The sequence below is a fragment of the Canis lupus genome, chromosome 4 (genome assembly GCF_003254725.2).
Source record: "Canis lupus dingo isolate Sandy chromosome 4, ASM325472v2, whole genome shotgun sequence".
Classification (NCBI taxonomy): Eukaryota; Metazoa; Chordata; class Mammalia; order Carnivora; family Canidae; genus Canis; species Canis lupus.
This window is the reverse complement of record NC_064246.1, coordinates 63,068,591-63,212,769: the sequence shown is the minus strand read 5'-3', so window position 1 is coordinate 63,212,769 and position 144,179 is coordinate 63,068,591. Positions and strand designations below refer to the sequence as shown.

Sequence of the window (144,179 nt, the reverse complement as noted above, 5' to 3'; positions counted from 1 at the left end):
GATAAAACATAAGATCCAAAGTTTCTCAGTTTCTGCTGTGTGGTAAGAAAAATAAAACTGGTTGAAGTCAATGAGTTTATTTTTTTTCTTTCAAACCTTAGCATGAGTCAATAGGTTCTGGTAGCACATGAGGCAACAGAGCCCTTGAGTTTAGGGCTGTGCTTTTAGATAGGTGTTGCCTCTAATACCTAAACTCGGCAGTGTCTTTAGGCTACGGTGGCTGTGGCAGATTTCCAGTTGTGACTAATCTTTACTTGCTGGAACCTTAAACAGTTACAAATGTGCCATATGTGTATATTTTAATTATGGTAATCACTGTGCCCTGACATTCACTCAAAGAAGGCATTCTATATTCACAGGCAGCACTCGACATGTCAGAACAGCATGCCCTTACTTGGCTACTTCCTTAATAGCACATTTGCTTCTGTCACAGACTCGGTGTCCTGTGCCCATGTGGTCTCACTAATATTACTGGTCCTGTAATTATTTTGTCACTGTGATGGTTGAAGTGTGATCTATGAAAGGCAGTGTTTTTGTTTTGGGGGTTGTTTTTTTTTTTCCTTTTTCATATTGATGGTTCTGTCTGGCAGAATCTAAATACCAATGGCAGATATTCTAATTTTTATGTATATTGTGCCAAATTTCAAGAGGAAAATTGCAGACGAAGCACAAGGGGAATAGAACTCGCTATAGGGAACATTGTGGATAGCAGCTACACACTTTTTTGTTATACCTACTTGCCTAAAAAAGGCGGGGGGGGGGGGAGAAAGAAAGAGAGGTAATTAGTAAATATTTTAAATGTGGTATCTAAGTAAATTAGCAACAATGCTAATAATCATCAACTGTATCCAGAAGATACCATTTGTACAAAAATATTGACTAGTCACATTAAAATGATGCAAAAAGGAATCCTTCCCCTTTTAACTTTTCCGAAAGCTACCAAGTTGGTTTGTTATACCTAAAATACATACAATTTTCCATGTCTTTAGAATAAAATCATTCATCCATGGAGTAACTTCAGAAGTAATTTTTTTTCAATACAAGAAATCAACCATCAAGGTACATAATAAAATGAATCTGGAAATATGTTAATCCCCTACTTATTCAACTGTACTAGAGATTTAATATTGATATTGCGGGGAGCTGAACAAGAGCCAAACTAATTCCACAAAAGTGCTCTATCTGCATATTAACTACTAAAAATGCACAGAGATACAATCCTATTTATGCTACTCTGCAGCATGTGATGTGATTTAGTTTTGCAATCTATTCAGCTTTTTAAAAGTGTTGCTATGCCCCCTCCCACTTACCTGAAGACAAATGCTCCATTCAGTCAAATTTTAGGACATCCTACATTATACATTCTGCAAATGTAAATATTTATAGACTTGAGAATTCATTTTATTTCACTGGCTTCTGCATTTCTTTTATTCCAATGTTTAATATGGTATGCACTCAATTAAGAATTTTCTTGAAAAAACAACTTGCCTCCTTTATCCAGCCAAGTATGGCTAGACCATCTTTATGACATAGAGACTCAGCAGTAGTCTTCTTGAGAATAAAAATACAAATTTGATATTAGAGTTTTAATTAAGGCTTCCATGAAATTAAATTTCAATCAGTAGAAAATAAAAGATAAACCATTTTTCTATTTACATAACTTCAGAGTTTCGTTATAATGTTCTATAGGAGGTAACTGATTTTTTGTAATTTCCAGAAATGACCTTAAAAATCCCAACTTCTCTTGGAAAATATTAAAACCATTTATTTTGTAAATTAAATAGCAAGTTTTTAATTTTAAAAAATGCCTTCACATAAAGATCCATAAGAAGATTAATTCAGTGATTTCAATTGAGGTTTTAGAGAAAACACGAAGGAATATACCCAGAATGTCAAATAATATACTCCATAAGAAGGAGGTCATGCTAGGGTATACCTAGCATTATGAAGTAGTAAATATAAAGAGCTATCTAGCTAGAGAGCTAGTTGCTAGATATACATAGGAGAGAGAGAGAGAGAGAGAGAGAGAGAGACAAAGATAGAGATAGTTTCCATAATACCAACTACATAAAGAAAAGTTTGGATCAGGGGATGCCATGTAAAACTTTTAGGGGACACAGCCTAAAGATACATGGTCAAAAAACTTTAAAATGGGAAAATTCATGTGATTCATACATATTGAAAAGAGGGATCCATTTTAAAAAATGTTGAAACTTTGTCTTCAATCATACATTCTACCTGTGTCTATAAAAAAATAAGTTGTTTTACGAAAATTACCTATGCATACTTTAAGTATTGCTCTTAGTTATTCACTAAATAAAGTCAACAATGTGCTGGAATCTCCTGGAATTAGGAAGTAAAAAGAAAAAAAAGACAACCCATCCATCTGGCTCCTTTATTTCCATTTTCTCAGGTTCCGGAAATTTGTTACAATCGCCCTTAGCCAAAGCTTTGCTCCTTAAAATTTTCTGTTGTTGTTGTTTTTTTTCCTTTCCCCAAAGAATAACTAAGGAAAGGAACTGCTACTAGAAACAAGGAAAAGACTAAGCAATCCCCTATTGTTATGCTTTTTTAATCAATACATTCTTGACTAGCCTCCTTCATACGTCAGGGAAAGTGCCAATCAGCACTTTCCTTTTCATCCAAGAAAGTACTGCAAACAAGAAGTTGCATCCTCAACACACATAACTCTAATTTGTGCTTCTATTTGTACATTTATACTATCACTCCTTGACAAGGGGGCTAAAAACTGACTTAGTAGTACTGAGTCTAAATTTGAGACAAATGGGAGGAAACTTATGGAAATCTGAGTGTTTCTCTCCTTCCAAATTTCTCAAAGACACTGCAGCACAAGAAATGTTGACATACACTTTGATTTGGTGTTTCTTCACGATATAGCAATGGATGTTTAGATTTTCTTCACTATTATACTCAGAAAGCGCTTCAGTTTTGAAATAATGCTCATTTCTAATATCAGGTAAAATAATAGGACTATGTTTTAAATGCAAATAATAATAATAAAGAGTGAACACAAGCAGCATTATAGTAAATCAAGACAACCTGAACATCATTGAATAATGGGTATCTGGAAACTAATCTTTAAGGTAGCTATGCAGTACTTAGAACCTCCTTATAATAAAGAATATAAGCAATTTCCTTTGTATATTGTCCTTTTTTCTCTTTTTATTTATTCATCATACAATGCATATGTATCAATGTGACTAGGTTACAGCTCTTCCAGGATGGTACATCAGTTTGCTATAATTACATTGTAATATAAATGGCTGAAAGACTTTGCATGAGTCAATCAGTGACCTTGATTTATTTTTCCAGGTCATGAAGATCCATCTTTGAACCTCATCAAAAATTCCAACTTAATAGCAGGTGTCAGCATTTAATATTCCTCTGGTTGTCACAATCAGATCTGTCAGAAAATAATCCTACAAATAATAAAGTAAATTGGGTAAAATTTTTACTTTTGCATCTTTAAAATATTTTACAACTATAAAAAAAGAAAATGAAGCTTATGTAACACAAGATAAAAAAGAAAGAGAAAATATTTAATACAACTTTATACTCTCTACATTCATTTGGAAGCAGCAGACTGAGAGAGAGAGAGATCTTTTGTGGATTTGGAAGAGAGTAAGCAAAGCCTACATATTCCTGGTTACCTTTGTGAGACTGGCATAACACTTAAAATTGCATCTGTTCAAGAATACTACAACCCCTCTTAGTTTTAGAGCAAGCCTTTCAAATGTTGTTACATTAAAAGCTGGATAGTACATTCAAGTACTGTTACATTAGAGAAATACTAGCCCGCTGGCCACCCTTTTGGTAAAAGCATGTGATCAAATTTGAGCCCAGGTTGGTAGTGTCAACATTCCATGTCAAAGCAAATTTGGACCTGATGAAAACAAGCCTAGGCTTGCTTATCAATCTGAGATAAATAAATGTTCCAGCTGGGCACACACGTTTTAAATAAGAATTTGATAGAGACCCCACTTTCCAGAACAAATTCACCCAAGCATTTTTAACTTGTAGTTATCTGGGGCAGCTCTCTGTGATGGGCTGCAGTGAGACAAAGACATGGTGTGGGGGCTGTGAGGTTGAGGGGAAGAGGAATCAGTGAACCTAAAATGGCAGCTACATCCATTGAAGCTGGGTAATTGTATTTGCCCATTCAGAAGGGACCTCCTCAGCTCCAGGCACACACCCCTCTGAGACCCCAAAGAGCCAAGCTCATAGGATTGGAATGACCTCTTTTTACCAGATGACTGTAGGGTTATGATGCCTCTTTTACATGTTTGAGAGGGATAACCAATGGGGGCATTTACTCTCAGCTACTGTTTATCTCCTATTCATTGTGTCCTCCTGCTTCTTTGGACTCTGTTCTAAGGCAGGAGACCAGTGTGTGACATTAAGCATTTCAAGGAAAGCTACACCAACTTCTCAAGATGCTTAGCCAGAGGAGGAAAGTAATAGCAAATTTGAGATTGGAAATAGCTAGTAGTGTGCTAGTAAAATGTTTAACAACAATCTCTTCAGTTGTGGGGGGGTGGGGTGAGGGAAGGGAGAAGAATGAAAATTTTCATGGTATGGCTAATTTCAAGCTACTAACATGATGATGTTTTGGGGAACTGGGAAGAAATGGAAGCAATCTGCTCTCTCAAGCCAGCTGCAACACATCATGACTACCATGACTATAGCTCCTGCAGTTCAGGAAACCATTCATTCCATTCCAGAGTTCTTTATCTTTGAAAATCAAAATCTTTTTGACTTAATTTTTTTGTATGAGAAGAATAAAAAAATTGTATGGAATATCATCAATAGAACATGCACACACACAAAAAAAACACAGCTTTATGAGAGCCCATTGGCCAGATGTAAGACCACTTTCTAATTTTAAAAAATGTTGGCATGAGTTATAAACCATTTAATAAAACAAAAAAATCCATGATTCTATATTAAAGTGAATAAATAAATGAGGAAGAAGGAAAATATTCTCCTTGTAGTAGAATGCCAACTAGTGAGTGCAAAAAGCACGATGGAATTAGAAACCCACCATACAATAACCATGGTAATTGATTTAGGCAGGGATAAAAAATTTATAGGAGAAAAGAAATATTTATATATTGTCACATATAACATATTAATTACCCACTTCTTTAGAGTGAACAGATACACCTTAAAGGAATGATCAAAACTTAACATCATCATTAATGTAGATTAAAACAAAAGAAACAAAAAAAAAACAACTACAAAAAAACCCTAGCTGTGCCTTCAGATGCAAGGCCCTGTGAAGGATACAATATGACTTCTGTGAAATTCTTGACAAAAATGCATAAATTGAATCAAATCGTGAGGAAAAATCAGACAAAACATCAGACTAAGCCATCAGTTATTCTACAATATAACTGGCATGTACTCTAAAGTATGTCAAAGTAATAGAAGTCAGAGAAAAAAAGAGTAAAGAACTATTTCAGATTAAATGAGTCTAAAAGAGAGATGACAACTAAATACAATGAGTGATCTTGCACTGAAAACAATGAGCTAAAAGGACATTATTAGAACTAGTAGCATTTGAAAATTGTGAATTGGGTAATAATACCATTATTTTTGTATTATTGTTAAATTTCTTTATTTTGATAATTGAATGTACTTACATAAGAGAATATCCTTGTTCTCAAATAATATTCTCTGAGTGTTTAAGAATAAAAGGATATGAGGAGCACCTGGGTAGCACAGTCTGTTAAGTATCTAACTCTTGCTTTCCACTTAGGTCATTTTCTCAGGTCCGGGGTCCATGTCAGGCTCTGTGCTCAGTGAGAAGTCTGCCTGAGACTGTCTCTCCCTCCCCCTCTGTCCCTCATAGCCCCCATCCCCACTCTCTCACTCTCTCTTTCTAAAATAAATAAATATTTTTAAAAAATTTTTAAAAAGGATATGACATCTGCAACTTGCCCTCTCATGATACACACACACACACACACACACATATATATACATATGTATATTCACATATCTTCACATATGGATGGATCTAGATATCATTCTGTTATATGTGTATGAGAGATATATGGAAAAATATATTTGAGAAAGAGAGAAGTAATGTAAATATATTGAATAATTTATGAATTTGAGTGGAGTAAACTTGAATTTTTGGCCTATTTTTGCACCTTTTCTGTTAGTTTGAAATTAAAGTAAAAGAAAATAACTTCTTTAAAAAATCAGTTATTGGGGGGTGTCTGGGGGTGCAGACAGTTGGGCATCTAACTCTTGGTTTTGGCTCCAGGCTGATCAAAAGGTTGTGAGATCCAGAACTGTATCAGGCTTCCCGCTCAGTGCTTGGGTTTCTCTCTCCATCTCCCTCTGTCTTTCCCCCTCCACCCATCAAATAAATAAATAAATACATAAATACATAAATACATAAATACATAAATACATAAAATAAACAAAAACAAATAAATATTTTTTAAAAATCAGTAATTAACTTCATTTATTTTTTCATTTAGTCTTTCTTATATGGTCCCAGCAAGCCCATCACTTTGCTAGACATTGGTAGTATAAGGGCACACCTTCACAATACACTATAGGAAAACTAAATATGATTTTATAAATAAAATAATGGATTGTTGCTAAATAAAAAGGCAATAAGAGTCAGTTGACTCAGTACAAGGGATGGTGAAAGTGTGGTTAGGAAGGTCTTCCAGATCTGGTGATGCCTGGGATGATTTTTGAAGAATGAGCAGAAGGAAGCCAAGTGGATGAGAGGGAAGGCAATCTGGATAGAGGGAGCACCATGGGCAGAGACATGAATGTGTGGAACACTTGGCAAAACAGTGAGAAGGTAGAGTGGTGGTTAATATCATGAGCTTTTAAATCAGATACAATTTTATTTGAGTACTATTTTTTGCATTTATTAGTTACACGGTAATGATAGTTTACCTTGATCTCTTTAGGCCTCAAGTTGTGCATGCATTTGTGAAGTGGAAATAGTATTAAGTTGCGATTGACAAAGTTGTTTTCAGGATGAAATCAAACAACATATGTAGAGTACATGATGCAAAGTAAACTTGCAGAACATTTTAGCTACTGCTATTACTGTTTTTGGATTTCAGGTAGTTAGAAATGACCAGAGACAGGGATGCATGGTGGAGAGTTCAGAAATATAGTCCTGCCTCAGTTATACAGAGCACTTCAGATTATTACAAAGAAAGCTAATCAGCACTCATAAAAAATTACCAACAGTAGCATGTGAGTCAAGTTGCACTTTTGTGATACACAATGCTAAATATTTTTAATTAACTATCATATTGTTTTTCCTATATCACCTAGTGAACTATGATGGTTATGTGGAATTGGAGTTTTTGTTTCATATGTTTTGTTCTGTTTGCCTTGAACAGGTTGATGTATTACTGGCAGAGTAATGCATTCTCTTCCTGGCTTTCACAGTGCAAACGAGAATCACTGTGACTTTGCCTTGACCAGAGATTGAACAGAGATGCAGTCATGCAGAAAAAAAGGAGAAAAGGACACAAAATCTAGGGTTGTGTGAGCAGTGATGGGAAGCAACAAATGTCTCTATAGCTCCTCTTTTTGTGAATAATTTGGTGACCCTGACTCTAAAGCAGCCCAACAAATCTTTACTCCAGACTTCAGTGCAACTATAATAAATGTTGGAGGGAGTATATCTTTGTGGTTAAGACCTATGGGCTCCAAAGTCAGACTAGATTTAGTCTCTGGCTCTGCAGCTTACCAACATATTGACCTTGGCTCATTTATTTTACTCTCTACCCACATTTCTCATTTAAAACAAAGGGAGACAGATATAAGCAACTATTCTCATTCCTGTGAAAAAATAGGAAAAAATGTGGAAGCAAAGCTCTTATGCACAGTGGTCTTAACAATGATGATGATGGTGTTAGTGATGGTGGTGAGATAAGCAATGTTGGCCATTGTTTTTAGGTCACTAATTTACTCATTACAGAAATATGCACATTTTTTTCAGTCAATGTGTTGGACACTAGTAATAGAGAATTTTTGCCTCATGAAGGTAAAATTGAATGGGAAAAAGCAAAGAAATAAACCAACCTCTCCAGTTTAACATAGAAAATATGTATAACTTTGTTCAAGATATGACAGAAACATACAAGAGAATTGTATAAGTAAGACTGAGCATTTAGAGAAATCTGGCTGGGAAAGGTTAAGGTGTATACAATTTTTCTAGACTCAAAAACTAAAAAGTTAACATTTTGAAGAGGAGAAGGGAACTGTAGACAGTGCAAAGATACAAACACAAAAAACAGTAAAATAAAAACAGTATTACAAAACCAGGACTCAAGAATTAATGGTTGAAAAGGAATTAATGGTTGAATGACTGATCCATGTTAGATGCAAGCCTTAACATGTAGGAAAACAGAAACCTTTCATATTAGTCTCTGAGGAAAAGATAATGGCAGATGTGTTAATCTATCCCAAGCAAAGTCTGGTTTTACTCAACATAGCAATTCCAGATTGCATTTCAAGCAGAGCAGCCCATAAAAAAAAAAAAGAAAGAAAAGAAAAAAAAGGTCACTCTTAGAATATTAGTCTGCTAGGTTGTCAGAGCTAAAAGAATGGCTAGGTCAGTTTTCTAAATGGCAGTAACTATCATAACTTCATTAAATTCACCAGGGGGCTTTTTAGAAATACACATTTCTGGGTACTACTCTCAGATATTTTGAGAATGTTGGTCTAGGACAAGGCCTCTGCTTTGAAGCACCACCCTCAATCACCCCTGCCATCATGTTGTTATGATGCATAGTAGGTTTGCAATCGTGTCCACAGTCACCTCTTTGTCTGTAAGCCCAAAGAAAAGAAACTTACCTTAAAAATCTTAAAATCCGTAAGCAACAAAATTAGAACTAGAACTCAAGTCTTCCCTGCACAGAATTTCTCCTGCTGGACTTCAGAAATAGTATAAGGTAGTACCACCTTTTCCACTGGCTTTTTCATGATACCAATCAGAGCAATTGATTCAAGAATCATCTTCTTGAATCATAGCAGAGCCTCAGATCAGGAATCACAAAATAGCAGACTGTGAGCTGTTTCTGCCCAGAAAGCTGTTTCATTTTTCCTACACATAATTTTTTTAAAAGATTTATTTATTTATTAATGAGACAGAGAGAGAAAGAGGCAGAGACACAGGCAGAGGGAGAAACAGGTTCCATGCAGAGAGCCTGATGTGGGACTCGATCCCGGGTCTCCAGGATCACACCCTGGGCTGAAGGCAGTGCTTTTAAACCGCTGAACCACCTGGGCTGCCCCCTATACATAATTTTTTAAATGGTTTGTAATGCCTTTATTCTGGACATACCCTCTCCAATTGGCCAAAAGTTCTTCCACAAACCCCCAGATGTTTTCATTTATATAATTTTCAGTCTAACCCCTTTAGAAGCATTTGAGCTCATGATCTAGGCAATAAGAGCAATTAAAAGGCAAAAAACTTACAGAGAGCAACTTACTAGCACCTTTTGAGTATATTAATAGATTATTTAATTAATTTATCTAACAATTATTAATTTAAAAAAGACAACAAAGCTACAAAGAAAAATAACGTCTCAAGTGCCTTTCGTAGCCAAGCCATCTTTCTTCACTCTCTACTCTTCAGCATTGTGTGTACCAGATAACTCTTTCTTTAGATAGAGCTAATTAACAGATGGACACGTAATCCAGGGGCTGTGTTAGGTCCATCAGATTCTGTCTCTGAGAAAATTACAACGGGTACACTTATACATTGGGTCAATCAAATTCAAATACCAGACTTGGAAAGTGAGTAGCTTCAAATATAGAGGCTACTTCTGGGGACGTCACGATGAAGCCTCCTCTGCAAATAAGCAGGTATACTCCCTGAACTTAAAGAAAAGATGCATGGATTGGAGAGATGCATACACATGCAACCCCAGAGAAAAACATATGGAGAGGGTAATTGCTTTTAAGACCTCCTAGGTCCTCTTTTCAGTTCCACATAAGTCATAGTTACAACTTCTGATCTTGACATTGGACAGATAGTCATTCTTATTTCCTCAGATTAGTTGAGGTAGGTTTCCACTTTTTAAAACCAAACACACAAAAAAATAAAATAAAATAAAAAATAAATAAAACCAAACAATCCCTGGCGAAGACAGCCGCCTGGGGATATACTTCAATCTTAGAGTAAGGATATGCAGAACAAGAGTTGACTTGGTAGGGTAGCCCAGAGAATGCATATTCACAGATAGCACTCACTCCCCTGAAAAGAAAATTTGAGGAGAAAGGGTACAGGTTAGGAAAGTGAAACCAATGACAAATTTTATCTACTTCATAATTTTAACAGATGGCTGGCCCTAAGATTATAAAATACCTTTTTTAAAAAATTCAAAAATATTGTATCATTCATTTCTGCTAAAAGAATGAAATATTTTTTCAAAGCCATCAAAAGATGCAAGACTGTTTGGGGTATTTCTACCCACTAAAGTAATCAGGAAGCACTCTAACTGAATTAGATCATTCCAAAGATCATTGTAGATATTAACTTATTTGGTTACATGTTGCTATTGCAAAAAATATAGTTGTATTTTTGATATTTTAGCTATAATGAACTTTGAAGTATAATCTGGCCTACAAACAAGCTTATTTGGAAACAGTGAAGTTCTATGTGTAATTCTGAACCATTCTGCAACCATTTTAGAACCTACACAGCAATCACTAAGTATGGTAAGATCAGACTATGTTCTTTATGATGCTTTCTAGCCAAACATTCCCTAATTGTAAATTCGTAAGCTGTGGTGTAAACTCTTACAGTAATAATGTGAAACCTGTAGCTCTGAGTCTAAGAAAATATCCAGTAATTCACGCTCTTACTACAGATCTCCCACTCTTTGCTCATATAATGATAAAGGTCCTAGTTCTTCTGAATCTTTCAAGTGCAGTACCCTTTCTTAAATGCAAATTGAGGGAACAAAGAAGAAATAAGATTCCTTCAAGCTCATGCTTGCTTTCCTTACCCCCACTACATGAAAACACTTTCTCTATCTGATTCTTATAGTGAAGAATGAAGAATCACCCCACGATCTGCTACTTGAACTATTATTTGGTTATGACCAAATAATAAAATGATCAGTAATATTAACAATCATAGATTAGGAAATATGAATTCTAGCCACAGAAAGTTCACTCATCTGTCTATTATTCTTTTAGTATTAAATTTTGCTATGATTATATCTACAAAATCATTTTTTGATGTGAAACCATAAGTTATTTTGTTGTAGAATGCAAGAAGATGGATGTAGTTCTCACAGTTTTAAAGACCTTTGAAAAACTGAACATAAAATTCAGAGGAACTCAATGTTGCCATTATAATGCTTCCTGAAAAATGAATGTTTAAATATTGTTTCCTTTTATTGAAGGTATATTTTAGTGACATAGAAGTGAAGGCAAGCTCATGTTAGTTTTTATAAACAATAGTGAATTTTATTATTTGATGGTATAATTTAAAAATAGCAAAATATCTGCCTTACTTTTGTGACAATGAATGCATCCAGTTGTATGTTGATTTTAATCTAGTGAAGTAAAAATGCTGTATAGTATTTGCACACACAAAAATTGCCATCTGAAAATATTTGTGAAAACCTATTTTAATGCCTGAATATCTAAGCTGAATGCATAATTCAGTACTTATTTTCAGAACAAATAGCCTGGAAAAATTTCATGCACAATTGATGATAATTTGAGTGTGCAATCCATGGCTTGAGCTCATTAACATATTCATTCTGTCTAAGCTCTGTGTGCAAATTTAAATTGTAGTTTTCAAAAAATCGCTCATAACAACTCTAAAACATTAAAACCAGTTGTTCTTAACACCAATGGCTGAGTCTGAAGATTTCCCCATGATAAGAGATCTTTTGGAAGATAACTCCCCACTCTGGAAAAAAGATTATAACAATACCATATATAATTTGCATCTGGAGTTTAATTAAAAAGTTTAAAAAGTGCAATATATAAACAGAAATTTCATGTGGGAGTAACAAGGGAAAAAATGTCTGTGTCTGTGTGGAAGGGTAAAATTCCTAGTGAAAATACCAAAATATGTGTTTCCGGTTTTGTTTTCTCTTTCAGGTAGTGATTTTTTTAAATTTCAAAATGGATTTTTTAAAGTTGGTTTATATATCATCATAGTGAGAAAAACATTTTAAAATAAGGGATATTAAAAAAAATAAAAATAAATAAAATAAGGGATATTTAAGGTTATTTTTCTAAGAAAAATCTCATGTATGTCTGTATTAACTAAAAATCTCAGAACCTCTTTTTTAAATTTTATTTTAATCAGCTTAAGTGTAAATGCTGTTTTTGGGAAAGCAAAAGAGCCTTAGCTCTGATTTATACACATATTTTGCATGCTATATTTCATATATTATTAATTATTTCAAGTTGATCATGTTTCAAGTTGATCGTGCGTTAGAATCCTTCATTTGTCTTAATTGGGTTGCAGTTTTATAAATTACTATTAAAAAAGGAAAAGATATTACTAGAAAGAAGTAAAATATTTTAAATAAACATGCTTTTGAAAATTTAATCAATATCTAAAGCACTGATTTACTATATATTGTACTATATAATACAATATTCTAAACTAGTCATATTTTTCATAGAAATTCTAGACATCTTCTTCATGAAAATACATAACACCACGCATTTTTCATTTCAGTATTCTCGATAATTCAAAAAAGATTCATAATTATGTTATGTTAAACATAAAAGTCAACAAATCTTAATGAATCTCCATAAACAAATAACTGATGAATCAATGGAACCTCTAGAGGAAAACACTGTCTAAAAACCAGGGTTATATATTTAATAGTATAGTTTTGCAAGACTATGCCTTTAGTGCTGATGCATTACATAAGAGAAATTGACAAGGTTACAATTTGTGTTGCTAATGGAAATTATTTTTTCAAAAATTAACCTTTAGGCTATAAAGAATGACAGATATTCAAATATTCTCAAATGAGTATTTAAATCGAAAATTTCTATTCATTCCTGCCCCCCAATAGAACTTCCATTCTGGATTCCTGCGTGTCATACACACAATTGAATTCTTAACAGCTGCCATTCAAAAGAACTGCAGAGGACCATTTGAAAGTAATATTTTGCTCTGTGTGACATCTAATTTTTTTCCCCTCAGAAATCATAATTTTTTTACACACCTCATAGTCTTCCTAACAGGAAACCAGCTCTGCCTGTCATTTTGATTGGGGAGGAACCTTGTTTTCCAGGTCACTGGCTTGAATCCTGGAGACAAGATATTCATGAGGGACCTGGATGGGGAATTTACATCTCCGTGCAGAGTTTTCCTCTCCATTTGCCAGCATGCCAGGTCAGTGAGCTGCTCTGTCAGAGGGAAGATAATGGCTGCTGTAGTGCCCCCCGCTTATTACACACTCAGTGCTTCTGACCTTCTTGGGAAACCTCCTAAAGCATTCTGATTTGAGGCATCCTCCTATTCTTTAAGACCCTCTTACATTCATAGCCTCCTGTCTAAAACATTATTCATGACTTTGGACTTTGGATGAGGCTACTCCCAAACACCAGACTTCAAACTTTTTCTCTCCACTGAAAACTTACTGAATGTGCAGAGAAAAAAAATAAAATTGTTATACAGTTTTTAAATTTAAATTTTATAAACACCCAAAACTAATGCATCCAATTCAGCCAAAATAAAATAAAATAAAATAAAATCATCAGTACAGTTGAAAAAAAAAAGCTCATAGTTTGTCAACCTTTATTTATCACTTGAGCTAGTCATCCTTAAAACAAATAAATACCCTATATTTTAGATGCCAAAATAACAAAATTTTATTTTTGAAGAAATTAAATTAAATTAAATATATTTTTAGTAGATTGTAATGCTGTTTTTGAGTCTGGTAAAATTAGAAGTAACTCCTCTTCCCATGCTCATAATGTCTTAATATTACTCTTTTCATCTTTTCATTGCAATATAATGGATCTTTGGGACACTGAGAGACAGACACTAAGCATAGGCTTAACTGTGCCTTCATTTCCTATCCCAGACATTCAAATATTATCTTAAATAATTCCTCTCTCTACCTGATTAAAAAAAGAATTGAATAATCAAGCACTCTAGCATTACTCCGTTAATTTAGATGAGGAATCAGTTAAGAGGAATTTATGGGCAAATGACACCAATGTTTCAATAATGGAGAAGAGGAACACTTCCTTTCGATCAGAGAGGAGGACCCACAGGTAGTTTCTTATCACAACTTTCTCACCTCATTTTAGTTACTCTCAATGGTGACAACAATATACAAGCACAGTCTAGTCAAGAGGAGCTCTCACAAGAATTTTTCAAACATTCCATATTCCCTCTCCTTATTTCAGTAAATAGCATCTCTGTTAGTAAAAGGAGGACACGCATTCCAATACAACTTTTAAAAACTTATAGACTATTTTTGTTCTACAAAAGGGAAAAAAAAAATCTACTGATGCTAGAGAAGCTCCTATAATATTTTCCCTAATTAGTGTCTTTTGTAGATTTTTGAATTTTAAAATTTTAAAACTGAACTTTCATGATGTACTAGAAACATGCACTATACAACACATGTACTACTATATAGGATAACAGCCAAAAGGACAGTCATTAGATTATATGAATTTGCATTTTGTTAAATGTGAAGGGGTATTAATATTAAGGACTGATGTGATGGATGTAGAGATTAAAAAGAATATATTTACTTTTTTATAAATAGAAAGTTCTGAAAGTCCAGTTATATGCCAGTTGTCTTGGGACATTTTCCATTCACATCTGGCATATGCTGTCATGCAGTGAATAACAAAACACAGCAGAACAAAGGTGTTCCTACCAATATCCAACATCCACCTCACAGAGCCAGCTGCTGGGATAAATTCAGATTTTATCAAAGGTTTACCAACATTTTGGTCTCAGTATCTCTCATTCTTAAAATTCTCTTTCTCTCATTCTTAAAAAATCCTAAAGCACTTTTGTTTATGTGGATTATACTTATTGACATTTAACTCACTGGAAATTAGAAGAAAACATTTTAATGCTTATTGATTTATTAATTTTTAAGTAACAGTAATAAACCTATTAGATGTTAATATAAATACTACTTATGAAAATAACTATATTTTCCCAAACAAAATAGTGAGAAAAATGGCATGTTCACACTTTTTGAAAATCATTTTAATGTCTGTATTAATAGAAGATAGCGAGATTCTCTTACCTGCTTTAGCATTTAACTTGATTCAACATGTTGGCTTCATTGAACTATATGAAGGAAATCTGCCTTCACACAGATATACAGTTGGAAAAGCTAGGCATATTTTAATAGACTTTTCAGATAATTGTGCATACTATTCACTGATACAGTACCAAAACTCAACCTGGTGGTAATTTCTTAATGATTATTTTCTTTTTTTTTTTTTTCTTAATGATTATTTTCAATGTGGTCTTTAAACCTATACAAACTTTTTGCACCACTTACATTAAAGTGATTAGTCTACTTTTCACTTTTTTTTTTTTTTAAGATGTTATTTATTTGACAAAGAGAGAAAGAGAGCCAGAGAGCACAATTGGGCAGAGGGTGGAGGGTTAGGGAGAAACAGACTCCCCAATGAGCCGGGAGCTTGATGAGGAGCTTGATCCCACCCTAAAATCATGACCTGGTCTGAAGGCAGATGCTTAACCGACTGAGCCACCTAAGGTGCCCCTAGTTTTCAGTATGAATGAATCTTTTACTCATGCATGATTCTGTAGCATCATGAATTAGTTTCTGGAAAATTTGGGCCACTGAGTTATGCAGTTGTTCCAAATATTGACACATTTACCTATATAATGTGTAAATACAGATAGATCAATTGATCACTATAGATCACATTAGAAAAGACTTTAAGTGTTGGGTAGGTGTCAGATTCAAGATGGGGATGCAAGTTTCAAATTCTAATTTTTGTTTGAAACCTCAAAGGTTATCATTGCCACCAAAGGCTGTCAGTTGTTTTCCTTGAAGTGACAGGCTCACATTGTTCACTTTTGAGAAAATATATTACAAATACCTACGTCTGTGGGGCACCTCTCACCTTAAAAACACCCTAAATCTGAATAACCATAGTTTTATTATTATTTTTAAGATTTTATTTATTTGAGAGAGGGAGAGCAGGAACAGGAGGAGGAGCAGAGGGAGTGGAAGAAGCAGACTCCGGCTGAATGGGGAGCCAGTCGTGGGGCTTATCAGGACCCTGAGACATGACCTGAGCCTAAGGCAGACGCTTAACCTACTGAACCACACAGGCATTTAATTAATTTTAATTCTCATTGTCCAAAGAACTAAGCATTGTTTACACCCAGAATACTGACAAACTTTTTCATGCTTTTAAAAGTATCTCTGCTTTTTAAAGAAACATATTATGATAGTTAGATTAGACATATCTAATTAGAAATATGTTTGGGTAGCTCAGAAAAGTATGCATACTTTAGTAGATGATCTTATTTTTATTAAAAGTGATCTACCACCAATTGTTTGAAAGCTAACAATAGGAACTAACATTTATTGAACCAGATACTATTCTTAGCACTTAACAGATATCATCTCATTGACTTTCTTGCTACAACCCACAGATAGGCATTTTCATTATCCTTACTTTACAGATGAAAAAATGTAAACACAAAACTGTTAAGTTGATTTTCCAAAGTCACATAGCTAATAAGTGGTGAAACCAGGTTTTGACCTTGATGTTAATGTCTATATGCCATGTTCTCAATTACCACAGTGCACTGCCACTAAAGAAATTGCTGTTTTGAAATTTGAATTCATCTATATGAAGAATTTCAACTATATTTCAAATACTAAGACATTAGAGCATTGTTAAATATGAGTCAAGTTACACGCATTTTTTTAAAAGATTTTATTTGAGAGAGAGAGATAAAGAGAGAAAGCACAGGCAGGGGTAGGGGCAAAGGGAGAGTGAGAAGCAGGCTCACCGCTGAGCAGGGATCCCAGGGTCCTGGGATCATGACCTGAGCTTGAGCCTAATACAGACGCTTAACCAACTGAGCCACCCAGGCACCTCACCTCGATTTATATGCTTTCTTTTAATTTGTGAAATGTATTCATGGCATTCCAATGTCAAAGCACTTACAAGTAGAAATTTTAGCCTTATGATCAGAAAAATCATAGTGACCACTGAGTCACCCAGATGTTCCATTCTCAGAAGTTTTAAAATGTAGTTTGTTTATGCCATTAAACCCTGCCCAAGTTTATCTTGTTACATATCATTGGTGAAGTACTAGAACTGTGTTTGAATCTCAGGAACTATTTCAAATTATTTCCACTTTTATGTATTAAAATCCACTTAGACTTCTCAAGCATCAGACATAAATTTCTATATAGATAAAAATATATGTGCACATACATACACACATCAAAATTAGCATTCTTTCATCATCTTGCAGACTTTTGAGAGTACACAACTGTTATGGACTGAATTGTGACCCACCAAAACTCATATGTTAAAGCTCTAACCTCCATTATGACTATCTGGAGATAGGACTTTAAGAAGGCAATGATGGTGAAATGAAGGTATAAGGCAAATCCAATAGCATAGCACTAGTATTCTTATTAGAAGACCAAGAGACACCAGTGCTTCCTCCTTCTCTGCACACACACAGAAAGGAAAGGCCATGTGAGGACTTACTGAAAAGGTGGCCATCTGTAAACCAGGAAGAGAAACTTCATCAGAAATCAATCCTGATGACACCCTAGTCTTGGGCTTCCAACCTCCAGAACTGTGAAAAAAATAAATTTCTGTTAAACTACCTAGTCTGGGGACCCCTGAGTGGCGCAGCGGTTTGGCGCCTGCCTTTGGCCCAGGGCGTGATCCTGGAGACCCGGGATCGAATCCCACGTCGGGCTCCCGGTGCATGGAGCCTGCTTCTCCCTCTGCCTGTGTCTCTGCCTCTCTCTCTCTCTCTCTCTGTGTGACTATCATAAATAAATAAAAATTTATAAAAAAAAAAAAAACTACCTAGTCTGTGATATTTTCTTATGGCAGCCTCACCTAACACAACACATAACAGACATTTTAAATGACATATATTAATTTTTAGATTGAATCAGTGCTAATATTATTTTAATATATGATGAAAAATATTTTTTTATTTTTATTTTTTTTTTTTGAAAAATATTTTTTTAAAAGCTATTTCTCTAATCATCAGGGAAATGTAAATCAAAATCACAATAAGGGGAGCTTGGGTAGCTTAGCCGGTTAGGCATCTGCTCAAGTCATGATACCTGGGTTCTGGGATCGAACGCCATATGGGGCTCTCTGCCTAGTGGGGAACCTGTTTCTCCCTCTCCATCTCCCTCTGCCTGCCATTCTGCTGCTTGTATTCTCTCTCTCTGTGTCAAATAAATAAAATTTTTAAAAGATTTTATTTATTTATTCATGAGAGACACTGAGAGAGAGAGAGGCAGAGACACAGGCAGAGAGAGAAGCAGGCTCCATGCAGGGAGCCCAACGTGGGACTTGATCCCGGGGCTCCAGGATCAGGCCCTGGGCTGAAGGCGGCACTAAACCGCTGAGCCACCCAGGCTGCCCTAAATAAATAAGATTTTTAAAAAGAATTAAATATTAAAAAAAAACACACAATAAGATATCACCTCACACCTGTCGGAATGGAAATAAAAAACACAAAACAAAGAAAAACAAGTGTTGAGGAAGATGTGGAGAAAAAGGAATCCTCATGCACTGTTGGTAGGAATGCAAACTGGTACAGCCACTTTGGAAAACAGTATGGAGGTTCCTCAAAAAATTAAAAATAGAATTACCATAGATCCAGTAGTTCCACTACTGGGTATTTACCCAAAGAACACAAAACAGTAATTCAGAAAGATATATTCACTCCTATGTTTATTGCAACAGCATTATTTACAATAGGCAAATTATGGAAGAAGCCCAAGTATCCATCAACAGATGAATGGATAAAGAATATGCGGCATATATGCATACAATGGTATATTATTCATCCATAAAAAGAATGAAATCTTATCATTTGCAACAACATGAATGGATCTAGAGGGTATAATGCTAAGTGAAGTAAGTCAGTCAGAGAAAGACAAATACCATATGATTTAACTTATATATGAAATTTAAGAAACAAATGAATAAAAAAAGAGGCAAACAAACAAAAAAAAACAGATTATTAAAAATATAAAACAAACTGGTGGTTACCAGAGGGGAGATGACTGGGGAGTGGGTGAAATAAGTGATGGAGATTAAGAGCACGTTTACCATGATAACCACTGAGTAATGAATAGAATTGTTCAATCACTATATTATACATTTGAAACTAATACAATACTATATATTATTATACTGAAATCAAAATTTTAAAATTTAAAAAGCTAATTCTATCTCTCTCAAACACATATAAATACACACACGCATGCATGCACACACATGTATACACATTCACTCATGCTATGGCACCTCACTTAAAAATAGGTCTTGGTCATTCAGAGTCAAGTTTTATGTTAAGCATAATTTTTTGAAAAAGTGTGGCCCAAATTTTCTGATCTATAAAGAGTTCAATTCAAGAGCAATTTAAGTGAAATGAATAGAGAATTTTTAGTTGAGGATCGTATATGGATTCAAATCTCAGACCTTGAGCAAGCACACAACTTTTTCACCCTGGGGTTTCAATATATTCAAAGGTAAGAATAATGCCTTATTCACTGAGGTATTGTGATAATTAAATGAGAAAAAGAAATATGAAAGCATACCTAGCTCTTTTGACAATCCAGAAAAGCTGTTTGAGGAAAAATTTGAAATCTAGAATGATCTCCAATGCTCCCTTTCAGCACATTCCTACTCTCCTTGGTGTCACTGAGCTGAGGTGTTCTGGTGCTCTAGGTTGTTGCTCTAAATTCTTGAGTCTAGTCACCGTAAAGTTCCTAGCATTTTATTTGCATTTAATAGATAACTGCTTTGTTACCTAATTATCCCCTCAAGCTTACATCTGGCTTTCTCTGACTTCTAAGGGGTAGAAAAACTGATCTGGTAAACACCAAAAGATGAGAAATTTTCATACTGAACCCAAACAGTTTTGATTGGGAGACATACACATGCACACATATGTGCACACATGCACATACACACACACATGCACACACACACATAGGCACATACAGTCAACTATTCTTTGTTATCTCTTACTCTTAAAAAGTAAATTCCTCTGCGTTTTCTAATTAAAGTGTTTTCTACTTTATTTTAATTTGGAATTAGCTAATTGAATACAGTAACATAGATCTGTTCTTTTTTTTAATTTCAGTACTTCAGTTTTTTACTATTAAATATCTGCATATTTTATTTCTGTAGATAAACCTATATGATTAATAATATTAAAGGTTGAGGGATCCCAAAACTATTTGCACATATTTCACAAGAGTTTCATGAGTCATAATGCTTAGTAAAAACCATGGTACTACTTCAAAAATCTCCTGGAAAGCTCCTGTCATCTATTCAAAGTCCCTAAACCTTTATGTTAAAACTGCAGGATGGCTATTCTAACAACCTTTTTCCTAGTCCCCTAAGTGAAGTCTGAATAGAAATCCTAGTGAGTTCTTCTGTACTCTCCATCATTGGATCTTTTGAGCATAAAGAGTTATTTCTTCAGTAGGTTTTCTATTAAGAAAGGAGATTATATCTTTGAGCCTCTTCAAAGTAAAATCCCCATGAGTTCAACCAAGTTTTCAACATGCTGCTGTACAAATGTGTTTCTGACCCTGACTAGAGGAGCATTCTTTGTTCCTGTGTATAATTTAGTTTCCACTTCCACTGTTCTTCTGAGGAAAGGATACCACAAAATGGTGGAAAGACAACTAGACTAGAAGTAAGAAGACAAGATCTAGGACTCTGATTAGTTCTGTGGACTTGGACAGAGAGGCCACTTAACACTCTGCTTTCTTCCTCATCCCACAGGTCAAAATAAATGCCTGCCCTGACTATCTCCCAGGTTGTGAGGTTCTAATACTCTGAACACAAGTAACGAATTCTGTGCAATATAATTTTTTTTAAAAGTCAATTACATAAATTCTGACTAATTTAAAACATATTTATGAATCAGGAACCAATATGAACTCTAATTTTAAAGGATCAAAGGACACCTGGGTGGCTCAGTGGTTAAGTGTCTGCCTTCGGCTCAGGGTGTGATCCCGGGGTCCTGGGATGGAGTCCCACATTGGGCTCTTTGGGTGGAGCCTGCTTCCCCCTCTGCCTGTGTCTCTGCCTCTCTCTCGCTCTCTGTCTGTCATGAATAAATAAATAAAATCTTTAAAAAAATAAATAAAAGATCATATACCACCCTGATGATAGCTAAAACCCTAATAGTTAAAAAAAATCAATAAAGCTACCTCTCTCTCCTGTTATGAAATAAAATGATGGGAATGAGATAAAATTGATGAAAAGAATACTTGATTTTTTATATCATATAGATGTCTCTCAAAATTTGATGTCAGCTACTAAATAAAACATATTTTTTTAATTTGAATTTACTTATGTCTTTCTAAAGTGACATCACTGACTAGGAAGAAAATCTTAAGAAATAACTGAATAAAAAAAAGCATACTTTTATTTCTTAACATTTGAAATTTACTGTCTACTTTTTTTTAATTTTTTTATTTATTTAGGATAGTCACAGAGAGAGAGAGAGAGAGAGAGAGAGAGAGAGGCAGAGACACAGGCAGAAGGAGAAGCAGGCTCCATGCACCGGGAGCCCGACATGGGATTCGATCCTGGGTCTCCAGGATCGCGCCCTGGGCCAAAGGCAGGCGCTAAACTGCTGTGCCACCCAGGGATCCCTACTGTCTACTTTTTCATAAAATTTGGACCTTTCTGAAAATTATATTGATTCTTTCATAATGATAGTATCATAACTGTTGGGAGACAATCTCTCTGGGTTTTCCTTGTTGATGCATGTCTTGGAAGTAAAGACATTAACTCCCTTTGCTCTGAACAATCTTCCAAGAATGTTAAAAATAAAGATAGTTCTTCTTTTTGGGGAAAAAGCAGATTTCTTTCAGCCTAGCATAATAAATATAATATTACCCTCTGGGGCAAGTGTCAGTTGAGCTCACTGTCCATTATAAAAGAGCTGGGTTCTCTAAGCTCAGAATTCCTCCCCTACAGAATAGTATACTGAATGTGCAGATGTTGCTTCTCCATATTATCTCATGGCAACCAAGGCTCAGAAAGCCAGTGCAAAAGCTGACATTCAGGCTACCACTATTGTTGCTGAGCAGTAAGTTCTCTGACCCGGGAGTCTTATGACTTCTACCACCATGTATGAAACTGTGGCAGACTAATATATTAGTGTTCAAGTGAAGTAGAATTTTAGATTTTTCACAATTCTTAACAATAAAAATATCTGATGAAAAGATAATATAAATTATCTTTCTTACTACTTTCTATCATTGAATACCACTGGTGAGTTTCAGAAAAAACTTACTATATCTTGAAACATCCCCATACTCAGTGAAGGTAATGCCACAGTAAACTTTCACTAGAATCTATTTACTAAAGCCTGGAATAATTTGATTTGCAACTAAAATTGCCCAAATTGAAATCAAGGGCTCATTTAGGCCAGAGAAACACCTGGTTCCTTCTTCTTTCTCACATTATAGTAAAAGAGCTGTTAATCATATTATTTCTGCCCACACTTCTTTTTAGTAAAACATGTTCACAACATCCCAGAAGGAGCAGATACGTAGCAAAAGACTCTGACCTCTAAGCCACCACCATTTAGTCTGAGGATAAACAACTAAAACATGCTCAGGCAATCCTATCCTAGTCTTGTGCCACAGAATTTGGAATAATTACACGAGAAGAGAGATTTTTATTGTGATGAGGTTGTGCTGAAAGGTCATGTTGACCAAGAGAGTGAGAATAGTATTTGAAGGTTGCCATGGTGAGATGTACACATATAAAATAGCAAGATGTCAATCTTCAAACAGAAAAAATGAAGGAAACACATAGAGTAGTGACAAGAGTTGTATAGGACCCAAAAGAGAGAGATAGACACAGAGAGATAAATGCTTGCTCTCATTCCATCTCTCATGGACACTGATTCTGCTTCCTGCACTGAAGCTCACAAGATCTTTAAGTATGCTAACAAGAAATTTTCTTTATTCAAGGAAGAAAAGAGCTCCTGATTCAGTAATGTGTGTGAATTAATTATTAATTATTTTTATATTACTTTTACTTTGGCATAAATAAATATTTTACTTAGTGATTTTCTTATAATTTAAATAAAGTGAGTCCAATTCTGAGAATCATCCAGAGCATGTCATTATATAATGGAATAGTATATAAGCTGATAGATAGAATTAATATAACTGCTTACATAATAATTCTTGTAACATAATCTAATACCAAATATAACAAACATAGTTCACAATGATGAGGAAAAGCAAAGGCAAAAGTTAGACTTGACTTAGAAAAATATTAGTTATGTTTGCTTGGATAATAATAAAAATTTTCTAAGCCAGTTTTTTCACCTATAAAATAGAATATTAATGCCTATCTTGTAGACATCAATTTCTGTAATAAGGACTAAAACCTATTGACATGGCAATAGTATCACAACTCCTGAGTCATCTCCACTTCTCCCCATCCCTACAAACTTCTCTCCTAGGCTAGACTAGTACTGAGGTTAATAGCCTGGTCATTCCTACATGTATGTGCCCTACCCTTGTGATCTAACAGTGAATCTGAATTTGTTGGACCAGATACTAAACTTGGATGATGAACACTTAGAGAATGGATAGAAATGGGCAAAATCCAGGAAGTAGACGATAGGAAAATCATGCAAAAATCAGTCATGACAGTACATGTAAGGTTGGGAGAGAAAAGAAGAGGAAGGAAAGAAAGTCAAAGCATTAAATTCTTGGGGAATTGACTTCTGGAGGTTGTGGAAGAGGTAGAAAAAATTAGAGGGGAGAATTGAAAGTGGGAAAGTATTGCTAGAAGATACCAAGTGGATCTTCCACGTGTGTCAGGAAATTGCTTTTTAAATTTGGAGAAAGTGGCAAGAGGAGGTGGCTGTTGAAATGTAGTTCTTTAAATGAAATATTACCTTAAATTTAAATCATATCGATCCATGGCATCAGTATTTATATGTAAAGTGTACAAAAACTATTATATCAAGCTCTCAGTAAAGAGAGTCATCTTTATTTTTCATGGTATTCCAAATTCAGTATGAATAAAAGGAATAGAAAATATAAAAGACTTAGATTCCACTGTCAAAGGCAATGAAAATATTTGTATTTGGTTTACACCCTGTAAGAGTGATGGGGCAGGGACACTTAGGTGGCTCAGCGGTTGAGAGTCTGCCTTTGGCTTGGGGCATGATCCCGGAGTTCCGGGATCAGTCCCACATCAGGCTTCCTGCATGGAGCCTGCTTCTCCCTCTGCCTATGTCTCTGCCTCTCTCTGTGTTTCTCATGAATAATAAATAAATTAAATCTTAAAAAAAAAAAAGAATGATGGGGCAACACCACTGAAAACTTCTGTTATCAGACTGAAATAATTCCACTGCTTTTGTATAATGCAGACCTCATATCTAGCCAACAGTTCCTTACTTTGAGTGTTGCGATGACAAAGCTGCATTAAGGCCTCACTGAGAATCATATCTGGTCATTATAGATAGAGAATAATTGTCATTATTCATTAAACAACTGCTATATGGCATGCACTACATTGTGAAAATTACATATTATCCCATCTGTTTCGCACCACACATGAGGTAGGAAGTATTCAGAGTATGATCATCTCCACTTAAGATAAAGGGGCTGAAACAATGAAGTTAAATAATATACTATATTAGACTAATATATTAGTATTACAGACTAATATACTACATTAGTATTATAGACTAAAATACTATATTAATATTATGGACTAATATATTAGTATAATTATAATTAGTATATATTATATAATTAGTATGTTAGTTGTATATAATTTGTAATTACTATAGTAATCACTATACTATATTAGTATAATAGAGGCTACTTACATATTGGGATTCAGAATAAAACTCAAAGTCATAGCAAAGACCTCTAGAATGAACAAATACCTAGGTTAGAAGCTTAAAACATCTTCAAATAGCTTGAATCCAATAGAAGTGGAGGATGAGATGGTGAGCAGGAGGTAGACTGAAGAAGCTCTGAAGTCTCCCAGGCTTACCAGATCTAATTACTCCAAATGCCTACTTGCTAGTATAAATGTGGATCCCAAGATTTGTCTAGGTCACCTCAGTTTAGTCAAGAACTAGGTTGGGATGAATCTGAAGCTTCGCAGTATCAGTAGCTTGTTAGGTACTAAACAAGCAGAGATGGGCACTAAAACTTTACTTTTCTCTGAGTGACATGTCTTTTTAAGATGTTTTAATAACAGAGTTTCTCTCTCATGACTAAACATTTTAAATATTTATATCATTATCCTTATCATTTAGGTTCTTAATTTTTTTTTTATCTCCCAAGCATTTTTGAAGATTGTATTCTTCATTCTTAGGATGAAAAAATTAAGACTAAGTACATTGTTTCAGTGTGGTTTTGTGTTTCCTGTCTTCCTGTCATAAATAAACTTGCATTGCCTGGCAGCAATGTCAGTGTCATCTCACAGACAAGCATTAAACATAGGGAAGGGACAGGACACCTGCGTGGCTCAGCAGTTAAGTGTCTAAACTTTGGCTCAGGGTATGATCCTGGAGTCTCGGAATCGAGTCCCGCATTGGGTTCCCTGCATGGAACCTGCTTCTCTCTCTGCCTATGTCTCTGCCTCTCTCTCTCTCTCTCTCTCTCTCTCTCTCTGGGTGTGTGTGTGTGTGTCTGTGTGTGTGTGTGTGTCTCATGAGTAAAATAAATAAAGTCTTTTAAAAAAATTTAAAAAAACATAGAGAAGATCATGAGCCATCATTTAGATTTAATTCCAGAGGCTTTTTCCCCCATTATAAATCTAAGCTATCTGACCTTTACAGCAGGTGCATACTACTTCAAGAGATATAAGATTTGGTGAATGGGGATCCCTGGGTGGCGCAGCGGTTTAGCGCCTGCCTTTGGCCCAGGGCGCGATCCTGGAGACCCGGGATCGAGTCCCACGTCAGGCTCCCGGTGCATGGAGCCTGCTTCTCCCTCTGCCTATGTCTCTGCCTCTCTCTCTCTCTCTCTCTCTCTGTGACTATTATAAATAAATAAAAAAAAAATTAAAAAAAAAAAAAGATTTGGTGAATGGACTTGCCCTGCATGATATGCACCATCTCTGTTTTATGACATCCCTTTATATAATAAGAGCTGACTACAAATTACTTGGTATGGCCAAAAGTAGGAGAAAACTCTCATCAAGCAGAAAGGAAAGTTTACTTGTATAAATTAAGCGACCCTTGAATAAATAAGCAGTAATTGCTATAGTAACTTCTCAAATCACAGAAACAATAGGACTACATTTTTTTAATATTTGAGAATGTCAGTTCATTACTTCCTGTTTACTTGCAATTATTTGAAAATAACCTGGATAACTTTATAATCAAGGTATTTCCTCTTGGCTCCCTGGTATACATCAGACTGCCTGAGGAGACGATTGACATCCTAAGGTGTCCAAAGCATAATCAGTCTTAAGAGCTGCTAATGTTAAAATCCTGACTAATGTTAATCAAAAATTTAAAAAAATCTTAGCTTGTTAAACACACACATTCACACACCAACACACACACACACGCACACACACAGATCACATTAGTTTTTAAAACACGGTAAATAGTGCTGCCTAATTTTTAAATTATTTTGGCCCATGTCCACTTTGCAAAACTACATTTGTGTGTATGTGTGCCTGTATCTTTGCGTATGTGTTTGTTATACCTAGTAGTCACTACAGGTTGTTTGAAATTTTGCAAGAAATGTCCAGTTTCTATAGTGTATAGACAGTAAAATTCAAAATATTAGAGGAACATGGATACCCTTAAGGTAAAGATATTTTAATTAATGAAAAAAATTTTCTAAGCTTTTATTATGTCAGCATTGATTGGGCTGATTTATTTCATGACTGCAATCTCAGAAAATATATATAGCTCTTATATTAGTTATAGAATATACTTTATGTATCTAGAATATACTTTATGTATTAGATATTAGTATGTTTAAGCACATATTCAGTTACTACAGAGATATTAAACTGGATCAAAGTAGACAGAGCTAACTTACCTAAATGATACCAGGAATTGACTGAACCCGTGTCCTGTTACTATGATCCTTTTGTTTGCTGCACACACATTCCGCTTCTGCTCTCCTCTGGCACAACCACCCTGGGTATCCTAGCTCTCCATCAATAACTATACACTTTTCCTAGGATTTTTATCTAGCCCCATGATGCAAACATTTGTATATATACCAGTGATTCCTAAATGTATTTTTCTAGGCTAGCCCTCTCACTAAATGCCTATCTAAAATATTCAGTGGCCTACTAGTATATTCAATTGACATAATGATATCTAATTGATATATTCCAATGTTTGAAATGGAGCTTTTATTTTTTATTGGTAAGAGCAGAAATTTTCATGCATTACTTTCCATCAGGGGATAAACTTCCACTGTTAACTTGGTTTTACTCCTGTGGTGGATCACAATGCTATGCTCCTTCATTGCCTCCATGGCCTCAGATATACTATCCCTTATTCTAGGACTGCCTTCCAGCTAATATAAGATTTCCTCCAGGCCAGCATACCATGGGAAAATCCCATCATATGAAGAACTTTAAGACAAAAAACAAAAAACAAAAAAACAAAAAAAACAATGCAGAGTCTGCTTTCTGATTATTCATTTTGTTGTCCCTAGTTCTCTAACCATTCTTGACTTGAAAACCAAGAAAACATGAATATGTTATAGTGAATATGGAACTAGACAAAATTAATCTGTGTATCAAAAGGCAAATGAAATAGCATACCTGAGCATTATTTACTTGTCTCTGAAGTGGAGATGATTATACAACCATGAGGCTGCTGAAGAATTAAATTAGATGAAAAATGACAGGGCTTTGCACATATTGGTTTCCTTCTTTCCCTTATCAATCCTGAGAAATTATTTTGTAAATATATCATTTGGAGAACTCTTTGGCATACCAAATTATTATTAACATAACTACTAACATAGCTTCTCACTTTTATAAAGATTCAAAGGTTTGCCAATTGTACCTTCTTCTTAAATACAGGAATATTAGAGTGGATGGAAGGAAAGCCAATTTCAAATGTTCTCTAAAGAACTAAACTTATGCTGTGAAATAACATAAAGTAAACCACTGTCTGGATTAAATAGGGAAACTAACAAAATATTATTTGAAACTCTAGATGTCTATGAATTACAACAACAAATCAACAAACAAAAGTTGTCACTGACTAAAGGATGATGTGGCTTGGTTTTATTATCAGCTTCATTATTTTCTTTCTAAGTCACTTGTATAGTACTTAAGGATGCAGCTGAAACCTGAAGCAGTAGGTTTGTTTAGTTCATAAAACTCTTTTATGCGTGTTTGGTAGAGGTCTAGAAAATAATGGCCTTGCAGCATCATCCCTAAGAGGTACCAGAAGAAGAGACAAATGTATTTATAGGCCTTAACCAGTCAGTGATCTGTGCCATAGTTTTCTGACTTGGGAATGGCTATTTGTTATTAATGTAATCCTGCTTGCCTAACTCTTAGTCTAGGGCTGTTTATCTAAAACCTCTCAGTTCAAAAGCTCTAATTGATTCAAGGTTCTGGGACTTTAAACTATACTGATCTCCAACACCATCCGTACCTTGCAAGAGCTTAAAATTTGTACAATCCTCCAACAACTTCCAATTGTCCTTATCTCCAAATGACAAAGATGATTTAATCTAGGGCATCTAGAGGAATTAGAGAAGGGACTTCCCTCCCTAGTTCTTCCTGCCACTTTAAGAAGATGAAGCCCTATTCTTATGTTGTTGGAGATATTCACACACATTTCTGCTCTTCTGCTCCATTTTCTACTGCTCTATTGGGGCAGATGCTCTAAGATCACTATCCTTCCAGTTTTTCTCCTCCAGGGCAATTGTTCAGCTTCAGATATTCATCCATTTATCCCAAAAGACCAAGGTAATCTCCAAAAACACTAACATTCAAAGATTCCCTTTGTGGTCTTTTCTTAAGCAAATTTTCTTATCTTGACCTCTGAAGAATTCAGTGTCACTCCTTTGGTATTAATGCCAGGAGACAGCTCTTGGCACAATATCTGCTGATCCCTTCACCTAGCTGCCATAGTGCTTCCCAGAAATCTCAGAATAAGTTTTGTGGTACAATTTATTCTAATATTACACCAAAATACAACTCTGATCAAGCTACTTTCTTCTGAGAGATGGATTCTGCAGTTCAGACACTCATTTATATATTCATATTCACTCATCCATTCAAACAAATATTTATTCAGTTCCTACAATTGTATACAGCATAGTATGCAGTATGCAAGGAAGAAAATGGAGTGCAGGTGTGGTTTCTTCTCCATGAAACTTATGTTCTAGCATTCCGTTTGGATAGGCGGACCTGAATCAGATAGTTGCACAACTGAATGAATAATAATGACATACTCAGATATATATTTTGAAGAACTAGAGCACTTAATGAAAGATGTTAGGTAAGATATGCCAGAGGAAGTAGTTTGAGCTAAAAGATGAATGATTAGAAGACGTTAACTAGACAAAGAATAGAAGAAAAAGTGTTCCAGGAAAAGAGTATGGAAGTACCAATTCCCCAAAGAAGAACTAAAAGAAGCCCAATGAGACTGGAACACAGACATAGGCAGAGGAAGTGTGTGTGTGTGATATACTCAGGACTGAATACCAGAGCCAGATCAGGTATCAGGCTATGTATGACTTGTAAGGTTTTGATTTTTCATCTCAAGAGCAAGAAAAAGTCATTGAAGGACTTTAGTCAGGGGGTGGAAAGATGCAGGAAAGAAAGACAGTACTATTTGAATTCCATGAGCCCCCTCTGGCACATGCTAGAGAATGGATAGAATGGAGTAGGAGTAGGTATGGGAAGTCCAGTTAGATGAAACATTGGTAAATCAGACTGAAGTAGAGGAAACAATACATGAAAAAAATAAGAGGTAAAATTAACAAAATGAGTATACTGAGCTCAAAGGTGTTATATATTTCATGAGTTTCCTTCCATTTCAAAATCAGCCAGGAAACTTAGAAATTTCTCTGGTACCACATAGATCAAGAATGATACTATATAAGTAATTTGAGTCCACAAGAAGCCACAATTATTCCCTAGAGAGAGAGTCAAAGTAGCCGCTAATAGCGTCCCCAGATTACACCTATAATTTTCACTACAGAAAAGAACAGCATCTTCCTCATAATTAACAGTCACAGTTTGATCATCTAGCATTGAACTAAAAATATAATTGATTTTTTTCCCAGTAGAATATATACCTGAACTTACTACTACAGTACTAGGAATGTGAGAGCACTTGTAAACTGTATTTCATTGTTATTTATGTCACTTTACCTCAAAGCATTAAAGTTTGTGAAAAAACATTCAAGGATTGCTGGTTAGAAACTAGAGAATTGTGTTTCATTGTGTGACCTGGGAACTACAGCTTTCACTCCTCTTTGAAATGGAACAACCCATCCATTCGAAGAGCACATAAAAAGTGCATGATGCCTCTTGCAACATGCCAGTGACTAATATTTTCCCCTCATTTCTTTGTCACAGCAAGAAAACAAGAACAACCTCTTTATACCATTCTCAAGTGGTTTTAAAAGCTCTTTAAACTACTCAGCATATTAATGATTTGCTATTTATAAATTACACCCATTGAAAGGCCAAAATGACAAATAAATAGAACATTGAAACTTGTCTCTGTCAAAAACTTGCCTCTCCCACATCCAAAAAGAACAAAGGCAAGCCACTCTCCAGTTGACATTAGTGTTGTCAGAAGCAAAGCTATGAGACCTCTAAGACCCCGAGTGATGAGCTGGCTTTTTTCAATAGAAAATCTTCTCAGAGTTCATAAGTCAAGGAAGAACTTAATTAAAGTGTAACTCTTCTAAAAAAGAATAAAAATGAGAGGGGAATGTCTTGCTTCTTTTATGCCCTTTTCTTTTATTTTAATTACCGAACATTTCAATGTATTAAGATTCAATTCACTTATCAATGTTATAAAACCACATAACCCACCTTTAAAAAAAAAGAGCAGACTGTTTCAGTTTATTTTGCCAGAAACTTAGAGAAACTAATAAAATAAAATGCACATTTATAGCACATTACTTACCCATATTTATAAATCTTCACATCATGTTAATTTGTATTTCTAAATAGCTTTAGCAAGTATATGAAATAGCTGACAGTTTTTGTTTGGCTGTTTTCCCATTAGAATATAATCACTTAAAGAATGGTCCTGCATACTGCTGTCACAGAAATGGCAGCAGAGGGGAACAAGTGGTATTTGCACAAATGAGTACATACACATCTATTTATCTTAAAAGGCAGAATAAAAGCGCATATTCTGAAGAACTCGTTGTTGACTGTTTTTTTAAATAATCTGTAAATATAGATTATGACAAGTAGGATAAATTATAAAACTCACAATTGAAAAGGTATCATTTACTACTTAAATAATAAGTACTATGGTTGACTGAAAACACTTCTACTGATAGTTGGAAAATGCCAGAGATATGGAATTAGTCATTGGCATGCTAAAGAGCAGAAATATCTACCCAGCAGCTCTCATCAGCTAGGATTTATCATGCTGATATGACTGCTGGAAAAGGGGATTGTAGATAGAGGGTGTGCCTCCCCAACAATTCTGGCCTCCAAGTAATCTCTCTTCTCTGACATTCTCTCTACAGAATATATAAACTACAATACAGTCCAAAAGTTAATAAGATTATGTATTACTATTTGACTGTTCTTTAATTCATTTACATTAACAAAACACAGGCATTTGTTAACATTTTAGCATCTATGGCTATTAGCTGTTGGGTGTTGCATAGTTTCATCGCTGCAAGGGCCTCTAAGAAACCAGGTTTGGTCACTTGCTGCTGACAAAATCCAAAGGTAGAGAGATGAGTGGTGTTCAAACAAGAAAGAAATTTATCTCAGTGAGGCCAACATGCGGAAGACTTCAGACTAAAATCTCTAAGACTGTCTCCGAAGTGCCAAAAATACTTTTAGGTTTATAAAAGGAAAACGTAGGGCAAGGGTGAGTGCATACTGTGTGATGGCAGTGAAGGCCAAATGGCTCACTTTCTTGGAGTCAGTCACCTGTGGGTGGGGTCTTGCTTGTTCAAAGCATCCTTATTGCTTGAAGGGGTAATTTCAGTTCTCATCAGGGTATGCTTTGCCCTCAGGGTCTTCCTCCTGAGCCAAGAGACAACCTGGAATGAAGACCCCCATAGAAAATTTGAGGTCAAAATGGAGGCAGCTGAAGTTCTCTTTCAATGGGACAGAGCTAGAAGAGTACAAGAGAAATCAATGATCCCAAGCAATACTAGCATGCTGAGTAGAAAGCTGTGTGAGTTGGGAATAGAAATAAATGTCAGCTATGTAAAAGGAGATTTCAAAATAGAACAAGTAAACCTCGCTAAGAAAATTTCTTTTAAAAATAAGGTTAGGTCGGGAGGCCATAAAGGAGAAAGAATTTATGCACATCATCATGGGGGAAATCATGAACATCTTTTAAAAAAAATTTTTTTCACCAGCTGCAAACCTTAAGCCTGGACTTAACTTCCCTCACCATGAAACCTGAAACATCTGTATTCTTCACTTCAAAAAGAGCCAATTCAATTTAACAGGTTTCAATCTCTCATTTGCATATTAACCCAACCAATTCCAGTTAATCCAGTTTTTTTTTTCATTTTTTTTTGTTGTTGTTCTTACTGTTGTTTGTTTGTTTAAAGATTTTATTTATTTATCCATGAAAGACAGAGAGAGGGGCAGAGACACAGGCAGAGGGCGAATCAGGCTCCACGCAGAAAGCTCGATGTGGGACTCCATCCCGGGACCAGGATCCTGCCCTGAGCCCAAGGCAGATGCTCAACCACTGAGCCACCCAGGTGCCCCCACATAGTTTCAATTTCTGTTTTGCATAGAGGACTCAAATGAGAACTACAATGGTTGCCTTTGCCATATAATTCTGACTCCTCTTTGCCTTCCTCAGAATACACTTCCTGAATCTGTGTCTCCCAAATTGCAATTCTAATTGCCTAAATGGTCTGTTTGCTTAAATGTTCAGTAAATTCTTTCTTGGTCTACAGGTTACATATTTTCCAACAACACAGGCAGGGAATCAAAGAAAAGCATTCATTTCTTAAATGTCAGTTCTCAATTGTATGTTCCAGCAGGTGTTAGAGGGATCTCTGGGTGACAGCCAAGTCCTTCCTGTCCATTGAGGTATGGAGAATTTGACAAAAAACTGATGTGCCTTCAGCCATATCAGGCAGGCTTAAGGAGTGGCCTATTAATGTCATTCCTTCCTCTGTTAAATGCTAAAAAAGAACTCAAACCTTCAAAGATCTCAGTTGCTCAAAAAACTAAAAGAGAAAACCAGTTAACTTTAAAGCTGGTGAAAAAAGAATGTTCTCATGATCATGGAAGAAGGATCACCACAGGAGGAGGAGGAAGTCCAATGCGGGCCTGTGGTGTGAGTCCAGACTGCAAAAATGACACTCTCCAGAGTTTGCAATTGGTATTAGATACTGCTTCTAGTTTATTCTCTCAGTAGCATATCCATGAAGACGGCTGTGTGGAAAACATAGACAATGAGGGAAGGTAAGAATACTCCATGTAGGAAGGCCCTATTCTACTTTACTTCTCCTTCCCCCCACCGACCCACACACACACACACCAGTACTATGACAGAAGTTAATTATTTCTGTATTTCTATTCCATTATTCCAATAGGGGTCCACTTTTCTCTGATGCTTCCATATACTTTTAGCTGTCTTATGGTTTGTCTGCCATGGTGGCAGCTCTAGGCCAAATGCTTTAAAACCTTACTAGTGTTCTCCTTGGTAAAATGAGGATGGCAACTGCACCCATCTTAGAGATTCTAGTAAGCATTCAAAGGTATCAGATAAACACTCAGTACCTGCTATGTATTGTTATGCCAACTCTTGCTATGCCTTTTACTCTTCCTTGTGAATTTAAAGTAGTCACTTAAGGATTTAGAAGCCTCATTTCAGGTCATCTAAACTCACATTTCCCTCTGTCTTTTACATATATTTAATAAAAACATATTTAACTTAAATATTTTATAGGCTTCTTACTCTAAATAAATGCAAGCAATATTATAACAATGAAAAAAAAGTTCATTATTATTTACTTCACATTAATCCAGGCCCATAATTATAATAATCAATGTGACAAAAGAAGAATATCTGTTTATTTAGTGTTTAATAACTCTACCTAAATACTTAATTTGACTAATCTGAAAAATAATTAAATAATGCTTAGATTTTTCACTAAAATTTATTTTTGTCTATATTAAAGTTTTGTATTGCATTAGCTATAATAGAGTTCCACTATGTTTTATTGCAATCTTTTTTTTTTTGCAATCTTATGTACACTTTAGACTTATGCTGTTTAACACAGTAGCCTCTGACAACTATTAATCTGTTCTTTGTGTCTATGAGCTTGGTTTTTGTTTTTGTTATTGTTTTTAGATTCTACATATAAGTGAGATCATACTTATATGTATCATACTTATACTTTCTCTATAACTTATTTCACTTAGCATAATATCCTCAAGGTCCATCTATGTTGTCACAAATGACCAGATTTCATTATTTTTTATGGCTGAATAATATTCCTAAATTTAAATGGGGAAGGGGAAAATCTATAGATTGAAAATAGTATGAACATGTTTATCAAAGGTTTTTTTTTGTTTGTTTGTTTGTTTTTACCTTACTTTGCATTTTAACTTACATTCTTTACTTATATTCTCACCACTTTCAGAACTTCTGGTAGATAGAACTAAGAAAATTGCATTTTTAGGAGGTAACATATAATATGTATACTATATATGTTATTATATATTTTAACTATACATATATATAGTTTCTTGTTTCTAAATAAATGAAACCATTTGATAAGAATTAGAAGTTTAGGGCACCTGGGTGGCTCAGCTGGGTGGCTCAAGAGCATTGTACTCTTGATTTGGCCTAGGTCATTATCTCAGGGTTGTGAGATTGAGTCCTGGGTTGGGCTCTGCACTGGGAATGGAGCCTGCTTAAGATTCTCTCTCTCCTCCTCTCTGCCTCTCTATGCCTCACCTCTCTCTCCCTCTTTAAAAAAAAGAAAAAGTAAAAAAGAATTAGTTATTAGTTATTTCAATACTAATTCAAAAAGACTAATAAATAATGAATAATCTATTATGACAGAGATAAAAGAGAATGTAATTCTTTATAGTGCCTGCAGCACATGAAAAATATTGGTTTCTAATTACATTAACAGAATCTATATTGACTTTATCCTACATTTTATCTACAATAGTTTTAAATCAACATACTAACAATAAGACTAGCTAACTGGAGTTTTAGAGAGGGTTGTTTTTGTTGTTGTCTTTGGTTTTATTGGTCCTATATCTTACTAAAGTGTGAAATTAAAAAGCTGAGTATTTAAAATAGTTTGAAGTAATTTTACCATGTGGTTCTGACAACTTGATATACAATCAGACTCACTTGCTTCCAATGGATTCCAAAGACTGTTTTTAATTTTTGTCTTTAATTATATAAAATAAAAAAACACACATATCCCTAAAAAATCCAAAGTAAAAGAAAAAAAAAAACATAATAAAGTGCATACACAAAAGTCTTCATTTTATTCTGTGTCCTCTATCCTGGATTCTTCTTTCCCTCCTGAAAAAAAAAAAAAAACTATTATTACAATTTAATTTATTCTTTCATTGTTTTATTTCAAAAAATTATCAAATACATATGTATATTAACATGCTTCCCCTTCCTTACTCATATATTTTAAACTCTGTCTTTACTTTTACTTTTTCATCTAAAGTTCATCCTCAAGATCATCTCATATCAGTATGTGGGGATATTCCTTGGTCCTCTTATAGTTGTACATATTTTTGCTGTAGATTTCAGGTGTTCAACCAGTGCCCTCCCTATGGGTATTGGATGTTTTCAGTCTTTTGCCATAAGATCACAAGATATAGTCTTAAGTATATTCTTCTGAACCTATGCATCTATAACACAAAGAGAATCATTTCATATTGCATATCTTTAAGCTCAAATAAGTATGCAGCTGGTTTAATAAAGTGCTATTGCTTCTTGCTCATAGTTTATAATTGAAAATAAACTCATCTGGAAGAATACTTTTTAGCCATCCATGAACCTAGACACTAAAGAGAAACACAAAAGACACTGGGATCAAATAAAATCAAATTAAGGAAAATTTTCAAATGGAGATTAAACAAGTCCATACTGTATGACTTTTCAATAAAGAATGGTCAACCACAAAGAGTAATATGGCATTTCTGTTGTTTGTTTGCTTTGCTTTTTCATTTGAAGGAAATAGGAAAGAATTTGAAAAGAGTTCTTTGGAAAATTTGAGGGGGAAGAATCAAATGTAATTTCCATCTTTAATAGGGAACCTAGATGAAACCAAACTATAAACTTATGCTTCAATAAGTCATTCTAATTTCCCCATGTTGTCAGCATTCTGAAGCACCGTAAAGTAGATGAGGTGGTCTATCTAGGGCTGTGCTGTAGAACACAAATGTGATGTACTGACAAAGATACCAGGGAATCATGGGGGTTTGAAACAGATGATTGAGGAGTTGACTGTGGAACAAAATGAGTAGGGAAGAATTGAACGATAAAAGGACCAGCGGGTAACACAAATCAGGAGATAAGTACCTCATGGAAAGAAAGGAGCAAAATAATAGTTCATGATTAAATAGAAGTTTGAAATTAAGAGGATATTTTTCTCATCAAATTAAAACCACTGTAAATGATTGATTTTACTTCTAAAGAAAGTAGTGAAAGGCCGTCCAGATTGGAAGGTGCACAGCTATAAACAGAGTCAATCAGTGTACAATATAATATTATACTTCCAATTGACCCATACAGAACACTCCTCAGTTTACAAGTCATACTTGGAAGCAGGCCCACTTCATTTCTCTATATTTAGTATTTAATAAGCATCATGACACATTTTCTTATTTTCCCTTTTCCAGCCACCACAAGAGTCTTTGGTTTTTTTGTTTTTTTTTTTTAAATTTTTTTATGGAGTTCAATTTGCCAACATATAGCATAACACCCAGTGCTCATCCCACCAAGTGCCCCCCTCAGTGCCCATCACCCAGTCACCCCAACCCCCCACCCACCTCCCCTTCCACTACCCCTTGTTCATTTCCCAGAGTTAGGTGTCTCTCATGTTTTGTCACCCTCACTGATATTTTCACTCATTTTCTCTCCTTTCCCTTTATTCCCTTTCACTAATTTTTATATTCCCCAAATGAATGAGACCATATAATGTTTGTCTTTTTCCAATTGACTTATTTCACTCAGCATAATATCCTCCAGTTCTATCCACGTCGAAGCAAATGGTGGGTATTTGTCATTTCTAATGGCTGAGTAATATTCCATTGTATACATAGACCACATCTTCTTTATCCATTCATCTTTTGATGGACATCAAGGCTCCTTCCATAGTTTGGCTATTGTGGACATTGCTGCTATAAACATCGGGGTGCAGATGTCTTGGCGTTTCACTGCATCTGTATCTTTGGGGTAAATCCCCAGCAGTACAATTGCTGGGTCATAGAGCAGATCTATTTTTAACTCTTTGAGGAACCTCCACACAGTTTTCCAGAGGAGTCTTTGATTATAATACTTCTTTTGACTAGTCAAAGCATCACATTATTACATATCACAAGGATTCAAACTATTATTATTATTTCTTAAATTATTTTTTACTATTATTTTTTAATTCATGAGAGACACAGAGAAAGAGGCAGAGACACAGGCAGACGGAGAAGCAGGCTCCTCACAGGAAGTCTGATGTGGGATTCGATCCCAGGTCTCCAGGATCACGCCCTGGGCTGAAGGGGGCGCGCTAAACTGCTGAGCCACCTGGGCTGCCCTCAAACTATTATTTTAATTAAAAATTCATAAGACAAACAAAAAGGTACATTCTTGTTTTTCCATAGATTATCTATCTTTTCCTGCTTGTCAAAATGTAAGAATTTTTGCAGTAATATTAACTCCATAAAGACAGAAATTTTCTTATTACATACTTCCTAAATTTCTATTCTAACTTGAGGCCTTAATCCAGAGCCAGATCCCTATATGTATGAATTATGTACTAATGCACATGGAAAGAATGAAATAATACACAATATACCTTACAACAAGCAGACTTTATGCATAGATTTTATTTATTTCTTCTACTATCATTTAATACTTGACAAAATTTCTGGTACTTTGCTTTATTTGGTTGCAAGTAGAAAGGATACTTTATATAACAGATTGTGGTAAAACCTTCCATGTTCCTAAATTATAATCCACAAGAAATGTAAATGTATTTAACGAAACCTGGGTGGCTCAGTTGGTTGAACCTCTGACTCTTGATTTTGGCTCAGGTCGTGATCTCAGGGTAGTAAGACCAAGCCCACTCACCCCACCCCACCCACCTCCACCGTGTCAGGCTCCATGGAGACTCCTTAAGATTCTCTCTCTCTCTCTGCCCCTCTCACCCACACTCTGGAGCACATGATGGGCTTTCTCTCTTAAAAAAAAAAAAGTGCTATTTTATGCTAGAAGGCAATTTGATAAATACTGATCTTTTAAATCAAGGTTTCAAAGCAACCAAACCTTTGAAAGACAAAAATATCCTTTAGCTATTTTATTATCAATGACAATTGCTCATGTTAAATTTAGATGTTAAATATGCAGAACAGAAGAGACATTAGGCAGGTCTTCATAATTTAACTCATCATTTTTTTTCAAGTATGATTCAGCTGTCTATTCTTGAAACAATCTTAATTGAAATATGTATTTACATTTAGAAAATTACTCATTCAGAATATTTCAACCTCAAATAGAAAGAGCTGCCACATTCAACACATATATGTTGGAAATGTGATTATCTTAAAAAGCAAGTATTTTAAACTTACTTGAAGAGCATGAAGCAATAGATTGAGTTCAACAAGAGAAAATCATATGATTTTTGTTTTTGATAAGATAGAAGCTTATCCTCTAACTGTCCAGAAGTTACCAGTCCAGAATTAGTAAGACAATTCCACAAAAATCAGGGACCCAGACTTCTTTTATATTGTTCTGCTATCTTAAATTTATAGCTTAAATCTCAAGCTCTATGATGCCTGCTTGAGGGACGCCTGGGTGGCTCAGCGGTTTAGAGCCTTGCCTTCTGCCAGGGTGTGATCCTGGAGTCCCGGGATGGAGTCCCACATTGGGCTCCTTGCATGGGGTCTGCTTTTCCCTCTGCCTATGTCTCTGCCTCTCTGCTTCTGTGTCTCTCATGAATTAAAAAAAAAAAAAAAAATCTTAAAAAAAAAAAAAAAGAAAAAAGATGGCTGCTTGAGATCCAAGTAGCATGTCCACATTTTAGCCAATGGGAAAGAAAAAAAGAAGAAAGAAGGACATGTCCTCCTTTTAAAGGTCATGTACTTTAAATCCCATTGGCCAAAATGTAGCTACACCTAACAGTAAAGAAAGTTTGAAAACAAGTCTTTTTTCCAGCTGACTATGTACCTTATCTAAAATGAAGCTTTATGGCCAATAAAACAGGGGACAATAAATACCAGGGAACAAAAGACCATTTTTGCCACCACTCTTTTGTAGAGACTCAGACAATTACCAGAGAATCCAGACTGTAAACCTTTTCTTTCAGTTCATGGATCAAGATGATTACCAGGAAGAATATAGCTTTGAAAATGAAAAATAGCTGGGTTCAAATCCACCCTTTACCCATTGAGGGAATTTACCAACTACTAATGGACTATTAGGTGATGAACATAACATGGTAAGAATTAAAATGTAAACATTATAAATAATTCCCTGAATATTTACATAGTAGCTAGTGCAGGTAACACATTTCTGACTTTTTTTTTCCTCAGAGGACCCAGAATTTAATCTTTTATCTTTAAACACCAATGAATAAACTTTTCTAAAAATTTTGGCCAGTAGACTACCTTCAGAATTTATTTTTTCAGTTGATCAGAGTCTGTATTTGTTATGACTGATTCAGACATTGATATATTAATAATTGCAATTCCTTATAGGAGAGTTTTGAACCTCTAAGCTTCTCGATTATATGTCATGCCACTAAATACCCAATTCAAAAAAAAAATGACAAGATATTCAAACACTAACCCTATTTTTTTTTTTTTTAAAGTAAGAAGTTAGAGCTGGGAGAGGTTTGCTAATTTTCTCAAATTCACACAATTTGAAATCATAGTTCAATACTTTTTAAACCACACTGAATCCAAATGTTTGGAATACTGCTTATGTAAAACCTAGTGCAAAATTAATGTAAAGAATGCATGAGTCTGTTTACTGATATTTTTCAAATGTCATGGTAATTTAAAGATTTGTCAATTCTAGAAAAATGTACATAAAATTGGGAAAAAGATACCATGTTTTGCTACTTATAATGTATATTCTATGTGATTAAAAATAAGTGTAGTTAAAAACTGCATTATGTAAGTAGAAGGGAAAATGTAAAAGTGATGAGAAATAAACTTATTGAGAAACAAGAAAAAATAACTCCGCAGATGACTAATAGTTAATGCAGCCTTTTGTTATGGATAATTAGTTCAGTATAGGAATTAAAAATGTTTGAGTCAATAATTAGTTGCATGTAGATAAGCAACCACAAAAATGTTTAGCAAATGAAACCTCCCTTAAACAGTTTTTCATTTCTCATTACATAAGATCCATATGCAAAAAGATACAAAGTCATAAACAGAATGATCATCCCATTAGCCCAAAGGTTTAAAAAACAAAAGGTTATGAGACCAAGAATAAAGAGAGCAAATAAAGAAATGCAGTATCTGTCCAGATCTTAGGGTTTCTTTCCATTACTTTCAGGCCCATTGCTCAAGTAGCTGTTTTTAAGGACATCTAGATTTCATCTATGTAATAGGCAATATTTATAATCCTAAAGTAGTTTGGTTACCAAACTGTCCTCCACTTCATTCCCCCACACAATTACCAAAAAGATCTTTCTAAAAGGAAACTGGAATAATGCGCTTTCAGATTTTAATATTCAATATGAATTCATAATTTTCATAATGAAATGCAAACATGTTGCCATTGTGTTTATTACCACTTGTGATCTGGTCCTTGCTTAGGAGTCTAGACTTACCTCTTACTCTCTCTTTCTCCTACTCCATACCCCAGTTATATTTATTTTTTAAGTGTTCGAGATTATAAGGAAACACAGATACTTGGCCTCTTGGAGCTTATATTCTCTTCTCTAACCCTGATTAAGTCACTGAAAGGTTCAGATAATTGCAAATAAGGATAATAATGGCAGTTGCCTCATCTGTGTACCACCTTATTTGCCAAGTGCTCGCTCATACACTATACATTTGATCATCACTTGAACCCTCTGCTATAGCCATACCTTTCATACTTTGGACCTTTGAATGTGCTATTTCCTATGTCTGAAATGGATTTACCTTCCCCACTTCTTACCCCACTAACTCTTCTGGCCCTTTATGACTCAGATAATCATAACCTAACTTAGTAAGGACTGCTTCACTGATTCCAACACCTGTCTTCAAGATTGGCTTGGGTATTTCTCTCCCAGGTGCTACTATGACATAAATCAAATGCTACACATTTAATAAGACCAGTTTATATATTGAGTTTATATTTTATTTGAAGAGATTAGTATGATTTGGTTTTGGTGACCTGAAAACATAATTGTTCAATGCTGTAAAAATACTCAGTAAATATAAATCTTTTCCTGCTTTTCAGATTCAAGAACACAGTTTTTCAAGAAAAGACAACTCCTTTCAATCTGAGCCAAACAAAAAGACAGGCTCTTTTGTTAATGTGCTTGTGTGTTGTTATGAAAATTGTGAAAAGATGTTTTAATTGTTTAAAATTCTTCAAAGGTACATCGGAAGTTATGTACTGTTTGACTAATGACTCAAATAATATTTAAAGGTAGGGAAGGTATATATGGATATGTTTTAAGTATAAGTATGGGCAGTGATTCTTTTGAATAACAAATTCATATGTGAACTAAATGATCATCAGACCTGATTTTATAATGGAAAATAGGAGTTTCATATATGTTTGGCACATGTAGATAAAGAGCATATTTACTAAATAATGAATCATAATCTGAGACATGGAATGAATGAGTCACCACAGCTTTTGAGGGGAAATCTCAGAGAGTTTAAGCATGACTAAATGAATTTAAATCTCAAAAGTTAACACCATTAACTGATATAAAGTAAAAATCACTCAATGGTGGGGACATTCAAAACAGAAGCAGATTTCTTATAAACTCTAGAGTAATTGTGCTATATTGATGCTATCTGCTATCTACTGAAGGTTTGTGTCCCCCAGAATTCAAATGTTGAAATCTTATCAACAATATGATCGTATTTGAAGTTGGGACCTTTGGGGAGTGATTAAATCATATGGGTGGAGTTCTCACAAATGGAATTAGTGCCTTCATAAAAGAGGCATCCAGAGAGCTCCTCCATCCCCTCCTGCCATGTTGAGGACATAGCAAAAATATGGCAGCTTATGAACAGGTTCTCTCCAGAGAGCAATCTGCCTGTTCCTTGACCTTAGACTTTCCAGCCCCCAGAACTGTGAGAAATAAATTTCACTTGTTTATAAGACCCTGGTCTATGGTATTTTGTTACAGAAGCCCAAACTCAGATAATTGACAATGAGAAAAATAAAGAATGTGGTCCCTGTGATGTTAAAATTGACAAAAGTAATTTACAAATTTAAATATTATGGTATGTTAAATGGAATTTAAATAAAAACTTGAAGAAAAAAACGTGTAGAAGCATAAAAAATGAAATATTATGGGATTATTTAATGTAATTGTATATTCATTAATGTTCCCTATTCTTGACTCCCTTTAATAGAGTTTTGAAACAGGGACACATCATAGTCTTTCAAAGAAGGTGGCTCCTCCTTCCCTTCTCCCCTATCTGTTGACTTGCTTACTTCATTGTAAGTAAGATTCCAAAAAAGAACAGGTTTAATCAGAAGATGATCTCAAATGTGAGTGACAACTGTTAGTCAAATACTAGAAATTTCTTCATGCAAGTCAAGACCATCTTTGAAAAATAAAGCTGCATGAACAATATCAACATAAGGAGCAAAATTCTTTCAGGAGGAAATTTCAAGCTTCTATTTCATGATTTGCTTTTATGGGTTTAAGAGCAAGCTTGACATTATGTGAATGCAGTTTGCTGTGTTTAATTACTATCATTATTATTATTATAGATACAGTAGTAATTATCTCTTCCTACTGTCTCATTATGTTTTGATCAATTCACATAATAAAAGTTTACTGTAAATATAAGGTTAGGTAACATTGAAGAAAACATATAATTATGGAATATATAATCATATACAATCTAAACAGTTGAACATTTCCCAACATTTCCAACAATTAAATGTTTAGAAAGTAAAGAATTAGCTGCTTTTAATAACATAGGTGCAATTCTAGAGGCAATGGCTATAGAAGGCTTTATTTGTTGACCTAAAATTACTTTACTTCTGTTATATTAATAACATCTAGGTTTCTCAAAAACCTGCTGGCAAAAAAAAAAAAATCTTTCCAGCTTTATTAATGATTCATATGGCAGTTTCTGAAGAGACAAGTCCCACAGAGAAGGAGCACTTGATTAATGACCTGGAAACACTTTTCCTTTTCAGCTGATTAAATAAAATTGACTGGATTTTTACATTTTTATAATAAAATGACCCGCAGGGCTGAGATGACACAGTGAAAGCAGCATGTTCACTCTTCAGCAGATTTTTATTTTGTCACTTGTAAAAATGAAAGGGCTAACCACCCAAGCAGAAAAATGCACTTTATCATTGTCCATGGCTGCCTTGCTGACAAACGCCGCATACAAATATAAAAACATGAAGGAAAATAGATAGTGTTTATATTCAGCATGATTTTGTCTAATGATGACTAAAGTCTTATTATTCCTGGGCCTAGAAACTGTTTTATTAAATTACTATTTAAAAATGAAAAACTTAGAATTAAAAAATTTAAAAAAAAGAATTCCAACCTGTACCTGCACTCTTTAGAGATATTCATTGTGACCATAATTAAGGTTATTGGATGTCATTACTGTAATCTTTCTTGCTTCTGGGACAAGGGGATTCTCTTTGGAGACTAAAGTTCTCCTTACTTTCACACTAATGGGCTCACAGACAGCCCCAGGTAAAACTGTGAAGTAGTTTTTCTTGCATTTCCTGTAGCCCCATCTTTCTCTCTCTGGATCCTTTCCAGAGCATTCTTCAGCCAGGATCTAACTTCCCTAACTTAATATTCCTTTGTTGTTTCTTTGCTCCCTAAATTCTTGCTTAGTTGCCTATACTTGTCTGCTCTCTGAAAGTGGTAGCTTTGTTATTTCCCACTTTCCTTCTCCAGACTATGGCTACTATATCTGTATTTCTGTATTTATTTTTTAAAGTGTACTAGTTTCAAGTCCATTGCCTCAGGGGATCTCAAAATGAACCACTCTCTAGCTGTTAGCAGGATAAAGGGAAAGGCCAAAGGAAACCATTCAGGGGTAATTATCTTTTATACCAGAAGTTATTAAATGATAGCCCTATATTTAGCCAAAGATGTGTGCTGTTTGGCCTAACATTAAATTCAAGATATTTTAACCAAAACCCATAAATTGTGGGTACTTTTGAAAACTCCAAAATTTTTCAGCACCAGATTATCTTTCTCAAATGGCAATAGTCATCTGAAGATAACTGAGATAGGATGTCTACGATGAGATGCAAGCTTACTACATCTTCTCTTTTCTCTAGTGCTACTAACACTGAGGCTGAGTGCCATTCACTTGATCTCATTATGCCCATCTACCCTTCTCATTGATATTACCTGCTTGATCTCTGTAGGCCTTTGGTTTGAGGACCCCATGATCTAGGAGTTCTTCTTAATCTCCAAAATGAAATTTTGCAATTTTATCTTCTCTCCTTCTAGGGAGAAAAAATGGATTGTTCTTGCCATTTAAAACAATGGAACAATGGTAATGGGGTAATTTCTAGTAAAAGGAGTATACAGGCTGTACCAATGAAAGTTAATGTGATGGTGGATATTTAGGGACAGAAATCAGTTTTCTGTGTGCATTGTAATACTCTGACCTGTTAGTTAGCCTGATAATCCTGAAATTCAAATCAGTCAAGAAAGTAAGTGGGTCATTTGAATTTGAAAGTTATCAAACTCAGAGAAGAATAACATTAGATAATATATTTGATTTCATATTGTATTTATTTTGTGAAGTTTCAGGATAGTAGTACAGGTGTTGGTGTATTTTCAGAAGACAGGAAAAAAATCACTGAAAGAATCAACTACCTGTTAACCTTGAGTTAGGCAAGTACTAATCAATTAGAGCCACCGCACTGTGGTACTATATCACTCTTACTATCTCTTTTGAATATTCTAATCTATGTCTTCAGTGAACACATAAGAAGCTTTGAGGTTACAATACTGGAGTTATGTGGGAAGGGTTATATTCTTATTCTTTCATCTTTATTATATAAAATGATACAGAAATAATGTGGGAAGTTTTATGTTATAAAACTTACAGTATCACTAATTCAGTACTTGTAACAATATAGTTTTATGTGGTATGCCTCTAGTACTTACTACTTTCAGGGCATGATTAATGCATGGCATTAATTCCCTAGATCAGCACTAAGAAAAAAACGCTTGATGGCAGGGATTTTGTTTTTCTTTGTAACCTCTGTATAACTAGCTCTAGAACCATACTGGCAAAATATGTCACTAATCAATGTTTGTTATTTAGCGAAGATTGTGGCTGAATTTAAGTCAAATTCTCAGACTTCCCAATCATGAAGCACTTACATATAGTTACTAGTAAATTTTAAGCAACCTGATTATTTTCTCCCTTCTGATTTGGTTTGACTCAGCCAAAATCTTAGTTACATTTGGAAGGATAACTCATTATTCTGTGTCTAGATGAGTGTTCAAGATTATGTACAATTCAAGAAATCCATTAAAATCATTGCATGAGGAACTCCCGTAAGTACTACAGGAGTACAAAGAGGTACATTAATGTGTTCATGAGTTTACCATCTCATCATATTGGTAGACTTCTTTTACTTAGAACACCACTTAAAAATTACTAAGCTCCAATACAGAAAGCAATTTATGTAATTATTCTTCATGCTATACTCTTGCTTCTCTACAATACTTTCTCTGTTTAGTCACTAATATATATGTAACTCATTTCATATTTATTAAATATATGTACACAAACACACTACAAACATATAGGTGCATGTGTGTGCACATCTGTGTGTGTGTTTGTGTGTTTGTGTAGTCTTCAAGTAAGGTTGTTGCTAAATATTCCCAGGGTAGTAGAAGACTGTTTCAATTCTATTCATTGCAATATCAGTTTGGCTGTTTTGAGTTACATAATAATTTTAGCTTTGAAGTTTAAGGTCAATCTCAGGGCAAGGAGCACTTTACTGTGAAGCTGGAAACATAAAGAAGTGTGAATAAAACTGTTCATGACCCTCTGAGTCTCTATGAGCTGGGACTTAAGCAAGAATTTGAAGGATGTCAAATGCACACTCACTTCAACAGGCCATTATAAATGCCATACAACTTTCCATAGCTTGCAATAAGGCTGGTGACACTGGACACATGGTGGGGTGCCTGTAGCAAACCATGAAATAATTGCATTTACATGGAGATCTCTGAGCAGTGCAAAGCCCTTTATGGATTTCATTCCGAATCGATTTGTACAATTACCAAATGTGTTCTGCCAAATTAGGAAGGGTAGATTATATCACAGCTTTTATAGATAGAGAAATGAGGCGAAAGAAAAGGTAGGTATCTTGCTGAAATCCCCAGAAAACACTTTTAGAACTGTCCGTTTTACATGACATTTTCATGCCGCTGCACTTTTGCTCTTTAATGGAGAGCACGCCACCACCGGACAGACACTGAGGGAGGCCTCGGAAAACAATTTCATGCAGCTTTCACTCTCAGGTTTATAGACTCTCACAAAAAGTTCAGAAGTTCAATTTGATGATATAATAAGAAGTTCAATGGTTCATAGCTTATCGGTGTAAATAATACCATGAAATTAAAACACGTAAATTATTTTTCCCTTTCACACGCTAAGAAATATTTGTTTCTACGTAGACAAAAAATTCAGGAAGAATTCTCCTTAGGAATATTCCCATTTTTATCTTGCATAAAGTTTGAAAGGGGCAATGAAAATGGAGAAATGAAAAAAACAAAATGAAGAAAATGAGAAACTCCTGGGCTACAGGGAAATGAAAATGCTAGGATCCACTGTCCTCTGGGTGTGAATCTTAAAGGACAGGACCTACACAGGGACCTCAGGTTCAGCTTTCTGAATTCCTTTTGCTGGAAAAACCCTCTCTTGTGAGAAAGCTGCTCTTTCTCCCAAATAAGGTCAATGCTGTTTCTGTTTTCACAAGTCAAAATTAAGTTTTGAACCTTTCTAGGTATGCCAGTCTTGGCTTTTTGAAATCCCTTGTGCTAGCACTAGCAAAACAGCTAAAGTCTAGGGAATGGTATGGAATGGATTTCACTTTCATACTTTCAAAACACTAAAAACATAAATAAAATGTACCTGCTAAAATTTGTAGGTTATTTTTTAAACCAAAATTAAAAGATATAAAAGACTCCTAATAACTTGGAATCTACAAAAAAGATGATGCTGTTAACTTTAAACTAGAAATATAATGTGAATGAGTACTGGAATCAATCTCAGATTTATTTACCACTACAGAATATACAAATTTCAATTTTTAGAACAAAATATTCTTATTATTGGATATTCTTTTTTAATAGAGATTTCTATTCATATAGCATCTAGATTCTTGACTTTTGAAACTCAGAATACAAGATGAAGCACAATGCACAGGTCCCAGATCTTGACAATGAGCCACCATATGGACAGTGAGATAAAACTAAATTACCTCCCTAGATGTGCACCAGGGTGGGGGCAAAGGTTGATACTTAAATGATTCTACATAGTCATAGAGCCCACTTACGCAACTAGAGAAGTTCTCTCTCCTTAAACCCTCAACTACAATTATACAATGTTTGATTTAGTTATCCAGGATAAGATTTTGTGACATTTGGATACTATTTCTCCCCTGATAATATATACAAAGCTCTGTGTGTGTTGTGTGTGTGTGTGTGTGTGTGTGTGTGTGTGTTTCTTTGAGGAAAGAGAATATATAGCTTTCCTGAAGACTTTAAAAAAAAGACTTTCAAAAAAAAAAAAAAAAGACTTTCAAGTCTTTCCTCAAGACTTTCCTACTGAAACAAAAGGAAGGCCAAGTATGTATGTTTGCCTGGAGGCAGCAGTGCGGTCCAGTGGAGCTGAGCTCCACCAAGGGGTTGGGGGATCATGCCTTAGTCTCAGTCTATCATGAAGCAATTGTTTGACTTTAGGCAAGTTACCTAATCTCTTCATGTTTCAGTGTTCTCAACCATGAAATGGGGGAAATAATACCCTGCACCTGCCTTTCTTAGCTCATAGGGCTATAGTGAGGATCAAATAAGAATCTGTAAGATAACCCTTTGCATTAACGTGTTCTATAGACGTATGGCTTATGGGGGATTAATCCATCCTGCTCTTCCCTATACGCCCTCCCTCTTACCTTTACTCCCCTCATAAATTCACAAGAATCTAGCCTTTGCTTACAGAGAATTCCCCCATCTAATACTAAGTACCATTGCCTTCGTGTGTTACATTCAATACTTTATAAAATTTCACATTTTTGAAATATGGAGACTATCATTAGGCTCTGCCCTCACTGGCTATTCCTATCTCTTCTTTATTTGAAGAATAAATCTCTTCTTTCATCCACCACTCAGGACAGCTCCAGTCATTTCCTGGATGCAGTCTTTTCTCCAATGCCACAAGGAACCTCTCTCTTTGTGCTTCCTCAGAATTCTGTTCAAGATCTGTATTACAGATCTTATTAACTTGTAATGTGTTTATTTATCTACAGGGCCATCTGCCTCACTAGACTGTCAGCACCTTCTCTGCATTCCTGTTTAAATAAACCCCCTACCATTGTACACGGCCACATACATAGCACGCACATGGTAAAGCAGTTGTTGAATAAGAAAAATTGATACTAAATGCACTTCTGTGGAAAAAATGCACATAAAATATGCTGTGATTTCCTCAGAAAATTCAAAAATTTCCTGCACTTTAGCTATGTAAGCTACAATGTATATGCTACTAAACGGCATATGATTTTCCAGTAGGGAACATCTTGTGTGCTTATTTTAACTATACTTTAGTATCTTTTGTAGCCAGTTGTGTAATGTTTTTATTTTTCAAGGCAAAAACAATTCCTTATATTTGTCACATTCATCTTATTTCAGAATGGATCTCTTGAAGATTTTACATGTATTTCCATATATGTATTATTTGTTTGAGAACATTATATGTAGCCCTAGCCAAAGCACTCATTATACCTTATACACTTATTATACCTTATACATTCAAATTTAATAAATTCAAAATTATATAAAAAAATTTTAAATGAAAACAAAAAGCAGATTGTGTTGATAATTTAACCTGCCCAGCACTGTGATATGGAGCCCAATTCTTACATTCTACTCTCTCAAAAGTCTTAGCACCATCAAGAGAAAGTAAGAATAAAATTTGCTTCAATAGCTTACTAAAATAGACTCATTCTTCTTCTCACCCCTAATCATATACTGATTAGAGCCAAATTCAAACTACTCTAGCACTAGACTCCCAAAAAAATTTTCCAGGAAAAATGAGCAGTCCCCTCTATGAGGATAAAGTGGCTAAAATTCTTCAAATGAGATTTTCATTGTCCATGGTTTAGAATTCAGGACCCTAGTAAATAAGTTCAATCATCCTACTCACACCAACTCCACTACTATTTTAGCCCTATCAGCAGGCTGATCCAGATATGCTCTCTTGAGGTCTATTCCTCCAAACCTAAGCTTCTTTTTAACAGTGCCCCACAGTCTTATTGCTAGAATGTAGAGAAGCAGTTGTTTTGAACATCTCAGTTTAAGAGTAAGTGGCAAAAAATCGTATCTGTTAGCATATTGCTAAAACATTAGATATAGAGATATAAACTATATTAGTATAAAAGGCTTAGAACTTCCAATCTGTTCCTCATTTTATTAAGCATGCTTGGTTTCTACAAAGAATCTCACTTTATAAAAAATTCATGATGCAAGCCTTTGCTTTGCAGTATGACAATACTCCCAAAGAAATAATTATACAGTTTTGAGGACTGTGACCCCTTTCATTCTTTCTGATTTTGAGGATGTTGCCACCCCAAGCAGACTAAAAAATGAAGTGAAGAATTGAAATAAATCCCAAGACTTAAAAATAAGGGGAGCAAGCAAGGGGAGGTCACTTTAGCAAACTTAACTCAAGAGCATATGACTAATTAATTGGACTATTCTGGAGTTGTGATGATAAAAATACAAATCCATCACTTAATCTCAGAGATGGCTACATTACACTTCTTTCCAATGAAATTGGCAAGAATACTTAATGTTCTACCTCAGTCTAAAGTTTTCTCTTACCCACCAGGGGAAGACATTTTCCCTCTACTCCAAATTTGTTCTAGCTCTAACTTTCCCAATACCAAATGAGTTAAATACTATGAAATTTCATGCACACAAGATGCCGCTTTTGTCTCTGCATCTGGTGTCTTTGCTCAGATTGTCTTTTGCATGTTCTCTTGTGAAATAAAAATAATTTCCTTACCCCAGGCCCAAGATAATTGCTTAGTATGAAGAAAAATCTCAATATGACAAATCTAAGTATATGTAAGAACTAAAGTTTGTGTGTATTTTAATTTGTTGCAGAAATATTAAGAACTGGTATTACCAATTCAAGAAGTGTACCTTAATACTGAGCATGCTGTAACTTTTAAGAAATTCTATTGAGGTTGATCAGAAAAACACCTTAATTTTAGTATCATTTCAGGCACTACTGTACATATATTACAGGCTCTGTGATGCTGTTTCTGTTTTTTTTGAAATTTGTAAACCTCTCCTCTGAAGATCACAGAGAACTTCAGAGCCATATGCTTTCTATCCTTGTCTTTTTACACAGTGTATTCATGCATCTTCTTCAGCTGGAAGAGATATGTTTTCAAATTTCAGTGGTAAGCAAAAGCTCTTCTGGCAATCTCTATCTCAAATGTTATTTTATGTCTAACGAGAAGTAAGATTACAAAGATAAGAGTGGTAAATTGCAGATGATCTTAAAATGTTGGCAAATATGATTAGGATATCCTTCCTAGGACAGAGACCTCACTTCTCTACATTCATTCAGAAATATGAAGCAGACATAATTCCTTCCTTTATAAATCATATAATCTAGTGAAAATAAAATAATCACACAAAAATATAAAACTATATCTATGAAAATGAAGAAGATACATAGTGATAGAAGAGTAAATAAGAGAAATTTGAGTTACATAGGAAGGTTGAGGAAAGCATCCTTAAGTAATTAACATTTGAGATGATATCTGAAGGATGGCTAATACTTAACTAAATAAAGAAGACACTAAGGAAAGTGTATAAGGTCCTAAAAGAAGACCACTATGGCTAGAGAAGATAAACTAAAGAGAGATATCATTCAAGATGAGCTTGGGAAAAAAGATTTATGCCTTGGAGGTCAAGTTCAGAATTTGGTATTTGTCTCAAGAGCTATAAGAAACCACTGAAGGACTTTAAGAAACAGAGAAAGGGGTGGAGTATGAGGAAGGGAGAAGATAACCAACCATATGATTAGAATTATATTTTTAAAAATGTTCTTCTAGTTGTATGTAAAGACAAATTTAGACATGAAAAGAATAAGTGAAGTAGACCAGTTACCTGGTTTTTGCAGTATGTAAAACAGGAATGACTGCAGAATGAATTAGCATAGTTGCAATAAAATTGGAGACAAATAAACAGATCCCAGAGAAAACAGAAGCTAAAAAGACATGAAAATAGATGGCTAGTAGATAAGTTTTAAGGAGATGTTTTAAAAAGACAGGTTTCTGACTTGAGCCATTATATTGAGTTCCATTTCCTGAGATGGAGAACACTGGAACAGGAACCAGTTTTCATGAGAAAGACCATGAGTTAAGAGTTATCAAATGTGAATTTTAAGAAGTCACTGAGAGTAGCAGCATCAAAGGAATGGTCTTTTATGAAGATTAATTAAGCATAGGTTTGCAGGGTGAATTGAGGATGGTAATAATGGAAACAATAAAAATAGAAGACTATTGTAACAATCTAAGTGCCAGATATCAAACTAGAAAGAGCAGGTTAAATAAGTAAGTAAAACTAATGAAAAAAATTTCATTATAAATTAAAATGTGAATGCATTTAGTAGATGATTTGCAAAGAGGAAGGGGGAATGGACTATTTAGACAAAGATCAATTGGAAATTAATTCTTCCTTTTCCTTTGGAATAGGATTATCTTATGGGAGAAATGGAATTCTAAAGTGCTTTACTGGATAATAGCCAATTTAAATTTTAGCAAATTAAAATGTAAAGCATATTTTAAGCATAGGGTGTGGTTTAAAGGCCAACAGAAAAATTTCAATCCATTCAGTAAAGTCTGTGTCTGCTGCCTCTGCTTTCTAGGTTATCACCTTACTCATCTCTTCTCTTTTTTTCTCCTTCCCTTCACTAACAAGTCACTTCTGGTGACTACACTGCCTTCTAACTACAGATGAACTCAGAAACAGAAGCAAACAAAATGTGTTTACCCAGTGCATCTATGAAAGATCTACTGAATATTTGTTATGGTATGAAATTATTCATATATTTTTAAATTTAAAAAAACTCTTGACTTCTAGGAAATTTATGGAAAGGTAATCTCTCTGATTTAAAAAAAAAGAACAAGATATGACAAACTTCATTTTTCTTACTTTTATGGTTCCATGTGAAACAGTGATGCCTATATCTATGACAGCCACCTTGTAGTCATAGAGGCAGGCCTTGAAGTCAAAGCCAGAATGCTGAAGATGATGGAGACGAAAGATTGAAAGAACATAGGTGCATAGTCATGGCATTAAATTTTTAAACCCTAGAATGTTTCATTTCAAATTAGTTGTTTTGTAAGATGATAAGTCTCCTTTTTAAAGTAATTTTAGTTGCTGCTTCCATAAGTACCCTAACAACTAGATTCATCTGAAAAAGTACTTTCTATTACCTCTCTACAAATCTCAACCTTCTTCTAGTGATATTTTACCACTAACTATTGAGTAATAACCCAAATTACTTATAAATTATTTAAAAACAACTATCTTTAATTCACATAAAATATTTGGTTTATGAGTATGAACATATGCAGAAGGCATATTACAAAACCATAACTTATACAGTTAAAAATAACCCAGTAAATTTATTTAACACTAAAAACTCAGTTTCTAATCTCTTATGAATTATCATTACAAAAACACATTCTGATGGCATATGTCTATATCTGCTTTAGCAATAAAAGTATGAAAGATTTGATTGAATTATATTAACAACTTATTTTTTAATATTTTATTTATTTATTCATGAGAGATAGAGAGAGAGAGAGAGACAGAGAGAGAGGCAGAAACACAGGCAGAGGGAGAAGCAGGCTCCATGCAGGGACCCTGATGTGGGACTCGATCCCGGGACTCCAGGATCATGCCCTTGGCCAAAGGCAGGCACTAAACCACTGAGCCACCCAGGGATCTCTAAGTTAACATCTTAAAGTCCAGTTATTGGTAAATATAAACCAATAACACTACCAATGAAACTGATTTACTATATTGTAGGTTTAATAAAACATCCACAAAAGGCTAAATTAAAAAATAATGGTATTTAAATTTTGTTAACTAATAATTTAAAAAATTAAACAAGAAGCTACTGAAGGCAAAGATTAACGCAAAATACATTGAAATCCACGGGGCACCTGGTGGCTTACTTGGTTAAGTATCTACCTTCATCTCAGGTCATGATTCCAGTGGGATTGAGCCCCGCATCCTATTGGGCTCCATGCTCAGCAGGGAGTCTGCTTCTCCCTGTCCCTCTGTTGCTCCTCCTGCTTGTGCTCTCTCTCAAATAAATAAAATCTTTAAAAAAATACAATAAAATCCAGAGATCTGAGCAAATAAACAGCAATCACAGATGAAACAATTCAACAAGATGAAACCACAGAAAGCTGAAGCCATACTCAAATTTATAACACACAAGTTAGTTTGCTTATCAACACTGACACATAATTTGCACAATTTGCAATTGATAATGATAATAGAAGACACTAACTTTGAACCTGGATTAAGCAAAATGTTACTACTTCCCTGTGAATAAAAAAGAAAATTATATCTATCTCATTATTATAACTATGTTAAAAATATATACATTAAAGAAGTTTATATTCATTTGCTATTTTTAAAATTTCATCAATAAACTATCTGTGAAAATGTGTTCTCTTGTCATTTAAGAACCTATATGATATTCTCTATTTTGCCTATTGGCCTACAAAACCTAAAATATTACTATGCGGCCCTTTTCACAAAACGTTTGCCACTCCTTCATTTAGTGAAAATGCCTGAAAACCCCATTCGGTAAAACTAAACAAATAAAAAAACAGAAAACCAACAGTTTAAACTCCTTAGCATCCTGCACAAAGCCTTTTTGATTTAACTGCTTTCTTTTTTTGTGGCAGGTTCTTCCCACCTTGGACTTGTACTCTAGCATATACATATGCATGAACAAATAATAAGATATGAAAAACCTAATGCTGATAGAGTCATATTATATAAAAATTACATAAAGCAAAATTTTGGATTCAAAGGGTGTAATAGTTTCCCTATTGGTATTGTAAAAAATTACCACAAATAGTGTCTTAAAACAATCTAAATTGATTTTCTCACAGCTCTAAAGGTCAGCAGTCTGAGATGACTGTCATGGAGCTAAAATCAAGGTGTCTGCAGCATCAGTTCCTTCTGGAGTCTCCAGAAGGGAACCCTTTTCTTGCCCTTTTCAGCTTTTACAGGCTGTCAGCTTCCTTAGCTTGTGGCTGCATCATTCCAATCTCTTCCACTGCCATATTGCCTTCTACTCATTCTTATCCCCATCTCCTTATTTAAAGACCCTTTTGGCCATATTGACCCAATTCAGATATTACAGGATAATCTCCCCATTTTAAGATTCTTTCCTTAATGACAGCTGCATAGTTTCTTTACTCATATATAGTAACATTCTCAGGGATTAGAACATGGACATTTTGGGAGGGCCTATTATTCAGTTTATCACATAGGACAATTGTTTTGGATAGATAAAACTATTTTCTAGATAACTAATATTTTATCCTCTTACTGACAAAATCTTGTTAGTTAAATTATGTTGAATGGGGGATCCCTGGGTGGCGCAGCGGTTTGGCGCCTGCCTTTGGCCCAGGGCGCGATCCTGGAGACCCGGGATCGAATCCCACATCGGGCTCCCGGTGCATGGAGCCTGCTTCTCCCTCTGCCTGTGTCTCTGCGCCTCTCTCTCTCTCTCTGTGACTATCATAAATAAATAAATAAAAAAAAATTTAAAAAAAAAAAAAAAAAAAAAAAAAAAAATAAATTATGTTGAATGGATATGTTTTTGAAAATAATAACTACTTCATGAGTTTTTATGTATTTGTCTTTCTTAATAAATTAGAGTTAACCCTCTATATATTATTTACTGTGTAACATATGATTGTCACCAGAGTCTGCTAGAAAATTTCGCCTAGATTAAATGGTCCCATCCTAGTTATTTATTTATTTTTTTTTTGTATAGAGCCTTCCTCTATTCACTCATGAATAAATGAAACTTTTCATAGTTTCTGTATTTCTCTTCCTATTGTCTATCCCAATGATCAGTATTGTGTCCCTGGACCAATAGCATCAACTGGAAATTGGTAAAAATATAAATTCTCAGGAACCAATTCAGACCTGCTGAATCTGAAATTCTGGGGTTGGTATCTCAAGTTTCTGATAGTCCTAGAGATACAAAGAACCTCTGGTATATCAAATATAATTATTTCCTGCAACTATATCTGTTTGTAGTAAAACTTCTGCTCTTTGTACTTTGTTGTCTGTAATCGATTGGGGGATTGAGAATTAGATAAATACTCTAGCTTTAACTATCTTCAATATGAGATCACAGAGGCTCTGAGTAAAACCTAGGAGTTTCTTGTGTGAGTAGAATCCATAAACTTTTATAAATAAATCATTAACTGTCAACTTTAGTTACTTTGAATATTTTACTGATTTCTGCCTCCTCCGTTAAGGCATTCATAGACATATTTTGTATATTTCACTAAATTCCATGAAGAATTATAAAATTGAAGAGATGAAGTTAAAGAAATTCTACAAATTTTCCAAAAAATTTCCAAGTTCATGAAATTATTTTTTTAAATAAAAATGAGTCCTCAAATAGATGTCCAAAGACATACATTCCTGTATTTATTCAAATGTTATTAAATATTTTAAACTCTCAATTATTTTATCCTAAGAGAAAAAGGCCAAACTGAAAGTATCTCATCCTAAAGTGTGTCACATTTTTGGAAAATGACGTATTACAGACAGAAAAATAGTTAAATATTTTGTAATTGCATTGTTCCATGACTGTAGCAGCAACTACAGAAAAGAAGTTATAAACTCTGAACTCTGGTTCTACTAGAATTAAAGAGAATGAATTATGTTGGTTAGACTAAATATTTTGAGAAGCACATTATTGCATTAATATAATAATTCTGTTTCCTTGCCTCTCAGAGAAAGAACTCTGGGAGCACATATTCCATACAAATCATTAATATCTACAGTAGAAGTAAGACCCAGTTACCCACAATGGAATTGATATGATCATTCACCCTTCCACTGGTTTCTGTTTCTTCCTTGTCTCTCTTCTTCTATTGTTTCCCAGCATCTTCAAATAAACTATTTGCACTCATATCCTTGTCCTCGTGTCCATTTCTGGGGAAAGCCAATCTAAAGTATCACATAATTTGGGCATAAAATAAATTGCAATTTTGAAGTTTAAAGTATGGCCTTTAAATGAATCAGTCTTTAAAACAGTGCCACTGTAAGAGATAAAATAGAAGTAAGGCTATATAGAATGAGGATTGAGGTATGACAACACTGGAGTGAAATTGAGCAAAAAATAAATTTCAGTTGAATTTAAAAGAAAAAGACTGTTTCAATGAGCAAGTCCTTTAGACAATAAAAGAAAATATTCTTGGCACAGTGGTAGTAGTCCTATTGCTTGAGGCATTTAATTCTAGATACAACAATGTGTTGTAAATAACAATGCCAAATGGCAGTAGATGGACATGATAACCTAATAGGTCTTTTCTGGCTCTAATATCTATGATTGTATGATTCAATTCAAATACAGTAGTTTACTGTATCTCAAGTGTGTAATACACTTCAATTGTGAAGTGCTACAATTTCAATACTAATATGTTTGAAGTGACAGACATGTCACCTAAGTACCTAGTAGAGTTGTTTGACATGCTACAGAAAACAAACCTTCCCCTTGAGGATATATCTATATAGACCTCCATCAGACAGATTTTATACCCATAAGCAGATATTGTTCATTAACAAGACACATATTAAATCTTTTAAAGCCCATGTGTGTGAAATTATTCCACAAAAAAAAATTATCAGGGTCTTCCTAGTTTCATGGGAAATAATATTAATCTGCGCCGAGACACTGATCAAAAAGCATGCAGATCATTGCACTTTCAAGGGAAGTCTGTCTCCATCAACATCAAAATCACTGAACTGAGAAATCTACAGTGTCTAAATGACATTGAGAGTTTTGCTGTTATGTCTCTATTTCGTGATACAACACATGTGGCTAGCTCTGAAACATGGCACGTATGCCATTCCCACTTGAAAGAAAGAAAAGAAAGTTCTTTAGTAATCTTTTTTATTTAGTCCACATATTATTGCTTTTTTCTTTTTTTATTATGATATGTAATTCTTGAATTTACAGGTGACCTCCTGACTACAAATGAAGACAAAGTGAAAAGAATAGTGGTTCAATTGCATGAGCTCCATTTTCATATGTGAAACTTCCTTTGAATGAAGTTGGACCTCCCATTTCACATTATGGGAAATGGGACCATTGACAAAGCAACTTCAGAGAAGGCAGGATATATATGGCAATGTTTCCCTATTAACGCCAACCTGTTTAATGTCAACCTATTTCACTATTAATATTCCAGAGTGTTTAGAAAGAATACAATTGAAATGTATTATGCTTGTCAGATGAATAGGTTTACTTGTTAAACTTTCACTTGAACAAGATCTTTCACAGAAATAAATGAGTTAATGAGTCTCCACTGGCTAACACAGGAATGTTACTTCAGGCTACACTGAATATATTCTCATGTCTAGTTACATGCACAGGCAGGAAGAAGAAGTTCCAAATCTCTTCAAAGAAAGGAAGTGCAACAGTTATAAAACATGATTATGATTTTGTTGACCCTTCTCTCCTAAAGAAGTGGGGTCCTTATCTCCTTTCCATGAATCTGAGTGAGCTAATGACCAATCACCTCATCCAAGAGAACTTAGAAGAAATAATGCTATGTGGCTTCTGCAGCAGTCCTAAAACTGCATTCATCTTCAGTGATGTTGCCAGAACACTCACTCTTACGTCTTGTGGCAACCTGTAAGAAGCCTATCTTAAAGTATCTATGCTGTGAGGAAGCCCAAGCCATATGGCAAGGCCACATTGTAGGTGTTTAGTCCCAGGTGTGGCCAACCTGAATCATACGAATACAGATGCAAGACAAGGGAGTTAAGAAATCTCCAGGTTATTCTAGCTTCCAGTCTTTTCAACCTTTCTAGCTAAGGCCCCAGAAACTGTGGAAATGAGACAATCCATCTTTATTATGCCTTTCCTGAATTCCTGACCTACACAATAGTGAGCATAATAAAATGGTTGCTCTTCTATATTACTAAGTCGGAGGAAGTTAGCTATGGAGGAAAAAAAAACAAACTGGAAAACAGATGAGAATCAAAAGGAAGGGAGAAAATTGGAAAGAGTAGAAGAGGAAAGAAAAAAGCAAAAAAAAAGAAGGAAGATGAAGGAAGGAAAAGAGTGAAGACAGAAGGGAAGAATAGGGAGGGAGAAAAAGGGAAGGAAGGAGGTGTGGAGGAACAGAAGGAGCAGCCTGTTTTGCAGTATTGTTAAACCAGGACTTCTTTATGTTTAGCACAAATGGTAGTCATGGAGAATTTCTATTATATGATTTAGTCTTGCCTGCCTCAGAGAGACTATTCAACTTAAATACAGATTCAATGATTAATCAAATAGGGATTCTAAAAAATGGGGGGGAAAGAGGAGAAAGAATTCCCTTTATTGGGGGGACAGCTTTAGATTGAATAATGTACATTAACTATAGAGTGATTTTAAAAAGTAGCAAAACTAAAGAGAAAAGAAAAGTATCAATGCAGGCACAGGGATCCCTGGGTGGCGCAGCGGTTTGGCGCCTGCCTTTGGCCCAGGGCGCGATCCTGGAGATCCGGGATCGAATCCCACGTCGGGCTCCCGGTGCATGGAGGCTGCTTCTCCCTCTGCCTGTGTCTCTGCCTCTCTCTCTCTCTCTCTCTGTGACTATCATAAATAAATAAAAATTTTTTTTAAAAAATGCAGGCACAGATTATTTCTTCTACATAAGCAGAGTCATGATTAGAACTTCAATTTTTAAATAGGTTCATATCATCAGAGTCAAGGAAACTCCAAGCAAGACATATTGTAACAGCACTCCAACTGACTTTTTAAAAATATTTTGTTTATTAATTTATGAGGGAAACAGAGAGAAGGCAGAGACACAGCAGCAGGAGAAGCAGGCTCTTCGCAGGGAGCCCGATGCGGGACTTGATGCAGTAGTTCTGGGATTATGCCCTGAGCCAAAGGCAGACGCTCAACTGCTGGACCACCCAGGTGTCTCAAACTGATCTTAATGGTTAACCTTTTCAAGCTTATGCACCCCTTGCTTGTTAACTTAAGTCCTTATTTTATAGCAGAACTAACTTAACTTTCCTTGAGATTAGGAGACCACCACCACTTCATTGAGGAATTAAAGACCAAGCTTTCCCAGAACACAAGGTGTGATTACATTATATTACATTCAAAACCCAAGTTGCCCCCTTCCTAAATAAAGCAACCTTTCCTTTCACACACCACTTGTCTCTCAAATATTGATTTTCAGCAGAGAGCAGCTAAATCTGAGTTTGGAACTAGTTCTCTGTCCAGTAATAATATGATAGAGGATATTTCTTGTTGACCACAAGTCCGTCAATGTAACATGATAATCAATGTAGTAGATTATCAACTATTGTATAACTCATTACTTTATAGAGATTAATTGGTGGTAATTATTCATAAACTACACTGCTTTACTTATTTCAAGAAATTTGCAATAAGTTTTCTATTATAAAAAAATTCCTTAAAAACTCTGATGAAATAAATATATTTAGTCTTTGTCCCTATTCGTAGGTAAGAGGTCTAAAAACTCTTGGATTTCCTGAGTAATAGCAATGTCTTTTGAAACACTGGTTCCAAACAAATATCTCTGAGTTTATGCTATTGAGTTTACTTAGGTTGACTTAGAGGGGTTCTTAGATCCCTCAGGATAGGGCTGGTCCCAGAAAGATGAAGTGATTAGAGGATTGGAACTTTCGGCCCCACCTCTGGGAAAGTAGGAGTAGGATGAGAAAATATGCTCTATAAAAACTGTTGAATAATGAGATTAGCTAAGCTTCAGGGTTGGTGAAAACATCAAAGAGCTTTAGAGGGTAGTGTGCCCAAAGAGAATTTGGAGGCTTTGTGCCTCTCTCATTCTCCATACCCTGTCTTATGCATCTCTTTCATCTGGCTGTTCCTGAGTTGTATCCTTCATAATAAATCACTAAATGCAAATAAACTGTTTTCCTGAGTTCTGTGAGCCATTCCAACAGAATCTGGAACCTGAGGAGGGGCTCTTGGGAACTCCCAGTTTATAACCAATTGGCCAGAAGTGTCATTGACAACCTGGAACTGGAGATTGGCATCTGGTAGAGGCAGTCTTATGGGACTACACCGTTAATATGTGGGGTCTACACTAACTCTACTAAGGAGTTAGTGTCAAAATTGAATGGACTTTGTGGAACACTAAATTGGTAGCAGAGAATCAGTTGTTGGTGTTGGAGAACACTCCAGAAAAAAAAACAAGAACAAATCACTGGCCAGCCTTTCAGTTCTATGAAAGTCTATTTTACATCTCATCATTTACGGGAACCGAATTCTCCCAGGGAACTACCAAAAACTTACCTAAAGCATGGGGTTCTATGCTTAATTTCAACCTGAAGAAAAATTTCCCAAATGTTTAAGTTTCTGTAACTTGGCGACTCCCATTAAGGTTTTCTTATCCCTTCCATAAAAATAAATGGATTTGTAATCAGGGCTTCCTCATTTCAATAATTTATTCAGCTTTAGCTCTCTCATACTTTAGAAAAACACCAGATGTTTCAAGAAACTGTATTGAAGGTGAAAGAAGTTAAAGAAAGAGAGATTACCAATGAACTGGGACACAGATTTAGCAAGAGGCAATTTTGACCACTTGGAGGATAAGTGGTGCCAGGTCTTAAAATAGTTGATTCTCTTTGTATTAGGTAGTTAAAATCTATTAACCACTTTTGGGGACCTCTTCCTCCCTAAGAGGTTAACTCTCATTCTTCCTTTTCTTTTTGTTCTAGTCTGTGCTTATGTGCTTCCTTCTTGAATGCTTATTTCTCTCCCTGTCTCCTAATCCAGTCTCACTGTTCCAGATCTAGGATGCACTTCCACTCTTTCCTATATCTCTATGTATGTCCCTCCATTAAGTTTTACCCATTCTGTTGTACATATTGATAGTATATATCTCTCATCCTTAATCACAAAATTGGCGACAGGACTTTTTACTATTAGTTTTAAATGTTTAAAAAGAAGCATTTATGTGAATTTTCACTCCTCCTTCAAAAATATTTTCATATCTCTGACATACCTTTATTTTTTCATCAAGCTATTCAGCTATTGCAGGCCATAACCATGTAACTTTTCTTATGGAAAATTCCAAACATTTCAAAGAAAAGAGAACTGAATGAACTCCCTTATATCCATCACCCAGATCTATTTGGCTAGACATCTTAGGATTTTCGAGCCTAAGAGAACCTTAATTTTAATAAGCCTATTACAGAGATTTTTGATGACTCATTATTTAAAACAAAAAATGGTAATTCTCTAAATTGTGGATTTTCAACTATGTTTAACCCATGTTCTCTTTGGAAAATCAAACAAACACATAAATAACTTATATCTGCCTTAATACCCAACTGGAATGCTATTTGACATTTTAAAATAAATTTAATTTTAATTATAATGAAATTATCAAATATGCTATTCCAAATTATATATAACTCCCCTTCTCAAATGTCCCTCACTTTATTCTTCTTCCCTGACAGGTAACTCACCTTTAATTTTACTTGAAATTCAAAATTACTATTTTGAACATTTATTTCAAATGGCTTTTTAAAAATAATATTTTAATAAGATAGTAAAAATGCTTAAATTCTGACTTTCTAAGAACTCCCAACAACTTTAAGATGGAAAAAAGCAGGCACTTTGTAGCTATTTGTAGCTAATACAAGTAGACAAGTATGTTAATGCTACCATTTGTCCAATGTCCATTGAGGGTGCTCTGAATAGGTTCCAAAGTGTATAGAGGTCATATGACAAACCAACACTAATAATTCTAGGTTTTTTAACTGTGGATCTATATTTTAAAATTAAGTGCATATTACAGACATAAGTCATTGTTCTCTCCTCAGTAGATCATTTTTCTGTTCTGACTTTATTTTAGCATGAAATAAAAGATTAACTTACAGTAGCAGCCATAGATAAAAATAAAATCCTGTAAGATGTTTCTTGACCAAAATAAATAGGGGTCAAGGGCAATTTATTCCATAAGAGTCTTCTATAATTATTGGCAGCTTAATTACTTCTTTGGTTCTCTTCAAAATTGCTGGTGTTAGAATGACCTTTCTAGTGAAAGTGAAAGGAGCTCTGACCTTCTTTTCGATTAAGCATGCCTTCTCATTGGAGACTTACCATTAAAAGAGAGTTTGCAAAGTCGGGGTTTACCACATTCCAACAGATATGCCACTCAAAGGATTTGTTGAAAGTTCCTAAACTTTTAAATATGAATAGTGACATATAAGCAAAGAACCTTTTACTTCAGGTTTCTTCTTATCAAATAACATCTATTTTTGAAGTTTTTTGCTACAGAAAACAAAACATTTGACAAATATTTAGGGTAGAAAGTGGTACCTTCCTGTGGAGTATGATGCGGAGGTCAGGGTCACAACAATTGACTTTAAATTTTCCCATAATGGTTTTTAATGATATCTTGAGATTCAGTATAATATCAAGGGCTTTGCAAAGTAGTCCTTTATAAAATGTTATTTGGATAATGTAAAATAATTTGTTCATTGTTTAAGCCTAAATTTTTGTCTTTATTCAGTAAAGTGCCTACTGCCCTGCAGTCTTCAACAACCCTAACACCTGACAATCTCCTAGGTATGATTTAGAATGAAGGTCAACATGCTGGCTACTAATAAGAGCCAGTATTTGGTTACCATTAGTCCAGGAACAATAGAAAATACAAATGGGAAATCCCTGCTATCAATAGAGTGCAGACTTATCTTAATCTTGCTATTCCAGTACCTAAACTCTCTTTTTAATCATGGAGAACGTTATCCCTCTGGTTATGGAAAGAAAAAAGGGGGGGAGGGTTAGACAAATTATTTTCCCTCAGTCGTAGAAAGCCAGGGTACCACACATGACTTAATTTTGCTAACTGGAATGATCCTTTTCGGAATCTTAAAAATAAAGGTAAAGAAACTGTTAGAATTATTCATAACAATTCATAACATTGATCCTGAAAAGCAGTCTTCAGCAAAGTGAATTATTTCTATCCAGTTCTCTCATACCCGTATGAAAACAGCTCAATTCAACTCATTTCAAAAGAATCAGTGCATTCTAGTGGGCTAAATTTCATGAATTCTCCATCTAGATTACATAATTTAATCATATACATCCAGTCTATTCCTTTTCCTCAATGTAGTTACACTTGTTACTAAATAGTTATTCTATGCCAGCAGTCTCAAAGTGTGGTTTTGTGACCCCTTGAAGATCCTATTTATTAGATCTATAATATCAGAGTTATTTTCATAATGACACTAAAATATTATTTTCCTTTTTGCTCTTATTCTCTCACAAATCTAGTCTTTTTTCCAGTAAACTAAAGAATGTATAAGTATCCAATAGTCTTCTAAATCAGACATAAAAAAAGATTTGCAGATAACTTTAAAAAATCAACTTTTTTTGAAAATATATCTTCTATAAAAATTAGGTTATTTATGTTACCATGTAATGAGTTTATATTGCCACTTAATGAATCAATAAACAATAATTCATTTAGTTTTAAGTTCTAATCCTATAAATATTAATCAGTATAACTCAAAGAATCAAAAACTCCTTAAAATCACAGTATTTGCAAACTATAACTCTAATCAGTTTGAACTATGAAGAATAATTGATTATTGGTTATATGCAGAAATTAACCATAGTTAAATTAAAACAAACAAAGCAACAGTAACTAACTAATATTGGTTTTCTCAGTAAACAAATGTGGACAGATAAATAGATGGCTCCTATGGTCTTTTTTTTTTTCTAATTTATTATTGAGAGAATAACATAATAGGCTTAAAGGATGTATTTTTCTAAACAGCAATCAATACCATTTGGGAAGGTGCCTATTTTATTCACATTTAATTTCAGATACCTCCCTCATTCTATACCTACTTAAAATATTACTTGATCTTTCCAGAAAATCATTTCACAGAAAATAGGCAAGTATACAATAAAGATGCACAGTGTAAATCATATTTACTTAAAATCTCTTTTATCAAGCAGTTCTATTAAATTGTTTAATTGGCTATGTTACTATAGAAATAAGAGAAAAAGGACACCTGTGGACATATTGGAGGAATCAGAGATACAAAGTAACCCTAATAAAAAAACATGAATACCAACATATTTTCAAGTCTGAAGTATATTGTAAAATTCCTTCATGACATATACTGAATAAGCAACAATAACAATATAACAAGACTTTCTATTGTAACAATTATTGAATAAGTCTAAAGTATAGTAACACTAAAATTTGGCATTTTTAAAATTTGTTACAGATAATAGGTTTGCCAAGTACTTGTGTGCTAGGTAGTTTCTTTTTTTTTTTTTTTTTTTTTTTTTTTGTGCTAGGTAGTTTCAACTTAAAACAAATTATTACAAGTTGTTTTCTTTCTTAACTATAATAACTTAAATTCTGAACACTATATTTAAAATAAAATTAACTAGCATAAAATCATGGAAATTTGTAAAAGTACTTTGAGGATGAAAAAATAAGATAATCTTTCACCCTATTCCTACCCATGTCTAATTGGCTGTACATACTTTAAAAACTTTATCTGCATTTATATCATAGATGCACAAATTTAGATAGGTGGTAGTTAAGAATTGAGTTTTTTGTTTGTTTGCTTATAAAAAAGTGGATCATATTTGATAAATTATAATTGAACTTCATCTTTCTTTAAAGGACATCATGAACATCTTTTCAGGTTAACAGGTAAAGCTTTCATTCTTTGTTTTAACAGCACTTAATTTCAGAGCATGGCTGCACCATGCTATACTCTTATTTCCCTATTAATGGATGATCAGATGGTTACAGTTTTTTATCACTACATACGAAGCCACAATGAATCCTATTGATACATTTTTATCAATTGATTTTATTTCCTTACAATAGATTTCCCAAGTTGAATTGGTCAAGTCTTACAAGTTTTTTTTGTATTTAATGTTGACAGATATTAGTAATTCCATTTCCACTGAGATCACAATCATTTATATTGTGACCAATGTACAAGAGCACTAGTTTACTTGTATTCTTGCCTGTGAATGGTGTTATCACTATTTTACATTTTTGCCCATCTTTTGGACAAATACCTTTTTTTATTGCTTTAATTTGCATTGGCAGTGAGGTTGAGTATCTTGCTAATTTTTCAACTGACATTTTTGTGTGTGTGAATAACCTTTTCCTTTGGACTATTATTTTCTTATCAAACTATGGGAATACATTTAAATGATAACTTATTAACCTTTATCTGCCATATACCAGAAATATCTTTTATATTCTCTTATTTTCTGTTGATGATTCTCCTTCAATATAATTTATTTATAATTTATAATTCCTGTACTGCTCAAAAATATCTTATTGCATTAACTAATTTTTCTAATGCCTTCATTATTTTATTTCAGTAAATATTTTAACTTTATTTTACATTTATGGATATACATTTAATGATGTAGAAAATGTATATAAATATATAAAATAACAATAATATTAGGACTTAACACTCCACCTGAATAGATGTGGAGAAATGCCTATTCCTGTACATGAGATGACATTATACAAATATTAATTCTTCTGAAGTTAATAATAAACATAATTCAACTCTAGTCAGAATTCCGGAAGAGTCTGTACTTTTATATTGGGGAAGGGGTTGTTTTGAAAACTGGTTAGAGTGATTTAAAAATTCATATCAAGTTTAAATATTTCATAGAACCAATTTTCATAAAAATATAAGAGCAAATTGCCATCATATGATTTTGTAAAGATTAACTTATGAGCTATGTGTAAGGGAGTTTTGCTTAGTTTTTTTCCACCATGATATATTACCAATGATGAGACCTTTGGTAAGTACTAAAAAGTGTTCAATATTTAGAATAATAATGAATTAATGTGGGTGCCTAGGTGGTTCAGTCGGTTCAGTGTCTGCCTTCCACTCAGGTTGTGATCTCAAGGTCCTGGGACTGAGCCCCACGTAGGGCTCTCTGCTCAGTGAAGAGTCTGCTTTTCCCTCTCCCTCTGTGCTCTCTCTCAAGTAAATAAATAAAAACTAAAAAAAAAAAAAAAAAAAGAATGAATGAATGAATGAATGAATGAAACAGCAGAGACGAGTCATCAAATATCCTTCCCCTTTTCCTACATGTCCTTCCTTTACTACCATTTGTTCTTTTCTCTTTTCTCAGATTAAGGACTATAATAGTTTATTCTGTAGAAATTTGCAGAGAATGGTACACTACAGGGTAAGAAAATAATTTCAAATGGGCGTTTATATATTAAATTTGTTCCTAACTATTCTCTAAATAATATGTAATTAATTATCAATTCACTAATTTTGTTCCTGTGTCTATTTCTTTGAGAGAAGTTCCTAGAATGAGGAATGAGAATGAATAATTCAACAATGAAACATACTAAAGCTTGAAAGCCATTTTTTTCATGGTTATTATCAATTTATATTGTCATCTGCAGTTTTTCCTCAAAAATTTTTCACTGAGGCCTCACCAATATTAGGATTAAAAATTAGTTTAAGAAAACTTTCCATAAGAAATTGCAAACATTCATTATTTCCTAGGATAGAATTAATCAGCTGAGAAGAGATGAGAGGGGCTCATTTTTTTCTTTTAGAGAGAGAGAGAGATTGTGAGATGGTGGAGGGAGGGACAGATGGAAAAGGGAAAGAATCTTAAGCAGGCTCCATGCCCAGCATGGAATCAGACACAGGGCTCAACCTCACCCTTAGATCATGAGAGTCAAATGCCTAACCAATTAAGCCACCCAGCACCCTAAGAAAGGTACATTTTTACCTTTGAATTTTAAATGATATCAATGTATTAACTTTTAAAAATTATATTTAAATTAAATTTTAAATGTTATGGTAACTTAGGAAGAGGAATATGTTATCTGATGGCTCTTTTAAAATGAATATTTTAATTCAGGTGGATTTTTAACATGTGTGTCTCATCTTCCTGGATTGTTTTTCTTCTAGGCTCAGTTTGGAAACTATTGTTTTATTATTCAGTTCTTCATAAACTAAAGCTATTCAATCTTGTCATATTAATTAATGTTTGTTAATGTTTGTTATCTAGCCTCTGGATTTGGTTTAAATTTTTATCATACTAATTTTTTATATATGGTTAAATCATTTTTTCCTTTATTTGTATTAATTTTATGTTTAGAATATAGTTTTCTTTACCAACATTAGGTAATAACTTCCATTTTCTTCCCATTTTGTTTGTTTGCATCCACTTTGCATGTACTTGTATAATCCACTCAGAATTCACATGCTATGACACGGGAATCTAAAAGCCTATTGTTGTGATTTTTTTATCAGCCAGCTATTTCAGCATCATTTATTAAGTAACTATTTCCACTCTGATTAACTACATACTATAAAGTCACGTATGCTAGTTCAAAATTGTTCTGTTCTAATGTATCTGCTAATTCAAATACAAGTTGTTAACTATTTTAAATATGTTGGGTTTCACAGTTTACTTCTATATCATGATAAAATCCCCTTGTTTGTTAGATATACCTAGCATAGTTTTATTATTTTAACCATTCACATAAATTTATAATTATATTCTTAATCATCACCTTCTCCTCATATAATTCTCCCCTCTTCCAAACTGGCGTTTTTTTTTTTTTTTTAGCAAAACCTCAAAATCTGAAGACAGCCAAGGTTAAAACATTTACCTCCATTTCCTTGATAAATTATTTTAGAAGTAACTGACATTGTAAATATAGTCAGTTTCCAAATATATATCTAGCATATATTTCTAGTGTATATTATTGAGGTTGAGGACTTAATATACTTTAAAAAAACTAGATATTTAAAACAGTTAAATTGTGATATGAATAATAGTAAAGATAATAGTTTACTATATTTTTGTATGTTATTTTAATCAATCTTTATAAAATCCTCAGAAATTTTTGCCTACTTTAAATGAAGAAATGAGCTCTGAGAAGTGACTTCTGGATAGAACTAATAATTTATAATTATTAGTAATTCAAACTTTATTTTCCTAGAATATAGTGTGCTAACAAGATACACAGTTACTAAGTCTGTCTCCTTACTTCAAACAAGACTCTTCAATAAACATTAACTTTCTGTTTTATCCATAGAGTTTCCATTTAATAGGACAGGAAGGATGTATATACATGAGATCTGGGTGGAACCACATTCAAGTTAATGGAAATAAACATAAAAACTTGAAAATCACATCAGCTTTTGCAGAAATGTTTGGCTTGATGGGTTAGGAATCACAGAAACAATCTTTTTTATTACAAGCTGGTATTATTTTAACATATTGATTTCAGCTGTTCCCAAACAAATAATTTGATAAAATACTCACTTAATTGCTCTTATTATTAATTTACTTTTAAGGTCCTTCTGCCATGTGGCATTGAAAAGCACAACAGATCTCTCCAATTATAAAAAAAGTTTATTGGTGCATAGCAAGTGTAAACCACTAGGGTCCCTGGCAACAGTAACATGGCAAATTAAACCAAAACCACATGCAAGTCAAAGTGAATCACTGGTCAATGAGCATTTAGGAAGGGATGCCAGGCAAATAAACAGTCAGTCCATTAGTTAGTTATTGCCAGCACTAAATGAATAAAACTCTTGAGAAAAAATCATGGCAGGGTGGTGACAATCTGTGTTAGGTTTGTTGAGTCCTGTGGAAATGGCTGAAATGTTCATATGGCTGCTGTGAAACAGAGGAATGCAGGTACAGTGGCCAGGCTTAAAGATGCCTCTTATTTGAGACCCGCTGATGAGCTCCAGTCACTTAACGGCATCCTGAAAAACAGCTGGCACCTAACCTTCAAATATTGATTTAGTGTTTACAAATCTGGTTCAGTTTCTAGGCAAACAGCTTATATAAACATAGTGTGCCATCTGGTTTTATAGCTCAAGTGTTTCAACTACACTTTTCCCCAGGCGTAGGGATTATGATTAATTTGAGCAATTTATACTATCCCTCACTTCTTATAAGGTATTTTAGGATTGGCTTATATCAGATGCAAATTTTGGGCTCTGGGAGCATGAGATTTTTCAGTTAATTGTCATTATCAAGAAATCACTGCCACTTATTTATGTGGCTCCAGTAAGAAGGTGCGAAGTCTAAACCCTCTTGAGCATAAATTTACAGGGCAAGAAGGAAGTGGATTTTACAGGCAGTGTGTACTTTTGTTATGCCACATTTACCACACATTATCAAAGGCAAATATGGGAAAAGGAGAGGTTTTGAGGAGACAAACACGTTTTGGACCTTCTGCAAACAGCCATAGTGGCTCTAAGGATGGTAGCCAAGCACAGTCTAACAGGAGGTTTTACGTGGACCTCAAAGTGTATGGAATTCAGGCAGTAAAAAGCACTGTCATTAAACCTTGCATTCCTTCCTCACTAATCTGACTTGCCTGCAACACTGTCCTCCCAAGGTGGCTTGGTGATCAAAATTAAACAAGCTGTGCCTTTGCTCTACTGTTAAACTATTAAGAGACATAATGAATAAGTAAGGTGAAGCAGGTTTTATTCTTTTTTCTCAAAAGACCCTCTACACAAAAATACATTCATACTTGGTATGGGCACAAGAGTACAACTTATTTATGCTATTGAACTTTAGGTGTACTTCTTACATAATCATCATGATTTTTCACTTTTCTCTTTATTTTTCCTACTTTAATTTTTTGTGTTCTGTTGATATTCCACCATAATTTTTTGGAACAGTGTAAATTATAAATAATTGTATGATAACATTTCAATGGTTCTCAGAAAATCACCTCACCTTTCCTCCTGATAATGCTATATTTATACTTTTGATATTTGATGGTATGTATCTACTAGTTTGTAGAAAGAGTAAAAAAGTGGAAGGGAAATTCTTCTAAATCAAGTTAATTTGTTTACTGTATTTTTTACTTTATTTATAATGTGAGACCAATTGGCTACTTAGATCAGAAAAAAAACTCTAGAAAAATCACAGTTCTCTTTGAAGAGAATAAATACAGATATTTTATCAGATAGTTATTTATCATCAGAATTACCAAATAAGCAGTAAGAAGCTCATCATTTTTTGATAAATTGTAATGCCATTACCTTTAATATTTAAGTGTTTATTTAAATTCCCATTAGCTAATGCACAGTGTAATACTAATTTCAGGTGTGCCATATAGTGATTCAACAGTTCCATACAAAACCTGATGCTCATCACAAGTGCACTCCTTAATCCCCATCACCTACCTAACACATCCCCCCAACCCACCTCCCCACTGGTTTGCTCTCTATAGTTAAGAGTGTGTTTCTTGGTTTGCCTCTTTCTCTCACTGTTTTCCTTTGTTCATTTGTTTGGTTTCTTTTTTTTTTTTAAGATTTTATTTATTTATGAAAGATACACAGAGAATGGCAGGGACGTAGGCAGAGGTGAGAAGCAGGCTCCATGCAGAAAGCCCGATGTGGGACTCGATCCCAGGACTCCAGGATCATGCCCTGAGCTGAAGGCAGACGCTTAACCGCTAAGCCACCCAGGCATCCCCATTTGTTTGGTTTCTTAAGTTCCATATAAGTGAAATGGTATTTGTCTTTTTCTGACTGAATTATTTTGCTGCAAATAGAAACAAAAACGAAAATAAATAATTAGGACTTCATCAAAATAAGAAGCTTCTGCACAACAAAGGAAACAACAAAATTAAAAGGCTACCTAGAAATGGCAGAAGCTATTTGCAAATAACATAACTGATAAAGGGTTAGTATCCAAAATATATAAAGAACTTATAAAAACTCAACAACCAAAAAGATGAATAACCCAATTAAAAAATGGGCATATCGGGATCCCTGGGTGGCGCAGCGGTTTAGCGCCTGCCTTTGGCCCAGGGCGCGATCCTGGAGACCCGGGATCCAATCCCACATCGGGTTCCCAGTGCATGGAGCCTGCTTCTCCCTCTGCCTGTGTCCCTGCCTCTCTCTCTCTCTCTCTCTGTGACTATCATAAATAAATAAAAATTAAAAAAAAATGGGCATATCAACATTTTTCCAAAGAAGACATAAAAAGGGCCAACAGACACATGAAAAAATGCTCAATATCACTCATCATCAGGGAAATGCAAATTGAAACTATCACCTCAAAAAAAATAAAAAAAGAAAGAAACTATCAGCTCAAACCTGTCAGGATGGCTAAAGTTAACAATACAAAAAATAACAGGTGTTGGTGAGGATGTGGAGAAAAGGGAACCCTCTTGCACAACTGGTGGGAATGCAAAATGGTGCAGCCACTCTGGAAAACAGTATGGAGGTTCCTCAAAAAAGTTAAAAACAGAACTACCCTATGATCCAGCAATTACACTACCAAGTATTTATGCAAAGAATACAAAAATACTATTTCAAAACAATACATACACCCTGTTTATGGCAGCATTATCTACAAAAGCCTGATTATGGAAATAGCCCAAGTTAACAGACTAAGGAAAGGATAAAGAAGATGTGGCATTATATTATATTATATTATATTATATTATATTATATTATATATTATATGTATTATATGTATTATATATATAATATATACATATATACACCACAATGGGATATTACTCAACTATAAAAAAGAATGAAATCTTGTCATTACCCTTAATAGTTCTAATGAATTACTTTTTCTTTTAAAACTAGAAAAGTTGAGACATAACTAATAGCCATACACTTGTAGGTATTCTCCTCAAACACTATGCACTTCCCAAAAAGGACTTTTATACAAGGATGCTGTCAGCCAAGATAGTTCTCCAACTGTCCATCAACACATAACAGAAATTTAATTAATAAAAATAAAATCATTCCATATAATTTGACTACTGTATGTCTTAAGACATGTTTGATTTATGAAAGTTAAATACATGACTACAAGTGCAATGATGCAGTCATTCAATCATATGTTCACGATTAATAATGTGTTCGAATTTTGGAATTGAAGTGCTGTTTAGTACCACCTCACACCAGTGAGAATGGGGAAAATTAACAAGGCAGGAAACCACAAATGTTGGAGAGGATGTGGAGAAAAGGGAACCCTCTTACACTGTTGGTGGGAATGTGAACTGGTGCAGCCACTCTGGAAAACCGTGTGGAGGTTCCTCAAAGAGTTAAAAATAGACCTTCCCTACGACCCAGCAATTGCACTGTTGGGGATTTACCCCAAAGATACAGATGCAATGAAATGCCGGGACACCTGCACCCCGATGTTTATAGCAGCAATGGCCACAATAGCCAAACTGTGGAAGGAGCCTCGGTGTCCATCGAAAGATGAGTGGATAAAGAAGATGTGGTTTATGTATACAATGGAATATTACTCAGCCGTTAGAAATGACAAATGCCCACCATTTGCTTCAATGTGGATGGAACTGGAGGGTATTATGCTGAGTGAAATAAGTCGATCGGAGAAGGACAAACATTATATGTTCTCATTCATTTGGGGAATATAAATAATAGTGAAAGGGAATAGAAGAGAAGGGAGAAGAAATGTATGGGAAATATCAGAAAGGGAGACAGAACATAAAGACTCCTAACTCTGGGAAATGAACTAGGGGTGGTGGAAGGGAAGGAGGGCGGGGGGTGAGGGTGAATGGGTGACGGGCACTGAGAGGGGCACTTGACGGGATGAGCACTGGGTGTTATTCTGTATGTTGGCAAATTGAACACCAATGAAAAATAAATTTATTATTAAAAATAATAATAATAAAAAAAATAGAATTGGGGAGAAGTCCGGGTTAGGAGGTAGTTATAAGACAGTGTGATAAGTGAGATGTCAGTGTTAAGCCAGGGGGTGGCTTCCCAACTCAGCCCTGGGGGAAGGTTCAAAAAAAGATTCCCAGAGGAAGTGATACTGATGCCAACTCACACAGGAAAAGTGAATGTTAGCCAATAGAAGAAAACTGACATGGGATTTCTAGGCAGAGAAAGTCGCACATGCAACAGTGCGGAGAACTGGGATATTCAATGAGGCTAAAGGTGAGTAAGGTCCAATACAGTGACAGATGAGATTAGAAAGAAACCCAGGGTCTGAGGAGCCACTGAAATGCTTTAAATAGGATATAATAAAATCTGTGCTTCAGAAAGCACATTTTAGAAGAGTAGAGGTAGGAAGCTTGGTAGCAGAGACCATTAGGAAAGTGATTACAGTAATCATAGTAATCTATATTGCCTAAAATTATCAGAGTCCAAGAAAATACTACAGGTATTTTCCAATGCCCTCCTAGAACTTTTGTGCTGATATCTGAGTTGGGACAAGTGATAAAAATCAGAGAAGGAAAGAGCCAGGCATAAAGAACACTGCATGTTTAAGTGCCAGACTCATTGACTCTCAGGGTCCACACTGTGGCTGATACTCAACCACTGCTTCTTCCATGTCCTAGGGTTAGTCAATTAACCTCCATCTCTATGTATTCCCCAAAACAGGTGCTATATTCTTGGACAGAGCATGGAAAATCCAAGCATGGTGGGATTTAAAAAAAGAAAACCTGAGAATAAAAAATAATAATAATGATAGTATAAAAACCTCAGCATTTAGACATTAAAGAGCTTGCCAAGTATAAAGTTGGGGCCCTATCTTTGATGTATCACCAATGATTAGTAGTGTTAGCTAGAACACTTTTACCTTGTCCCTACCTTATAATGGCAAGGCGTGTTAGTTAAAATATTTTGGTTCTGAAAAAGTCATTTCATTTGGTAAAATTTAGTTAATTGGAAATAAATTATCTTAGACTGTGCCTATAGACTATTCTTTTTGGCTTCTGCCTCCCATACCAGACTTTGCCATCCACCACTACACTATCTTGCCTTCGATACACACATACGTAAATGGTGTCCTAAGCTGCCATACATTCCATCTCTTTTTTAAGCAATCATTAGCCCCTGTGCATCCTCTGGAGTCCTGTATTCTCTGGGTGAGACTACTTTTACATTAGGTTCTGTAATATGGTATCCAAAGAGTTCAAGGAATCCTTTTTTGCCATTGTAATCACCTCCATTATCACACTCCTACTACTCTCTATGCCCACAGGGTGCTGATTCATGTTCCTGAATCTCTCTTCTTTTACTATTGCATTTTCTTGAGCAATATTTAGAAGCTTCCTCTGGTAGGGACTGTTTTTGGCCTCACCTATCCCTTTTCCTCACAGGTTCACTCATCCTCCAGCTGTTGGCAGTACTCAATACTTTACCTTCTCCACAGCATTCTCCCAGTTGAGGGAAGGATCCTTGGAAAGTTAAACCTTCCCTGCCCCTCATAGCCAAGGCCTGATGCATATAGGTTGCAAAAGGTCCTGAATCCCAGCCTGAAATTACCTGAAGGCAGGCCAACTTTGCTGTGCAATTTATGCATTAGCAAGAGGCTAGACTTTACCTGAGGCCACATCCTTACTCTATTCTTTCTCATTTCTTTCCTTTTCTCTTAAAAAACTCTCCCGCTTAAAATCATGTATCAAAGCCGTCTCACCTCATGCTTCTACAGAAACTGACCCAAGGCATCTCATATCAGAGCAGACCTTATCATTGTCATTTTCTCCTATTGTTTTAGTTAGGTTCTTCTGCAGGCACCTCTACCCATGTAGAGGCAGTGACAAAAATTTTAATGTCTCTAGAAACACCTTCATGAATAATTTTAGATGTTGAGAATCAGGCTGTGTGTTCTAAAAGTATGTCCCAATCTTTATCTGGTTACTAAATTATCAAACTTTCATTGCTGAAAGCACTGCCCTCAGTTAATTTTCCTCTAACTACTAGGCATTTTATAGAGCTCTGGTGACCAACATAACTGGAGTTCATGTACAACCTGCATTTACTGAGCCCCTGTAAGTTACTGCTCATCAATACTAGACTAATTGTTTTACTTACATGGACATGGTTAACCATACAATGATTCTATGTGATCTAAAACACCGTAACTGGCACTTAAAGATGAGAAAATAAAGAATCAGAAAAGTGATAATACTCATAAGTATATGTAGAAGTCAGGATTCTAAAGCCCAAGTTCTTAGCCCATGGGCTGACCTGTCCAAGTCTCTTCTAACCCAACTATCTGCTCCACCCACTAATCCCTAGTAAGAGAATAGTACCATGCTTTGGAGTGGGAGTACAGTGTAGCAGTTAAAGCAGGGGACTTTAACTGTAGCAGTTAAATTTAACTGAATTTAAGTTCTGGTTCTCCCACAACAAATGCTGTGTGATATTGGTTAACTAGTTATAAAAGCCTCAGTTTCCTCCTCTCTAAAAAGGGATAACAGTAATACCTACTTCAGCAGCTATCAGGAAGGTTAAATGAATTGATGTATCTGAAGTTCTTAGTTCAGTGTTTGGCACATAGCAAGTGCTCAACCCCATGTTATCATCATTATTTCTCTTTATAAAGCCCGTTTCAGATATTTTTGGTTATAATTTTATTTTGTAGATAATTTCTTTCTGTTTCTGTCCTTCATCAACAGTAATGAATTCTACTTTCACATTTGGTTTGCATTTCATTTTTGCTGTTTCTCTGTCCCAGGTATCATGGGTGTAATATTTATTCCACTTGGAATAAGACCTACCCCCCTCAACCTCAATTCTTCAATATTCTTCTTCAGATTGAGCCAGATCCATACATTTTCTTCCCTGAACTTTCCCATCTCCAGAGCAGCCAGCAGAGGCAGTCTGGGTCCCAGGTCTTCCATTATTTTGCCTGCTTAAGTTGCCATTCCAGTCTTATTCTCAACATGGAATTATCTCTATACACATTTTCTGCCCCATAACACTTATCAAAAATCCATACAGAAATTATTAAGAAGTTTCTCAAGTAAGTTTCTCAAGAAAGTTCAAATTTTTTGAGACTTCTTTTTTAAGCCACCTTTCCCACTTGACTTCAGAGCCAACTCCTCTCTATTGCCAATGCTTAGCAGGCATTGGTTGGTTGCCTTACTCGTTAGATAGGGGAGAATTAAGCTACTCGACAAGTAATGCCACAATAATCTCTATTTATTCTTTGATTTCTCAAGCCCTCTCTTCTCAGTCTAAGCCTTTTGGTTTAGCAAAGCAAAAGTAATTTTCCAGGCTTGGCCAAATCTTCTTTCTTTGTGTCTGTGCTGTGAAAAGTAAACATCTTTAACTTACAGCCAAAGAAATAACAAGTCACTTTGAATTTTTTTTCACCTTGGGACCTGTTTGATGAGGTCTGCTTGTGGAGAAAAAAATGTATAAATTTACCTGGAGAGTTCTTTGTTTTTTGGTTTTTTTTTGTTGTTGTTGTTGTTGTTTTTTTTTACCTGGAAAGTTCTTAAGGGAAGTTCAGGCATAGTGCAGACTTAGTTTTTCTTTTTGTCATGAATGTTCAATAAGTATTTGTTTCCATCTTGCAACTCCAGGAAAATACCATGCAAGAGTCATGGAGTGCTTCTGTATTTTTTCTTCAGGCTTCACATCTAAACTACACCTAAGGAAATTGCTCTTTTGGCTTTCCATGTTAGATGCTGATTCTTTTCATATAGTAAAAGCAGTAGACAATGGAATAAAGGGAAGCAGCACAATTTCAGCACCTGTGCTTTGGAATTCCCCAAGAAATTTGTGCTTGGAATTCCCTGTGGAAACCTTAGGATACTTCTAACTAGGAGTGTTTTCTAGTTGGACAACATAAGATTGTTTTCCTCTCTTCGGTGACATTTTAAAATCTCCTTTAGGAGTTTAAGTTTACATTTTATTGTCATCTGCCTGGCAGCAGGCAGTGCAGGTGGCAAATGGTGTCAAAGGGAAAATTTGACATCTGAGTTAATTAGTAGATGGCAGTTTGGAGTGTTGTCAAGCTGCCAGTAGGACGGTAGGTGCTTGGGTAGAAGTATGCAAAGATGTTCTCTAAGGATCAAAATATTTGTATTTCTCACATTACTTTGATTTTCTTTGTAAGAGCATCTATACCTTAGGGAAATGTGTTAAAATTAATTGATAATGTTACTTCTAATCATAGATGACTGGCATTTTCACAATATCCATACAATTTTTCACTGTCTTATCAACTTTTCATGTGTGAGGATTTGTTAGAACAGAATTTACATACTGCTTCAAAGATTTTCATATTATCCAATAGGTCTTTTAAGAGAGAAAAATGCCCTTTTTTTCTTGATTTGCATTGGGTTATAATTTTGAATCAGGAAATAAAATTTTCTATCTTGTCTAGAATTTTTTTTCTCTCTTTGAAGTCTCTTCCCCTTACCCCAGGCTTTCAATACAATATTCCCATTAGATACTATTGCTAAAAGAAAAAAAAAATAGTTCTAATGTATCTTCCTTTAAGTTTCCTCAGCTAGTTAAATGGATGGATGGATAGATAGTTAGATCCTTAGGTAGGTAGATAGAATATAGCTAGATATACTTCATAAATAGAATCCAAGTTTCCCAATGTTTCTTGTTTTTTGTGAATAAATGAAAACATTATGAAAGAAATTGGCCATTTTGACAAAAATTTTAAGTGACTTCGTACTATAATTGATCTTGATATTTATCTATACTAGCAATTAAGAGGTTATTTAGAATAAACTAAAAGGCAGACCATGTTATTCATTACTCCTATCAGAGATATAAAATCTGCATTAGAACTGCCATAGAGGGATGCCCGGATTGCTCAGCGGTTAGAGTCTACCTTTGGCTCAGGGAGTGATCCCAGTCCTGGAAGAGAGTCCCGCATTGGGCTCCCTGTGAGGAGCCTGCTTCTCCCTCTGCCTATGTCTCTGCCTCTCTTTGTGTCTCATGAATAAATAAATAAAGTCTTAAAAAAAACTGCTACAGATCCTCAAACTATTTAAATAGTATCTATACTCTTTCAGTAATATTTTCTGTGTAGACCATGGGTTTAAACTCTTCAGGCTATTAATCTGGCAACATGATAAGAAATCCATCCTATAATCATTCATTTCAGATATTTCACACAACAGTATATAACACATAATTAACTCTGACCAGTTATTACATATTTTAGATTGCTAAATATTTTTAAATTAATGTCAATTTGTTCAATATAGAGATAATTGAAATTAAAAATTAAAATGAAATAATATTAATACTTTTCATATTTTTATCCCATATACCAAGGTAGTAGCTAACATTATAAAATTTAAATAAAATATATTTTGGGGAAAAAGTTTTTGTATCTTAAAATTAAATTATGTATTTATATCTTAGAACTCAGCTCCCCACTAAATCATTTTATAACATCTTTGAGGCTTTCAGTTATATTGAGACTGAGATATACAGCTTGCACACATAAATGGCAATATAAAATAACCAATATTTATTGAGTTTCTATTCTAGGGTGTTACCATACTGAACCTTGGCCCTAAGAAATAAAAGGCACAGTCATCTCAAGTAGTTCAATTTATTTAAGGGGAATTGGAAAAGAAAACAGACTACTAAAATACACTGCAATAAATATTATGATAAAGATGTGCTCCAGAACCTATGGGAACTCTAATTTAGTCATCTCAAAAGAGATGATATCAGAACTGTATTTTAGACAGTGGTAAGAAAAATGCTACCAAAATATATTAAATGCTTATTAAAGCAATTTATATGTATTTTCTCATGCTATCTTTTCACACTATCATCACATAAAGAAAAATGTAATGAGATACAGGTGTTATCCTCATTTCATAAATAAAACATAATAAACAGGTCTGAACTATACAACTAGTCAGCAGCAGTGCTGGAGGAGGATCTCAGGTGTAGCTGATTGTCCTTGCAGGTGCCTTTCTGATAGTAACTCTACAAAGAAATCAATACGACTAAAGCACAGGGTGGAAAACATGGAGTATTTGGGGAAGTTCAGATCAATTAAAATGAATGGACGGACTCTTGGAAAAAAAGAGGGAATAGGGTAGGGGAATGAGGAGAGAGGGCCAGAACAGCACAAAGAAAGTCTAATCAGCCATGGTCAGGAAACTGAATTTTATTCCACAAGCTATGAAGAACGAGGGAAGATGTTAAGCCTTGGAGTATTAAGATCACAGACGTTCTTTTGATCAATAACTGTCAGCAAAAAATAGGAAATCATGGAATAGAGAATTAAGAATCTAAGTTGATCTTCAGATATTTGGATTGGGAGGGTGCTGGGAAGTAGTGATGTCGTTCAAAGACAGGAAACAGGAGTAATTTGGAGGGGAGGCGAAGAGTCTGATTTGGAAATAGAGTTTGTTACTTATTTAGGTGGAGGCGGATGTAAAGCACATTTGCTTATGTTGATATAATGTGCTGAGAGTTTATTAAGAATAAGTGTTTTAGGTGAAATAGGTGAAAGGGATTAAGAGTACACTTATGAGCAGAGTGATGAACAGAATTGTTGAATCACTATATTATGCACCTGAAACTAATACACACTGTGCATTAATTATACTGGAATTAAGATTTTAAAAATAAGTAACACCAGATAAAACCTTAAAAAGAATAAATGTTTTAAAAAGAAAATACTGGAACTATTTTAATACAAAAATAGCAAATTTTGGAAACTACATCTTCTCAAATTGAGCAGAAAACATAGTGGATGTCTAAGATTACTTCTGTTTGGGAGAAAATCCCTGTAGGAGAAGAATCTAGGGGGTAGTTTGACAAGTAAACCCTCCACTTGGAGTTCCTTTATGAACCTAATGATTTGTTGCATCAATTACTTTCTTTCTATGCTACTCAAATGTACAGACTCAAGGTATAGATTTGCAGAAATAAGTAAAGCAGGAAACCAGTTGAAACTATAAAACTTTAGTACATTTTATTTATTTTTTGTATGTTATATACATATTGTTGACATTTATTATATTGTACATTTTGCTAAATTACTGACTATAAATTATATTTAAAGGATTGATTTTAAACCCAGAAATTGGAACTGGCTATGACCATAAGCTGTTATCCAACTCAACACACGTTCAATGAGGGTATACAGTGGGCTGTTTTTAAGGAGCTGACAGTATTTTAAACCCCTTTTTGTTAAACTTCAATATGCATACAATTTACGTGGAGAGTTTGTTAAAATACAGTTTCCCTATTCAGTAGGTCTGAGTTGAGACTTGCGATTACATTTTACTCTCATAATCCTAGGTGCTGTCACAGTTGTTGATGTTACTTTGTGAACAGCAAAGTTTTAGAGAAAATCAACAGGTCTCTAACTTAACATAGTACCATTTGTTTTGTTTCTTTTTAAAGATTTTACTTATTTATTCATGAGAGAGAGAGAGAGAGAGAGAGGCAGAGACACAGGCAGAGGGAGAAGCAGGCTTCCTGCAAGGAGCCTGATGTGGGACTCAATCCCAAATCCCAGGATCATGCCCTGAGCCAAAGGCAGACGCTCAACAGCTGAGCCATCCAGGTGTCCCAACATAGTACCATTTGAATGTGGTATTAGCAGAATGAACAAAACACAATGAAAGCACCAAATTACAGATTACATTTCTTAGGTCTAGGCTCATGCTTTGAAATGGGACATTTGCACTTACGTAGAAACCAGCGAATGGCTATTGACAGACTGCTTGGTTATCCTCAGAATGTGTTTCAGATCTTAGCAAGAGAAGCACCCTGTTCTCTTTAAAAATCAGATTTGAAAAAATACACATCTAAGAAGTAGCAGTTCCATAATCTGTGGCAAGAGGAACTAATAATTATAAAATATAAACTCAAAATTATTTTGGTGCTGAATCTCTAAAATCAATGGAGCTAATTTGAGGAATAAAGGACAGCATAAGAAAGGATGAGACAGATTCCTAGAAGTTTATTTATTGAAGTAAATGTACCTTAATTCCAAATCGAAAATAAAAGGATTTGTGGACAAATCTAAGAATTGCCATGTGGCAAAGGTTTCATTCTTTTCCTTTTTTTTTTTTTTTTTTTTTTTTTAGTAATGAAATGGAAAGAAGCAAAAAGAGAGGGTATGCTGTGTTTTAAAGGCCAGGCTGCAGTGTAGAAAGAGACATGGTGAGAGAGCCTCTGGGGTCTCTGGCCTCTGTTGGCTTGCGGGGGGGCAGTGTTGCAAGAAAACGAATTAAAGGTAATTAACCCAGCAGTAGCTTTCACATAAAGGATAATTCACGCAAACTGGAAATAGCTGGAAGTGGAGCCAGCTTTGATAAACTATGTGTAGGCCTCTAGCGCTCCAGTGGAAAGAAATCATGAGGAGAACTGAATCATGATGGTAAAGCAGAAGCTATTCAATAACCCTCCAAAATAGTATCTTTGCAAATTGGCTTCTACTCTAATTCTCCATTTTTGTTCACTTAAAAATATATAGTAATCATTTTCTAATCAATCTTAGCAAAATCATACGTATGTCGTATATACACACATGTACACACACACAAACACATGCGAGCACAGGGTTTATTCTATTTTTGTTGCTTCTAAATCACTTTTTTTAAAACTGTAACATGGAGGGTCAGAAGCACAGATGCTGAGTCTGTTTAAAATGGCCTAGAAAGCAAAGCACATGCTTTAATCTGATGTCTAGGATGCATTTTAAAAAATTGGATTGAAAAGGATTAGATTAGATTAGACCTCCTGGATTTAAAAATGTTAAAGCTCCATTTATGCTTTAACATAATCTCTTTCTACTCTCTGGAGCCATCAAGCAGAATGCAGTCTTGGGTAGCTTTTTTATTATTATTAAATTTTAGACCTTTTTTTTAACATCCCACTCTCATATTTGTAATAAAAAGAAATCCTCAGAGACTGAGCTAAAAGTTCTTTTGACCTACTGCTAAAGGGAAGGGTGGGTATGTATGTCTTCTGACTTTAACAATGACTTTTATGTGTTTGTGCACACACACAGACACACATATGAATATAAATAACTAATTTTTAATTCCAAACAACAGTGAATGCTTTTAAGTACTATGCATTTTTATAAAGTTACAGTTTCTAGTATTAAAATTCATCATAAAGCTTAAATACAAAACCTTTATAAGATTTTGTATACTGTACCCCGATTTGACAGTCATTAATTCCAATCTCTGTAAATAAAAAAAGACATCTGTACACCATTTTCTTTTTTTTCCAAAGATTTTTAATTTATTTATTCATGAGAGACACAGAGAGAGAGAGAGAGAGAGGCAGAGACACAGGCAGAGGGAGAAGCAGGCTCCATGCAGGGAGCCCGACGTGGGACTCGATCCTGGGTCTCCAGGATCAGGCCCTGGGCTGAAGGTGGCACTAAACCGCTGAGCCACCTGGGGTGCCCTGTACACCATTTTCAAAGCTACTGATCTTCATGAATCATAAAATAGAAAATACAATTATATCTGAAATTACATAAAATCTTCTGAGGTGGAAAGTTGGAAAATCTTTGTATGAGCAACATAGAATTCCTTTAGAAGGCTTTTTAAATTTCTTAATATTTAATTTGTGCCTCTCATACATAAAACGGCTGAGAGTGACTTGTAAAAACTAAGTTTTGTTGCCACTGCACTTGGATCACACATCTCAAAATTACTATGATTACAAATGACCAATTATATTCACTTAGCATCAAAGATGTAAAGTTTATAGCTCATCCCACGTTAAAGGTTTTCATTGTCTCAGACATAAGCAACACTATATCTAACCAAAAAGTCCTGAGGATATTGACAAACCTTTATTTTTTAAAGATTTTTATTTATTTATTCATGGGAGACAGAGAGAGAGAGGCAGAGATACAAGTAGTGGGAGAAGCAGGCTCCATGCAGGGAGCCCGACATGGGACTTGATCCCAGGTCTCCAGGATCAGGCCCTGGGCTGAAGGCAGTGCTAAACCGCTGAGCCACCCCGGCTGCCCGACAAACTTTTTAAACTAAATGAATTATTGTTTAAGCAAATTATTTTTAACTAAATTTTTTAAGTTTAAAATTTTTAAAGTTGGAATATGAGCAATCTTAGCAAAAGAAATTAGTCTCCTTATTGTCTTCCATGTGAACTTTGATAACCATTTGGTGTAAGGTACCATAGCACTGCCTTAGATCCAGACAAAAAGCAATCATGTTCATAAAGAAGAATCATCAAGAACAGTAAAATTGAGAATGAAATGAGATTTTTTTTTTCTTTTAGGAAATTCTAAAATCCACTTGGTTTCACCTCATGAAGTCTCTTTTGGGATTTTGGTAAAAACTTTATTATTTGAAGAAAAAGGAGAATCATATTCAATATTTCCTTCTCAATTTAATTAGAATCCACTGGTGTCTTGATCAGTTAAATTTAATTTTTAGGAAATAGACAAAATCTATCACTTATCCTTCCTTTTCCACAAAATTTGTGCCGGCGGGTAATGAAATAGTTAATGACAAAGTTTCTTTTTACAGAAGTATTCCAGTTGGGACTCCTGGGTGGCTTAGCGGTTGATCATCTGCCTTTGGCTCAGGGTGTGATCCTGGAGTTCCAGGAGTGAGTCCTATATTGGGTTCCCTGCAAGGAGCCTGATTCTCCTTCTGCCTGTGTCTTTGCCCCCCGCCTCCCTCTGAGTTCTCTCATGAATAAATAAATCTAAAAAAAAAAAAAAAGTACCCCAACAAATAAGTGAAGAAGGAATAATAGAATATCTCCATTTTTCAGTTGCTAATGAAAAAAGAGGGAAGATGCATTTAATGATTCCCAATGCCTGCCAGCATCCCAAAATGAGAACTTCCAGACATTGTGGTCCTTCTGATAAAATCCACAATATAACAAATGAAGTTCTTTTGCCTTTTTAAAACCTCCAATCTGAATCTGATCTAGCAAATATCGACTCATTTACAGGAAACATATGGGCAACAGTGCATGTTAAACTGTATACTAGAGTCAGCAAGATTCTGACTCTAGGAAACTTTATGACAATACAGTTTCATCAACAAATAAATTGCAAGGAAGTGGCAAATAGAAAGAGAGCAAGAAGGCATGAAAAAGGATGAGGGAAGGAGGATGAGGAAGGAACAAAAGAGAGAGCAGAAAAGGAACACCTATGGAAGAAACTTAAGAGCTGCATCAACCCCTTACAAGATACGAACAAATCCATTGTACAAGAAAGCCAGGCATTACATTCTCAGTGAGATATGACAATTGTCGAAGTTAAGGAAGTTGAAAAAAATTATTCTGAGAAGTACTAATTCTTACAAGGCAACAATTTCACAAAGCCACAAGCTATTTTTCAGTCCTTTTGACTCTAGGGAAACAAAAATGGTAATGTGTTTAGTGAGGACCTAAGTTCAGCCAAGTTAGACAGTCTTTCCCAAGCTTCAGAAGAAAAACATGAAGCTCTTACCTATTAGTATGTGATTGTCACTTTTAGAAACCAAACCCTAACAATTCAGTAAACTTGGGCCAACAAATAATACATGTTAGGTATCAGTAATGTTTCATCTAGCAACTAAGTATGGCCATACGTAGGTTCTTTTTTGAGACAACAGCTTAGCTTTCCACATAATAAACTTCATTATTTTACTTTTATATAATGAAGACCTAATAATAAAAACTATAGCCAGGTTTTAATTCATGAAAAGAAAAAAAAATAGAAAGAAAATGAAAACACTAAAATATAAATCTAAACTGAGAAAATATGAAAGCTTTAATAGAGAAATATGTTGTAAAAGGAAAGCAAAGTATTAAGATATAATTTGAACAAGATGAAAAAATCTCAACAAAAACAAGGGAGAGAAATCCCAGAGCAATGGGAAATGAAATACTCCCACAACACATTATGCTAAAAGGTACTTATTTCATTTGCAACTTATATTTATATTTTTTAATGTGGAAAAAGACCAGCAAGCAACACATTATGTTAAAAGGTACTTATTTCTTTGTTACTTCTATTTAAAGAGGTAATAGCTTTATTTCAATTACATATAGATTGAGCGTGAATCTGTATCATTAAATTGTACTTTTTTTTTAGCTCAGCAATACACACTTACAAAAAAAAAAAAAACTAAAGTAAAAGGAACTGTAATTATTTTGTGTATTTTGAGTTTTTCTCTAAAGTGTTGAGTTCTAAGGCATTATTTAAATATCAGATTCTTAAAATCTCTGCTTCCAACAGCTTAAGAAGGTCTTTGAATATCTAATTAGATCTCTATCACAGAGACTTACTGCTTTCTCCATTTGACCACAGTGAAATAGGCTAATATTGCAAAGCTCTTAAACATCCTAGGGATAGTACATATTGTTATTTAACTGATTTGTGTAAGGATAAAATTTCCTCTTCATCAGTATTAGAATGGAGGGGGAGTTGTTAGCATGGGATTATATGGACCTATCAGCCAGTTAGAATGGAATTTGCCAATAGCAAAGTCACTCTAGAGTAACTGCAAATATCCGAATTGGAAGATAGTAATAATGTATTCTTAGGTATCCCAAACTTCTTTAAAAAATCATTTTTACACTGCAAACATCACTATATGTTGATATATATTCTACCTAATATTGTGGGCTGAAAATGCTAACAATATTTTCTCAGCTTGAACTCTTCATTTCTAGAAAGTAGACTAATAAAATTGAGTATTTCTTTTAGTAGGAGATGGAGTATCGTTTTACGCAATAACTGTTTCTTTGCAAAATTTCTAATTCTCTTTGTTTATACATTAGCACAATTTTAACTCTGTTCTTTCTGCTTCATTTCTTTTATATATTAGATGTAGATATTTTACAAAAGGAAACCCCACCACCACCACTTCATCTATTAATTTTATTCTTTATCCACATTAAGGAAACTTCCGTATATTTGTTCAGATTTTTTATTTTCTGTCAATAAACATTAGTATTTTAATATTTTGACTTTTATTATCCTTTCTTTATGTAGATTAATTATATTTCATAATGGGAAAACTTAATACATTTCTCAAACTGTATTTCTTTTTTTGCTAAAATATTATAAAGCTGTCATTAGTTATTTCTAGACAGAGGCGTCCACAGGGATTTTAATCTTGTATTTGAAGTTTCTTACAGAGAGTATATAGTTGGGTCATATTTCGTTTTCTTTTGTTTTTAATACACTCTGCCAATCCCTGGCTTTTAATTGGTATATTTAGAACAAATTATCGATTTGTTAAGGCTTAAGCCTGCCATTTTATTTTTTGTTTTCAGCTCTTTTATTTGTTTTGCTTTTACTGCCTTTCTGTGGAATACTTGAATGGTCTTTTTCATTTTAACTATGGTGTTTCTGAGTATATTCCTTCTACACTTTAGTGGTTGTCCTAGGTATTATACATACATTACACAGTCTACTGGTATCAACATTTTATAGTTTCAAATGAATTAACTGCCCTTAATTTCACTTGTTCTTTTTTATTTTTAATGTAATTATCTTAAACAGTTCTTCCTCATAAAGAACCATATCAGACAGTGTTACAGTTTTTGCTTAAGCAATCGGACATAATGTAGAAAACTCAAGAGGAGAAGTAAAGTTTATTGTATTTACTCATGTTTTTGTTCTCTCCATTGTTCTTTCTTCCTTCCCTTATTTTTCAAGATTTCTTCCTTTAGCCGTTGTTTTAGAAGAAATCTTCTGGCAACAGTTTTTGTTATTTCTCCTTCATCTAAGAATATCTTGATTTCTCCTTCATTTAAAGATTTGTGGTGTGACAGTTCTTTTACCTCAGTACTTAAAAGTGTTATGTCACTTCCTTCTTAATGTTCTGGTTTATTTTATTTTATTTTTAAGATTTATTTATTCATGAGAGACACGGAGACAGAGAGAGGGGCAGAGACATAGGCAGAGGGAGAAGCAGGCTTCTCTCAGGGAGCCCAATTTAGGACTCGATCCCAGATCCCGGGATCACAACCTTAGCAGAAGGCAGGTGCCCAACCAGAGCCACCCAGGAGTTCCAGTGTTCTGGTTTCTGATCATAAATCCATCGCCAAACTATTTTTCCTCTACTGGTAAAGTTTCATTTCTCTCTTACTGTTTTTAAATTTTTCTTTGTCTTTAGTTTTCAGAAGTTTGACAGTGATGTGTCTTGGCATGGATTTATTTGGGTTTATTTTGTTTAAGGTTCAACAAACTTCTTAAATCTGTAGGTTTATGTTATTTGCAATTTGGGGAAGTTTTCAGCCATATTTTTTTTTATTTGGTACATCTCACTTTTTTAGCACTTTTTTGAGTACTTTTAAAGGACTCCAATGATATATTAGCTCTTTGCTTAGATCCCCACAGGTCTTTGACAATCTGCTCAATTTTTTTTTCTCTTTTCTCTCTGTTGTTCATAACTAATAAGTTCTGCTATTCTATTTTCAAGTTCATTGATTCTTTTTTTCTGTCTCCTCCAGAGCTGTTGTGCCCATTATAATTTTTTTTTTGGTTATTATATTTTTTCAGTTCTAAAATTCTCAGTTTCCGGCAGCCCCGGTGGTGCAGCGGTTTGGCACCGCCTGCAGCCCAGGGCGTGATCCTGGAGACCCTGGATCGAGTCCCACATAGGGTTCTCTGTATGATGCCTGCTTCTCCCTCTGCCTGTGTCTCTGCCTCTCTCTCTATCTCTCTGTGTCTCTCATGAATGAATAAAATCTTTAAAATTAAAATAAAATAAAATTCTCAGTTTCTTCTCTGTATCTTCTATTCCCTTGCTGAAACTTTTATATTTTCATTTGTTTTAAACATGTCTGTAATGGTTTATTGAAGCATTCTTGTAATAACTGCTTTAAAATCCTTGTCAGATGATTACAATGTCGGCATCATTTCAATTTTGGCATCTGTTGTCTTTTTTCATTCAAATTGAAATTTTCCTGGTTGTTGGTACAAGTAATTTTTTTTAAAGATTTTATTTATTTATTCATGAGACAGAGAGAGAGAGAGAGAGAGAGAGAGAGAGGCAGAGACACAGGCAGAGGGAGAAGCAGGCACCATGCAGGGAGCCCGATGTAGGACTTGATCCAGGGACTCCAGGATCACGCCCTGGGCTGAAGGCAGGCACCAAACCGCTGAGCCATCCATGGATCCCCTACAAGTAATTTTCTATTGAGATCTGGACATTTTGATATATGAAATTCTGAATCTCATTTAAATTTTCTCTTCTCTCAGGACTTTCCAACAATGTTCCTGTCAAAGAAGTGGTAGTCTAACTTATTAACACCTAGTGATATGAAAGTCTAGATTTCCTACTAGTCCTCCATTAATAATACCCTGTCTGGGAGGTGCAGGAGTGTCTCATTACTGCTCTTTGAATGGCCTCTACTGTTACCACAGATGGCTGGTCTCTTTACTGCTGGATTATAATGAAAGACCTCTGACACTATCCTTCCAGGATGTGTGAGTGATGGTTCATTACCATGTGTTGAGGGAGAAGTTCAAGTTACTCACCTTGACTTCACTGACACCGGGGGATTTAAGGCCTTTCTCTCACCTATGTAGGAGAGTGAAAGTCCAGCTCTCCACTTGTACTTCACTGACAATAGCTCATGGAAGGTTTAGGGTATTTCCTTATAGACTGGCAAAGGTGGGAGTCTAGGTTCCCCATGTGGCCTTTGCCAGTGGAGCTGGGAATACAACTGCAGTGTTTCCTATGATGCTTAGCTAAAGCAAAGCAGATATTATCTATAAGTTTTCAGTCTTGCTATGCTGTCCTTTCCTGGCTCTTTTGCTAGGAGAATAGGTTTTTCTTTTCTCACTCTTGTTGGCATTTTAGATTGCCAACTTCTTTGGCACCCAAACTGAAACCTGAACACTTTGGGGAATAAGGAAAAAAGAAATCCACATAACTCATTGCTGTCTCATTGCTCAAGTTTCAAAATCCTTAGCCAGTCTACATACTTCTTTCCACCTTTCAAAATCTTATTTCTGTTTTATGTACTGTCCAGGGTTTTAGCTGTTCTTTGTGGTAGGATTAGGTAAAAGAACACCTATGCCATTTTCCTGGAAATAGAAGTGCCTGATAATAGTTGTATAGACAGTACTTTAATATCATATCAAAGTGATGACCAAACAAATCAAACTTCCTAGAACAGTAAGTTTGTTTTGATCAGTTTTTGATAAGTAAGCGGATGTTATGAAAGATACCAGAATAATAAAATGCAGTTTTGAGATAGGCATCTTTTTGTTTGGATCCTTGATCTGTACCTTAAAAGATGCATGGCAGCCTAAAATTATTCAACACTTCTAGAACTAATTCTCCACACCTACAAAATAGAAATAGTAATAGCTGCCTAATAGAGTGGTTGTACAAATTCATAAATAAGAGTTACTATAATCTTAGTATTTGTTTCTCTTTAAAGGCATCTTTTTTGTTAAATTTTTTTTAATTTTTATTTATTTATGATAGTTACAGAGAGAGAGAGAGGCAGAGACACAGGTAGAGAGAGGGAGAAGCAGGCTCCATGCACCAGGAGCCCGACGTGGGACTCGATCCCGGGTCTCCGGGATCACACCCTGGGCCAAAGGCAGGCGCCAAACCGCTGCGCCACCCAGGGATCCCTAAAGGCATCTTTTTAAAATATTTTATTTATTTATTCATGAGAGACACACAGAGAGAGGTAGAGACATAGGCAGAGGGAGAAGCAGGCTCCCTATGGGGAACCCAATGTGGACTCAAGGCCAGGACCCTGGGATCATGACCTGAGCCAAAGGCAGATGCTCAACCACTGAGCCACCCAAGTGCCCCTAAGGCATCCTTATATAAAATACAAACCTCTCCTTCCCACAGTACTAACTGGCACTGTGCTGCCTTTATATGGTGAAGAAGAATGAAGTTTCTTTAAAAAGTATTTTTTTCTTCCTCGTGCATCAAGGATCAGGTTATAGAAAGCATCTGAATTGTTTAACAAGTAGGATTTGCAACAGATGAGCACACTGTAAGCTCTGAGAACACATTTGAAAGTATCTTATATTTTGGCCCATGATTCACTCCTTGACATTAATTCCTCTCTATAAGGGATTAATGTACTCAAGAATCAATATGCTTTCAGACAGATTTTACATCAGTGAGTTTCTTTGCTGGTCAGTATTTTCATTATTAACAACTTATGTCAGCAATATTCCCTATTCGTCTAGCAGTATTTGAATTTATTCTCTCATTTTAGTCCTTACTGTTGAACATTACTCTAAAGGTCTTTTATAACTTGATTTACCAAGAAAGAAGATTAGAAATCTATATGAAGACTCAGAGGCCTAAAGAGAGGAGCAATTAAGAAGAGTATACTGTTCAGTTCTACTTTCCAAATATAGGAGGTAAATATTTTGAGTTACTCTGTATTTCTTAAGGTTTACATTTAAAATACTATATCCTCAAATACCCCCAAGTTATTCTATCCACATTTGTTTTTAGTCTTTTTTCATCATGATGGACTTCTGTTATTATTTTCTCACTTGCATCTCATGTTCCAATAAATTTGGCCTTATTATAATATGTATTTATATAATCAATATTTAACTACTTTTGCAGTAATCCTGTTTTGTATGTTGTGACACTGTTTTCATATAATGCTTAAGAATGTATGTTCTAGCCTAGGTCTGTGTTTCTAAATGCTGTTAGGCACAGAGAGAGAGGCAGAGACAGAGGCAGAGTTAGAAGCAGGCTCCTCGCAGGGAGCCTGATGTGGGACTCAATCTCCGGGCACCGGGATGACTCATGCCCTGAGCCAAAGGCAGACGCTAAAACGCTGAGCCATCCAGGCATCCGGAAATAAGGATTTCTTGAAGTGGCTGACTCTAGCGCTAGGATAAAGAAAGTATGAGATGAGTCTGAAATATATATTTGTTCCAGAAAGTAAGAAAGGGCTCAACAAATTTGAGTGTCAGATAAAAATGACACTGGAGTAGCTTGAAAGTTTTACCACAGGTCAAATTTGGAATAGTTACAGCCTAAAATGAATAGTGGTAATAATGGATTATAATGGAAAAAGAATCCATGAGTCTATTGAGAGTATATACATATGTAAGCACATATAATACATATGCATATACCTAAATGGGGGAAAATAAGGAAGCTATTTCTTACAGTAGTCTGCTATCTAATATATACAGAATAAATGATAGGTGTTATGAGCTGAGTTGTATCCTTCCAAAATTCATATACTAAATCTCTAAACCTAAGTACCCCAGAATGTAACTATACTTTGAAATAGGACCTTTAAATAAAATAAGATAAATGAGATAATTAAGTTAAAATGGTATTGTTAGGGTGAGCCCTAATCCAATATGACTGGTGTCCTTATAGAAAAGAGATTAGGGCATAAACAACACAGACAGAGGGACAATCATATGAGGACATGGCAAGGAAGTGTCATCTGCAAGCCAAGGAGAGTGAGGTCTGAGAAAAAACCAAGCCCACCTCCAGAATTGTGAAAAAATAAATTCCTATTGTTTAAGCCACCAAATCTGTGGAATTTTACTATGGCAGCCCTGGGAAACAAATGCAATCGATTTTTTAAAGTCATCATTCAATAGTCCTCATAGTAATAATCTGAGCAAAAATTATCAATGAATACATTGGATTAAAGTTTGATGGTGGACAATATTTACATGGTATTGTTGCATATTCTGCATATGACTTATTAGTTCCAAAGGAAAAAATAGTAACTTTACAGTGAAGAAAGCTGGCAGACACCTCAAGCAAATGATCAATGTTGATATCAGTAATAAAGAGACAAACTGGCTTCAGGTGTTTCCTGATGTGATTCACTGAGAAAGATACGATTATTAGGTATTCAGTACTCTTAACAAAAACATATAACTTGAATTGATCAGTAAGAAACAATCAGTTAAACCCAAATTGAGGCATATTTGTAAGCAAATGGCCTATATTCTCCAAAATGACAATGTCATAGAAGAAACAGAAAGTCGAAAATATTTTTGCAGATTAAAGGATTAGTCTACAGACTATAAATATTTTTATGGATAATAGGCAAAATAGGAATTTGAACTATACATTAGGTGACAGTATTATGTCAGTACTAAAGTTCCTGAACTGATCATCTTTATAAAGATTTATTTATTTATTTTAGAGAGAAAGTGAGCAGGGGTGGGGAAGGACCAAGGGAAAGAGAGAATCTCAAATCGACTCCCCGCTGAGTGCAGAGCCCCACATGATCTCATCTCATGACCCTGAGAGATCATGACCAGAACTGAAATTGAGTTGAATGCTTAACTGACTGAGCCACCCTGGAGTCCCAAGATTTCATTTTTAAGTAATCTCTATACCCAACGTGGGGCTCAAACTCATGACCCCAAGATCAAGAATCTCATGCTCTACCAACTCAGCCAACCAGCAGCCCTCAAAACTGTAATTATATAGTGATCATATGAAAATACCCTTCCTAGGAGATATCTGTTGAAATATTTAGGGGTAAGGGGGTGTAATGCCTATAAATTACATTCAGTTGGTTAAACAATAAACATTTTATATATATATATATATCACAATATAATATGTATGTCTATTACATGTATGTATATATACACATATAAACATCTGTTTATAAATATTATTGATAAGTGTGTGTATATATGCATCTATTCAAATATGACAACATTTTAACAACTGGAGAAGCTAAGTGAAAGATATTTTTAAGTTTCTTGCATGATGGTTACAACTTTTCTATGCATTTTATTTTTGCAAATTACAAAGTTAAAATTCATGTTCCAGATAGAGAGATTTTGAGTCTAAGTGTTGGTTTTGTCACTTGCAGTATAACATTGGGAAATTTATTTAAATTATTTAAACCTCGGTTTCTAGTTTATAAAGTAAAATAATACAGTACTATTCCTGCAGAATTGTAAGGATTAAAGGAGACAGTACCAATAAATCTCTCATCACCTGGAATCAAATAATCTCTCAAAAAATTAGTTGTTATTAATGTCATCTTGGTGTTGATCCATTGTAAAATAGTTATCCATCAACATCAACCATATAAAATAAAAACTGAAGTTTCTTAAATGTTTATAGTAATTATTATATACATATATATGCATCAAAGTGCTGTTTGCTGTTAGTTGATCAGCTTGAGCTATTATTGAGGAATGGCAGACAATATACTTAGGCATATCAAGTCAAGCTCTGTAACTCCTTAACATGAGAATCTAGTCAATATCTGGAGTTCCCCAATCTAGTACTAGAGTTTTCTATTATCAAAAAGTAACTGCACATATTCAGCATTTCAAGTAAGTATTTCCTCAAGTAGTTAATATCAAACTAGAGAAAAAAAAGTTGGTGTTTTGATCAGTTAGCTTATCACAGATTATTCTGTGATCTGCCATGCATTTTCTTAAAATCTTTAATTACAACCCGCAGATACTGCAGAACCAGTGTTCTGCAAATAAGCATGATACTCTGGACTATATTAATGAAACCAGAATAGCAATTCACCAAATGGTACAAATAGTAAGGAATAATTCTTGTACTTTATACTAGTAAAGAAACTGAATATATTTCCTTTTTCCTTTGATGATGAAGAAAATATTTTGGCAGGAAGCAATATGCACATTAGTTTGTTGAAGTATATAAAAGATTTTGTCGTAGAGAATGGGACTCTCAGTAAAACATTCTTGCTTAGAAAGGGATATGGAATGCACAGACTGGCATCTCTGGTTTAGTCCTTTAACTGGGAAAATAGACCATACCACAAACATTTTGAGCTATTTTAAGGAAAGTAACTATGAAATGAATCTATATTAATATATAAATGATTGTTTCTAAATCATCTCCAAGAATAACATGTTCCTTCCTCCTGGAAGTTAAATTTAACAGATACATATCATAGCCATATTATTATCCTTTGCAGCACTTAGTAGGATGCCTTCCACACACCAGGCACTCAACAAATACAGTAAGAATGAGTAAAAACAAATTGGAATTTTGGAATATATAACGAAGTAAGGTGAGAAGTTTACAGAAATAAGAGAAAATTTGTTTAGTGACAGAGGTCGACTGGGAAGACAAGTTCTGTCCAGGAGACTAACCAAGTTCAGCAACTATAATTTTAAATAAATTTTGTCATTTCAGGCTTTTCTCCATTCATGAATGTGAGCTTATATAATTTCAACAAAATGTACATTTATTTTGTCCCATGTAGTTCTGAGTTAGGAAGGGCTCTTTTCACTCTCCACTGATATTTCAAGTGTAGTTCACAAAAGAAGACCTAAACAAAACCACATGCGGAAATTGTACATGTCATTAGTAAGAGGAATATATTCCTGCTGTTATTGCTGGCAATATGTGAATAATGTATTTATAAATGTAGCTTTAACATACTAAAATGAGTATTCTCTCTTTATATAAAAAATATGCCATACTTATTCTAAGAACGTTCTCAAATTTAATGGTGTTTGACTCACATATATTTTAGGTATTAGAATCCTTTTTCCAATTTAGACAAGTCACTTTGTGTTTTTAAAATTTCCTTAAGTATTTTGATAAGAGCCATACTAATTTATGACTCTCATTTCTGCACTTGAAGTCTACTTCATTATTTTATACATAGTAACTTTCAAATAAATGTAGATTATTTTATTTATTGTGTGCAATTTATCTAGCTGTAATGGTTTTTAGTTTTCCATTTACACAATGTTTTAAAAGCTAAGCAGCTACTCTGTATTAATTCACATTGTCTTTGCATATATACATGCAAATGAGGAAATGATGTATATGTGTGTACATGCATATATACATGAAGTGACAGATCAATTAATATTTATGAACATATTTGTAATGATTCAATAAAATAGTCAACCCCAGAAAAAAAGTGGTTCTATTTTATACTCCCCATAAAAGGGATTTTTTGGTTATTGTTCTCATATCAGAACCTGCAGCACTAATTCCCATGGACGTTGTTTTATTAATTGTCTTGAAAAATGTTAGTTTCAAATATCTGGCCATAACCTTAAGTTTCTGCTATCAAGTAGCATATAGCACCATTAGAGTCATAAAATAAGAAGTCTTGAGTTTTCACTGGGTTGATCAAAATAAAGGAAAGCTTTCAATCACTGATGTTCTCTTTTTTGAGCTACCAGACTATCTTCCTTAAGAATCCTTTGACAAAGGGATCTCTGGGTGGCACAGTGGTTTAGCGCCTGCCTTTGGCCCAGGGTGTGATCCTGGAGACCTGGGATCAAGTCCCACGTCGGGCTCCCGGTGCATGGAGCCTGCTTCTCCCTCTACCTATGTCTCTGCCTCTCTCTTTCTCTGTGTGACTATCATAAAAAAAAAAAAAAAAGAATCCTTTGACAAAATGTTTTGCAGGTACTTTAGGTATATTTCAACATTTTCATTCCTCTGACAGTGATGTTTCAAAATGTAGTGAAGTATCATTTTCTTTTTTATCCTCTGTTTAAATGCATTCTCCTATGGCAACTGGTGATTACCATTTAGGAAGTATTCCTATGCCACATGGTAAATCATGAACTACTAACTTGTTTTCTGTTTCGTTTGTCTTCTTCCAAAATCCATTATTATTCCATTTATTATAGCTGAAAATCAACATACCTAATTGTTTCTCCTCATGCCTCTGGCATTTAATAAGCAATGGTGACACAGAGTATTGCATTTGTAAAATTCAGCTTACTGTATCACAAACATGTCAAAAATAACATGTTCTTGAATTGACGGTATGTCAGATATATGTCAAGCCTCTTCTGAATTCCCCTGACTTTGCGAAGCCTTAGTCTTGGTCTGTGTTGTTTCATGTCCTAATACTATCAGCTGTTACAGGTTCCCCATGGGCAAGGGGCACATTTTGTCAGTCTCCATATTAGCCAACACTGTGGGAGCTACACCAATTCTGGTACTCAGCAAGTTCAGCCTCAGCTGACTTTCATTGCAGCTGTAGGGTAGTGGGTTGAGTTGGATTGGGCTGGGTTGGTGTAGGTGTGGGTGGAGTGAGGGAGGGCAGGCAATACAACTCCTAAATGCAGGAGAGTTAATTTTGACCAATGAAAAACAAGACACAGGTAAAAGGACTATTCAAAGTTTTAAAGATCCCATTAGGACTTTCTAAAGACATATGTGTGATCCAGCAGCGGATCTTTCTACAGCTGTCCTCCCTTGTCCACAGTTTTGCTTTCTGGGGTTTCATTTACCTGGGGTCAACCATGGTCAGGTCCTTTTGACAAGTCATCTGAAGGTCAATAGCAGCCTAACAATATGTCAAAATGCCTATGTCATTCACCTCACTTCATTTCATCATAGAGGCAATTTACCATCTCACATCATCACAAGAAAGGTAATTATAGCACAATGAGATATATTGAGACCACATTCACATAACTTTTATTATAGTACACTATTGTACTATTTTATTATTAACTATTGTTGCTAATCTCTTTCTGTGCATAACTAATAAATTAACCCTTATCACATATATGTATGTATAAGAATAAATATAGTATGGATATGGTTTGGTACTATCCAGAGTTTCAGGCACGTACTGGGAGTCTTGGAACATATGCCTGACAGATAAGGAGTAAATACAAGTACTGGACTTGTACTATCCTGGCCAGCTTGGTAAGCAGTATCTCGTATTTGTTTTCTCTCCTTTCTTGTCTCACTTTATTTTCCATAAAGCATTGGCACATAAGCTTTCTCTCCCACTTTTATAGAAAATTTGAGCTAGTATGTATGTAGAGTATTCTAAAACAAGCAGCTCAATTGGCTAAAGTAAGATTTCTAAAATCCCTGTACATTTGTAAGATTATAGAGCACTCATACCACTTTCTGAAGATAATTTCCACAAGTACACTTTATTAAATATATGACCTGGAGGTAGTGATTTTTATCTTTCATATAACTAATAAATGGTAGTACCAGGATTTAAATAGCAGGACTTGACGCCAATTAGATGTAGATGTAGAGTCCAGAGGAGTAAAAAGTTAAAAGTAGCACTAAAATTTTCATTTGAAGGGATTACAAATTACAGTTACACAAAAATCTTTGGCCAAAAAAAATTTCTAGAACTGGGATAAAGATAATAACTTAGGAGAGTATAGCCTGGAAGCCCCATTAATTTTCATCATATTTTAATGTTTCCTGCTCTTAGGCAATTAAAAAGATAAAAATATTGAATTATGATTGTAAACTCCTCTTAATTAACCCAAATCTCTGTGCCCCTTTCTTGAAATTTAAAGCTACCAAAGGAAATCTTTGCTACCAATGGATATTATCTGTAATTTACCTATGAATTACACTGTACAATTTTTTTTCACATAATCTACCAACTTGTTTATTAATATAACCAGAAGAACAGAGAAAGACTAGCATTACCAAGGAAGTGACCAAATTGTTACCAAGTTCTCTGCAGGCTCTTCAAAGTGAACTCCTGACTGTGAACAAAATGCTTTGATCAATATTTATCCTCATAAGTAGAGAATCCAGTATGCTCAGACTTCTAAAAAAATTAATATCTGTAAGAATGCATGATAAGAAAGATAAATACAACCTCAAATATGGATGTCATTTTGAGTAGTAATTAAGCAGAAGTAAAATAAGTCTTTTTGTCTGGTCTCTATATCTCTTGGGATCCTAAAATTTCTGCTTTATTCTTTAGATATTTGTCTCTGATTTTGGCAAGTACCCATCACAGATGATCAGTTTTATTTTGGACACAGTGAATTTGAGTTACCTATTATAATCTATTCATAAGCTAACATTTTAAACATATCACATAGATACTATTATCATCAGGAAACCAATGCTTACTGACAATAACTGGCTCCAAATTATATAGACAGTATCAATATAAGAATTTAAATCTATATTCTCCCTCCTCTATATCATATTGAATCCTTAGTTTTTTGTAAAGCATCTAAACACATTAGCTATTTAAATAATTAGTATAAGGGTCATTTAATTATGATGTGCAAGCCATTAAATGTACTCTTTTAGTAATCCAGAAAAAGGGAATTATAACATAAACCAATCTTTTTAATTGCAGACTTGATATGAGTGCATTGCTTAGTTATTGTTCAAATGCACAATCTATGTGGCTTTATTCTGTATTTATTTTTAAAATACTATATATTAATGCTAATGCTACTATATAGCTGTGAAATTCACTGTCTAAATTCAGTCACCATTAAAAATGTTTGGCAGGGAATTGTTTGTCTAGCAACAGTTATCCTGTGCATAGACAGTTCCTCCCCATTCATTCAGCTCTTTTCCAATCCAACAATTGGCATAAATGTTCATGTATGGCAGTAAGGTTGAAAATTCAAATTCAACACAGAATGACAAGTTTAAAGTGAAAATATAATCAGAATTAAATCAATGTTTATACCAACACACTGACTAGGGCAATTGAACAGACTGGACAACAAAGCTGGAAAAGCATACAAATATCACTTTAGGAAGTTGAAAATGACAAGCAAAGATTTATAAATGCTAGCCTCCAGATCAGTGTGGGTCCACTGTTGTAGAAAATGAAGATTATCAGCTAAATTAGAGGTACTTTCACACTTTTTTTATTTTTCTGATGATAAACTAATTCTAAAGAAAATGTATATAACAGCAATTCAAGAGATAGAGGGATTTGGTTCATGTACACTCTAAAAATATAAAAGGTCCTCTTTAATTTTCCTATTTAGCCTATTTCTTAAACACAACTAAAATGAGAATTCAACTGCAAGTCACTCTGACATTTATAATTTACCAATCCTCCTAAGGCATTAGGTTCCTAAGATGAAACACAAAACATTTCCAAAAAAAGCAAAATAATACTCATCAACAACTGAATGCTTGTAAAATCCTACAGTAAAAGAGGCAAAGTCAGTCTATAAGTGATTGTGAACAATCAAGTTGAAATAATTCACTACCTGCAGACCAGCCTAAAAGGTATGCTAAATGAAATAAATCAAACAGAGAAAGACAAATACCATGGGATTTCACTTATATGTGGGATCTAACAAACAAAAACTGGAAACAGACTCATAAATACTAGAACAAACTAGTGTTTTCCAGAGGGGAAAGGGGCCGGGGGGTAGGAGAGGATGGTGAGTAAAATAGGGAAAGGGAGTTAAGAGGTAAAAATTCCAGTTATAAAATAAGTCATAAGAATAAAAAGTGCAGCACTGAGAATATAATTAATAATATTGTAATGATATAGTAATAATATAATAATATTGTAATAATTATAGTAATATTTTTAATATTGTAATAAAATTGTAACAATATTGTGATGATAGGTGCTAACTATACTAATCATAGTGGGCATTTTATAATGTATATAATGGCTTAATCACTACGTTGTATACCTGAAACTAATACAATGATGTATTTAAATTATACTTTAATTGGAAAACAAACAAACAAGTAAATAAACCAAAGAAGCAAAATCAGGTCTAGCTTACCATCTTCAGGAGGAAAACTTACTGTGTCAATTATGTTAGTGCAACTCCAAAGGGTACTAATGTGACCACCACCTCAGAGCCATGTATCTCAAACACAGACTCACACATTCATCTGTTATTTATTCACCTACTCATTTGTTCATTTAACATGTATTTACTGAACGTCTTCTATGTGCTGCTCTGTACTAGATATTTGATGAAATGTGGTAAAGAGATCTGGGAAGAAAGATAGATTGGTGAAAGTAAAGATAGGTAGTCAGATGAGGCAGCTAATTGAAGCAGAGAGAAACTGAACAGGAGTCAGATCTTCCAGGTAATAGGGTGTTTTATACATTCTTCAGGAACCTATTCATGAATGCAGATTTCTCAACTGCAGATTTCTTCTCTAGCAGGCCCATACTTTCTCTTCTCTGCCTCTGGTTTTCAAGGTCTAGCCTGCAAAGAAGCTCCCTGTTTGAGTACCATAACCCATCTAGTTTTCTCTTGTTTTGCAGGATTCAATTCTGGTTCACAGAAAATCTCATGCTTCTTGTGCTACAACACACTCTGGAAATGTAAGACAATTTTCAACACAGCTTTCTCTCATAACCCACAGGTCAGCCTGCATCATTTTTGGTTAAGTAGGATATTCACACTCATTGTGTCTGTTTTTCAGATTGTGTTGAACTTTACTAAAAATAATGGTAAGTAATGACCTGGACCATAAGCTGACTAAAGTCATAGTTACTGTACCAACTCAAGAATAATGATATCAAGTACCACAGATAGATTTGAAAATTTTTCTTCCTAAAATATAATCTGTCATTATCAGTATATTTTTAAATAAAGTACTACATGTTTAAGATAGCATTGTATAGGAAATACAATGACTTCTCATTGCTTGCCTGAATCCCTGTTGCAGCAAGGATGGAAAGAGACGGGCTTTGTTTCAAACTAGTGCAAACTCACTGTCTAAATAAATAAATAAATAAATAAATAAATAAAGCCTAATTTCCACTAGCAATTTTGCTTGGCTTAACCATTACACAAAAGCTGGAACAATAATGACACTGAAATCCAATATTATACCACTAAAACTAAAGGCAACCTTTTCTAATTGTAGGATAGATTCTATGCTGTCAATTCTTGTTTAATACGATGAAGGCATCAAGGTAGCTTTTTCCTTTATCTCAAATGTTAATCTAAGCTCAGCTAAACTAAAATTGATTTGATTCATGCAATAAAATTCACTGCCTTTTATAGGGATTTCATAGGGTTTTTTAATATTAGTTTTTTTTTTTTTTCAGAAATAAAAGTAGTTTGCTCTGTCTGGTACATACCCCATAAACATAGTGTCATTTTTGACTGAAAACCAGAATTTGAAAATTCATCATTGTATTGGAGGGTGCCATTTACAGAACAAAAGTAAGTATGTGAATATAGCAAAAAGTTCTAAGTCTTCCCTACAAACTAAAATCAATAGATGTAATCTCATTACACAAATACCACCCTGGGAAATGAGTATTTCGTGCTATCTCAAATTATCATAAGATGTTCTTAAAAATTATGTTCTGTCTTCTTCATAATAAAAAGGCGTTGTTTCATTCACATAAAAGAATCACAGTTAATGTATCCTAAATGCATTTCTTTTAAAGTTAACCTTTTACATAAGCCTGTGTATCTTAGATTAACCGTATGAGATATTGATTAGCAGAAACTAGCCATGAAAACCTTAGTTGTCTTCTTCTTCCCCATTAGCATTTACATTTCATACTGAACTATTATTTGTTGTATGAGACTTGATCAAGTGTAGTCTAATCCCATGTTAAGTGACTAAACATAGAAGATCTTCTAGTTTCCCTTGAAAGATGACATTCTAACTGAACAATCTGCTAGCCAATAATAACATGCATCCCAAATTACTCTGAGGTTGAATTATAGCTTAAACTGTATCTTACAAAGAGGTTATTATTCTTCAACAAATACTTACTGATCCAATTGTGTACTCTCAAAATTAATCTAAATTAGAGATCACTTTACCTCCAAAATCTGGCTGAATTAGGAACATGCCTTTCACTTTTTTCCTACAATTTTTATAAAATTATGATCACAAGACCTCTTATCGTAACAAGAAATTATAAAGACAAGAACTCTGATAGGTAATAAATGTTCCAATTCTGTGTGCAAGTAATGAAATCAACATGACCAGGTGTTTGACCTCCTGTGGAATAATCAACTTCCTAAAAGATCAGGACCTAGGCATGCTTAGTCTGGTTCATAATATCTCATCAGTTTATTTAGCAGTGTTCGAATCCATTATCTTATACCTGGAGAAAGAAGAAAAATAACAAACACAAGCAGAAAAAGATTATCCAAATAATTTTAAGTAAGTTATCTAAACAATCTTAGAATGGTTTCAATAAGAAAATGTGAAAAAGTCTATTTATTTTCCAAATTAAGGGTTTGTGTGTGTGTGTGTGTGTGTGTGTGTGTGTGTGTGTGTGATTCCTTAGAATCCTTGCTTATCCTAGATCTCAACCGTAATTAATAAAGGGTTCTAAGGAATCACAAATAGAGTGACTGCCCTCAAGATGTTCACGGTCTTTTGTTGTTGTTGTTGTTCACAGTCTTAATAGAAGATACAGATGCCTAAGAAAGCAATTTGCAACTGCACTGGAAAAGTGATAAATTCTATCAGTGAAACAGAATGTGCTGTGACACATATGAAGAAGCTAGCCCTTAAAGAGCAACTGTTTTGCTATCAAGATGGAACTGTATAAATGATTTTATAAAAATTACAGGTTTTGTAATAAGAAGGTAACTTATAAAATATTTATTCTGAGCAAGTTTCAAGTTAACTAAATAACCTAGAATTCAAATAAAGCTTTTATTATGAAAGTAAACATTACTGGAAGCCTGTTTTCAAATTTTCATTTTGTGGTTTAAGTTTTTATTTTAATTCCAGTTACTTAATCATTTTGTGACTTTTAATGCAAATTCAAAACAATAATGGAAAATGCATATTAGAAAATCAACAGTTTGAATTTGCGTTAACTCACAAATGAATCAAAAAAGAAAAATGTAAAAAAGAATCAATATCATTTTGCCTGGCTCACGCTCCAAGTCCCAGAGAACAACCTGGACGTATCTGAGATCTCCATGGTCCTCTGACAGCTGCTGCTCGAAGATAAAAGTCAGCACAAAACAGTATGTATAAAATACTCAGTAAGAGAAATATAATGTAATAAGACTGGGCTGTGCCTGCCCCCTGCGGCCTGATTTTTTGGGAAATTTAAAATCAAAGACATATCTGCTGGCATGAATTGAAGAAGAAATAAAAATATTTAACCTAACAAAACCACTACTAAGTATCATCATAAGATAGAAAAACACTTAAATTTCTATTTATGATAAAAATGAGTCAGCATAATAATCTGGAGAGAAGAATAGATATACTCTATATATTTAATAGTATATATATTTAATACTATATATTTAATACTATATATATATTTAACAAACTAGAATATGTTAAAACCTTTTACAAAAAAAAAAAAAAAAAACCTTTTACAAACTGTAAGGTACTATGCAACACTAACTTTATAATCATTAACTTTGGGCAAAATGATTTTGCTTGATATGACTTAGTACTCTTAAATAGTCTTCTCATTCAAGAACCAAGACAAATGCAGAATAGTGGACTTGAGTCTTAAGGAAAAGAGAAAAAAAAAGGGGATTTTGAGCTATAGACAAGCATCAATTTGGTGATCCTTCCTCATGGATGGGAATAACTAACTTAATCTAATAACTAACTTAAATCAAGAGCCCACTGGTCCTATGAGAAAATCTTTTCTTACTGTGGCCAATGACTGACATGTTCAATCTGAGTCAGTAAAGGCAAGGCTGAAGGGCACTGATTCTACCTACTGGGCACCCTACTAGGGGTAGAATGCCTTCTCTTCAATCACAATACAAAAATTTGACTGAAAGACAATGAAGCCTTTACTATATCAGTACCCTATTATTCACAGCAATAATCCAGAGTTAAGAAGTGAGTCCTAAAAAAAAAAAAAAAAAAAAAAAAGAAGTGAGTCCTACATGCATTATATTTTCTGTGTCACTAGTTTCCACATGAGGTGATTTCCTTTAGCAAATGACTCCCATTTGTCACCAGTTTCATATAGAACTCCCCTTTATGCTTATTAGACTTTCTTTATTAAAATATTTAAACATATTACTCACTGATAAATAATTCCTCCCTAAATTTGCATATATTAGTGCAAATTTAGCAAACGTATCACTCACATAGTCACACTGATTTTAGAATGCCATTTTGTAAAAGAAGGAATAAATTACATCTAAGTAAAGTCATCTGCAGTTATCCCCAAAGTGAGAGGACCCCTTGGAAAAAAATAGTGTAATTCTGAAAAGCCACACAATTCCAAGCACATCAATGGAGACTAATTTTGTACTTAAAGCTAAGAGGAAAAAAAAAAACTTAGTAGCATAAAACTCATTACCTTGATGTCATATAGCTAGCTTTTGCTCAAAGAAAAGGATTCACACAATTTTCCTTTTTGAAACTCTTACCAATATATATCTTGTGGAAATATAAACTTTGACTTGTAAACAAGCTTTAAAGAGGTTGAGTTGGGGATGCCTAGGTGGCTCAGCTGGTTAAGCGTCTGCCTTCACCTCAGGTCATGATCCCAGGGTCCTGGGATGGAGCCTTGCAATGGGCTCCCTGCTCATCAGAGACCCTGCTTCTCCCTCTCCCCGGTCCCTGCTCCAGTTCTCTCTATCTCTTTCTTTCTCTCAAATAAATAAATAAAATCTTAAAAAAATAATAAAGAGGTTGAGTTGATGTTGAGTAGTAGTTTTCTAAATGTCTTTTCATCTTTTCAAATAATACAGTGTTTTTTTTTTTTCTAGCCTCTTCCTAGCCTTTCCCAACCCTTGTTTCTGGATACTGAAAAAAAAAAAAAAATACTGTTTATAGATGCTTCACCAAGCCTTGAATGAGAATTAAATACAATTCCCTTTGTCCACTGTGAAACTCAGGATCCAGAAACCTAAGAATACAATGTTAACTGCACATATTCATATTACATAGACATTCAGCATACCGCAGCATCATACTGAATTTGAATGAAAGGAAGAAATGTAACCAAATGCCAAATTGAGATTTTTTTACCTAGACAGCTCAGGATGACACCCTTTCAGTGTGTCCTCCTGAAAGATGGGGAGAGGACATAGGCATTTGGTTCTGTTGAAGCAATGCAGTAACAAATCAGTCAAATTGAGAATAAAATTATATAAAAAGTCATGATTTTAAAGACTTTGAAAATAAAAAAATAACAGAAATCATACAGTTGTATAAAAACCTAATAGGACACATTGAATTAGAAAATTATCTTTTGGGGGATCCCTGGGTGGCTCGGCGATTTAGCGCTTGCCTTCCGCCAGGGCGTGATCCTGGAGTCCCGGGATGAAGTCCCACGTCAGGCTCCCTGCATGGAGCCTGCTTCTCCCTCTGCCTGTGTTTCTGCCTCTCTCTCTCTCTCTGTCTCTCATGAATAAATAAATAAAATCTTTAATAAAAAAAAAAAGAAAGAAAACTCTCTATTGGGACGCCTGGGTGGCTCAGTGCTTTGGCACCTGCCTTCGGCCCAGGGCATGATCCTGGAGTCCTAGGACTGAGTCCCACATCAGGCTTCCTGCATGGAGCCTGCATCTCCCTCTGCCTATGTCTCTGCCGCTCTTTCTCTGTGAGTCTCTCATGAATAAATAAATGAAATCTTTTTAAGAAAATTCTCTATTGATGAATGATTATAATTATTCAGCTTGTTGTATTGCACATGAGTGAAACTGACCCTGGAGATAATCAAAACAATAGACATTCAGTTCCTATGATGGAGCACTTCTCAATATTAGTTCATAAAAGTAAAAGGAATTGTCTCTATCCTCAGGTAATCCACTTCCTTTTATGTTTTATTTGAGGCTGCAAATATTCATTTAATAATAGAAACTAGTATGCAGTCTCGAGTTTCAGTAAGCTAAGGATTTTCCTAATTCCATTTTGTTCAGATCTCAGTAGATAAAATTCTCATCAAGATATATTGTAAAGAGTAAAACAAACACATTTCCATTCCTTAAAAACAAAGAAAAAATCCAAAAACAAAAACCATATGCTTAGGAGTTTTATATAGCACAATGAAATTATTTTTCATCCTTTCCAACTCCTAAGTTCATTTAAATCCAATTATCCATCCACTTCACTCTAGATGGAGAAAACAGGCATTTAGGAGAAACACTTGTTTTAGGAGAAGCAATTTTTTTTTCTGTGTCAAAAACAGATTGAAAGCTTTTCATGCTTGATGAACATTCTGGGCTTCTTGAAGAAAGGAAGTGGCTGTACAGAACATGAGGCTGAAGTGTGCTTCTCTCACATACACCTGTTCCAGTTTTTGATGCACTGGCCCAAAAATCACCTCTTCATCTTTGTCAACCCCAAAGCCTCTATTCTTCTCCAGTGACCTGAGGTTGATGCAACAAAAGGAGGCAATTTCACAGCAATGTCAGAGGCCCTTTGCTACCGAAAATAACACCCTGCTAAAATTTGATAGCTAGAAAACTAAAAGGTAATGTTTGTATTGGTTTTTACGCAGGACATCTTAAAAATAAGACAACTGAAGCATTGTTAATTCAAATTCCGATCTGCTAATCCAAGGAATGGGGCTATAAGTATCAAGTGCTATGGATAAGGCAGAAGAGAAATATAATTATGGAGCTTAAGGCTCCAGCAGGCAGCAGCAGAATCTCAACTCCGAACACTGGCATTGCCTCACTAGCTGCCATTAACCCCTTCAGTACTCCAGCTTTCTGCTTCTTGGACAGAAGCCAGTTCACATATCCTCTCAGCGACTCAAGCCTTTCCTTGGCTAAGGCATATTTATCTCTTACTGTCTTTATAAAAGACACCAAGTTGCCTTGGTATTTTTACAGATACTATGAGTATATAGAAAATTTCAGGTAATTTCTTTTTTTTTTTTAATTTTTTTTTTTATTATTATTTATGATAGTCACAGAGAGAAAGAGAGAGGCAGAGACACAGGCAGAGGGAGAAGCAGGCTCCATGTACTGGGAGCCCAATGTGGGATTCGATCCTGGGTCTCCAGGATCGCGCCCTGGGCCAAAGGCAGGCGCTTAACCGCTGCGCCACCCAGGGATCCCAATTTCTAATTGTTTTACACCTAGTAAGCACACAAAAGATTTGGTAATCTTTAGGAAAGCACAGAGGAATTGCAACTATAAAAAAATACACATTTAATCTTAAATATGTGCCAGGAATTGTGCTAAACCCTTTCCATGCATCATTGCATTTAATCTACCCAAAGACCCCAAAGAAAAAGCTAGGATGACCATTGCAATTTTGTAAGTGAAAAAGAGGTTTAGGGAGGTTCAATAGAATAACAAATTTCTTATACCTGTAAGGAGAGGGGTCGTATTTGAAACTCCCCTTGTCTGAGAATTTTGAACACTTTATAATCCAAAACACAAAACTCTGTACCTCTTTTCCATTTCCTCCCTCACTATTTTGCCAAAATATGGCTCCAAAAAAATTTCTTTTTGCACTAATTTCTGTCAAACATTGGAAAAGATCACATAACACAGTAACAAGTATCAAAGGATAATGACAGGTCACCTGGCAATGTTTCCTTGTTATGGGAACAGCAAAGTCCTTGTCAGCAAAATTATTTCAGATGGTTGCCAAAGCAGCCTGTCTAGACACTTTAAAAATCAAGTACAGAAACAGATAAAAATTTATATTTGTTTGGGAGTAGGAAGGTAGGGGACATAAAGAGCAAAATAGCAGTAAATTTTAATAATTTATACCTACTAAGAGCACAGCCCACAGATCCCGCCAATTCCCTCTGTAATATGGATGGTCTTTCTCAACCAGAATGTGAACTGCTTGAAGGCAAGAAGGAGTTATTTATATATGGATGGCCTTTGTATCCCCACTGGTGCCCATTAATTTATTGAATTAAATTAATTTATCAGACAGGCAGATAGGTAGGATTATTTTCAAATTCTACATAGGTTTCAGATATGCATGATAGCATTTCCCTCTTTTTACCTAATAAGATATTTCACCTGAGAGAATATTCAGACACCATCCAGCTCAACTTATCCTACTTTTCCTAAATATTAAATCTCAAAATGGTCTTTTTTCAGCTAGAAGACTACTTTCTTTTGCTACTTTTTAGGAGATTTGAAAGTTGGATTAATAGGAAGCCCATCAATTAGGTATTCTTTTATACAAGGAGGTGGGATCAGTAAATTTTAATTAAGGAAATAGAAGTAGAGTTTCTACCTGGCACAGTCTGTTTAGGACTTCCCTGGCTTTAGAACTGAAAGCCTATGTCCTAAGAAACCCTTCTAGTCCTGAGCAACGTAAGCTTTGGTCACCCTAAAAAATCAAGAACAATTTCTATAATATAAAATTTCAATTGGAGGAAATGAATATATAACAATCAGATAAAAATCAGATATCAATCAATATATATCAATCAAATAGTATATATTTTATGAGCCTTTGATTGTTACTTTTTATCTTTGTGTTTCTTTGTATGAGAACTAGATAAATTTCATAATCCTACGACATCTATAGTCTGTAAGCAAACAAATCATGCCAAAATCAAATATGTATGTGTTCAGTTGAAGAGGACTTGGTGAGTTCAAGTTTGAAAGTAAGCTGGCTTCATGCACCAGTGTATTCTGGGCCACAGAAGAAACATATCTGATTAAATAAGAAAACATGATTGAAACTAAGCACAGGAAAACTCAAGAGTGCTAACGCAGTGGTTTTCGGACTGGTAAATCTGTGAAAAACTACTCATGCCTGGACCCCATCCCTTGGGATTCTGACTCCATTTTTCTGAGATACAGCCCAGGCAAGGATATTTTTGCACAGTTCTCCAGATAAATTTAATGTCTACTGTGTTATCATCCTTTGAATTATTGTATTCTTGTGGAAATAAATTTAACAAAGAGTAGAACCAGAGTCAAAATGGACCTTTGCTAATAATTAGTAATTTATCATTTCATGTTACCATGAAAAGTGGAGATATGCTTGCATATATTCAGGTCTTCTTTCTGTCTGGTTAGGACTTGAGAATTTTTAACTATCTATTGATAGAAAATTTACATGTTAGCATATTACTCAGGTGGCAATACCAACTACTGGAGACGATGCTTCTATTCCATGTGTTTTGCAAAGCATATACTATAACTTATCTATCTATACAAACATATGTGCATATGAAACAGTACATTAGAATTGATTTTTTAATCAGACAAAGAAAGGAAACAAATTATCATCAGTAAAAGTCTTTCTCTATAATGAAACCCAAGGACATTTATAAAGAGAAATGGTCATTTGGAATCAGTAATAGGATGTGAAGACAATGACCTCTTAAATGCTATTTTAAAATTTCTTCAGGTCAATAATAGCCAAATGTTCTAATATACCGATTCTCAGTGACCCATGTAAGTTGACTAGATAATGTGAGTTTTATACTAGTGAAAAAAAATCAATATTTTAGAGACAAGATTGCATGAAGAGGTACGTCTGATGAGGAATTTTAAAAATCAGATTGAGAAATACTTCTTTACATTCAGAGTTATTTCTACTCTAAGTTGAAAATACATCAGATCCAGAAACTCTAGTATGAGAATATACATTGCTAATAAGAAGTTGCTTAAATTGATTCATTCAATTCATACAAAAATGTAGAAACTTAGAAGTTTGGAGATTTAAAGAGGAGAGGTAAACTGCAAATTTGTTCAGTGTAAATAGTGATAGGAAAATGAAAATTCAAGCCAATTTGAAACGAAATTGAAAGCAAATTGGTATTCTATTATTATTTTGTAATTGGGATTCTACTATAATAAATAAATCAGGGATAGAAATTTTAAGTCTTGTTACACATTCCTTTAAGCAATTAAGTTTGCTGCCTGTGACCTAGTTTTACAGTTGAAATACTGACTTAAAAAAAACCCACAAAACTTGTATTATTATTATTATTATTATTATTATTATTATTATTTACAATGGTTCAGGCCAATCAGCTAATAAAAACTAGGTCAATTATCCTATTGACAAACCAACTTAAAATCAAGCTCAGAAGTCACAGGCTAAATTCATACTTGGAGAAGCCATTTCTCAAATATGTACTATTTATCATAATGAGGACAGCTGACAAAGCATATATTTTTCTATGGCATATCCACAGCAATACTTTCATACAAGATTATACAATAATATGGAGTATAAAATGACAAGTACCTTTCAAATACAATATCCTTTCAGAGAGACCCAATACTTGTGTTCTTACAGTTTTAAAAAAAAGAATATTTCATTGAAGATATTTCAAAATGATAACCACGTGTTTCCATCTTTGCAGCTGAAATAAATATTTGGGTTGTTATTAAAATGACCAAATCCCTTGCAAATATTTCTGACAGTTACCCTGTCATCATATAGAAATTATCCAGCTGCTTCAGCAGAGTTTTTGAGCTACAAACATGAGTGTTTTAACCCTGACTAGCAGTAGGAAAAGTATTTTTTTCTCAGATATTAATATATCATGCTGTTTCTCAACCAACTTAAAGTCTGCAAAGAATATTACTCCTTTTTCTACTCCAGGTACTAATGATATCAAATATTGCAGGAAAACACATAACTCCATGTCCCCAGTCTTGACAGGTACATCCCTCTTGGTTAGCTGTATTTTTTTTTTCTCTAGAAATAACCTCTTTCAGTTGTCACATGAAAACTTCAGACAAACTAAGTAGCAAGGGCTTCCAACTTGGTAAGATCTTTAGTGAACCATGGAATTCATACTTCAATAAGCTCATCAGGAAAAAGAAGTTCATCAGGGGAAGAAAAGGAAATGGTTGTCATCTTTTAATGATATATTTAGGTATTACATGTGTATAATATAAAGTAATAATTTATGTTGCTCTTAGCAGAAATGGGAAAGCTCAGGTAGGCTGCTAGGTCTTGAGTAAAGCAAATGAATGCTGCTCATGCAAAAATGTATCAGATGCAAAAAAAAAAAGAAAAAAAAAACAAACATCCATGGTATCATAATACTGTTTTGCCCATCATATTGTGATTGGGTGACCATGTTTTTAAGTTTTTACTAAAAGACCTGGAGGGAAATATATATGGAAAAGAATAGTAAGAGCTCAATTTTTCTAAGAGACCCATTATGTCTAATAAAATGATCTTCAATACTCTGGTTTCTCTTCAGATCGTATAAATCTTTCCCCTTAAAATGATCTTCATGACTCTGTTTTACTATTAGTGTAGTAAAATGAAAAGATAATTATTGCTCCACTGCTTAATCATAATCCACAAGATAAAGATAAACACTCTCACAAGGTACCTAGAAATTTCCAAATACTGCCAAGGGGCTAGCCAACTATACCACCCTGGAAACACTTATCTTGTGTGCTGAAAAGAAAAGAAAAGTAGCACTTACTTCAACTAGTCCATAGTGTGGTTCAGCCAGAAAACTTCATAGTGGAGTTTTAGAAAAGAGAGTTTGTCTTTTTTCGCAGCAGTTAGTTCTACTTCACCTATGTTCAAACTGCAGACTCTGGTGACTGGCTTTTGGCTTACAATTTCCTAGAGTAGGCAGCAAGATCCTTAATTTCTTCAGTATTTTAACTGTATCAAGTTAATCTAACAGACAGAAATTATTCTTGGCTTTTTTATGGAAATGAAGCATTGAGACAAAAAGATTAATTTTGCTTTAATCAACAGCATCAGTAAGAAGGCACAGAGGTACAAAGCTCTTCTAGCCTTCTGAAACTCTACCTATTCAATGTATTACAATCATAATTCCTTTATTCTTCTCTAAACTTTAACCCAAATGAAAAGGGAGGTTGTCTGGCAAAACCACTGTCTCATTATTTATATAAGTAAAAAATAACTCACATGTAGTCCTACTCAGTAACATGAAAAAATATGTGCATATATATATGTTATATGCAACATATTAATAATACATTTTTAAAAAAATAATTGCAATTTATTTTTAGATAATTGTTTAGAGCTTTTACCTTTGAAAGTACACTTACTGCCATCTCTTTTAATCTACTATATAATCTTGAATGATAACTAAGCTAGGTATTTATAAGATTAAAGAAATTTTAAAAAAGAGGCATAGGGAAATTATAATTTGCCTAATGTCTCAAAATTAGTTAGTAACAAAGGCAAGTGATCTAGAATCCAGGTGTTCTGGCCCATGGCTCTTTCTATTAAGTAAGAGATTAACAAGGTTCAGAGAAAATAGCATTTTTCAGGACTTACTCCAAAATATCAAAGATGCTGACCTAGTAAAAATATAATGTGTTTACTAAAAATAACGTTTAAAATAATTTTGAAGAGAAAATTCAGACTCCAGATAAACCCGTTAAGTGTTAGAATTTTATTTAAATTTAACTTTGTATACATCTTGATTGTATAATAATGCTATTTAAATTTTTAAAATCAAATACTGTATCACCTTCACCAGATTATAAATTCATGAAGGTCATAAAGAATCATTTTATTCATGATCTCCTCTCCCCAATAAACACACAAATTGACAAGCATGCTTCCTTGCATATAGTAGCAAACTCAATAAACATTGGTTGAATGAGTGCAAGGATTTCTCAAATAAATGACCAAATAATTCCAGTGAACATCTGAAATAACAGTTGATAACTACATACTAGTTCTGGGCTTATTTGGAATTTGCTTCATTTTTATCATTATTTTACTCACAAATTCAGATTGTTGGGGAAACTCTCATCTAATAGCTAAAATATGTAACCTGTATACTCAGATGAGCTTTGACTACAAGCATCATTTACTGAATAAATCAAGATGTGTTGGGGACCATACTGGGTAATGGTTTCTCTCTTCGAGAATATCCCATGTTTCCTTCTTCCTTTTCCTCTTACTCACCTCAGGAAGGCCAGATTTGGACCGTGATATGTTTATCTCAGATAAGCAGGGCAACTCAGACCAAACCAAAGAGCACACAATAACTAAAACAGCAACAAAGCATCATTGCATTATCAACATTACCAAAGCTGCATTGTCACCAAATCCCTTTAGTTTCATCACTGATATATCTGCCAAACCCATATACTTTGTTCTACCATCTCCACTCTCTACACTCACTTACATAACCTCTCACCTAGACAACTCAAATAATCTCATAACTTATCTCCACAGACCACCATGATGCTTCCAATACATTCATCACAATGGAGTCACAACAACCTTTCGAAAATCCAAATCAGATCCTCTAACACTATCAAGGCTTCCCTTTACAGTTTGGATCAAAACAAAAGTTCTCAACATGGCTTTAAAAGGCTTGCATTATCTAACCTCCCTTTATAGTATTATCTCCTATGGTTTCAATTATTATTGTATAACAAGGCACCCAAAACCCTAGTAGCTGAAATAACATGATCATTTATTTGTTCATAATATTGCAATGTGAGGGCAGCCCGGGTGGGGTCTTCTTCAAAGAAAACCACTAGAAATATTAAATGTCTTCTTCAAAGAACACCACTAGAAATATTTACATGCATAGTAAAATCATAATAGATAATCTCAAAAAATAGAACCAAACAAAAACCAGTGAAAATTGCAAATATTTAGAAACTAATTGATAATACTTTGATTTAGGGGTAATTAAGAAGTAACCAACTACTTCCTTTGAAGTCAGACACTAACCAAATTACGTAGGAATTAATTAGAACACTATGTTGTACTAAAAAGAGACTCTTTTTAGTACTCTTTTCGTCTTTTTACTTAAGAAGATCCATTTCAAGAGGCACCTGGGTTGTTCAGTCGATTAAGCATCTGACTCTTGGTTTTAGCTCAGGTTATGATCTCATGGATTGTGGGATCTACCCCTTCATCAGGCCTGCACACAGTGGGAAGTTTGCTTGAAAGATTCTCTCCTGCTGCCCCTTTCCCCACTCATATGCACAGTCTCTCTCTCTAATAAATAAGTAAATCTTTTAAAAAAAGAAGGATCCATTTGAATAAATAGTATAATATGAAATTTTCATTAGAAAACCATTACTTACACTTTAATCTATAAAGTCTATACTTCATATTAATCTTAAAACATAAATGATTTGCCTGGCCAGGGAGACTGAGGAGCTTAAGGTCAGTGATCCTACAGGTGATGATGAGAAAGAGAGTTTAAGATTTATGAAAATATTTCATAAAGATGTGGAAGACTTCTAAGAAAATCTTTGTCTTTGTCACCATATTTCTTTTTTTTAAGATTTTATTTATTTATTTATTTATTTATTTATTTATTTATTTATTTATGAGAGACACACAGAGAGAGATTGCCAGAAACATAGAGGAGAAGCAGGCTCCATTCAGGAAGCCTGATGTGGGACTCGATCCCGGGACTCTAGGATCACACCCTGGGCCAAAGGCTGGCGCCAAACCACTGAGCCACCCAGGGATCCCCTGTCACCATATTTTTAAGACATATCTCCGAGATAAAACCAATGAAAAATCATTTTTTAGATGCTATGAGATTAAATAATAAGTATCGGGAAAAAGGAAAACTAAATATTTAATAATAAAGTAACAATGAAATCATTAAACAATTTACTAGATGCAATATTTTGGACTTAATTAAAATTAAGATATGAAAAAATAAGCTTGAAATAAAGTTCAGTGAAAAATACATTGATAAAGTTATTGACTCCACCTATTACATGTATATTTATTACACATATATACACAGACATTTACAAAAATAGGATTATATATTTGATAACAGATGATAAGTAAGCATTTTTCTTCCCATATTTTAAATTGTTTCAAAGCTAAGTTATATTTTTATTAAAAAGATACTGTGAATATCCAAATGACCATTTTTAGAGAAAAACACTAAGAAGGACCACTTAGGGCAAAACAGAGCATGAAACTGTAAACATAGTCAGGACTTATGCTTGTTTCACTTGAAGAAAAAGTAAGCATGCTGTAAAAGGAAAGTGAAGCAAGGGGCTATACAAATTATTTGTCAAAGAAATGGTCCAGGATATAGATTTTAAAAACTGATTTTAGCCATGATTGTCTGCATCAGCTGGTTTTCTTCAGTATTTCCAAATCGACTACTGTTCAAAATATCACATGACATTTTCCATTCCACTAGCATGATACCCTGTTAGATTTCTTCTTTTCCTACCATCCCCTCCCTCCATCCCTGCCTGGATCTGAGTCTCAATTTCAATGCCAAGGTGCTGACTTAGCAGAAATGCCATGCATAGTGGCATGGTGACTTCTATCCCTAACCACTAGACACTTTTCATTTATATTCATCAAGGAAGTACTCCACAGGCATCAAACCATGTACCCAGGTTTCAGTTTGTTATTTGATTATCTCACTTAATCCCATTAGGCACTGATCTTTTAAATAGCACAAAAACTGCTGACAAAAATGTCTCTGCAAACATCAAAAATTTCCTGTATGAGGAGTATTCAATTTCACAATTAGCCTTAGTAAAAACTGGTATCTACATTTATTTAAATATTAATTGGGAGAAATTTCAAGTGAAAATGAAAAGAGTGGAGAATCTTTCATTTGTTGGTCATAAAACCTGCATTTTAGAGGGGATAAATACTGTATATAGTGGCATGCACTTTATAGTAGTATATATACTATATACTATAAGAGACATAGGCTGAAAATTAAATGTCTATTAATGTCTAGGAATTCAAAATATTTTAAGAAAAAGGGACACATACGGAAAGGCCATACATTTTTAAAAATAATGTTTTAAAAAATCATCTAAAGATACATAGGGAAAATAATAGAGTGATTATGGGATACTCAGCAAAATATTTGTTCATCTAGAGAAAGACACACACACACACAAATCTCCTTAGGTGACTGATATTAATAGAGTACCAAACCAAAGTCAGAAAAGCCACATTATGAACAAATCACATTTATTTATTCATGCCTCCATTTCCTCATCAGCTAAATGGATCTAATAAGATATCTCATTAGATCTTTCAACTCACAGGTAATTTACATAAATTACTATATTAATATTATTCTATAAGTACACTTGTGGAAAACACAGCTCTATAAATGTTGAGAACTTTCTTTTTTTAACCTTCATTATATCCTTTACCAAAATGATCAGGAAACAGAATAAAACAATAATTTAAAAAGTACACTTCTACATAAAAGGTTTCTACATACTTAACAGAATCTTTTTGTTTTTGAAAGACAAATAATACAAAGATGAAAAGTTCCTAGAATCAAGTTAGTGTATCAACAAATGGTATAAAATATTCAGAATACTGAGGAATTTTTCCATGTAAATTAGTAAATATTAAAAAGCAATCCTCCTAAAAAGATAAATACAGTTTTTAGTTCTGACCCAATGGTTTTGGTGCTTTTTCATGGGAGAAGAAAAGAAATGACAGCTGGGGCTAAATTGAAGTCATTCTATAAGTTGAATAATAAATAAGTTCCTCTCTTGCCCTTACTATCCATCTCTATTTTCTTAATTTTTGTCTTAATTGGTACTTTAACTCTTGTATATTTAATCACCTACCACATACTAAGCTCTGAGCTAGGTATTTGATAATGGGGAGAGTGAAATATAGTCCCTGACTTTGAGGGCTTACTGTTCATTAAAGAATGCTAGCATGTAAATTCTATAGAATAAAGAGGTGATGTACACTCTTGATAGAAGTGCAAACTGATACATACATTTTGGGAACAATTTGTTTTTTTCTTCTAAAATGAACAGGCATCTCTTCTATCACCCAATAATTCCAACCCTGAGTATATGCCCAGAAGTAATTCTTGCACATGTTCGCTCATGCAATACTCAAGAATGCTCACAGAAACATATTTAAAAATTTAGAACTCAAGGATTAATCTTTAAGAGAATATATAAATAAATGTAAAATTGTCTCACAATGGAATGTGAAAATAAATTACACTCAGTCCAAAGGCAATACCATGGAAGAATATTAGCAATATTGCATTGAATGAGCAAAACAAACTTCATACAGCATGATACCATTTTAATAAAATTCAAAAACAAGATATATATGCCTTACATTTTTAAAAATACATATGTATCTGGTTACATTATTATAAAATGCAAAAGAAGGATAAACCCTAAATTCAACATAGTGGTTTTATTTAATGGGAAGCAGGAAGGAGCAATGGGGAAATGTGTTCAGGTAACTTTAATGAAATTGTCATAATCTAGTCCATAAGTTGTTTAGTGGTCTCATAGTTCAATTTATTATTATGCTTCTTAATTTCTTATAATATTAACATTTGCATCAAATTTCTTAAAATAAAAATTAGATAATTAGAAAAAACTTTACATGCCATAAAATTGCACTAATTCTGCCTGAAGAAGTTCAAAAAGGAAGCTATGAAATTTAAACAAAGCTAGAAAGCTAAATTCACCTTCCAAGAGGAAAAGGACATTAGCAAGGGCCCAGAGATGTGAAAGAGCAATGGGCTAAGTGAAAGAATTGTATTGAGGCTGGAGCATAGAACACATGGGAGAAGAGAACACATGGGAGATACTGACAAAGGAACTCATCACTTATGTGGAAAGCCTTACATGCCAGAAAAGGAAGTTTATCTTGTAAGCAATGGAATGATGCTGATGTCTTACTTTAAGGCAGGTAAGTTGGGGATGCCTGGGTGGCTCAGTAGTTTAGCATCTGCCATTCGCTCAAGGTTGGGATCAAGTCCCGCATCAGGCTTCCCATGGGGAGTCTGCTCCTCCCTCTGCCAGTGTCTCTGCCTCTCTCTCTGCATCTCTTATGAATAAATGAATAAAAACCTTAAAAAATAAAATAAAGTAAATTAAAATAAAGCAGGCAAGCTACAGAAGGATAACCATAGCGGCAAAATTGTGGAAAACAATCAGTAGAGGAAAGATAGATGATAGCACTTAGAAGAGTGATGCAGTAGTCTCGGTGGCATAAGATGAAGATTTCAACACAGCTCTTAGTAGAGAAGAAAAGAGATGGGAACAAGGCATTTAAAGGTCAATTATACCTCAACAAAGCTGAATTTTAAGAAAAGACATTTAAAGAGTAGATTTGGTGATTAAACAGATGTGGAGTGTTAGGAATAATTTAGAGTCACAGACAACCATAAATTTTAATATTCCTTCATAGGTTAGTGGATGATGAGGCTTTTAAGCAGCTAACATAAGGGAAGAAATGGTTTGGCAGAGGAGATAATTTAGGTTCAGGACTTGCTGGTATTGAAAAGGTTTGAGAAATCCATTTGGATATGTTGGTAGGCTCTTGAAAATACTATAGCAAGTTAGTTAAGAAATTCAAATTTATGTACCCTAACCAGTAGCTGTGACCAACAATTAAAATTATGTCCTTTATAGAAAGAGCAGCAAGAAAGACTTGAAGGGTACCAAGGATGGATGAAACTTTGTAGAAAAGAACTAGAAAGAGAGAGAGAGATTTAAAGAAATAGAAAAAGGAGAAGGAAGAGGAAGTAGTATTAGTAGTAGTAGTAGTAGTAGCTAATAGCACTAGACTATTAATAATAGCACTAGACTATTATAATATTTCTCTACTATCCTTGGTCAAGCCACCTAACTCTGCTCTGCTTTAGTTTTCCTAACTGTAAAACAGAAATAAGACAAGAAAAGTATTTCCTCATAGGATTACTTTGTGGATTAAGTTAGTTAGTATGTATAAAATGCCTGGCATGTATTTCTCATTCATTTAACAGAATGTACTGTAGACTACACAGCCAGGCCTAGTTATGTAGGACTGCAATTATCTGTTATCTGAGAAATAATTATACATCTGTTGTGATTTGAAATTCCTGAAAGGATACCTTGCTGCTACCACCACAATCCCAAAAATGCCCAATATCTTCCAAATATTGGTTGATGTCAGAAACTCCCTTTATTAGGACACCTGGGTGGCTCAGTCAGTTAAGCATCTCCCTTTGGTTCAGGTCATGATCCCAGGGTATGATCCTAGGGTCCTGAGATAGAGCCCCATGTCAGACTCTCTACTCAGTGAGGAGTCTGCTTCTCCCTCTCTCCTGCCCCTCCCCCCACTTGTGGGGGGGAAGAAAGAAACTCCTTTTACTGATGGTAAGGCACTGAAATCCACAATACTAAGTAAGTTTTAAAACTCAAAGTATGGAAAAAGTAACATAGAAGCTTAAATCTATGCAACAAATTTGTAGTAGGAGAATAAAGGACTAAATGATGATTCTTTCCTAAGAACATAGTTGAAAGCAGCAAGAAGAAAACTAGGAGGCACCTGAAATGGAATAAGTGGACTAGGAAGGTGAAGAGCTCTAAAGAAAGGAGGCCAGAGAGAACATTCAACTCTTATTTTGCACTGAACTAATTTCTCCTGACCTAAAAGTTTTGGAGATCAGTGCTTTTCTGTCATAACAAACAGTAGCTCTACTATTGAAACTCAGTTTTCATCTGTGTGGATTTTAGTGGCAAAATTTACATAACATACTTAGCATAGTAGCTGTCATAAAATACATGTCCAATGAATGTCTCTAGTTATCTATGTTCAGGCTGCAAAACCCCTGCAAATTCACAATAACCCTACCTCACTCTCCCAGTGATGTGACACATAATTGTCAAGAAATGCTCTGCAGGATGACTTATAAAAGTGGATTTCTGTGTCAGAGAAGGAGATGACAGTTATAAAGGAATGATAACAAGAGTAAAACTGACAATAACCAGAATATTAATAAAGAAGGTGTGCTAGATACTGTGCCATCACATTCCACACAATACTTGGTGCATAAAGTATTTAGTTTATACACTGCTTTTTTATGACCAATTATTACTACTTAGTTTTGGCTAAAGACATAGTTGTTAATGAAAGATGGTTCTAAGAATTTGTGAAAATACCAAATAAAAATTCAATCAACAATAGGAGGAATTAATATGTGAGAAATTTGTCACTTCCTTAACATTACCATGGAAAACTGCACAGAATACAACTCTTAGGAAAAGAGTAAACTTTAGCACTCTCCCTTTTAAGTCGTCTTTATCTCCTTCTGGTCCTCCTAAAGGTAGTAGTCATTGACTATAAAACTCAAGTTGCTTCTCAGGAAGTCAAGGATAATTGATATTTTCAGACATTTTGCTGCTCTCCTCCTATTTCTCATTAGTTGCAATCCAAAGGTTTTTAAACTATAAATACATGCTTGATATTTTTAAGATTAACCATTCTATACTAAAATGAAAAGACAATTTTTCAAATGGCTAAACAGCAGAAATTTGAATCTAAGAAACTGTGTATAAAGAAAGAATAAGAAGGGAAAAAAACAACAGTCAACTGCTTCCTTGTTTGGTATCAGTTAAAGACTGAATTTCTAAGGAGAAATGAAGATGAATTGGCAGAAGAACACTTCAAATTGTCATTATTAGACTAGTTATTGAACACACCTAAACAATGTTTGCCTGAACCTTTCTCAGTCAAAAGGTTTTCTTCATTTTTCAGTCCCAAAATTTTGTTAAATATTATATTCATATATTCACTCTTTTAAAAATCCGTATCTTAGGGAGAGCCTGAGTGGCTCAAGTCAGTGAAGCATCAGACTCTTGGTTTCAGCTCAGGTCATGATCTCAGGGCCCTGAGATGGGGCCCTCATTGGCTTTGTGCCAGACTTGGATCCTGCTTAAGATTCTCTTACCCTCTGCCCCGCCAACTAAAAAAAAAAAAAAAAAAAAAAAAAAATCTGCATTTTATAATAGAATGTTGATGCTTTATGTACAATTATTGAATTTCTTTCAATAATTATATATTGTAATAATGGGAACATAGAATAAATGAGGGAGAAAATAATTTTATTCTGTTTTTAATTGAATTTGACAAGAGTGAGACAAAGAAAACCATGGCATTAAAGACATTTCTCTCTTTTTTTTTTTTTTTCATTTCTCTCTTTTTGACATCTTAAATTTCCTGCTTCAGGTAAGGTTATGGTTTTTATTTTCTTCTGAATATTCTTCACAATAAGCTTGCTTTTATTTGTTGTGTATTTGTTTCATATTTTGTGTAGGAGGAATCAATATCTGACTTTAAAATAAGAATGGCTTACTTAGAAATAACCACTGAGCAGAAGACATCAGCGTACAGCAGAGAACTGATATAAAACAGACTTCTGCTGCCCTCTTTTGGAATAAATAAGTGAACAATACCACTTCCGAGTCTATGTATTTTACTATTACTGTCTGTTGTCCTACTACTGACACATTACTTAGGAAACAAAGGGCCAGGACTTCAGTTATCAAAAAAACCTGTTACTTAAAAATTGGAGATTTAATTTTATGGATACAAAAAATGCCATTTAGCAAGGATTACTTAATAGCATACTGTATAAAAGTATACCTGCTTTGAATATATTAAATCCAATTAGGTCATAATCCCACAACCTAAAATAGTAATCTTATAATCAATATTTTGGATTTCAAGTAGCCTTATAAATAGTTACAATTTTCAGTGTAAAATTTAAAAAGTAATGGATTTAATTATGAAAACCATTAGGAAAGACTTTAGTCTACCCTAATTAAGAAAAAGCTCTGTGTATACTTCAGTTTCTAATGTACTTATGCCCATTTTGGCAATAATATTGAAACTTGACAGTGATACTACTATCATTCAAAGGTAGTTCTCAAATGTTTGGTAAGCCTGTAGAGATTTTTAGAATTAGGTAAATTCAGACAAAGCTTAGGTCTGATCCTACAATTTATCACCCTTCCCTTCTTCCACAAGAAAAACTACCACAAAAATGCATGATCCCTGATATTAAACCTTAGTAACAACTGTAAATTATCTCTAACACCAAGCAGAACAAAACAAAATCAACAAATTTAAATATATGCATATGTTTTTGTTGAGATGGGCAAAAAAAATAATCAAGTACAGTGTGTATCAAAAGTCACAAGAATATTGAAATCTGATAACATTCCTCAGCATTATGAGCTTCTTTGGAAAGACACACCTTGAAAATATGACAAAATAAATGACTGTATTTAATAATCCTAGGTAAGAACAACCTGGTATTTCAGGATACTAGAATACACCATCAACAAACAAAATTTAGGAGCACCTGGGTGGCTCAGTGCTTGAGCTTCTGCCTTCAGCTCAGGTCATGATCCTGGGGGCCTGGGATCCAGTCCCATATCAGGCTCCCAGCAGGGAGCTTACTTCTCCCTCTACCAATGTCTCTGCCTCTTTCTGTGTCTCTCATGAATAAATAAAATTTTAAAATCTTTAAAAAAGAAACTTAATAGCAAACAAAACAATTAAGTGGACCTGGGACAATATAAACATGTGGTCAAAATCCTCACAATAAAGAAGGACCATTTTTTCCTTGAGAAAAACTTGTTTTTGAATATATTAAAATGGAATTTTAGAGGATTTATTCATAAAATCAGATTCTTCCACTATGGCATACAAATCATTAATAGCAGCTTCATGTTTGGACAAAAGGCCTGCTCTAATCATTCCCTGCAAATAGAAAATGTAAAACTCTTGGCTACAACAGAACACATCAAGAGCTCAGATAAATAGTTTCAGATATTAGCAGAGATTAGTATATTTAAATATACAGTTTGATGAAAATAAATATCTATGTAATATATGGAATCTTATAATCATTAGTCCTCTTTCCATTTAGATATTTTTGTAATCCTATTACAAAAATGTATAAATATTTACATATTTAGATACCTAAAATCAAAATACTTATTAACTGAATTAATAGTAATAATTATAAATATGTATCATCATTCAAACTATCTTATTATAAAATTACATAAATTTGAATTACATTATTATTTTAAAGTGACAAGATATTTTAACACGGATGGCAAATAAAAATTATCAACTGATTAACAAACATTACATTACTAGAAGTAAAATCTCTGAATAAACTTTAGACTAGATCATCAGGGCAATGAGGTATAAATGAAGCTAAATTATGCTGTCTCGTTGTAGGAGTCAAATACCCAGGTGCAAGTAACCATATTGGATATTGTAGAGTAAGCCTAGATCTATAGATAAGTAATTTGTTTGATTTGGGGTAAGAAAATTAAATAGACTTTGTCTAGACAGAATGACCTCACTGCATACATTTGCTCCCCCAGAAGCCAGAATCTAATGAAAATTCTAAATTACTTTATTAAATAAATGTCTTTAGCTATGCATATATGTTGCTTTCTCTTCAGGTCCCAGCAATTCTACTGTGGCAGTAGTAAATTTCATACTGCATTAAAAATTGTAGAAAATTCAGTGACATGAACATAGCAAATTGTACAGAATTCGCTACATTCTTATTTATTATCTTTTTTGTAGTGGGGGTTTCTATTTAAATTTAGTACTATCAGTGAATAACCTTGCAGTTTTACAGAATCCTACAGGCTAAATCTGGTGATTTTAGGACGTATTATATAATTATTAAACCAGTTAGAACTGGCAAAAATGAGAACATAAAGAAAATCCCACTTTGCGTGCATTGTCTATTTCTAATCTGGGGTGTGCCTGTGTGTGTGTGAGTGTGTGAGTGCATATTGCTTTGTTTTCAATATAATTTAGTTTTTTGTTATCATTCTTTTGATTGTGGTTTACTAGTTTGGGGAAATAAAATATTTAATTAAAGGAAGATATAGGGATCCCTGGGTGGCGCAGCGGTTTGGCACCTGCCTTTGGCCCAGGGCATGATCCTGGAGACCCGGGATCAAATCCCACGTCAGGCTCCTGGTGCATGGAGCCTGCTTCTCCCTCTGCCTGTGTCTCTGCCTCTCTCTCTCTCTCTCTCTGTGTGTGTGTGACTGTCATAAATAAATAAAAAAAAAAATTTTTAAAAAAAGGAAGATATAGGGAAAGGTTATGGATGGAACTTTAGAGTTAGGAGTGAAACTCTTCTGTGATTGGCTGAAGGTGTGAACAGCACAAGTGTCAAGAGAAGTTAGGTATTCCAGTGGAGGTAGGCTGGCAACAAAATTATATTTGGACCACTCATTTTTTATATAACTAATATTTACTGATTCATGTCACTATAAGAGGATCCATCCTTAAAAAATCAAGTTCAAGTGCTGACAATTATTTGGGCTATTTTATTTTTTTTTTAAGATTTTTATTTATTCATTCATGAGAGACACAGAGAGAGAGAGAGGCAGAGACACAGGCAGAGGGAGAAGCAGGCTCCATGTACCGGGAGCCCGACGTGGGACTCGATCCCGGGTCTCCAGGATCGTGCCCTGGGCCAAAGGCAGGCACCAAACCTCTGCGCCACCCAGGGATCCCTTTGGGCTACTTTAAAATGCAAACAAGCACATGAGAAAATGCTCTGCATCACTTGCCATCAGGGAAATACAAATCAAAACCACAATAAGATACCACCTCACACCAGTGAGAATGGGGAAAATTAACAAGGCAGGAAACCACAAAAGTTGGAGAGGATGTGGAGAAAAAGGAACCCTCTTGCACTGTTGGTGGGAATGTGAAACGGTCCAGCCACTCTGGAAAACTGTGTGGAGGGTCCTCAAAGAGTTAAAAATAGATCTGCCCTACGACCCAGCAATTGCACTGTTGGGGATTTACCCCAAAGATACAGATGCAATGAAACACCGGGACACCTGCACCCCGATGTTTATAGCAGCGATGTCCACAGTAGCCAAACTGAAAGGAGCCTCGGTGTCCATCGAAAGATGAATGGATAAAGAAGCTATGGTCTATGTATACAATGGAATATTAGCCATTAGAAACGACAAATACCCACCATTTGCTTCGACGTGGATGGAACTGGAGGGTATTATGCTGAGTGAAATAAGTCAATCGGAGAAGGACAAACATTATATGGTCTCATTCATTTGGGGAATATAAATAATAGTGAAAGGGAATAAAGGGGAAAGGAGAAAAAATGAGTGGGAAATATCAGAAAGGGAGACAGTACATGAAAGACTCCTAACTCTGGGAAACGAACTAAGGGTGGTGGAAGAGGAGGTGGGCGGGGGTGAGGGTGACTGGGTGGCGGACACTGAGGTGGGCACTCGACGGGATAAGCACTGGGTGTTATTCTGTATGTTGACAAATTGAATACCAATAAAAAATAAATTTATTAAAAAAATAAAATAAAATATAAAATACAAATAAATAAATAAAATGCAAACAACAGTAAACAAATGATCATGGTGAATAATTTAAAGGAGATACAGTAATTAGTGCCACTACTGGAGTTCTGAAAAAGATACATGGTGAAGTAAATGTCTTGCAATTTTACAAGTTATATGGATTAAGTATCATGTTTATGAAGTGATTGCAGGTTCTTAGAGCAACAGTAAATCAGCGTCCACTGTTTCATAGTTTGTAAAATATGAACAAAAGCTGAAATATAGCTGGCAATATATAAGTATGTGGGCTTCTTTATTTTAAAACAAAAACTTTCTGCTGATTTTGCTACTTCCAGAAAAGCTGAAAAGCCTGTGAGTGATCATCATTTCAGCATTCCTTAATACTACAACTACTTAGTCTTTGTGGATTTTTTCCTCATTATTGGCTGCTGCCTACAATCAATTTCGATTGCCACTGGTGAGTCAAACTTGCAATGCACCATCTTTCAAGGCTTGGCATAAAGACCCAATTCCGACTTGGTATAGAGTGACTCAATCAGTTCCAATTCTTTGTCTAGCTACTTGTGTTGAGGAAGAAGTGCAAAGACAAGTACAGGGGACCCGACGCCAGCTGGGGAAGATGTGGGAAAGGTTGTCTCCTACTAGTTCATGTGCCTCGTGCTAGAGGAAATAGATTCTCATCCAAAGGTAAATAATATGAATGGCTCAAATGGGTAAGTATTATATACTGAGATTTCCACACCAATACATACGTGAGCCTGCCAAAATTTAGCTCCTTTTCTTTGGGAACTTGAGTTCCCCAACTTAGGGCATCAGATAGATTACAGGACTTTACAATGAAAAGGCAGAGTTTTAGTGGTAAACACGAGTATCTAAAATAGAGATTATAATGCACGAAGGACAGATGCTATATAAAAAGAAGGGACTAAAAGCAAAAAGGAGCTCATGGAGCTCAATGTAAAGAAGTTATAGCAACTGTCCTTTGGTCCTAGCATGGGCTGCTGGAGTCTCTGGGTCAAGAAAAGGGTAAAAAAAAAAAAAAAAAATGCCAGCCTTCTGCAGACTTCTCCTTATGCTTTGTGATACCCAGAAGGATGCACTGGCAGCCTTATTACACCAAACACATTTTGTCCAGGCAATGACTAACCACCAACAAGTGGCAGGCACTCAGCCACTATGCAAAAAGCCTTATCTCTTTCTTTCTTGCTAAGAAAACCCCAGTTCAGTTTGTATGATGATGTAATCAGCCCCATGGATAAATCATTTTTAGTAGGTCTATTCTCTTTTCCCTGAAGATTTGTGCAGGAATATATGTATAACCTAACTATACTCAGTTAAACTAATGAGAAAGTTGACTGGATATACAGGGTAATGGATGTCATGAGAATACATTCTTTTTTCTATTTTTACCTTCACTCTTGTTTTCTACCCAGGATGCTGCTATAGGAAATTATGAGGCTTAGAGCTCTGGCTACCACTGTGACCATGGGTGGACTGCTGTTATGCTGATCCACTGAATTGGAAAGAGTACAAAGACAGAAATAACCTGAGTCACTGTAACATCACTGAGCTGTTGCAACCAACTTGTATCACCAGACCTCTAATCACTTACGATAATTTAATGTCACTATTGTCTAGCCATTATTGTTAAAGCATTCTATTACCTAAAACGAAATTTAATCCTTACAGTTACATAACAGTGGTGCTGGAAGTTCAGGTAAAGTAGCATAAGTTATTGTTGTGAATGGGGGTATTCTGGTTTGGGCAAAGAATAAGGTTGTTGCAAGCCAACTCCTCAGAAAATAATTGACAGAATTGGGTGTGTTATTATTCTTAATGAGTCAGGAATACTGCCTTCTAACACCAGAATGCAATTTCAAGTCTGTTAGAGGAAACTAAGTGTTACGGCAACCTATGGACATGGACTCTGTAATAAGCAAAGTAGCAGTGATAGGACACAAGGGAGGCCCAGGTATAAGATGAAATCTGCCACTCTAATAAGTAATCCACCATTATCTACTGACAGATTCAACTGGAGATAAAGTCAACAAGTTGTTCCCCAGGCCAAACTAAATTTTAGTGAACTAAATTTTCTCAGGTCAAAGGATTTACCAAGATGAAAAAGCCTCCACAGACTTCTCATATTTCAGCCTTAGAAATAATAGGAACAAAAAGAAAAAAACAATAGCTACTGCTATTTGTTGAACAACTAGTATTTGCCAAACATTATATTAATTATCTTGATTAACCATAATAATAACCATAATAATAGTTACTACCCAGGAAAACACCAGGCAGATAATAGGTCTTTAGTAAACCTATGTTAATTGTAAAAATGAATATATGAATAAATGACATAACTCTTATTAACTCCATTTAACAGATGAGAAAATTAAGACTCAGAAAAATAAAGCAAATTACTCAGGACTACAGAGATAGCAAGTGGAAAGACTAAAATTTAAGATCACGTCTTCCTAATCCCCAAAGTCATACCCTTAAGAATCTGGTCCATAGTGTTGTTTCCAAGGTGTTTAGTGGATGACTAATTTTTACATTTAAAAGTACTCAGTGCACTTATCTTGTTGTGGGGTTTCCTGGGTTTGTGTTAGATGTCTGATCTCTGAGGGACTGAGCACTCAGTTACCTGGGTTATGGATGACTGAATATTGGACATTATTTTCTTGATATATTCTTCTTTCTTCTACCTAGATGGAAGTGGCTTCTTACATGGCATGGTCTCCAAGAGAGGTATTAAGTAGGAAGTGCCTTCTGCCAGAATGATGGACATTGGTTACCTGGATATCATAGTCAACTGAGCATGGCTTTGTCCATAGAAATTCTATAAATTAGAGTCTCAAATTGGAAGCAAGAGTCCACCAGTCCCAATTCCTTAGACAGAAAATGTCTCTCTGTTCCATACCTCTAATCATGGCCAATAGAGGTAAGATTATAGTTTTGTGGGCACTGATTTGTCCCCTAATATCCTGTAGCTTGGATGGGTTCTCACAACTAGAGTTAACATCAACTCTGGCCTGAAAGTCCGTTTCAGAGGGGTTGACGCTGTTATGTGCAAGGTCACCTGGGCTTCATTTTACTCTAAGATACTTATTGGGAGTACCTACTTATGAGTAGCTCTTATAAATGAGTGATACCTTTCACTGGGAAATAACTGAGATGTGTAACACACAAATAATAATCTATCTCCTTAATGTGAAATGCATTTAATATAATTGCTGATAACTTTGTACAATCATACAATCTTTGATATTTGAAATACATAAATTTTCTTCCCAATGGGATATCTCTAGAAATGCCTTATTGCTGTCTGAGAAAAAAAATCATATTCATCATAAAAATAACAATTTTTATTAGTTATTAATGGTTAATCGGTAATTAATTCTAATTAAAAATAAAACACTATTAATGGTGACCAATAACTCACTATTAACTATTGGTATGAAAAGTTCTAATAAATAATAATTCTTACCTACTTAATATGAAATGCATATAATTGATAACAAATGTTTTCTGGAACAATCATGTGGTCATAAATCTCTTTAAGGCATAAACTGCTTAACACATAATAGTACGTCTTCATAAAATTATTAGTTTATTTTTAAAGGAAAATTCTATCAAATAGTAAACAGTGAGTCACTTTTCACTGAGTGAAAGCTCTGTGTGTCTTGAGTTTACTTATTAGATTAGTGCTACATTTTGGTCTTTTATCTACCTAAAGACTGAAGACTCCTTTGATTCAGAATAGCTGAGAACAGAGAATTTGATAACAATTTCCAACTCTGTAAAGTTATGTAGTAGCTTGACCCATTTATTCATCACAGGTTGAAGAATTACTCTCTTTCAACTGACCTGAATTTATGTAATGATACTGATTGAACGATCAGAAATGCTTTTATTTTAAATTAAACAAATATTTATTGAGAACTTTCTATGTACCAGACACTGTACCAGATCCTAGACATATAAGGATAAATCACAGATCCTGGTATGGAGACAAAGGTGTGATGTTTAGTAGCAGATATATTTTTAAGTGTTTTTTTAAATTAAGTACAAAGTTCATACAGAAAAATGCAAAACTCATACAGATTGATGAATTTTTACAAAATGAAGAAACTAATATAAATAGCACCTGGAACACAAAATGGATCACTTCAGGACTAAATACATCTCTCATGTTTCCTTTCACTCATTGTACCGTCAAGGGTAAACACTACTCCCACTTTTCACACCTTAAATTTGTTTTACCTCATTTTAAACTTTATATAAGTAAAATCATATACTATATGTGTTTAACATTTTGCTTTTTAGACTCAACGCATCCTTGCATGTAGTTGTAATTCAGTTATTCTTACTGCTATATGGTATTTCATTAAATTAATATACCACAGGTGATTTATATATTTTACTGTAGACAGAAATTGTTTTATTTTCAAGTATAGGGTCATTATGAATGGTAAAACTTTGAAATTCTTGTTTGTGTCTTTTTATGAACATCTTATACATTTTGAGGGAATATATATATATATATATATATATATAATCAAAGTAGACTTACTGGATCATAAAGTCCACACATGCTTAGCTTTAGTAAATACTACCAAAAATTTCTCCAAAGTAAGTGTATCAATTCACAATCCACCAATAACTTACAGGAGTTCCACTAACTTCAGATCCTCAACAATACTTAACATTGATTATTTCCATGTTAGGCATTCTGGTATATAGCAGCATCTTAAGATTTAATTTGCATTTTTCTGGTAATTAATGATGTCGAGGACTTTTTAATATGTTAATGGATCATTTTCTTTCATAAGCACTTGCTCAAATTCTTTGCCCATGTATCCCTCCTTCCCCACATTATTCCTACTGACTTTTAGGAGTTCTTTATATTCTGTGGATATAAACCTTGCATCAATATATTCTTCTCATACACTCTCAATTTGGTAGCTTGCTTTTTCACTCTCTTGTGACTTATGATAATAAATTACTATGAACTTCTTAATTTTATAAATACTCCAATTTTTCAAAACTTATTTTATAATTAGTACTCTTAAGTCTTATTTAATATATATTTGTCTATTCCTAAGGTCTGGAAGACATTTTCTCTTCTAAAAGTTTTATCATTAAATTTTTTTTTATTTAGATCTGGAATGAATTTTGAATAGTTTAAGGTCAATATTTATTTATGTAGCATTGTATTCAGGGTCCAAACATTATTTCTTGAAAATATCATTTTTTTCTCTCTGCTCAGTCACCTTCAGCATAAACTAGATGCTTAATTTATGGGTGTGTTTCTACCCTCCTTACTTGTTCCATTTGTCTATTCATCTAACCTTACGTCAAGTAGTGTTAATTAACAGTTAATTCCTGTAACTTTACAATTGTTTTCTTTACTGAACTATAATTGACATACAATATTATATTAATTTCACGTGTGCAATATAGTGATTTGGTATTTGTATACATTATGAAATGATCAAAATGATAGGTCTAGTTACTATCTGTCAAATACAAAGTTATTACAATATTATTGACTATATTCCCTATGCTGAACATTATATCCCCATGACTTACTTATTTTGTAACTGAAAGGCTATACCTCCTAACCCCCTTTACGTATTTCACCTGTTCCCAAACCTCCCTCCTCTCTGGAACCTACTAGTTTCTTCTCTATGACTATGAATCTATTTCTATTTTGTTTTGTTTGTTCATTTTTTTTTAATTCTACATATAAGTGAAATTATATGGTAGTTGTCCCTCTATGACTTAGTTCATTTAGCAGAATACTCTCTAGGTCCATCTATGTTGTCACAAATGGCAAGATTTCATTCTTTTTTATGGCTACATAATATTCCATTGGATATGTAAACCACATCTTTATGCATTCCTCTATCAATGTATACTTAAGATTTTTCATGGCTTAGCTATTGTAAATGATGTTGCAATGAACACAGGGGTGCCTATATCTTTCCAAATTAGTGTTTTGCTGGATCACATGGTAGTTCTATTTACAATAATTCTTAGTCTGGTGGTGTAAGGTATAGAATTCAAACTTTGTTATTCTTCTTCAAGGTTTCCTCAGTTCTTCTTGGCATATTATATAGCAGAGATTTTTCTTTAAATACTCTGACAGCAGGGTAGAGGGATTAATTAACTGCTTTTAGGTTACATGAAGGTGACACAAAGGTGTAATTTGAGATGGGCCTTGAAGGTTGAGTAGCATTGTGATAGATGTGAATAAAAAAATATATATAAATGCATGACTGAATTTAAAGAAATTTATATTGCAGAGAGAATTTTCATTCATTTTCAAATAATATTTCCTAACAGATTTTGCCCTGTGGACCTCCTCTAATATTACCCAAACTTAAAATTAGAATCCAAATGAACATTACAAATATGTCAAATAATATATTCTGCAAATGTGAGAAAGAAATATTTCCTCTGACTTCACCATTGTTTTTTAGAATTGATAGTTATTGGACACTTATGGCTACTAATTTCCTAAAATTGAAATAATCTAGAAAATTGTGGGTGAACTAGCAGTAACTTTAGAGTAGGAGAACATATTTTATTCAACCCTGCACTCTCCTTGGTTTGCTTAGAAATGGAGGAAGTGATCATTGAGTGTGAAAGATGAAGAGCCTATAGTGGACAGTTTGTTCCTACTTACACACAAAAAAAGTTTAGCAAATACAGGTAAGATTACAAAACACCAAATCTGAGATTTCAGATTATTTCTAGATGGGATGACAAATCAGGAGAAATAAGATAATGAGAAAAACTTCTACTGGGAAATATGCAGTAAACATGATCCTATTGTTAGAACTTGTTTTATAATCTTATTTTTTTTTATTTTTTTTTTATTTATTTTTTATTTATTTATTAGTCACAGAGAGAGAGAGAGAGAGGCAGAGACATAGGCAGAGGGAGAAGCAGGCTCCATGCACCGGGAGCCCGATGTGGGATTCGATCCCAGGTCTCCAGGATCGCGCCCTGGGCCAAAGGCAGGCGCCAAACCGCTGCGCCACCCAGGGATCCCTAGAACTTGTTTTATAATCTTAACCAGTCCTCATGTATAGGTCCTAAATAGAAAGTCATTAGATTCTGATTTGGGCTTTGATTTGGGCTCTTTTAGACCATTTGTCCAAGCCCTGATTTACATGATAGTTCTTATCCAAGAGAGCTTTCTAGGAGTTGGTAGGAAGGTGATCAGTATATTATCTACCATTCATTCAATAGACATTTCAATTATCTACAGCTCGGGGATTAGAAGACTACTAAAATGCACATCAAGCCCTGCACAATTTAAAAAGCCTCAGAAGGTCTACTAAGAGCTTTGGAGAGAAAAGTTCAGACATATGTATAAATCTGAAAGTTGAAGTTTTTTGTAATACCTACACTATTCAGAATGTATTCAACTTTTGTAAATAAAAGTTCTAAAACTTTTACTAGCCTGATCATAAATTATATGATTTATTTAAAGTCATTCCATTTTAAATATACTATAAATGAGGGATTGAAGAAAGTAATTTAATATACTATATAGTTAAAAACTGGAACAAGGTTGTTATAAGCATTTTGAACAGTAAAAAAAGAAAACCTTTCCATGTTATTTATTTAAAAGAAGCCTGTGTCACTGGATAAATCACAGTTTAGATAACAGGCGTGTTCATGTACAAAACTAACATTTATAGATGATACTGACATTTTTTAGCATAGGACTAGAACCATACTTAATTATGGCAAATTTAATTATCTTTAAAGTTTGAATTCCATTTTTATGATAAAAATATTAATTAAAAAACATAAAGCAGATTCCAAGCGCAGAAAATATGCACAATAACAAAAAAAAAAACGTTCCTCAGAGTGATTTTCCACATCACAAAAATTCTGTATTTTAATGTTCTGCTATAACTCTGCTGAAATGTTCTTTAAAAGGCTGATTAGTTGGTGAAGCAGTGAAGAGATCACATATACACTGTCCAGTTAGAAACAGAACTTTCCATATTATAGATATATTTTAAAGGTAAAAGCATGTGCACGCTCACACAGCTCCACTTTGCTAGAATTATTAAATAGCTTTCTCAACATATTCATATGCTGAATAAGCTTTCAAAAGCTAAAAAGAATTTCTAGAAATCAAAGAAATTACTTATATGGGCTTTGTCTCTTTAAGGAAGAAGTTTAAATACTAGAGTTTTGGAGACTTGTCATGGATTCATTTTATAAATAATACAGTAGCATGGTATTAGGCATTGACTATTTAAAAATGAATACAGCATAGTTTCTACCTTCAAAAACTCTCAAGTAAGTAAGATAAGTAGAGATAAATTACTAGGCCAAGCGGCAAATGCTTTAACTGAACATAAACCAAATTGTGCAGCAACAGATACAGAATCACTAATTCAGCTTGAAGAATTCAAAGAACGCGTCCCAGAGAAATGTCAGTTGAGCTGTAGTCTCAAGCGTAAATAGTATTTGCAAAATAAAGAAGAGAGGTGATAATTTCTGGTTCATGATGGAGTCTTGAGGATATAAGTTTGCTTCACTTCCCTCCCAAGAGCAGTAAAATGATTTTTAAAATTCAGCAGGCCAGAAATTTTTATGTATTTGTGAATGGTGGAAAGTTATTCCACTTATATTTAGAAATAACATAGAATAAAGGAAACAATGTTAGGGGCCATTCTCAGCAGAAGACTTCTTAAGTAGGTTCTACCCTGGACTGACCTAGAAAATATCCACAAGTATGATGCAAAAAATTTGTTGTTGGGCATCAAGGATGGTAATTATTAAAGAAGTATTTAGACAAGGCCTAGGTTAGGCACCCATTCTCTTCTGCCAACAGAGAAATTGACTGCAGTATTTATTCTTTTTTTTTTTTTTTTGCAGTATTTATTCTATTGGGAAATAGGAAGTAGTGATCTCGCTGTGGGTACCTGACTGATGAGAGACAGAGCAGAGCCTAAGATAACTTCAGACTTCTGTATTGTACCCAGAGGAATAAAAGGAAAGAAACACCCAATTAGGAGTCAAAATCTATAAGGTACTTTAACCCCAGAGACAAGGTATCCTTACTGCGAACTAGCCTACCTCTTAACAGTAACCATGAGCTTCATAAAATCTACCTTCTCTTTGGGAGAATGGTATTTTAGGTACAAAGATTTCCCAACTAATACTCTGCTAATTAGCAATCTCTTCTAACATTATTTTCTTTTAAATTGAAAATAACAAAGAAAAAATGAATGGGGGATTCCTGGGTGGCGCAGTGGTTTAGCGCCAGCCTTTGGCCCAGGGCGCCATCCTGGAGACCCGGGATCGAATCCCACGTCAGGCTCCCGGTGCATGGAGCCTGCTTCTCCCTCTGCCTATGTCTCTGCCTCTCTCTCTCTCTCTCTCTGTGTGACTATCATAAAAAAATAAAAATAAAATAAAATAAAATAAAATAAAAATGAATGGAAAGAACATAAAAAGAAAAGAAAAAAGAACAACAAATTTACAAATCACATCTGAGGAGAAGTCAATAAATGAAAGAAATGAACAAACAAATTCACTCACTCCAGAGGAAATAGATTTAATATGAGGAGATAATAACTTAAGACACATTTTTAACTGCTATCCTCAAAGAGATGTGAAAGGATAATATATCCAAAAAGAACCACAGGCTGAAAAGGAAACCACCAGAGGAAAGGAAAACTTCCTAAACATTTTTTTTTAATGATATTTTTTAAAGGGGCTTTTTAGCTTGGACACATTGAAAAATACTACAGAAAATAAATCTAATTCATGCTAAATGACTCTAAAAAAGAGAGTGATGGACTTTTTTTATACATAAATTCTCAAGAGATAATAAAAGAAGACATAAACAAAAAATAGTTTAGAAGTTGGAAAAGTCCATAAATGAGTTTTGGCAGATTTAAAAGATCTGACACCTACACAAACAATATGGAGAACCCAGAAGCAACTCTTTTGCCCTACAGAGCCCCCAGAAACTCAGGAATTAACAGCAAAATCAGGTTGAAGGTGAAGCTTAAAAATGGGCATTGGACGTCAACGTAAACAGCAGGTAAAAAATCTCAGACTTTCAACCCTATGCAGCTGTGAGATTTTCCCTGCCTCTCTCGTTAGTGAAAGGGAATAAAGGGGAAAGGAAAGAAAATGAGTGGAAATATGAGAGAGGGTGACAGAACATGAGAGACTCCTAACTCTGGGAAACGAGCAAGGAGTGGTGGAAAGGGAAGTGGGCAGGGGGTTGGGGTGACTGGTTGAGGGGCACTGAGGGGGGTACTTGATGGGATGAGCACTGGGTGTTATGCTATATGTTGGCAAATTGCACTCTAATAAAAAGAAATGTAAAAAAAAAACACAAAGTTTTGAGTTTATCCACCCTACAAGGATAAAGCAGAGGAATTCTTACTGAATGAATATTTAATCTACTCAAAAAAAAAAAAAAATATTCCCAGGAAATGAGGCAATCCAGGTTGCTACCAGAGAGGTCAAATAGTGATAGTTGTCTCAGTATGTCCATTCCGTCCTTTCCAGCGACTAGGCTAAAAGCAAGGGTTCCCAATCAAACAAACAGAATGGGATACCTATTTTACTTGGTATGCAGAAGCCTCCAAAAGGCTTCAAGATTCCAAAATAGCTGCATCGAAAGATCCATTGCAAAAGGCTAACGCAAATTGAAAGACACAAGAACTATCTACAAAAAGACTTGAAGGATGACAGATTATACTTTCCCCTCTAGGCTTCTTGAGTGAGTACTCACTGATGATGAGAGAACAGAGGCTAGCTGAGGAAAAATCACAAGCAGACACCCCACAATCGACCCCTTCCCCCCACCCCGACACCCAGGTGGGATATGTGTGACATTCCTCAGGTACTCCTGGCTACCCTAAAACTAAGGGAGAAGAAAAACAAATAGTTAACTTACAGAGATTATAGTCCTATAAACACGAGTTTCCCTCAGTTTACAAAATGTCTTAGTGATTTACAAGAAAAAAAAAGCGTTCTCATCAATAACCTAACTTCCAGAAGGAAATGCCTAACAATCTTTTTTTATAATAAATTTATTTTTTATTGGTGTTCAATTTACCAACATACAGAATAACACCCAGTGCTCATCCTGTCAAGTGCCCCCCTCAGTGCCCGTCACCCATTCACCCCCATCCCCCGCCCTCCTCCCCTTCCACCACCCCTAGTTCATTTCCCAGAGTTAGGAGTCTTCATGTTCTGTCTCCCTTTCTGATATTTCCCACACATTTCTTCTCCCTTCCCTTATATTCCCTTTCACTATTATTTATTTTCCCCAAATGAATGAGAACATTTAATGTTAGTCCTTCTCCGATTGACTTACTTCACAAATACCCTCCAGTTCCATCCACATTGAAGCAAATGGTGGGTATTTGTCATTTCTAATAGCTGAGTAATATTCCATTGTATACATAGACCACATCTTCTTTATTCATTCATCTTTTGATGGACGCCGAGGCTCCTTCCACAGTTTGGCTATTGTGGACATTGCTGCTAGAAACATCGGGGTGCAGGTGTCCCGGTGTTTCATTGCATCTGTATCTTTGGGGTAAATCCCCAACAGTGCAATTGCTGGGCCGTAGGGCAGTTTGGTAGCGTGGCAGGATACAAAATCAATGCCCAGAAATCAGTGGCATTTCTATACACTAACAATGAGACTGAAGAAAGAGAAATTAAGGAGTCAATCCCATTTACAGTTGCACCCAAAAGCATAAGATACCTAGGAATAAACCTAACCAAAGAGGTAAAGGATCTATACCCTAAAAACTATAGAACACTTCTGAAAGAAACTGAGGAAGACACAAAGAGATGGAAAAATATTCCATGCTCATGGATTGGCAGAATTAATATTGTGAAAATGTCAATGTTACCCAGGGCAATATACACGTTTAATGCAATCCCTATCAAAATACCATGGACTTTCTTCAGAGAGTTAGAACAAATTATTTTAAGATTTGTGTGGAATCAGAAAAGACCCCGAATAGCCAGGGGAATTTTAAAAAAGAAAACCATAGCTGGGGGCATCACAATGCCAGATCTCAGGTTGTACTACAAAGCTGTGGTCATCAAGACCGTGTGGTTCTGGCACGCCTAACAATCTTAATGCTTTACTAGAGGGAAAAACAACCTTACCTCGACAATGGCAAGGCCTCCAAAATCTTGTAGGTCCTCTTCAGCATGCAAAAATTCTTTTGAAAACCTCCCTTTTCAGTACCTCCCCCAAGTCCAAAGTACATAATCACAACCCCAGGGCAGCAGCTCTTTTATTTATAGAACATTTGTTCTAGGATTTTTAGGGTCTCCCCCATGGATGTAGGGGTCCATTATATCAACACTTTGGCCCACAGAAATTGGTGTCTCCTTTGCAATCAACCAACACACACGCACACACAAGGCTGTCCTGTGAGGTTCTGTACAACATGCTTTTCACCAACTGGTATGGCCCCATATCTACCCTCAAAGGAGGGCCCGCCCCAGGTTGAGGAGACTCCTGGGAATTCTCCCGTCACAGCTAGGAGGCATTCCCCTCCACAGCCCAAGAGAAACTGAAATTAACAACAAAAAAATGTTGCTAGATTCTGGTAGATGCCAGGACCCCGCTCTCTAAAACACTGCTCGCTCAGGAGCCCTAAGACGAAATCTCGGGAGATGTGGCGGACGCCGGCGAAGGGGGGAGAATGGTTACCTGAGTCAGCTCTCCGGGATATCTGTAGTGCCTGACGAAGGGAAGGGAAGGGAAGGGAAGGGAAGGGAAGGGAAGGGAAGGGAAGGGAAGGGAAGGGAAGGGAAGGGAAGGGAAGGGAAGGGAAGGGAAGGAAGGGAAGGGAAGGGAAGGGAAGGGAAGGGAGGGAAGGAAGGGAAGGAAGGGAAGGGAAGGGAAGGGAAGGGAAGGGAAGGGAAGGGAAGGGAAGGGAAGGGAAGGAAGGGAAGGGAAGGGAAGGGAAGGGAAGGGAAGGGAAGGGAAGGAAGGGAAGGGAAGGGAAGGGAAGGGAAGGAAGGGAAGGGAAGGGAAGGGAAGGGAAGGGAAGGGAAGGGAAGGGAAGGAAGGGAAGGGAAGGGAAGGGAGGGAAGGAAGGGAAGGGAAGGGAAGGGAAGGGAAGGGAAGGGAAGGGAAGGGAAGGGAAGGAAGGGAAGGGAAGGGAAGGGAAGGGAAGGAAGGGAAGGGAAGGGAAGGAAGGGAGGGAAAGGAAGGGAAGGGAAGGTGTCACGGCGTTCCTGACCGGTTATCTGTCCTTTTTCTCTCCCTCAGGCATATATTGCCTCCGGTTTGTCTCACTTCGTCTCTCAGAACTTGGCTTGGCCTTCTGCGGGCATGTGCACTCAGGTTGTCGTTCCGGCTTCCGTTCAGGCCGGGAGCAACCATATGCTCGGCACCAAAGGATGGCCGGACTGAAAAGTGTGCTGCACCCCAGCTGCGGCTAGATGTGGCCGGACGGAAAAGCGGGCTGCGCTGCCTCCGTGGATGAGTCTGTTCGCGCAACTGAGTCCAAGATGGAGCCGACCTTGTCCTCGTTCTGAGAGCTCCAGCCACTCAGAGATTTGCATTTTTCTCGTGGTCATTTTTTTTATTCTTTACCCTATGACAGCTGCCTGTCTTCTGCCGCATTTTGCGGTTCTCCACAGGAGACTGCCACTTCGTGAAGTGTGAAACAGCGTCCTGTGTGTACCACCCAGATTGTCTTTTGACATCATTTGTTAACAGTTTTGGTGACTGACGGATTCTTTTTTTTTTCCCCCCAAAGATTCTAATTTATCTATTCATGAGAGACACACAGAAAGAGGCAGAGACACAGGCAGAGGGAGAAGCAGGCTCCACGCAGGGAGCCCGATGCTGGACTCGATCCCGGGACTCTGGGGTCACGCCCTGGGCCGAAGGGGGCGCTAAGCCGCTGAGCCACCCGGGCTGCCCTGACTAATGGATTCTAAAGCTGATTGCTCGGGCTGTGAGACAACTAGAGGCACAGGCGAGGCGCCTGCTGAATCACCCGCAAGCGTCAAGGCTCCTCTTGTCCGTATCTTCCCGGGGTTGTCGGTTAAGTCGTTGTCGGGTCTGGGCTCCACCCTTTTGTGCAGCTCTATGATCCAAGCAAACTAATATATTATTATATTATATTATATTATATTATATTATATTATATCATATCATATCATATCATATATATCATATCATATATTTTATGATTGCAGGTACACGTATACATAGTTCCCAGAAAGGTTCTGGGATTTCAGAAATGTTCTAGGATTTATTAAAATTCCCAAAAAAAGCTTCTGCATCCCAGAAAGATTCAGGGGCTTATTAAAATTCCCAAAAAGGGGGATCCCTGGGTGGCTCAGCCGTTTAGCGCCTGCCTTTGGCCCAGGGCGCGATCTTGGAGGCCCAGGATGGAGTCCCTGCGTCGGGCTCCCAGCATGGAGCCTGCTTCTCCCTCCTCCTGTGTCTCTGCCTCTCTCTCTCTCTCTCTCTCTCTGTCTATCATAAATAGATAAAAATAAATAAATCTTTTTTAAAAATTCCCAAAAAGGTTCTGGAGTTCGAGAAACGCTCTAGTGTGGTCATATGGGAAGTCAACAATGGGTAACAGCCACTATGGGACTCACAACGTAGAAATTTCGTGTCGCTCCTTCCTTTCCAAAGCCAGACTTTGTGAATTTAGTTCTGCGGTGCCCATTGGTTATCAATGACTTCTCTCCCAGGGATAGTTGTCGCCTTCTTGTTTGTCTTGTCTTGTGTCTGAGACCTTGGCTTTCTGCTGCCTGGGGCCTGAAGTTTGTCAGTTCTTGCCTACACAGGCAGCTTAACTATGAGGTTGGTGGTACAAAATTATTGCCAGACAGAAATGTGGGTTGCACTCCATTTGTGCCTAGGATCCTATGGACTGTTGTCAGCTCTCTGGAAAATTGGCTTTCTTTTGATTGTCTTTGAGAATGGCTCTCGATCTTGGGAAGATGCACCCTTTTTTGAGGATACTTCTTTCATCCAGGGCGTCATTCAGTACCGCCCAGTTCTCCTCCGTTTACAGTTAGTTAAAGGTCACACGACTAGGCCTGGGCAATAGGCTGTGGGTGGAAGAGACATGAATTCCAAGGTAAAGCATAGAAAAGAAGAGGCAAGACCACCTTAGCTCTTCTGATGCATCAACTAAGAAGGCCCACAGATTCGGGGTGATCCATTACAATCGTACTATGTATAGGGAGAGGCAGGTGTGGGGAGACAGAGAAAGGGAGGAGGCCTTCTCATGTGTAACTAGTTGCTCTGGATAGTTATTTTGTCTGATAACCGACTTTGCATGAATAAGAAGTCACCTGCCATGGTAAGCAACTTATTTGGAGGCTTGTCTAAGACAGCAACAGAATCTAGCCTCTTCTGATATAATAGCTAATTGTGTAAAATGATCTGCATGACCAATTTTTAAATAAATAAATTCCCCCTCAGTACTGGGTGAAGGCCAACAAGGCCATTTCCAGTTATGTGAAGTTTATTTGGCCAAGCTAAACTAATGTTAAAATACTAGTGAATTGAATCTACACAAATTCTAAAACACAATCTCAAAATAAGATTTTAGAAAGTCTCATACATTCATTATAACCCTCTACAGTATGTCAATCAAAACATTTAATACTATTTTTTGCCAACATTTAACAAAGGAGGAAATGATCAGGATTTTTAATTTTCTGAAACATTTCTTATAAAGGATGAAAATTTCCTTCATAAAGAAGAGAATACAGAATAAGGGTGACATTTGTCATATTGAATAGCATTACAGGGTTTGCTTCTGGGCAAATTCCAAGTTTGGACTAGGAGCCTATTTGGTGCTAATAGCAGAGTAAAAGCCTAGCAGAAGCCTGTAACTTTTTACACAGGGTTTCTAAATGCCTACCATTTCATCATACTGTGTAGTATATGCTAAGTTTCTCTTCAGTAATGCTCATAATAGGAAGGTAAAAGTCAAAGGCCAGGGTTGGGTGGAGAGGTGATCCCCGGCCATCAGATATCTTACTATCAATTCCAGTTTCCTTAAGGGGTTTAAAACTGACATTCTGTTCAAAGGTTTAAGCATTTATGACAGCTTTGGGCAGGAGAAAGTAGACTTTCTGCTCTAATATTATAATAGCTCTTGTGTTGTAGTGAGATGTACTCACATGAAATCTGGATCTAGTGGGATATAATTCCCAGCGTGGAGACTTTACAATGACTATGTCTAGCCTTACCAGACTTATAATACATGGTTTTCAATATTTAGAAATAATCTTTTCCCCATCTTTCACAGTGATGGCTTTATTTTTTTGTTTCTTTTGTTTTAAATGAAAGCAAGTATAGTTGCCTTTCTGAAATGTCTTAACACTGCTTAAGGAATTGGTGAATGGTGAAGGTCTGAATATGAAGATAATAAACATGTTTATATATTCTAAAATGTTATTTTTTTATTCTAAAAGAGTTATTCTGAATTTTCATTAAAATATAAGACTCTTTATAAATAGATTGAATACAATATACCTACTTAATTATTTGCATTTGCTTTCATGGAGTTTTATTATTTTAAATACAAATTATTATATACTTAGAGCTATGTTTCTGCTTTGATTTAATAATTATAAGCAAGAGACAGGCATTTAATGATGTCATATTTTATGATTAAATCTGTACTTCCCTGATAAATATCAAAGCTAGAAAGGAGAGCAGATATTTATAGAATTATAGCTAATCTTAAAACAAAGGTTTATATATATAAATATGATACCAGTTGGGAAAATTTAACTTTCTCCAGTAACTGGTGTAACCTGCAAGAATAAAGTAGTGTTAAATTATAAACCCTTGTCTGATAGTCTGTTAAATCTGTATGGTTTATAATCACAGAAATGTTTGCAAGACAGAACGAATAAACAAAAAGCATGTAAGAAATAATGTCATTATAGAAAGCTGTACCTGTAAGTTATAAGATGAATTAGTTCCGGAAATCTAATATACAGCATGGTGATTATAGTTAATAATACTATATTACCATATAATATACATAAAATTTGCTAAAGGAATAGATCTTGAGTGTTCTCAACAACAGGAAGAAAGAAAGGAAGAGAAAAAAGAGAGAAAGGCGAAAGAAAGAAAGAAAGAAAGAAAGAAAGAAAGAAGAAAGAAAGAAAGAAAGAAAGAAAGAAAGAAGAAAGAAAGAAAGAAAGAAAGAAAGAAAGAAGAAAGAAAGAAAGCTATGAAGTAATAGAAGTGTGGTTAACTTGACTGTAGTAATTATTTCACAATGTATACATATATTAAATCTTGAGATTTTACACCTATAAAAATTAATGTTGTATATGTGCTTTTGTGAATCATACATCAATAAAGCTGGAAAAATTAAACTGAAATAAAAGAAGGTATGTATATCATGAACATTTATAAGTTTCATTTGTTTTGAAAAGTAAATTCCTTTTTTTTAAAGATTTTATTCTTATAAAAGAATAAAATGAGAGATACACAGAGAGAGGCAGAGACACAGGCAGAGGGAGAAGCAGACTCCATGCAGGGAACCCCACGTGGGACTCAATCCGGGGTCTCCAGGATTACGCCCTAAATCAAAGGCAGGGATCAATTCCAGATCCCGGGATCACGCCCTGCCTTCAGCTCAGGATGTAATCCTGGAGACCCCGGATTGGGTGCCACATCAGGCTCCCTGCTGGAAGCATGGAGCCTGCTTCTCCCTCTGCCTGTGTCTCTGCCTCTCTCTCTCTCTCTCTCTGTATGTGTCTCTCAAGATTAAATAAATAAAATCTTTAAAAAAAAAGTTTTTATTTAATAAGCTTAAAAAATGGTCATCTGTTTAAATCAGGCTATTTGACAGGACAGTCAGTATAACCTTTGTAAAGGTGTTTACTAGAAGTAAATATATTTGAATAAATGCATACAGTGACTATATCAAATCAGGAAATTGAAAGCAGAACAGAAAGAAAGATGTGGCTCATAAAAAGTGCAAAAATTATTATAAGCCACTTTTTCAAGCATTTAACTAGTTCCGAGACACTAGGCAAAACTCTTTATGAAAATCATCATTTAATCCTTACCCTGTGAATAAGGTACTAGTAATCATATTTTACAGCTGATATTTATAAAGCGCAATGCATTTTTTAAAATAATATATGTTACTTGTTTCTCATCATCATACTATAAAGCAGGTGCAATCACTTCATGAGGAATCTGAGAGCCATTTAGCCAGTTCATTTACCCACAATTGCTACTCTCCAAACAGAGGACTTTGCACCAACATCTCACATTGTTATTTCCATCAAATAAAAAATAATTCAAGAGCTGAAATCCTGATGACCAAATAGGTCCCTGTGATTAC

At 34.8% G+C, this 144,179-nt stretch overlaps 1 long non-coding RNA gene across 1 annotated transcript; it reads right to left on the bottom strand.

Moving 5' to 3' along the window:
• Window positions 1–31,224: 31,224 nt before the first annotated feature.
• LOC125754996 (uncharacterized) lies at window positions 31,225–138,617 on the bottom strand. The gene is made up of 3 exons (XR_007410349.1): window positions 138,533–138,617; window positions 35,919–35,971; window positions 31,225–33,855 (listed from the first exon to the last, which is right to left on the bottom strand). It is a non-coding gene; the product is annotated as an uncharacterized LOC125754996 (long non-coding RNA).
• Between the last annotated feature and the right edge of the window lie 5,562 nt (window positions 138,618–144,179).